At 64.9% G+C, this 135,762-nt stretch overlaps 4 protein-coding genes across 8 annotated transcripts in view; 3 read left to right on the top strand and 1 right to left on the bottom strand.

Moving 5' to 3' along the window:
• HPS1 (HPS1 biogenesis of lysosomal organelles complex 3 subunit 1) overlaps nucleotides 1-9,455 on the top strand; it is a 13,152-nt gene extending 3,697 nt beyond the window's left edge. The window contains exons 5-19 of one of the 2 annotated variants that reach the window (XM_074999364.1): nucleotides 1-47; nucleotides 305-465; nucleotides 545-641; nucleotides 719-808; nucleotides 1,307-1,361; nucleotides 1,494-1,561; nucleotides 2,412-2,579; nucleotides 3,263-3,442; nucleotides 3,568-3,635; nucleotides 4,320-4,445; nucleotides 4,681-4,746; nucleotides 5,165-5,309; nucleotides 8,014-8,111; nucleotides 8,352-8,434; nucleotides 8,989-9,455. The exon at nucleotides 1-47 is cut by the window's left edge and continues 62 nt beyond it. In XM_074999364.1, the coding sequence (XP_074855465.1) occupies nucleotides 1-47; nucleotides 305-465; nucleotides 545-641; nucleotides 719-808; nucleotides 1,307-1,361; nucleotides 1,494-1,561; nucleotides 2,412-2,579; nucleotides 3,263-3,442; nucleotides 3,568-3,635; nucleotides 4,320-4,445; nucleotides 4,681-4,746; nucleotides 5,165-5,309; nucleotides 8,014-8,111; nucleotides 8,352-8,434; nucleotides 8,989-9,035 (1,499 nt within the window). In that variant the 3' untranslated portion in view covers nucleotides 9,036-9,455. Of the gene's footprint in view, nucleotides 48-304; nucleotides 466-544; nucleotides 642-718; nucleotides 809-1,306; nucleotides 1,362-1,493; nucleotides 1,562-2,411; nucleotides 2,580-3,262; nucleotides 3,443-3,567; nucleotides 3,636-4,319; nucleotides 4,446-4,680; nucleotides 4,747-5,164; nucleotides 5,310-8,013; nucleotides 8,128-8,351; nucleotides 8,435-8,988 lie in introns of both variants that reach the window. The other variant, XM_074999363.1, reaches the window with a different exon arrangement.
• A 438-nt stretch (nucleotides 9,456-9,893) lies between these two features.
• PYROXD2 (pyridine nucleotide-disulphide oxidoreductase domain 2) lies at nucleotides 9,894-24,878 on the top strand. 3 transcript variants are annotated; one of them, XM_074999361.1, is made up of 16 exons: nucleotides 9,894-10,031; nucleotides 11,492-11,511; nucleotides 16,758-16,851; nucleotides 16,925-16,998; nucleotides 17,509-17,655; nucleotides 17,965-18,118; nucleotides 18,447-18,508; nucleotides 20,087-20,184; nucleotides 20,633-20,774; nucleotides 21,507-21,641; nucleotides 22,097-22,169; nucleotides 22,351-22,507; nucleotides 22,715-22,869; nucleotides 22,976-23,082; nucleotides 23,224-23,344; nucleotides 23,835-24,878. In XM_074999361.1, the coding sequence occupies exons 1-16, from the start codon at nucleotides 9,896-9,898 to the stop codon at nucleotides 23,927-23,929; spliced, it is 1,770 nt and encodes a 589-aa protein (XP_074855462.1). In that variant the 5' UTR covers nucleotides 9,894-9,895; the 3' UTR covers nucleotides 23,930-24,878. The 3 variants fall into 3 exon arrangements, with proteins under 3 accessions (XP_074855462.1, XP_074855463.1, XP_074855460.1); XM_074999362.1 differs by lacking the exons at nucleotides 9,894-10,031; nucleotides 11,492-11,511 and having other exon boundaries at nucleotides 11,681-16,851; nucleotides 21,507-21,575; XM_074999359.1 differs by lacking the exons at nucleotides 9,894-10,031; nucleotides 11,492-11,511 and having other exon boundaries at nucleotides 11,690-16,851.
• Nucleotides 24,879-58,967: 34,089 nt separating this feature from the next.
• LOXL4 (lysyl oxidase like 4) lies at nucleotides 58,968-84,375 on the top strand. Its single transcript, XM_074999983.1, has 15 exons — nucleotides 58,968-59,226; nucleotides 59,890-60,062; nucleotides 62,324-62,529; nucleotides 67,498-67,536; nucleotides 67,670-67,871; nucleotides 75,769-75,783; nucleotides 78,323-78,506; nucleotides 79,195-79,349; nucleotides 79,743-79,910; nucleotides 80,212-80,374; nucleotides 80,550-80,793; nucleotides 81,253-81,368; nucleotides 82,406-82,542; nucleotides 82,938-83,049; nucleotides 83,805-84,375. Exons 1-15 carry the CDS (start codon nucleotides 58,968-58,970, stop codon nucleotides 83,873-83,875), a joined length of 2,244 nt encoding a protein of 747 aa, XP_074856084.1. The 3' UTR covers nucleotides 83,876-84,375.
• Nucleotides 84,376-87,331: 2,956 nt separating this feature from the next.
• On the bottom strand, nucleotides 87,332-131,923 carry R3HCC1L (R3H domain and coiled-coil containing 1 like). 2 transcript variants are annotated; one of them, XM_074999356.1, is made up of 7 exons: nucleotides 131,857-131,912; nucleotides 104,623-106,577; nucleotides 93,261-93,436; nucleotides 92,179-92,249; nucleotides 90,001-90,096; nucleotides 89,101-89,241; nucleotides 87,332-87,467 (listed from the first exon to the last, which is right to left on the bottom strand). In XM_074999356.1, exons 2-7 carry the CDS (start codon nucleotides 106,561-106,563, stop codon nucleotides 87,412-87,414), a joined length of 2,481 nt encoding a protein of 826 aa, XP_074855457.1. In that variant the 5' UTR covers nucleotides 106,564-106,577; nucleotides 131,857-131,912; the 3' UTR covers nucleotides 87,332-87,411. The 2 variants fall into 2 exon arrangements, with proteins under 2 accessions (XP_074855457.1, XP_074855458.1); XM_074999357.1 differs by lacking the exon at nucleotides 104,623-106,577 and having other exon boundaries at nucleotides 131,857-131,923.
• Between the last annotated feature and the right edge of the window lie 3,839 nt (nucleotides 131,924-135,762).

Here is a 135,762-nt window from a genome sequence, read left to right as displayed (position 1 = left end):
AGACCTACAGCCGCTTGCACGAGACGGACCAGAGCTTTGCTGTGGAGGTACCAAGGGGCTGCCAGCTGTGGGGGCTGGCTGTGAGTGGAGAGACCTGCCCCGGCACGCAGGCGGGCTCTGGGGGTGCCCCAGCAGGGAATGGCTCTGGGTGCTGGGGCCTGCTTGCCCTTGGGTGGTGTGAGGCTGCAGTCGTTCGGGGTTCCCCCCTCCCTTCCCCGGGTGGTGGGCGGGCACTGAGCTCTCGCGTGGCGTGCGGCCCAGCGGGCTGGGGCTGGGGCTGGCCTGTCTCTGCTGCTGCCCGCAGGCCGTGGAGCGGCTGATCCACCCCCAGCTGTGCGAGCAATGCATTGAGCTCCTGGAGCACCAGGTGGTGCAGCACCTTAACGCCCGGGGGCAGCGGGGGCGGGAGGAGGTGGCACACGCCTGCCTGCTAGTGCATACCAAGCTGCTGGCCTTCTACTCCAGGTGAGACGGCCCCCTCCCACCCCCCGAGCGCCGCCCTGCTCGCCGGCCTTCCCGCTGCTCACCGGCCTTCCCCCCACAGCCGCAGCGCCAGCGCCCTCCGCCCGGCCGACCTGCTCACCCTCATCCTGCTGGTGCAGCACCTGTGCCCCAGCGCAGAGGAGGAGCTGAGCCCCCAGGTACTTGTCCCTGCTGGGCGGCGCTGCCTCCCTGGGAGCTGGCGGAGGCCCCATAAGCAGCTCTGCTCTCCCCGCAGCTGGCAGAGGGGAGGCCATCTCCCCAGAGGCCGAAGAGCAGCGAGAGCATCCCTGTGAGTGGCGCCCCCAGGAGTGAGGTGCAGGAGCAGGTATGTGCAGTGGGCGGGGCACGGAGCTTGGGGTTATTGAGGCCCCCGGATCCCCAGCAGGGGTGGGGCCCAGGGTGCTGAGAGCTGCCCCCCCCCCCCCCCACTGCAACCCAAGACACACAGGGATCGGGAAGTGCCCCAGGAGCTGTGTGCCGAGCCACGCTGCGGGGTGGGCGTTGCTAGTGCCTGCAGGGCATGGGGGGCAGCGGGGTGCACCGGGGCCAGGGCGCATGGAGCTGCTCTGGGAGCATTGCCCCATTCAGTACATGCCGGCTGGCTGCAGCAGAAGCCCTGATGACCCAGTACAGTCTAGGGATCCTACTGATACGGCTGCTTCCCGGCTGCGCGTGGTGGGGTCTGTGCCAAGCGCTTCGTTGTAAATGACCCAGGAGCGAGGCGAACCTCCACCACTGCTGGGTAATGGTGCAGCTTGGCCCATCCTGACTGCCCCAGCCAGCGCCCGCCCGCCCCACTGAGCGCTCTCCCTCTGCCTGGCAGGATGCAGACGAGCAGTTCTACACCCCCCAGCCCTCGCCCAGCCAGCAGAGCACAGGTGAGTCCTGCGCGGAGGGGCTGCAGGTCGTGCTGTGCCTGCGGTGGGGTGTCTGGAGGCTGAGGGCCCTAGGCACCCCAGAGGCAGGCGTGGGGCAGACAGCTGGCTCCTTCTCTGCTCTGTTGCCCACAGGAGGCAGCAGCTGGTCCGAGGGCTCAGACACACAGGGCTCTGGGGAAGCGGATGCTGCTGATGTCCAGGTGAGCTGCTGCGGATTCCTGCCCGGAGCAGGACGCTGAGAGCCCTGCAGCCTGCCCTCCTGCCCAGCGCACACTCCTCCCGGTGCAGCCCGGGGGGCGGAACATGGAGCCCCACACGCTGCCTCTGCCGATCCCAGGGGGTCTTCCCCAGGGCTCCTGCAGCCCCTTCTCCCCAGGCCCTTCCACCGGTCCTCTCAGACTTGCCCACCACTGCCGCCTGGCCCGGCCATAAGCCCCTTTGGGTGGCAGCCCCTCAGCCCTTGTATGGAGGGTTAGCCTTGGGGCCTGGTGCGGGTCGGCCCCACGGCAGCAGCAGGAGCCACAGGCGGTGGCACAACGCAGCAGCCAGCTCCGCTCTGCCACCGGCTCGCTCCTTCTCACCACCGGCAGCAGCGAGCACCTGGGCCCAGAGCAGCAGCTGCCTGGTGCCCCTTGGGAGGCGTGGAGGGGCCCATCCCCTGCTGCTGCCATGCCCAGGGCCCCAGCGGTAGCCTGGCTCCGCCCCTGGGGCAGCGGAGTGGGGGCAGGGCTTGGGGATGGAGTGAAGGGGGGCGGGTTTGGCAGAAAGAGGCAGGGCCAGAGTTGTTGGGGGATTGCTCTGCCCCCCTCTCTGGGAGGGCCTGAGGTCAGCGGGAGCCTGGCCTGCCCTAGGGCGCTGCCTGCACCCATGTTCCCTGGGTGGGTGGCTCCTGGGGGCAGAGGGGGTCTGAGAATACGGCTGGTTGCGTTTCCCCGGCGGGAGTTCGCCCGAGATCAGCCTGTTGCCGTGCCTGGCGCAGCTCAGCCTCTGGCATGTGGGCAGCCCAGGCTGCTGCTGCCCCTGCTCTCCGGCCAGCTGCTCTCTCCCCAGGTGGCAGAGGACTCGCTCCAGGCCCTGGCACCCCCAGCGCCCGACACCACCAGCCCTAGAAGGATCTTCCTGGATGCCACGCTGCGGGAGGGCTTCTGCCCGCTGGTGCCACACTCCATGTACTGCCTGCCGCTGTGGCCTGGTATCTCGCTGGTGCTCCTCACCAGGGTGAGCTGCCTCTGGGGTCAGGCCAGTCTGTGGGAGGAGCCCGGCTCTGGGTCAGGCCCCCTGGGCTCCCCTGCTCCCTTAGCCTGGACCCCTGCCCTGCAACAAGCTCTGGGAAGCAAGTCCAGCTGGGGCAGCCCCCCAGGAGGCTGGTGCCTTGGCCCCAAAGGCTGCCCGGCGTTGGCAGCGGCTCCCTGCGCTGTCAGACGGATGGTGTGTTCAGTAACTGGCCACCAGAGGCTGGAGAGCTGAAGGCTGCAGCACGGCCCATTGTGGGGGGCCCAGAGCCTGGCCTGGCTGTGGGGAGCCCCTGGGTTCCAGCTCAGTCTGGTGCTGACCCCTTGGGCCGACTGCTGGCGAGAGCTCTGACTCCTTCCAGGAGCCCCCGAGCCCCTCCCGGCTCTCTGATCTCCAGCCGGGGGCATTGCTCAGCCCCCTGCAGAGAAGTGGGGAGACCCCGGTCCCTGGGGCGCTGGATGTCCCGTCCTGGCACTGGGTTTTGCCATTGACCTCTCAGGTCTCACTGATACAGGGCCAGGCCCAGCAGGCAGGTGCCGCCTGTCTGCCCTGAGAGCACAGGTCCTGTCCCAGCCGCGCGCAGCAGCACCACACGGGAAACGGAGGCGCACCAACTTGTGCGCCCTGTTGTAAAACAGTTCCTGCTGCGGCGCCGCTCTCGCCCTTAGAGCCCCAGCACGCAGGTGGCCTGCTCCCTGGTCCAGCTGCTGGACGGGCTGGTGGCTCTGGAGAAGAAGCTGAGGGAGGGGCAGGACGTGGGGCTGCCCGCCCGCTCCCACCCGCTGCTGGCTGAGCTGCGCCACAGGATGGACAAGTTCATCAAGAAGCTGGGCAAGCAGGACCTGAAGGTGGGGGTGCAGCACCGAGCCGGGGGAGGGTAATTACTGGGGACCCTGGTGCGTCTGGCACACCTCCGGGGGGGGGAGGGGCGGGGGGACCCTGGCGCGTCTCATGGCCGCCTTTTCTGTCCTAGTTACACAACGCCTGGCAGGAGTTCAAGAGCAAAGTGTTCTCCAGACAGGAGGCCGGGAGCTCTGGGGAGTAAGTGTGCCGGGGGGGGAGGGGGCACAGCCCCCAGCCGGGAGCTCCGGGGAGTGAGTGTGCCGGGGGGGGGAGGGGGCACAGGCCCCCAGCCGGGAGCTCCGGGGAGTAAGTGTGCCGGGGGGGGAGGGGGCACAGCCCCCAGCCGGGAGCTCTGGGGAGTGAGTGTGCCGGGGGGGGGAGGGGGCACAGCCCCCAGCCGGGAGCTCCGGGGAGTGAGTGTGCCGGGGGGGGGAGGGGGCACAGCCCCCAGCCGGGAGCTCCGGGGAGTGAGTGTGCCGGGGGGGGAGGGGGCTCAGGCCCCAGCCGGGAGCTCCGGGGAGTGAGTGTGCCGGGGGGGGAGGGGGCTCAGGCCCCAGCCGGGAGGTCCGGGGAGTGAGTGTGCCGGGGGGGGAGGGGGCTCAGGCCCCAGCCGGGAGCTCCGGGGAGTGAGTGTGCCGGGGCGGGAGGGGGCTCAGGCCCCAGCTGGGAGCTCCGGGGAGTGAGTGCGCCGGGGGGGGAGGGGGCACAGGCCCCAGCCGGGAGCTCCGGGGAGTGAGTGTGCCGGGGGGGAGGGGGCTCAGGCCCCCAGCCGGGAGCTCCGGGGAGTGAGTGCGCCGGGGGGGGAGGGGGCTCAGGCCCCCAGCTGGGAGCTGGGCGCTGGGCCGGTCCTGGGGGCATCTCTCAGGGGCTGTCTCTGTGCAGGCTCCTGCGCCTGCTGGGCAGCGTCCGGCGGCAGCTCTGCTCTGTCTATCGCCAGCTCTTCCTCAGCTCGCCGACCTCCCAGGGCCTGGCCCAGGACCTGCAGGATTGGGCCCAGAAGCTGGTGCGGTGAGTTGGGGGGGGGCAGTGGGCTGTGGAGTGGGGCAGAGGCAGCTTCCCCCCCTGCCCCGGGCCGGCGCTGGCGCCGCGCCGTGTGCTGGGCAATGTCGTCCCCCCGGGCCGGCGCCGCGCCGTGTGCTGGGCAATGTCGTCCCTCCGGGCCGGCGCCGTGCAGCCCCCGGAGGACAGAAGGGCTCCAGGCTCCGGCTCCGGCTGAGGCTCAGGCCCGGCCCTCGCTCTGCAGGGAGAAGCTGCTGGACTGGAAGGAGTTCCTGCTGGTGAAGAGCAGGCGGAACGTCACCGTGGTGTCACATCCGTCACCCCGCAGCTCACGGGGGGCTGCCCCACGGCCGGTGGGGGGCCGGGGAGGCTCGGGCAGGCTGAGGGCAGCTGAATGGCACCACGAGGGTGGGCGAGGGCGCCCTGCCCCTTCTCCCAGCAGCTGGCTCCGCACGGGAGGGCCCAGGAGAGCCACGCCGGGTCCTGCCTCTGAGCGGGGACCTCAGCTGGCCCCAGACAGGCTGGGGGCAGAGCTCCTTCCCCATCTCCTGTGTCTGGGGGGCCCAGGAAGTGTCCTTGGGACTGTGGGCAGGGGCCAGTGGATTCCCACCCCCAGAAGGTAGGAGTGGGACCTCCACGGGGGACTGGGGGAGCTCTCCATGGCCTGGGGGTGTCGTTGCTGCCGCTGGGGGTCACTGTAGTCATTGGTTGCCCTTAACCTGCCCCACGTACCTGGAGGACTTCCCAGGCCTGGTGCACTTCATCTACGTGGACCGCAGCACCGGGCAGATGGTGGCCCCTTCCCTCCACGTGGCCGAGGATTCCGCCTCGGAGCTGGGCAGGGGCGCCCTGGCTGCCTTCGTCAAGAGCAAGGTACCGGCCTTGGCCCTGCCCGTCCCTCGCCGGGCGTGGAGGGGTCTGGGTGGCGGGGCCCTGGGAGCCGGGCCGGAGGGGGCAGAGCTCTGCCCGTCCCTCGCCGGGCGTGGTGGGGTCTGGGTGGCGGGGCGCTGGGAGCCGGGCCGGAGGGGGGAGAGCTCTGCCCGTCCCTCGCTGGGCGTGGAGGGGTCTGGGTGGCGGGGCCCTGGGAGCCGGGACGGATGGGGGAGAGCTCCGCCTGTCCCTCGCCGGGCGTGGTGGGGTCTGGGTGGCGGGGCCCTGGGAGCCGGGCTGGAGGGGACAGAGCTCTGCCCGTCCCTCGCCGGGTGTGGTGGGGTCTGGGTGGCGGGGCCCTGGGAGCCGGGACGGAGAGGGGAGAGCTCTGCCCGTCCCTCGTTGGGCGTGGAGGGGTCTGGGTGGCGGGGCGCTGGGAGCCGGGCCGGAGAGGGGAAAGCTCTGCCCGTCCCTCGCCGGGCATGGTGGGGTCTGGGTGGCGGGGTGCTGGGAGCCGGGCCGGAGGGGGGAGAGCTCTGCCCGTCCCTCGCTGGGCGTGGAGGGGTCTGGGTGGCGGGGCGCTGGGAGCCGGGCCGGAGAGGGGAAAGCTCTGCCCGTCCCTCGCCGGGCGTGGTGGGGTCTGGGTGGCGGGGCGCTGGGAGCTGGGCCGGAGGGGGGAGAGCTCTGCCTGTCCCTCGCTGGGCGTGGTGGGGTCTGGGTGGCGGGGCCCTGGGAGCCGGGCCGGAGGGGGGAGAGCTCTGCCCGTCCCTTGCCGGGCGTGGTGGGGTCTGGGTGGCGGGGCCCTGGGAGCCGGGCCGGAGAGGGGAGAGCTCTGCCCGTCCCTCGCTGGGCATGGTGGGGTCTGGGTGGCGGGGCCCTGGGAGCCGGGCTGGAGGGGGCAGAGCTCTGCCCGTCCCTCGCTGGGCGTGGTGGGGTCTGGGTGGCGGGGCGCTGGGAGCCGGGATGGAGAGGGGAGAGCTCTGCCCGTCCCTCGCTGGGCGTGGTGGGGTCTGGGTGGTGGGGTGCTGGGAGCCGGGCTGGAGGCGCGAGAGCTCTGCCCGTCCCTCGCTGGGCGTGGTGGGGTCTGGGTGGCGGGGCGCTGGGAGCCGGGCCGGAGGCGCGAGAGCTCTGCCCGTCCCTCGCTGGGCGTGGTGGGGTCTGGGTGGCGGGGCCCTGGGAGCCGGGCCGGAGGGGGGAGAGCTCTGCCCGTCCCCCGCTGGGCGTGGAGGGGTCTGGGTGGCGGGGCCTTGGGATCCGGGCTGGAGGGGGGAGAGCTCTGCCCGTCCCTCGCTGGGCGTGGTGGGGTCTGGGTGGCGGGGCGCTGGGAGCCGGGCCGGAGGGGGGAGAGCTCTGCCTGTCCCTCGCTGGGCGTGGTGGGGTCTGGGTGGCGGGGCGCTGGGAGCCGGGCCGGAGGGGGAAGGGCTCTGCCTGTCCCTCGCTGGGCGTGGTGGGGTCTGGGTGGCGGGGCGCTGGGATCCGGGCCGGAGGGGGGAGAGCTCTGCCTGTCCCTCGCTGGGCGTGGAGGGGTCTGGGTGGCGGGGCGCTGGGAGCCGGGCTGGAGGGGGATGATCTCTGCCCGTCCCTCGCTGGGCGTGGAGGGGTCTGGGTGGCGGGGCGCTGGGAGCCGGGCCGGAGGGGGGAGAGCTCTGCCCGTCCCTCGCTGGGCGTGGTGGGGTCTGGGTGGTGGGGCCCTGGGAGCTGGGCCGGAGGTGGGGAAAGCTCTGCCCGTCCCTCGCTGGGCGTGGAGGGGTCTGGGTGGCGGGGCGCTGGGAGCCGGGCCGGAGGCGGGGAAAGCTCTGCCCGTCCCTCGCTGGGCGTGGTGGGGTCTGGGTGGCGGAGCGCTGGGAGCCGGGCTGGAGCGGGGGAGAGCTCTGCCCGTCCCTCGCTGGGCGTGGTGGGGTCTGGGTGGTGGGGCCCTGGGAGCCGGGCCGGAGCGGGGGAGAGCTCTGCCCGTCCCTCGCTGGGCGTGGTGGGGTCTGGGTGGGGGGGCCCTGGGAGCCGGGCTGGATGGGGCAGAGCTCTGCCCGTCCCTCGCCGGGCGTGGTGGGGTCTGGGTGGCGGGTCGCTGGGAGCCGGGCCGGAGAGGGGAAAGCTCTGCCCGTCCCTCGCTGGGCGTGGTGGGGTCTGGGTGGTGGGGCGCTGGGAGCCGGGCCGGAGGGGGGAAAGCTCTGCCCGTCCCTCGCTGGGCGTGGTGGGGTCTGGGTGGCGGAGCGCTGGGAGCCGGGCCGGAGGGGGGAAAGCTCTGCCCGTCCCTCGCTGGGCGTGGTGGGGTCTGGGTGGCGGGTCGCTGGGAGCCGGGCCGGAGGGGGGAAAGCTCTGCCCGTCCCTCGCGGGGCGTGGTGGGGTCTGGGTGGCGGGGCGCTGGGAGCCGGGCCGGAGCGGGGGAGAGCTCTGCCCGTCCCTCGCTGGGCGTGGTGGGGTCTGGGTGGTGGAGCCCTGGGAGCCGGGCCGGAGCGGGGGAGAGCTCTGCCCATCCCTCGCTGGGCGTGGTGGGGTCTGGGTGGTGGGGCCCTGGGAGCCGGGCCGGAGCGGGGGAGAGCTCTGCCCATCCCTCGCTGGGCGTGGTGGGGTCTGGGTGGCGGGGCCCTGGGAGCTGGGCTGGAGGCTCGAGAGCTCTGCAGCTCTGCTCTGCCCCAGCTGCCTGTGGGGGAGGATGACGGGGCGCAGGACGATCTTGGTGGAGTTGCAGCTGCCCTATCTCCCCCAGGTGTGGGCTGTGCTGGGTCTGGCGCGGCGGTACCTGCAGAAGGGCTACACGACTTTCACGCTGCGGGACGGTGACTACTACTGCTGCTACTTCCTCTGGTTCGAGAACGAGCTGGTGTGTGGGGGGCTGGCCCCTGCCCTGCCTGGCCCGGCCCGGCCCGGCCCGGCCCGATGAGCCTCAGTCCACCTCTGGGCCAGGTGGTGGGAGGGGTTGGCATCGCCTGGGCCATGGTCCTGCACCCCCAGGCCTGGCTCAGCCCTCCCTGCGCCAGCCCCTGCAGCTGCCAGGCTCCTGTAGGGGTGTGGCTGGCTCCCTCACGCCCTTCCTCTGCTGCCCAGGGTTACCGACTGGAGGTGGCGGAGGTTCCTGTTCTCTCCGAGGACCCGACTCCCATCGGGGTGCTGGCCGGCGATTACTACAGGTGAGTGCTGGGCCTGCCCGGCCCTGCTGGCTGGGGCACCAGTGGGTGGGGGAGCCCAGGGTGTAAAGCTGCCCCTCGCCTGCCAGGGTGATGCTGCACCTGGCACTGGTGCTGCGAGCTGGCAGTGCTACGCTCTGACCCCCATGGGGCCTGGCTCCCCAGCCCCAGCAGCCACAGGTTGCCAACCCCCTCGCGTCTCTGCCGGCCAGAGGCGCCGCAGCCTGAGGGGCAGCAGGTTTAAAACAATCCACCCCCTCGGGCTGGCACAAAGAGCGAGGCGGTGGCAGGGCTCAGGGCTGGGTCAAGCCCTGGCGGGTCGGTGCGGGGATGGGTCACGGGAAGGGATCCCTTTCTCGGTCCCTGCTCCGCTGGCGCTCTGGCGGGCATGGTTGCTGCCAGTGGCGCCTGACGGGCCATTGGGCCAAATGGACTTTGGGCCTTTTTGTGTCTCCCTGTCTGGCGGAGGGGGCGGGGCGCTTGGTCTGTGCTGCCTGGGGTGGGGGGCCCCGCAGAGGCTTCCTGGCCTGACCGCTGCCCCTCCCGCTCCACCACAGGAAGCTGCTGCGCTACTGCAGCAAGAGCCACCCCACGGAGGTGGTGAAGTGCTATGAGCTGCTGACTCTGCACCTGGGCGTCATCCCCCCCGAGCGCGTGATCCAGCAGGCCTGCGACCTGGCCCGGCGCCTATGGGAGCCATCCCACATCCCGCTGCTCTGAGCCTGGCAGCGAGCGCCTGGCCTGCAACAGGCCAGCCATGGACCCCCAGCCTGGGCACTGCTGCTTGGCACCTGCTGGCATCCGGCTGCTCTGAGCCTGGCAGCGAGCGCCCGGCCTGCAACGGGCCAACCATGGACCCCCAGCCTGGGCACTGCCGCTCAACACCCGCTGGCATCTGGCTGTCTTCTCCTGCTGGATTAGAGCCCCCCACCCTCGTGCAGGGACGGGCGCTGGATGCGGGGTGGGGTGGCACAGCGGGTCTGTCTGTACCGGGGGGGTGACATTAAAGCTGGGGTGCCTGGTCTGCCCCGCGTGCTCCTGGGGTCCCTGGCTGGTGCGTAGGCAGGTGAGGGTGGGCAGCCGCCTCTGCTGGCTGGGTGTTCTTGGGGGGGGCACCAGGGTGCCCAGCGGCAGGACTGGGCAGCTCCCTTCCTGCCGCCCTGGGGGTGCAGCCCAGAGCCCTCCTAGGTAGCATGGGCCGGGCCCGGCCCTGCCTGGCTCTGCTGGGTGACGGGAGACTCGCCGGCCGCGCTGTGCAGGGGGTTCCCGCGCGGGTGCTCAGGCTCCCCGGGTGCAGCGGCGCCCGCCGGCCGCATGCACAGCGGGTTGCGTCCCGCTCCAGGCAGCCCGAGCGGGGGGCGGCCCGGGGGCTGGGCCGTGGGCCGGGCGCTCGGGCTGCAGCGGAGGGGGCGGTGCCACTTGTGCCCGCCCGGAGGGATCGGTACCTCGTGCGGCGCCGGAGCCATGGCGGCCAGGCAGGGGCGGGGGCTGGGCAGGGCCTGGGCCGTCTGCAGCCCGCGGGGCCGGGGGCTGGCTCGGGCCGGGGCCGGGGCCGGGGCTCGGCTGCAGCCGGAGTACGACGCCGTGGTGGTGGGGGCAGGTAACGCGGCCGGGGCGGCGGGTAGCGCGCGGCTCCCCCCTCGCCCCGGGTGCTCCGCGGCTCCTTCCCCTGGAGCCCCGCGTCCGGCCCCGGCCCCGGGCTTTGCGGAGCTCCGCAGCTGCTCGCCCTGGCGCGGGCAGGGGAAGGCAGCGGGGTGCTGCTCGGGGTTGCCAGGTGCAGCCTGTACGGGGGGGGGGGGGGGCAAGGCAAAGCTATTCTGGGGGGCGCTGCGTGCAGCCTGTACGGGGGGGGGCGCTGCACGGGGGGGGGGCAAGGCAAAGCTATACTGGGGGGCGCTGCATGGGGGGTGCTGGGTGCAGTCTGTACGGGGGGGGTGCTGCACGGGGGTTTGCAGGGCACAGTTGTACTGGGGGGCGCTGCATGGGGGGTGCTGTGTGCAGCCTGTACGGGGGGGGGGGTGCTGCACGGGGGGTTGCAGGGCACAGCTGTACGGGGGGGCGCTGCATGGGGGGTGCTGGGTGCAGCCTGTACGGGGGGGAGCTGCACGGGGGGTGCAGGGCAAAGCTATACTGGAGGGCGCTGCATGGGGGGGCTGTGTGCAGCTTGTCTGAGGGGTGCTACACGGGGGGGTGCAGGGGACAGCTGTACTGGGGGGTGTTGCATGGGGGGTGCTGGATGCAGCCTGTCGGGGGGTGCAGGGCACGGCTGTACTGGGGGGCGCTGACGCTTTGCAGCCCCCCCCCCGGGCCGTAGTTCCCTGCTTGGGAGTGGCTCTCAGGTTAGCTCTTTTCCCCTAGCTGTCTGCAGTGCAGGCCAGCGCCAGAGTCCCGCTCCCTAGAGCAACTCCTCCTCTGGAGTGGCGCCTGGTTGCTGCGGCATGGACGTGGCCCCTACACCAGCGGGCAGGGGCACATTGTGCCGGGTGATGGGTGGGGGGTGGTACCACTCCTCACCGTAGCTCACTCCCTGCCCTGGGTGCAATCTGGGTGACATGAGTTATCTGGTCTCAGCCATGCCTGGCGAGCCGGTGAGTGGCGGCCCAGTCGCTGCCCATGGGGAGAGGACCGGGGAGCTGGTGCAGGGAGGGAGGGCGCACTCTGCTGGGAGCTGGTGTCCCCCCGTGGTGCGATTTGGCGGTGCCGTGGGGGGGATTCAGCGGGGAGGGCGCTGTGCTTGGGGGAGTGAGGCAGGAGGCATGGGGATGACTCAGTGCTGCAGGGCAAGGGGAGCAGGCTGAGGGTGGGGGCTGCTGTATCTCCCAGCCCGCAGGTTCATTGGGGTCCCCACGGCGGGTCCCAGACCTAGGGCAGCCCCCACGGCTGTCTTAGCCCTTGTTCCCGTGGCCCCGCACAGGTGTTACATATTAGGCATGGGGCGCTGTGGTATTAACAGCAGGGATAGCCCCTTCCAGGCCAGGCTGCCAGGGAGATGGTGAGTAATGGCAGGGCCCGTGGGTGCCCCAGGTCCTGGTTCCTCACACTCCTGCCCCTCTCTTGCAGGGCACAACGGGCTGGTTGCCGTGAGTATTGCGTGTCAAGGCGACTGCCTCTGTAGCCTATCTCGGGGTGGGGGGGAATCCCACGGGATGTTGGGGTCACCTGGGGGGGTCCCACCTTCACAGCATGTGGGCAAGGAGGCAGCACCCCTGAATGCCTTGGGGGGTGAGCATTGTAGGTGGGCTGGTTTGGGAAGGGTCCCAGGTGGACCCCCTGGGGGTTTGTTTGTGGGGGATGTCCCAGGTGGGGATCCTGAGCTGGGTTTGTTGGGGGTGTCATATTGGGGGGGTTCTGTGCAAAGCTAAGGAAATATCTGCTTAAAACTGCACCCCTCACAGCTCCAGGCTGGGATTTCCTTCTCACCAAGGCAAATCCAGCCAGCCACCACAGCACCACTGCCAGGCCGAGCCACCTAAGCAAACCCACAGACTGCCCAGCTGCCCTAGCAGCCCAGCCCAACAACCCCTTATTACGCGGGAGAGGTTCTTAAAACCTGTTTCCCCAACACTGCACAGATTGTGTTGAGCCCCAGAGGGTCCAGTCAACGTATGCTTGGACTTTACCCAAGTCATCACGCCGGCCAGTCCCTTAGAATCTAAAATCTAAAGATTTAGAATAGAAAGAAAGTCCAGGGTGTGAGAGGAGGGTGTTTCTGGCCATAGCTACAGAAATCAATCAGGGGATCTTTGCTTAAATCTGGGCCCCTCACAGCCCCACGCTGGGACTTCCTTCCCACTAAGGCAAATCCAACCAGCCACAGAAGTCACTCTGCCAGCCCCCCTGGCCAGCCAGAGCCACACACACAAACCCACAGACGTCCCAGCTGCTGCACTAGCCCAGACCAATGGCCCCAAGCTCCGGTGGGTAATTTTTAAAACCCATTTAACCAACTCCACACAGATTCTTCCAGACCTCAAAGGGCCCAGCCCCAGTCAATATATCCGTGGATCTCACCCAGAAGAGCTCGCTCACCCATTCTTCCCAGCTGCAGCTAAAGGGTTATTAAGAAAGAACAGGGATAGAGAGAGGACTATTTAAAGCGATACTTTACATGCCTCAGTTACAGCTATTGCTGCAGGTCAGCGATGCGAGTTGCTGCTGCGTTTCAGGTTACATAGTTCTAGTTACTGGAGAAATGCAGACCTGGCCCACTGGCGTCAGCGTGCTGGCATGTGGGTCTTTGGAACAGGACAACAGCTTCTCTGCCCACGACTGACGATGCCAGGTCCAGCTCATGGTTCTCTCTTGTCTCCAGGGACCAAGCCCTTACTTCTTCCCATTGGCCCTGCAGGGTCTGCCCCACCGGACTCAGGTGGGCTGTTGTGGCAAATGGCCATTGGAAGAATCTCAGGACAGAGTCTCGATTCCTTAGATGTGTATTGTCCTTTGTCTCGGTCAAGTACCGTGGCTGGGGTGGCCATGTGTCACACCTCCCATTGTGTACTCTGAATATTCCTAGTACAAACACAACGAAAATGTATAACGTGACCTGCACACGTGGAACAGACATGTAAGTGGCACACACAGATTCAGGGTATCATTGGCTTTCATTAGACACCTCACATGCCCCACACACACCCCGGGCACAATATTTGAGGCCAACAACTACCCTGGTGTGATGGGGTTCTGGGGTCCCGCAAGCTCTGCACCCTGTCCACAGGCAGGAGAGTCTCTCACTCAGCAGGAAAACAGCAGGTTTATTAGCCGACAGGACACAGCATCGTACAGAGGAGTCAGTACAGCAGGCAGAGACAGCCAGTCCAACCCATGTTGAGGACAGGAGGCCCCGAGGGGCCCCCAGAGCTGGGGCCTTGCCCCCTCCTTTGTCTCTCTCTCTCTCTCCCAGCCCAGACTAACTGCTTCCCAACTCCCAGTTCCAATTTAAACCCCTCAGGCTCCACCTCCTCCTTTGTCTGCAGCCCAGAGGTGTCACCTGCTTGTCAGGGTTACCCTCAGCAGGACACACACACACACACACAGAGAGAGAGAGGTATCCCCCACTCCATCACACCTGGACACAAACTGGTCATGTGACACACACCCACCCAACTGCACCACAGATGCAGGAAGGGATGCCAGTAACATCACTGAGTGCATCGCAGGCCCTTCCCATGCTCGGCTCTGGGTCCCCACAGCTTCTGATCTGATACTAGAGGTACCAGTGCTCAATTTGAATGGCTTGTGAAAACCTCCCTTGTCCAACACAAGCTTTATCCTGCAGTTACAGGCTCAGTCTGGCCTGCAGCTGAGTTAAAACAATATTCAGAACAAACGTGGGTGGGATCTGCTTTTGCAGTGTAGCTCCCCCACATCCCATGTGCTCGTGCCCAGGGCTGCACAAAAGAGCAAATTTATCCCTTCAGGCGCTGGCAACAGTTTGCAATTTTTTGTAAATGTACATTCAAGCGTCCCCCATAGTATATGGTCCTTGTTTCTTGAGCCGTGTCTACACGTGCACGCTACTTCAAAGTAGCAGCACTAACTTCGAAATACCGCCCGTCACAGCTACACGTGTTGGGCGCTATTTCGAAGTTAACATCGACGTTAGGCGGCAAGACGTCGAAGCCACTAACCCCATGAGGGGATGGGAATAGCGCCCTACTTTGAAGTTGAACGTCGAAGTAGGGCACATGTAGACGATCCGCATCCCGCAACATCGAAATAGCAGCGTCCGCCATGGCGGCCATCAGCTGAGGGGTTGAGAGACTCTCTCTCCAGACCCTGCGGGGCTCTATGGTCATCGTGTGCAGCAGCCCTTAGCCCAGGGCTTCTGGCTGCTGCTGCGGCAGCTGGGGATCCATGCTGCAGGCACAGGGTCTGCAACCAGTTGTCGGCTCTGTGGATCTTGTGTTGTTTAGTGCAACTGTGTCTGGGAGGGGCCCTTTAAGGGAGCGGCTTGCTGTTGAGTCCGCCCTGTGACCCTGTCTGCAGCTGTGCCTGGCACCCTTATTTCAATGTGTGCTACTTTGGCGTGTAGACATTCCCTCGCAGCGCCTATTTCGATGTGGTGCTGCGCAACGTCGATGTTGAACGTCGACATTGCCAGCCCTGGAGGACGTGTAGACGTTATTCATCGAAATAGCCTATTTTGATGTCGCTACATCAAAATAAGCTACTTCGATGTAGGCTTCATGTGTAGACGTAGCTTTGGTCATATAAGCAAAATAGCTGTGTGCCTCAGTTTCCCTTTCCATACCCCACAGTAGCTTTGGAACGCTGCTTCTCATGTGAGAAGTTACTGGTCTAGTTACAGGCAACCACATCAACATGCCAGAATTACAAAGCCCTTTTCATGCATTTCATGCTTAGACATCAATGTCAACATGTTACCTGGCTCTTTCCAGCCATCATGCACATTATACAACTTCAGAGTCTGGCAACAGCAACACATCAGCGACAACCGCTAACATCAGTAGCCAGAACAAATCCATTTCCCTCGTATGTTCTCATTGCCTCGTTACGACACCACCTTGGTAACATCAGGCACTGGGGAGCGAGGGTCACCAGCCCCAGGCGGGCTGCTGCGGCACTCCGCCACTGGATGCTTTCCAGGAGACAGTCCCAGATTCCTGAGATGTGCACTTGGTGTCTGGGAAGCTGCTCCATCGTTCATGGTCCATTTATCCTGCCTGGGGTAGTTGTGATAGGACGGGGTTTCTGGGCACAGCTAGAGAAATCAATCCAGGGCACCTCTGCGTAAAATCCGGGCCACTCACAGCCCCGAGCTGTGATTTTCTTCTCACCAAGGCAAATCCAACCAGCCAGAATAGCACCTCTGCCAGCCCCACTGGCCAGCCAGAAGCCACCCAAGCAAACCCACAGACTGCCCACTGCTGCGTTGGACCAGACCAACAGCCCCCAAACTCAGGTGATACCTAGTAACAGAGGTAGCCATCTTCATCTGTGCTCCAACAAAACAAAGCAGAAATGTGGGACTTTTAAAGACTAACAAAATGATCTATTTGGTGATGAGCTTTCGTGGGACAGACCCACTTCTTCAGAGGAAAACAAATCGCAGCAAAACCCGACAAATGAAATAGGATAGAAGGAAGGGTGAGAGGTGGGGGGATGTTAATTGTCCTGTCAGAAAATTACAAGCATGAAAGGCGGGGAAGCAGTCCTTGGAGTGCCTGAGAATTGATGTCTCTGTTCATAACACCTGTTAATGTGTCAAATTTGCTAACTCAGTAAGCTCTGGGGCTGAGCTGCCACCTGCTGTGGTGAGCCCTAGCACCGAAACGTTCCTAAGACCGCTCCAGAGCTGGAACCCAGAACTGACCTACACAGGTGATCCAGACACACAGGTAGCACATCTCGCTGAAGAGGGATTTTCACAGCAGTGTGGAAAGAGGCGGCTGAGCTCCCTTTTCTATTCAAATTCAACACCAACACGTGGTTTGAACCGGGATGGGAATTTTCTGGGTCATTCTAGGGGCTCTTCTGCACACTTGGCTTTATCTAATTCTTGACTCCCCACCTCCCTTCTGCCCCTCTGCTCTCTGATTTGCTCACCTTGATAATAGTTTTCTGATTTGTCCACCTTGATTGCTATTTTTGGTTCTCTGTGCCTTATATACGGAGTCTGTTCTGGTCTGGAGAGGTGGGGCTGTCCCACAGAAGCTCATCACCTAATAAATTACTTTGTTAGTCTTTGAAGTGCTCCTGGATGGCTGTTCTGTTTTGATAGGGTACAGACCAGCAGGGCTCCCTCTCTGTTACTGAGTAGCGCACACAGAGTCAGGGCATCATCAGCTTTCCTTAGACACCTCACGCGGTCCCCCCCAGCACAATGTTTGGGGCCAGTAGCCACACTGGGCATTACAATGGCTTCCCAGCCGTGTGACAGTGGCAATCACACCTCCCTTTGTGTGCTCCTGGCTCTGAGTATTTCTAATCCCACTCCAGAGCCAAAATCCACAACTTCACATGCGAGCACGGCCCAGACACACGAGTAACGCAGGCGGGCTCCAGGCAGCAGCAGTGTTCAGTAGACATCTCCCTTGGCCCCCCCGGCACCAGATGTGGTGCTGCTCTGTACAACGGTGACCCCATGACTTCCAAATCCAATTTAAAACTCCAGCCATGCGATGGCGGTGCCTTGGGAGGGGAAGGGGATCCCCCAGGTGGGTTTGGCAGCGTCTGTGTGCCTGTATATGGGTGTCCCAGACGGGGATCCCCCAGGCAGGCTGGGGGGTGTCCTGTCCTGGGTGGGCCTGTTTGGGGGAGACCCTGGGGGCCCATGGGGGCGGACAACTCCTGTTCTTGGCAGGCTGCCTACCTGCAAAAGTCAGGCGTTCGGACGGCTGTGCTGGAGAGGCGTCACCTGCTGGGAGGTGCCGCAGTCACGGAGGAGATTGTGCCAGGTACCCACCTGCACCCCCCGAGATGCCAGGCTGCCTGGGGTGGGCTGGCAGCTGATGCGCCCTTCTCTTTCAGGCTTTAAGTTCTCCAGAGCATCGTACGTGCTCAGCCTGCTGCGGCCGCAGATCTACGCGGAGCTGGAGCTGCAGGTGCTGGGGCCAGGCTGGGCTGGGCTGGGGTTGGGGCTGGGAGCCGTGGGGTGCTGAGCCACCCTCCAGCCGTGTTCCCTGTAAGCAGAGCGCCTGTGCACTCACCCGCCCACGCACTCAGCGTATGGGGAGCAGGAGCGCGGCCCAGTGCCTGGGTCTCCCAGCTCCCACCCCGCCCAGGTGAGAGTCAGGTGGCAGCCGGCAGATTAGCAGAGTGCCTGCGGCTGGGGTGTCAGGTACTGGTGTGCAGCCGCACGGGCCTGAGTGCCCTGCACAAAATTCATTCTGCCCACGAGAGGAAGCCTCTTCTCCGGTGCTGCCTTGTTCCCCTGGGGGAGAGCTGGTGGGTCGATGCCCCCCAACTTGTCCCCTTCTTCCCGCCCTGCCTCCCCCGCCACTTCCGAGCCTCAGGGACCCGTCCTGGAGCTGGACCGCCTGCCCTGGGCCCCGGCCTGGCCCACACATGGCAGTGGCCCCGCCGCAGGGCACTGGCCGCTCTCTGTCTTGCAGCGCCATGGCCTGAGGGTGTACGCCCGCGACCCCTACTCCTTCACGCCCGTGCTGGAGGGCAGCCAAGCCCAGCACTCGCTCCTGCTGGGCCACGACATGGTGCAGACGCAGCGGCAGATCGCCCAGTTCTCCGCCAAGGACGCCCAGGTACCACGGGCAGCTGGGGGGGGCTTCCACCGTGACCGAGCGACTGGCCTGAGCTGACCCCGAGGGGCCGGGTGAGCTCCCTGCAGCCTCCTGGGCTGGGTGTAGCCCGAGGGCTGGCCGGGGCCCGGGCTGTGCGTGGGGCTGCCCCGTGTCACCCTCGCTGCCGGGATCTGAGCAGAGGCTGGTCTGGGGCAGGCGGGAGGGTCGGGATGCTCGGCCCAGGAGCCCAGAACGGGCCTGTTCAGCAGGGAGCCTGGAGGGGAGGCGCTGCGGCTGGCAGCTGCTGGCTCCCGCCTCTCTCTGCCGCAGGCCTATCCGCAGTACGAGGCGTTCCTGAGCCGCTTGGTCTCGGCCCTGGACCCGCTGCTGGACGTCGCGCCCCTGGACGCTGCCACCTGGAGCCAGGGTCCCCTGCTGCAGCGGCTCCGCGCCCTGCGAGGCCTCTGGCCCCTGCTGCGGGCAGGTGTGCCAGGCTGTGGGCATGTGGGGGAGCACAGAGCCTGCGGTGACCGGTCCATGCAGACGGCCCCCAGTGGGGCCTGCACTGCCTGTGGAGGGCTCAGGCAGCATGCCCGGGCACTGCCCTGGGGCTGGTAGAGGCCACCACTGTCTCCCAAGTGTGGCAGGAGCCTGCCGTCCCTGGGTCAGGCTGGGCTGGGGGCCAGACCAACCCGGGGCTCACTCTTACAGAGCCCTGCTGGGCCCTGCCCTCTCCTCCCGCCAGCTACCGGAGGGAAGGGCACCGGCGGGGGGTGTCTTGGCACCACCCCGACCCCAGTTCTTTCCCTCAGGCCTGGCGCTGGGCGAGCAGCTGCCGCAGTATTACCAACTGCTCACGGCCCCGATCAGCAGGGTGAGTGACGGCTGTGCAGGGAAACGCACCCGCACCATGGGGCTGAGCTGTGCCCCACCCCGTAGGACCCAGGCTGCCTGTGCCAGGCGAGGGGTCCCTACCCCCATGGGACCCAGGCTGCCTGTGCCGGGTGAGGGACCCCTACCCCCCATGGGACCCAGGCTGCCTGTGCCGGGCGAGGGGTCCCTACCCCCATGGGACCCAGGCTGCCTGTGCCGAGCGAGGGGCCCCTACCCCCCATGGGACCCAGGCTGCCTGTGCCGGGCGAGGGGCCCCTACCCCCCATGGGACCCAGGCTGCCTGTGCCAGGCGAGGGGCCCCTACCCCCATGGGACCCAGGCTGCTCCCTACCCACCATGGGACCCAGGCTGCCTGTGCCGGGCGAGGGGCCCCTACCCCCATGGGACCCAGGCTGCCTGTGCCGAGCGAGGGGCCCCTACCCCCCATGGGACCCAGGCTGCCTGTGCCGGGCGAGGGGCCCCTACCCCCCATGGGACCCAGGCTGCTCCCTACCCCCCATGGGACCCAGGCTGCTCCCTACCCACCATGGGACCCAGGCTGCCTGTGCCAGGCAAGGGGCCCCTACCCCCCATGGGACCCAGGCTGCTCCCTACCCCCCATGGGACCCAGGCTGCCTGTGCCAGGCAAGGGGCCCCTACCCCCCATGGGACCCAGGCTGCTCCCTACCCCCCATGGGACCCAGGCTGTCTGTGCGGGGGGGGGCCCCTACCCCCCATGGGACCCAGGCTGCCTGTGCCGGGTGAGGGGCCCCTACCCCCGCATGGGACCCAGGCTGTCTGTGCGGGGGGGGGCCCCTACCCCCCATGGGACCCAGGCTGCCTGTGCCGGGTGAGGGGCCCCTACCCCCGCATGGGACCCAGGCTGCCTGTGCCGGGTGAGGGGCCCCTACCCCCGCATGGGACCCAGGCTGCCTGTGCCGGGCAAGGGGCCCCTACCCCCCATGGGACCCAGGCTGCCTGTGCCAGGCGAGGGGTCCCTTCCCCCATGTGATGGGGTTCAGGGGTCCCCCTGCACTGCACCCCGTCCGCTGGCAGGAGAGACTCTCACTCAGCAGGTACAACAGGAGGTTTATTAGGCAACAGATGCCCAGTTTCTCCCAGAAGCGACAGCACAGCAGCCAGAGACAGTCCTTCCAACCCGTCCTGGGGAGAAGACCCCGAGGGTGCCCCTCTGGGGTGTGGGTTTCCCCCTCCTCAGGCTGGCTGCCTTCCAGCTCTCCCTTTGCCTAGCCTCTAACTGCCGCCCCCCCCACCATTCAAAACCCAGCTCAGCTCCTCCCTCCTCTTTGTTCAGGGCAGAGGTGTTACCTGCCAGTTGTAGCCCCAGGGTCATCCTTAGCCACTGGGAACTGCTCTGCTTGTCTCTCACATCCAGCCTGACTCACACATGCCCTCCCCCCACTCCATCACACCCCAATGGGACCCAGGCCGCCTGTGCCAGGCGAGGGGCCCCTACCCCCATGGGACCCAGGCTGCCTGTGCCAGACCGAAGGGCCTCTACCCCCATAGGACCAGGCCACTCATGTTCAGCACCATTTCTCTGCTTCCCTCTCTGCAGATCCTGGATCTGTGGTTTGAGTCAGAGCCCCTGAAAGCGACGCTGGCTACGGACGCAGTGATTGGCGCCATGGCCAGTCCGCACACCCCTGGCAGCGGGTAGGATGCACAGGCAATGGGTCTGGAGAGTCACAGCTCCCTGGCCCTCCTGGGCCTGGCCATGACAGCTGCTGCCCCCACACTCCTCCCTCGGCTGGCTGCCCTGTGCCCCCTCGTGCTTGGACGGGGCTCTGCTCTGGCGGGTGCTTGGCTGGGCCTGGCCTGGGGCTCTCAGGCAGGAATTGCTCTGGCCCAGCCCTCCCAGGGCCTTTGGATTTGACAGCCCAGCTGGTGCCAGGCTGGGTGTGCAACGGGGGGCGCTGGCAGCCAGGGCACAGCTCTGTGTGTAAGCTGCATGGTGTGCCCCAAGCTCGGCAGCTCGGGCACCTGTACCTGGGCTCAGGCTGAGCTCTCCAGCCTAGGCCAGCGTTACTGGGGACTGTGCCAGCTGGCATGCCCTGGCCAGCTGCTGCCTGGCTCATGTCCAGCCCTGTGCCCTGTCTCCTAGGTACGTGCTGCTGCACCATATGATGGGCGAGGTGGAGGGGCGCAAGGGGGCCTGGGGCTACGTGGCAGGCGGCATGGGAGGGGTGTCCCAGGCCATCGCCTGCGCAGCTGCTTCACACGGAGCGGACATCTTCACCGAAAAGGTGCCAGCTCCCCAGCACCCTGAATTCCTCCCTGCTTCCCCGCCTGTTAGCCCCCTGGCAACGGTGGCCAGAGACTGCGGCGAGGGGCTCCAGCGGGGGCAGGCTGGGTCAGCCCAGAGGCAGCCCCACAGGGTGGTCACCTAGCCCCTGGGCATCTGGGCAGGTGGTGCACAGCCCCCACCCTGGGCCAGCCCCCCATTCTCAGCAGCCCCCACCCTGCGCCAGCCCCCGACTCCTGGCAGCCCCTACTCCCAGCAGCCCTCACCCTGGGCCAGCCCCCCATTCTCAGCAGCCCCCACCCTGCGCCAGCCCCCCACTCCTGGCAGCCCCTACTCCCAGCAGCCCCCACCCTGGGCCAGCCCCCCATTCTCAGCAGCCCTCACCCTGGGCCAGCCCCCCATTCTCAGCAGCCCCCACCCTGGGCCAGCCCCCCACTCCTGGCAGCCGCTACTCCCAGCAGCCCCCACCCTGGGCCAGCCCCCCATTCCCAGCAGCCCCCACCCTGGGCCAGCCCCCCACTCCTGGCAGCCCCTACTCCCAGCAGCCCCCACCCTGGGCCAGCCCCCCGTTCCCAGCAGCCCCCACCCTGGGCCAGCCCCCCATTCTCAGCCCCCGACTCCTGGCAGTTTCCGTTCCCAGCAGCCCCTGGCTCCCAGCCGTCCTGCTCCCCTGCCCCGTGCATTGCTGACATCCTCAGCACACTCCAGCTGACCCTGCTCTGCCCTCCCACAGCCCGTGGCCCGAGTGCTGCTGGGCCCCCCCGGGGAGGTGCAGGGAGTCGTCCTGCAGGATGGGACCGAGGTGAAGAGCAAACTGGTTCTGTCCAACGCCTCCGCTCAGAGCACCTTCCTGCAGCTGGTTCCCCGTGTGAGCGGCACCGGGTGCCCAAGGGGGACGGGTGGGAGGGGAGGGAGGCAGGCGCCCCAGGGAAGCACAGGGGTGGGGGGGGAGCTCGGTGTCACTCTGTCACTGGTGCAGCTCTGGTGTGCCCGTGTAGGGCCAGGCAGGTACCGCTGGGGGAGGGGAAGCATTTCTCCCGCTAACCTGCCCCTCCCCCCACAGTGGGGCAGCCAGAGGAGCCACTTCCCCTTTGCACCCCACAAGTGAGGGACCTGCTGGGCCCCGACCCCCCAAACGGGCGCTGCAGCGGGGGCAGGGTGGAAGGGGCGCCTGGGCATGAGCCACACAGCGGGCTCTGTGTCTGTCGGGGGCCAGCCCCACGGGGCTGTTTGCACCCAGAGTGTGGCTCTGGCAGTGCCCTCCGGGGCAGCGCCAGCGCCCCAGGCACAGCCTGGCCAGGCTCTGACGCGGCTCTGCCACAGGAGCGGCTGCCGGAGGAGTTCCTGCGGAGGGTGGCACAGATCGACTCGCAGTCCCCCGCAACCAAGATCAACGGTGAGGGCTGGGGGCAGCCGTGGGGGCAGGGCGCCTGTGGGGTGCTGCGGGCTGCTGTCCTCGCTCTGCCCGGGGAAGGAGCCGGCGGGGCTGGCGGCAGCAGCAGGGGAAGCTGCGTCTCTGGCCGGCCCTTGGGGTGAGCGCCAGGGCCCTCCTCACTCCCTGTCTCCGACACCCCCAGTGGCTGTGGATCGGCTGCCCAGCTTCCGGGCTGCGCCCAACGCCAGGGACGGCCACCCGCTGCCCCACCACCAGTGCTCCATCCACCTGAACTGCGAGAGCACCCACCTCCTGCACCAGGCCTTCCAGGAGGCCAGCCGCGGGGAGCCGTCTGCCAGGTAGGGCTGCAGCTGGGCGCCTGCACCAGACTGCCCCTTGCCGAGCCCTGCCTGGGGCTGCGCTCCGGGGATCCTGCTCTGCTTGGCCCCTCAGGCGACATGGCGATTTCTGGAGAGGACGGAGGGATCGGGCCAGGCAGGGCGCCCGGGGTGGGGGGGGCCCTTATCCCGCCTGCAGGGCACAGCGCTGACTCTGGCTCTCCGCAGGCCCATGATCGAGCTGTGCATCCCCTCGGCAGTGGACCCCACGCTGGCTCCGCCCGGCTGCCACGTGGTCTCGCTCTTCACGCAGTACACCCCGTCCGCGCTGGCCGGCGGGCGGCCCTGGGACGAGCTGGAGCAGAACACTTACGCCGACAGGGGTAACGCCGGCGGCTCGCGGCGCTCGCCAGCTTCCCGGTGCAGAGCTGGCCCCCCGCCCCGCTGTGCCGCGCACCAGCCCAAGCCACCGTCTCCCTCTCTCGGCAGTGTTTGAGTGGGTGGAGGCCTATGCCCCCGGCTTCACGGCCTCCGTCCTCGGCAGGGACGTCCTGACGCCGCCCGCTTTGGAGGAGATCTTTGGGCTGCCTGGAGGGGTGGGTATATCGGGAGAGGCGCAGTGCCCACCTGCCCGCCCAGCCTGGCTGGCACCTGCGCCTGGCACCCCCTCCCCGCCCAACCCTGAGGCGGGCGAGGAGGAGCCCCTTGCAGGGCCTCATGCCGCCTCTTGTTTGCAGAACATATTCCACAGCGCCATGTCTCTGGACCAGATGTATTTTGCCCGGCCGGTGCCCTCGTACTCGGGCTACAGGTCCCCCGTCCCAGGCCTGTACCTCTGCGGCAGCAGCGCCCACCCTGGTACGTGAGCTGAGCGGGCCCTGCCCTGGCAGCTGCAGCAGGAGGGCGCTGGGTGGAGGCAGTCGCTGGCTCCGGTGATGCCCGGCCCTTCAGGCTGCAGGGGCAGTGCCTGCGGGGCCGGCCTGCGACCCGCTGGGCATGCTGGGAGCGGGAGAAGTGGAGGGGCTGACACCCTGGTCCCGGGCTGATGCAGTGGGGTGCCAGTGCAGCACTGGGGCTGTGGATTCTCCATCCCGCCGGGCCCAGTGCGGCCAGAGGGCATCTGGCGAGAGGCCGGAGCGCGTTGGCCGGTGGAGACAGGACAGGAGAGGGGGCCCTGGGTTGGGTGCCCAGCCCCAGGTGTATCCTGGCTGTCATGCGTGATGGGACATCTCCTCCCAGGCCCTCTCCCGGGGCTGGGCTCCTGCCCCTTCTCCCCACAGCAGCTCTGCCAGCGCAGCCTGGGTGGGGCAGGGACTGGCAGCCCCCCAAGCGTCTCTTTCCTTTGCAGGTGGGGGAGTGATGGGTGCAGCCGGCCGCAACGCAGCCCAGGTGGCCCTGCAGGACTTCCAGCACATGGCACAGCACCGGCGCCGCACGGCCTAGCCCAGGGAAGGGGCTGGGGGCCATGTCCCGGCCACGCGTGTGCCCCCTCCCCCCCCGCCTCCCAAGCAGAGCCCAGCGTGGGGCGGTGCCCCCGCACCCGTACTCACATGGGCGCCCTCTTGCACCCGGCTCTGGCGCAGTCACCAGGCCGAAAGGGGCTGCCAGAGCTGGGCTGCTCCTGCCCCAGCCCTACTGTTAAGGAAAAGATGTAACTCTCCCCTCACCCTCGCAGGTGTCGGGTTCGACTCTAGGATCCCACAGAGTTCCGAGTTCAAAATCCAATCCACAAGTATCCTTTATTGAGGTACAGAATCACAGCTCGAGCTGGGTGCCTCCGGAGAGGGACCTGCCCCCCAGAATTCACTGGCAATTATACTCTTTACAGTTCATAACACCGCCCCTACCCCAGTCCAAAGTCCAATCCCCTAATGTGAGTAGGGGTCTTCACTACTCCTCATTGGATGAGTCCGTCGCTAAGAGGACAGTCTGTTGCTGGGTGTTTGATCTTCTTTAGGAGGCGGTTATCTCGACTCCCTATGTTCTTCTTTTATCTCTACTTCGCAAACTCCCAATTAGTACAATTCCAGCCAGTTTTCACTGGTTCTGCAGCTGCTGTTTTCAGCATTCTTCTCAGGCCAGCTTGACCTTGGGCCTAAGGCTTCAGCTACCTTAGCTACTAGTACTAACCTAAAAGAACAAACTCTTTAAGACATGCACAGAAAAGACTTATAAATGATCTTCCCATAACAGTCCCCCCTTTTGATTTTGCAGGCATCCCTGCCTGCTCTTATTACAATCTGTGTTGCATGAGTATTTTACGATGACCTTGCACAGAGCGTGTTAACGTATATTGCAGAAGCTCTAACACATGACACCACACAGCATAATATCATCAGTACAATAAGTACAGGAATTAAAATTTTAATCAATAAACTGAACAAACCACTGAGCCAAGAGGATAAACCCCATCCTGAAAACAGATCTTGCAACCGGTCACCCTCAGGGGGCGTGTAGGCAACCTGTGCTCCCATTCGGGCGTGGGCTTCTGCCTTCACAACCTTATCGTAGATCTCATGACTACTGTCATGTACATACACACAACATCGGGATCCAACTAGAGCAGAGACTCCCCCTTCGGAAGCTCGGAGGTAATCTAAAGCCAACCGGTTTTGGAGGACCATTTGCGCAACTTTTCCCAATTCCTTATCGATGGCCTTGGTTGGAGCATTGGCTACTTTCTTAAAAGCTTCCTCCAGCTTCCAGATTTTCTTCATCGCAAAGGCCAGACCCAAACCTGGGGTCGTGACTCCCCAGTACCATTGCACGTTCGTTATCTCTCGGTAGTTTCGGACTTCGCTACCGGGAAGACGGTCTACTATCCAAATGGCTGGGAAGGCTGTCCCAATATAGCAGCTTCCACTCCAAATTATGAGCAGGGTTTTATGTGCCCTTTGGCCTCATATGAAATAATGGCCAGCCTTAGCTGTTAAGGCTTTACTGCATTGGGGTTTCATCATTTACTGCAAATAGTACGTGAAGATGTTAAGGTTGGCAAGGCCTTTATCTTACACCAAACCTCATTCTGGACAACACTTATCTCGCACCTGCTTTTCCCCACTCGGCCTTCTGTGCCATTGCATGTCCGATAATATTCTCCAACTGAGGTTATGGCTAAATGAACATCTCCTAGGCCATTAAACCCTTTATCATACTGTGATGGGGTTCAGGGGTCCCCCTGCACTGCACCCCGTCCGCTGGCAGGAGAGACTCTCACTCAGCAGGTACAACAGAAGGTTTATTAGGCAGCAGATGCCCAGTCTCTCACAGAAGCGACAGTACAGCAGTCAGAGACAGTCCTTCCAACCTGTCCTGGGGAGAGGCGCCCGAGGGGTGCCCCTCTGGGGTGTAGCTTTCCCCCTGCTCAGGCTGGCTGTCTTTTAGCTTCCTTCTTGTTTAGTCTCTAACCGCCACCTTTGATTTACAACCAGCTCAGCTTTACCCTTTTTCTTGTTTCGGGCTGAGGTGTTACCTGCCAGCCTAGGTTATAGCTTTAGGGTTATTTTTACCCGCTGGAAGCTGCTTTGCTTGTTCTACACGTGCACTCCCCCGACTCCATCACATCTCTCCCCCCTTCCAGACCGAACTGAGCGGGGTCACTTAGCCAGTGACTTGGGGAAAGTCGGGGCCCTCCCTGCGTGACAGGGCATCAGCTATGGTGTTGTTGTTCCCCTTGACGTGGACCACCTCCATGTCGTAGTCCTGCAGGAGCAGACTCCACCGCAGGAGCTTGGCGTTGGCCCCTTTCATGTGATGCAGCCAGGTCAGGGGTGAGTGATCGGTGTACACGGTGAAACGCCGTCCAAACAGGTACGGCTGCAGCTTCCCCAGCGCCCACACCACGGCCAGACATTCCTTCTCTATGGCCGCGTAGTTCTGCTCCCGGGGCAGCAGCTTCTTACTCAGGTACACGATGGGGTGTTTCTCCCCTTTGTCATTCACCGGCATTAGCACCGCCCCCAGCCCCACGTCTGAGGCATCGGTGAACACCAGGAAGGGCTTGTTGAAGTCTGGATTTGCCAGCACTGGGGCCCTGACCAGAGCCTCCTTCAGCGCGCAGAGGGCCTCCTGGCACTGCTCAGTCCAGACCACCTTGTCAGGCTTTCCCTTTTTACACAGCTCCGTGAGGGGGGGCTGCAATGGAGCTAAAGTGGGGCACAAACCTCCGGCAGTACCCCGCCATCCCAATGAAGGCCTGGACCTGCTTCTTAGTCTGGGGTGTGGGCCATTCTCTGACAGCCTCCACTTTAGCTGGCTCCGGCTTCAAGCAGCCGCTGCCCACCTTGTGGCCCAGGTAGGTCACCTCAGCCATTCCCACCTTGCACTTCCCTGCCTTGATAGTCAGACCAGCCTTCTGGAGTCGGTCCAGCACCTGCTTGACTTGGGACACATGGTCCTCCCACGTCTGGCTGAAGATGCAAATGTCGTGCATGTAAGCCAGGGCAAATCTCTTCATCCCTTTCAGAAGCTGGTCCACCAGATGCTGGAAGGTAGCGGGTGCCCCTTGAGGCCAAAGGGCAGGACCAGGAACTCATAGAGCTCTACGGGGTGATGAAAGCTGACTTGAGCCGGGCATTTTCATCTAATGGCACTTGCCAGTACCCCTTGGTGAGGTCTATGGTGGTGAGGTAACGGGCTTCCCCCAGCTTGTTTAAGAGGTTATTAGGCCTGGGCATGGGGTAGGTGTCCGATACGGTGATGGCGTTAAGCTTGTGATAGTCCACACAAAACCGAACAGACCCATCTTTTTTAGGGACTAACACCACGGGAGAGGCCCAGGGGTTGGAGGAGGGTTGGATCACCCCCAGAGCCAGCATGCGTTTAACCTTTCACTTTATGTCCTGAGCCGTTTTTCCTGTGGCTTTGAGCGGCACACACTTGATAAGGGCGTGGGTGCCTGTCTCTATTCGGTGGACAGCCAGGTCAGTGCATCCTGGTCTGTCAGAAAACAGCTGTTGGTGTGAATGCAGCACCTCCTTGATCTTCATCTGCTGGGCAGGGGTCAGCTGGTCTGAGAGGGGAATAGACTCCAGCAAGGAGCCGGCTCCAGTCCCTGTGAGTAAATCCACCAAGGGATCATCCCCCTGCCCCTCCCAGTGCCTGCACACGGCCAGCACCAAGTTCTGTCTGTCCTGGTAAGGTTTCATCATGTTCACATGATAGACCTGGTGCCTGTGGGCCCAGTTCGACAGTTCTACTACATAGTTCACCTTATTTAGCTGTTTTATGACCTTGAAGGGCCCATCTGTAATGGAGTGGGGGGAGTGCATGTGTGAGTCAGGCTGGATGTCTGAGGCAAGCAGCAGCTCCCAGTGGCTAAGGATGACCCTGGGGCTACAACTGGCAGGTAACACCTCTGCCCTGAACAAAGAGGAGGGAGGAGCTGAGCTGGGTTTTGAATCGGGGGCGGCAGTTAGAGGCTAGGAAAAGGGAGAGCTGGAAGGCAGCCAGCCTGAGGAGGGGGAAGCAACACCCCAGAAGGGCACCCCTCGGGGTCTTCTCCCCAGGACAGGTTGGAAGGACTGTCTCTGGCTGCTGTACTGTCGCTTCTGTGAGAAACTGGGTTTCTGTTGCCTAATAAAACTTGTGTTGTACCTGCTGAGTGAGAGTCACTCCTGCCAGCGGACGGGGTGCAGTGCAGGGGGATCCCTGAACCCCATCACACCATCCCAGGCCGCTTGCAGCTTGTTCCGCCGCACAGGTACAAGAACCATCACTTGGTCCCCGGTGGCATAGGCTCGGGCCCTGGCGTTACGGTCATACCAGACCTTTTGCTTCCTTTGGGCCATGGAGAGGTTCTCCCTGGCCAGGCCCATGAGCTCGGTGAGTTTTTCCCGGAAGGACAGTACATACTGTACCACTGACTCCCCTTCAGGAGAGGCCGTCCCCTCCCACTCTTCTCTGAGCAAGTCCAAGGGTCCCCGTACCCTCCTTCCATACAGCAGCTCAAACGGGGAGAACCCCGTGGATTCCGGGGGCACCTCCCTGTATGCAAACAGCAGGTGGGGTAAGTACTTGTCCCAGTCATGGGGGTATTGATTCATGATGGTTCTCAGCATCTGCTTCAGAGTCCCATTGAACCTCTTGTGATGGGGTTCAGGGGTCCCCCTGCGCTGCACCCCATCCGCTGGCAGGAGTGACTCTCACTCAGCAGGTACAACAGCAGGTTTATTAGGCAACAGATGTCCAGTTTCTCACAGAAGCAACAGCATAGCAGCCAGAGACAGTCCTTCCAACCCGTCCTGGGGAGAAGACCCCGAGGGGTGCCCTTCTGGGGTGTAGCTTCCCGCTCCTCAGGCTGGCTGCCTTCCAGCTCTCCCTGCTCCTAGCCTCTAACTGCCGCCCCCGATTCAAAAACCCAGCTCAGCTCCTCCCTGCTCTTTGTTCAGGCAGAGGTGTCACCTGCCAGTCGTAGCCCCAGGGTCATCCTTAGCCACTGGGATCTGCTGCTTGCCTCAGACATCCAGCCTGACTCACACATGCACTCCCCCCACTCCATCACATCTCTCCCCCCTTCCAGACCGAACTGAGCGGGGTCACTTAGCCAGTGACCTGGGGAAGTTCGGGGCCCTCCCTGCGTGACAGGGCATCGGCTATGGTGTTGTTGTTCCCCTTGACGTGGACCACCTCCATGTCGTAGTCCTGCAGGAGCAGACTCCACCGCAGGAGCTTGGCGTTGGCCCCTTTCATGTGATGCAGCCATGTTATGGGTGAGTGATCGGTGTACATGGTGAAACGCCGTCCAAACAGGTACGGCTGCAGCTTCCCCAGCGCCCACACCACGGCCAGACATTCCTTCTCTATGGCCGCGTAGTTCTGCTCCCGGGGCAGCAGCTTCTTACTCAGGTACACAATGGGGTGTTTCTCCCCTTTGTCATTCACCTGCATGAGCACCGCCCCCAGCCCCACGTCTGAGGCATCGGTGAACACCAGGAAGGGCTTGTTGAAGTCTGGATTTGCCAGCACTGGGGCCCTGACCAGAGCCTCCTTCAGCGCGCAGAGGGCCTCTTGGCACTGCTCTGTCCAGACCACCTTGTCAGGCTTTCCCTTTTTACACAGCTCTGTGAGGGGGGCTGCGATGGAGCTAAAGTGGGGCACAAACCTCCGGTAGTACCCCGCCATCCCAATGAAGGCCTGGACCTGTTTCTTAGTCTGGGGTGTGGGCCAATCTCTGACAGCTTCCACTTTAGCTGGCTCTGGCTTTAAGCAGCCGCTGCCCACCTTGTGGCCCAGGTAGGTCACCTCAGCCATTCCCACCTTGCACTTCCCTGCCTTGATAGTCAGACCAGCCTTCTGGAGTCGGTCCAGCACCTGCTTGACTTGGGACACGTGGTCCTCCCACGTCTGGCTGAAGATGCAAATGTCGTCCATGTAAGCCAGGGCAAAGCTCTCCATCCCTTTCAGTAGCTGGTCCACCAGACGCTGGAAGGTAGCGGGTGCCCCCTTGAGGCCGAAGGGCAGGACCAGGAACTCGTAGAGCCCCACAGGAGTGATGAAAGCCGACTTCAGCCGGGCATCTTGGTCTAATGGCACTTGCCAGTACCCCTTGGTGAGGTCTATGGTGGTGAGGTAATGGGCTCCCCCCAGCTTGTCTAAAAGGTCATCAGGCCTGGGCATCGGGTAGGCGTCCGAGACAGTGATGGCGTTAAGCTTGCGATAGTCCACACAAAACCGAACAGACCCATCTTTTTTAGGGACTAACACCACGGGAGAGGCCCAGGGGCTGGACGAGGGTTGGATCACCCCCAGAGCCAGCATGTCTTCAACCTCCCGCTCTATGTCCTGAGCCGTCCTCCCTGTGGCTCTGAATGGCACACACTTGATAGGGGCATGGGTGCCTGTCTCTATTCGGTGGACAGCCAGGTCAGGGCGTCCGGGTCTGTCCGAGAACAGCTGTTGATGCGAATGCAGCAACTCCTTGATCTCCGTCTGCTGGGCAGGGGTCAGCTGGTCTGAGAGGGGAATAGACTCCAGCAAGGAGCCGGCTCCAGTCCTTGTGAGTAAATCCGCCAAGGGGTCATCCCCCTGCCCCTCCCAGTGTCTGCACACGGCCAGCACCAAGTTCTCTCTGTCCCAGTAAGGTTTCATCATGTTCACATGATAGACCCGGTGGCTGTGGGCCCGGTTCGACAGTTCCACCACATAATTCACGTCATTTAGCTGTTTGACAACCTTGAAGGGCCCATCCCAGGCCGCTTGCAGCTTGTTCCGCCGCACAGGTACAAGGACCATCACTTGATCTCCGGTGGCATAGGCTCGGGCCCTGGCGTTACGGTCACACCAGACCTTTTGCTTCCTTTGGGCCATGGAGAGGTTCTCCCTGGCCAGGCCCATGAGCTCGGTGAGTTTTTCCCGGAAGGTCAGTACATACTGTACCACTGACTCCCCTTCAGGAGAGGCCGTCCCCTCCCACTCTTCTCTGAGCAAGTCCAAGGGTCCCCGTACCCTCCTTTCATACAGCAGCTCAAACGGGAAGAACCCCGTGGATTCCTGGGGCACCTCCCTGTATGCAAACAGCAGGTGGGGTAAGTACTTGTCCCAGTCATGGGGGTATTGATTCATGAAGGTTCTCAGCATCTGCTTCAGAGTCCCATTGAACCTCTCCACCAGCCCATTGGTCTGCGGGTGGTAGGCTGTGGCCCAGTTGTGCCGGACCCCACACTTGTCCCACAAGCTTTGCAGTAGGGCCGACATGAAGTTGGACCCCTGATCTGTGAGGACCTCTTTGGGTACTTTTGGAGAACCACCAGTTGCCTCTGGACCTTCCATGGCTCCGCTTTGCGTCTGGGAGCCCATTCCCGGTACAGGAATCCCTTTTCCCACAGGAATCTCTCCTTGCGGCCCTCCCCCAGCTGTGGAGCTGGGCTGAGACTGGCCAGTTCCCTCAGCTTCTGCAAGGAGGGGTCTCTCTGCTGCTCTGCCTGGAATTCTTCCGCTCGGGCAGGAGCGGATGCTACTTCCCCATCCCTGCCTGGCTCCAGCACCCCTGGCCTGTGAGATCTGGTTTTTGGGGGCCCCCTTTCTCTCAGGGTTGGCCCCTGTGGCTCCTGTGACTTTGGCTGGGCCTGTACCCCTGAATCTGGGGAGCGTACCCCTCGTTTTCTTTGGCTACGGGTCAGGACCAGGGCACGAGGGCGTTCACCTTGCCAGTTCTCCAGGTCAGCCCCCATCAGTACATCCGCCGGCAAATGGCCGTGCACGCCCACCTCCTTGGGGCCTTCCTTCTTCCCCCATTTCAGGTGCACCCTCGCCATGGGCACCTTGAAAGGGGTCCCATCAATTCCTGTTATCGTCAGGTGGGAATCGGGTATCATGCAGCCCGGTGCCACCACCCCGGGTCGGGCCAGCGTCACGTCAGCGCCTGTGTCCCAGAACCCCGTGACCTTTTTCCCATCTACCTCGAGGTGTTTGAGACACTTGCTCCACAGAGGTAGCGCCGCCCCCACTCTGTAAACTGGCCTCTGAGCATTTGGTCCCCCTGAGGAGCTGGTCTGTGGGGCGGACTCGGCCCAATCCGAGTGCCCATTGTCAGCACCACCCGCCTTGGCCGCCAGCCCCTCTGGCTTCTGGGACCCCACCCAGTTGACTCCATGACCCCCCGGCCTGCTCAACCTGTCTGGGAGCCTGGGGCACTGGGCTGCTCTATGCCCCTTTCGCCCACAGCGGTAACAGCCTGGGTCTTGTTGTGTCCCTCTGGCCGGCTGCTCTGTCCGGGCTCTGTTTGGCTCTCTGGGGGGTGGGTGGCTGGCCCCTCTTTCCTGGGCTTGCCCAAGAGGTGGTCCCCTCTGTCGTACAGTTAGGGACCGGTCCCTCTGAGATTCTCGGTTTCTCCAGGATTCCCTCTCCCTCCAGGACTCCCTCTCTCTCCGAGACTCCCTCACTTTGTGGGGCTCACTTTCAAACCTGGCCCGGCTGTTTGTGAAGTCATCTGCCAGTTTCCCTGCATCGTGTGAGTCCCCTGGCTTCCGGTCCACGAGCCACACCCTCAGGTCAGGTGCGCACATCTCGTAGAATCGCTCCACGACCGCCAGCTCGATCAGGTCCTCTACGGACTGGACTCCCATTCCGAACGCCCACTTCTGGTAGTATTGCTTCAGGCGGGCGGTTGTATCTACATGGGTTTCCTCTGGCCTCTTCTGCGCCTCCTGGAACTTCTTCTTGTACATCTCCGGAGTCAGCCCCAACTTATGCAGCAGGGCCTGTTTGAACCGTTCATAGTCCCCAGGCTGCAGCCCCACCAGCTGGCTGAGCACCGCTGCGGCCTTCTGGCCCAGCAAGGGGGTGAGGTGCCGGAGCCACTCATCTGGGGGAACCTCATGCAACTCACAGGCTCGCTCAAAGGCGGTAAGGAACTCGTCCATGTCCCCTGGGTCCTGACACTGGGCCAGCACACGCGTCTCCAAGTGACTGGCCACCCTGAGCCGTCTGGCCCTCTCCCCGATTACCGCAGCTGGGGCCTCTTGGCGTCTCGCCTCTGCCATGGTTCGCTCATGCTCCCGCTCTCGCTCTCTCTCCTCCCGCTGTCTCTCTTGTAGCTGACGCTCGTGCTCACGCTCTCTTTCTCGTTCCTGGCGCTCGTGCTCACGCTCTCTTTCCCGTTCCTGGTGCTCCAGTTCCTTTAATTTCACCTTGAGTTCCAGCCGTCGCAGCTCTGCGGTGGGGGACTCTGCCCGCGATGGACCACCGCTAGCTGAGCGCGACCTGGCGGGCACCGCGTCTGTCTGACGGCGTCGAGCCCCTGCTCCTGTCGGAGAATCCGAAATGCTTCCCGAGGCTGACCGGCCACTTTCTGCCGGGACAGGCTCTGCCCCCCCGGATCGGTCATTCTCTTCCAGCTGTGCAATCAGCTGGGCCTTGGTCGCCTTCCCCACGGTCAGGCCTCTCTCTCTGCACAGCCCCGCTAGCTCTGCCTTCAGGAGTCGGGTATAATCCATCTCCCCGCTATGTCCCGGGGTATCCACTCACCAGCAGCAGCTGCAGGAATGGCTGTTTCCCCTCTGGCTCTTGTGAGACTCCTTCCTTCTCTGGTGCTCAGTCAGCCACTGCTGGGAGCTCATCCGTGGGTGCAGTGCATCCCACTTCTGACACCAGTGTGATGGGGTTCAGGGGTCCCCCTGCACTGCACCCCGTCCACTGGCAGGAGAGACTCTCACTCAGCAGGTACAACAGCAGGTTTATTAGGCAACAGATGTCCAGTTTCTCACAGAAGCGACAGTACAGCAGCCAGAGACAGTCCTTCCAACCTGTCCTGGGGAGAAGACCCCGAGGGGTGCCCCTCTGGGGTGTAGCTTTCCCCCTCCTCAGGCTGGCTGCCTACCAGCTCTCCCTGCTCCTAGCCTCTAACTGCCGCCCCCGATTCAAAAACCCAGCTCAGCTCCTCCCTGCTCTTTGTTCAGGCAGAGGTGTCACCTGCCAGTTGTAGCCCCAGGGTCATCCTTAGCCACTGGGAGCTGCTGCTTGCCTCAGACATCCAGCCTGACTCACACATGCACTCCCCCCACTCCATCACACCTCTCCACCAGCCCATTGGTCTGCGGGTGGTAGGCTGTGGTCCACGTGTGCCGGACCCCACACTTGTCCCACAGCAGGGCTGACATGAAGTTGGACCCCTGATTCGTGAGGACCTCCTTGGGGAACCCCACTCTGTTGAAAATGGACAGCAGTGCATCTGCCACGGTATCAGCGTCGATAGAGGTCAAGGCCACTGCTTCTGGGTATCGTGTGGCAAAATCTACCACCACCAAAATATATTTCTTCCCCGAACGCGTTGCCTTGCTGAAGGGTCCCACTATGTTTATAGCCACTTTTTGGAAAGGCTCCTCTATGATGGGCAGTGGCCTCAGGGCAGCTTTCCCCTTGTCCTGGGTCTTCCCCACCCTCTGGCAGGGATCGCAGGACAGGCAATACAGACGGACAGCTGCAAAGATCCCAGGCCAAAAAAAGCTCTGTAACAACCTTTCCCTGGTGCGGTGGATCCCCTGGTGTCCTGCGAGCGGGACATCATGGGCTAGGTACAGCAACCTGTGCTGGTACTTTTGGGGAACAACCAGTTGCCTCTGGACTTTCAATGGCTCCGCTTTGCGTCTGGGAACCCATTCCCAGTACAGGAATCCCTTCTCCCACAGGAATCTCTCCCTGCAGCCCTCCCGCCAGCTGGGGAGCTGGGCTGAGACTGGCCAGTTCCCTCAGCTTCTGCAAGGAAGGGTCTTTCTGCTGCTCTGCCTGAAACTTTTTGGCCGGAGCAGAGGCGGAAGCCGCTTCCCCTTCCCTGCATAGCTCCAGCACCTCTGGCCTGTGAGACGGTTTTGGGGCCCCCCCTTTCTTTTAGAGTTGGCCCCTGTGGCTTTTGTGGCTTTGGCTGGGTATGTACCCCCGAACCTGGGGAACGCACCCCTTGTTTTCTTTGGCTACGGGTCAGGGTACGAGGGCGTTCACCTGGCCAGTTCTCCAGGTCACCCCCCCCCCCCAATCAGTACATCCGCCAGCAAATGGCTGTGCACGCCCACGTCCTTGGGGCCTTCCTTGTCCCCCCATTTCAGGTGCACTCTCGCCATGGGCACCTTGAAAGGGGTCCCGTCAATTCCCATTACAGTCAGGTGGGAATTGGGTATCATGCGGCCTGGTGCCACCACCCCGGGTTGGGCCAGCGTCACGTCAGCACCTGTGTCCCAGAACCCCGTGACCTTTTTCCCGTCTACCTCAAGGTGTTTGAGACGCTTGCTCCACAGAGGCAGTGCCGCCCCCACTCTGTAAACTGACCTCTGAGCATTTGGTCCCCCTGAGGAGCTGGTCTGTGGGGCGGACTCAGCCCAATCCGAGCACCCACTGTCAGCACCACCCGCCTTGGCCTCCAGCCCCTCTGGCTTCTGGGACCCCACCCAGTTGACTCCATGACCCCCCGGCCTGCTCAACCTGTCTGGGAGCCTGGGGCACTGGGCTGCTCTATGCCCCTTTCGCCCACAGCGGTAACAGCCTGGGTCTTGTTGTGTCCCTCGGGCCGGCTGCTCTGTCCGGGCTCTGTTTGGCTCTCTGGGGGGTGGGTGGCTGGCCCCTCTTTCCTGGGCTTGCCCAAGAGGTGGTCCCCTCTGTCGTACAGTCAGGAACCGGTTTTTTTTGAGACTCCTGGTCTCTCCAGGACACTCTCTCTTGCTGGGACTCCCTCTCTTTGTGGGGCTCACTTTCAAACCTGGCCCGGCTGTTTGTGAAGTCATCTGCCAGTTTCCCTGCACTGTGTGAATCCCCAGGCCTCCGGTCCACGAGCCGCACCCTCAGGTCAGGTGCGCATATCTCGTAGAATCGCTCCACGACCGCCAGCTCGATCAGGTCCTCTACGGACTGGACTCCCATTCCGAACACCCACTTCTGGTAGTATTGCCTCAGGCGGGCGGTTGTATCTACATGGGTTTCCTCTGGCCTCTTCTGCGCCTCCTGGAACAACTTCTTGTACATCTCCGGAGTCAGCCCCAACTTATGCAGCAGGGCCTGTTTGAACCATTCATAGTCCCCAGGCTGCAGCCCCACCAGCTGGCTGAGCACCGCTGCGCCCTTCTGGCCCAGCAAGGGGGTGAGGTGCTGGAGCCACTCAGCTGGGGGAACCTCATGCAACTCACAGGCTCGCTCAAAGGCGGTAAGAAACTCGTCCACGTCCCCTGGGTCCTGACACTGGGCCAGCACACGCGTCTCCAAGTGACTGGCCACCCTGAGCCGTCTGGCCCTCTCCCCGCTTACCACAGCTGGGGCCTCTTGGCGTCTCTCCTCCGCCATGGCCCGCTCATGCTCCCGCTCTCGCTCTCTCTCCTCCTGCTGTCTCTCTTGTAGCTGGCGCTCGTGCTCACGCTCTCTTTCCCGTTTCCGGCGCTCATGTTCCGTCTGCCATTCCTGGGCTTCCAGTTCCTTTAATCTCACCTCGAGCTCCAGCCATCGCAGCTCTGCGGCGGGGGACTCTGCCCGCGATGGACCACCGCTAGCTGAGCGCGACCTGGCGGGCACCGCGTGTGTCTGATGGCGTCGAGCCCCCGCTCCTGTCGGAGAATCCGAAACGCTTCCCGAGGGTGACCGGCCACTTCCTGCCGGGACAGGTTCTGCCCCCCCAGATCGGTCACTCTCTTCCAGCTGGGCAATCAGCTGGGCCTTGGTCGCCTTCCCCACGGTCAGGCCCCTCTCTCTGCACAGCCCCGCTAGCTCTGCCTTCAGGAGTCGGGTATAATCCATCTCCCCACCGTCTCCCGGGGTATCCACTCACCAGCAGCAGCTGCAGGAATTGCTCTGTTCCCCCTTTGGCCCCTTTGGCTCTTGTGAGGCTCCTTTGCTCAGTCAGTCACTGCCGGGAGCTCATCCGTGGGTGCAGTGCATCCCACTTCTGACACCAGTGTGATGGGGTTCAGGGGTCCCCCTGCACTGCACCCCATCCACTGGCAGGAGTGACTTTTACTCAGCAGGTACAACAGGAGGGTTACTAGGCAACAGAGGTCCAGTTTTTCACAGAAGCGTTAGTACAGCAGGCAGAGACAGTCCTTCCAACCCGTCCTGGGGAGAGGAGCCCAAGGGGTGCCCCTCTGGGGTGTAGCTTCCCCCCTCGCCAGGCTGGCTGCCTTCCAACTTCCTCTCTCCCCAGCCTCTATCTGCCACCCCCGATTTAAAACCAGCTCAGCTCCACCCTCCTCTTTGTTCAGGGCTGAGGTGTTACCTGCCAGCCTAGGTTGTAGCCCCAGGGTCATCCTTAGCCGCTGGGAGCTGCTCTGCTTCTCTCACACATGCACTCCTCCCACGCCATCACAGCTGGCACTTCATGGACCTGCTCGTGCTGCCCAGGTGCTGGGGTTGTGAGTGGGCTCTGGCCTAGTACTAGGGCCCTCAGTTTCTGGGCGACCCCAGCCCGCCGCCTGGCCCCAGCTCAAGCAGCACCGCACCCAGGCCACATCCAGGAAGTTAGCTGGGGCCGTGGGGCCGGGGCGGTGGCCGGTGGCACCATGCCCACAAAGGACATGGAGCGGTGACTGCTCGTGGGCTTCACTGCTGGCAGCAGAGCCAGCTCCCAGCCGGGACAGAACAAGGGCGTAAAGAAGACCCTGAAGCACCTCCATTTTGTCTGCACTCTTCACTGCAGCTCAGCACTTCGGAGCATCTCTGCTGGGAGCTGGGCCCGGCGGAGTCACCGACCCGGGCTGACGGTGGGCATTCTCCAGATACATTTATGATTGCCGCCTGCTGCAGCCTGTGCCAAGAGCTGCGCCGGGGTGGGGTGGGGGTGGGGTGTGCAATGCGATTGCTTCACCACTCGTAGCTCCCCTGTTCTCTTGGCTCGTACCGGAGGGGGAGCCGTGTTGGTCTGGTTCTGTAACAGCAGCAAAGGGTCCTGTGGCACCTTACAGACTAACAGAAGAGTTTTGAGCATGAGCTTTCGTGAGCACAGACTCACTTCAGCAGATGCTGGTCTTGGAAATCTGCAGGGCCAGGTATAAATAAGCCAGAGCCAGGGTGGGGATAACAAGATTAGCTCAGTCAGCAAGGGTGGGGCTTACTACCAGCAGTTGATCTGGAGGTGTGAACACCAAGGGAGGGGCAGCGGCTTCTGTATTTAGCTAGCCATTCACAGTCTTTGTTTAAGCCAGAGCTGAGGGCGTCGAATTTGCAGATGAATTGTAGCTCAGAAATTTCTCTTTGGAGTCTGGTTCTGAAATTTCTCTGCTGTAGGATAGCTACTTTTCAGTCTGCTACTGTGTGGCCTGGGAGATTGAAGTGCTCTCCTACGGGTTTTTGTATATTGCCATTTCTGATGTCTGATTTGTGTGCGTTTAGTCTTTTACGTAGAGACTGTCCAGTTTGTCCGATGTACATAGCAGAGGGGCATTGCTGGCACATGATGGCATAAATTATATTGGTAGATGTGCAGCCGAATGAACCCACGATGGTGGCTGACCCTCTCACTGCGAGGGGCCAAAGGACAGGCCCGGCCTGCTCTCTGGGTGAGGCCGAGGTGCACGTGGCCCTGGGGACATGGCTGGACGAAGCTGTGGCTGTGGTGAGACTGGTTTTCACACCCTCTCCCGTGTGAGGAGGGGACGGGCGGTGGGCGGGGAGCTGGAGTGTCTGGGGGGCTGTGTGTGATGTCCTGCTGGGAGTGCTCTGCGTGACGGGTCCAGGGATGGGCCCCCCAGCCTGGGGCTGGCAGTTTCCCTCTTCTACGCGATTTGGCTGTCGGCGGTGCCCGGAGCAGCCTCCTGCCCGCCCCATGCCTGTCCAGGGGCAGCCCTGTCCCACACAGCAGACCAGGCTCAAGGCTCCTGTTGGCCTTGGTGTTCAGGGCTCCCGCTGCGTCTGGGGGGGCTGCAGGGCACTTGTTGGGGCTGGCCTGGCGCTTGCCCCGGGAGGGGGTGACAAGATGGGCAAACCCTCTGCTCACTTGGCAGAGGTCCTCAGAGCAGGGCCCTGGGCCGGGTGCCTGGCTGGGGAGGTGGGGAGCTCACTTCCTCTCCAGCCCCCTCCCACGGCAGCCATGTACCCTCACAAACCCTGGAGGGTGGGTGGACCAGCAAGCGCCCGCGGTGCTCCGCGTCCTTGGCAGGAGCTCAGGTGCCCGCCCGCAGTGTCTATTGAGAACGCGGCAGCTGCATGGTGAGGGGCTGCACACAGGGATGCTCTGGGGCCCACTGCTGCTCGCTGTCCGTCAGCCGGCCGGCCAAGCTAGTGCCACACGAGGCTGGATCGGGACCAGGTTCCTCCAGCCCAGGCTGAGACCGCTGCGGAAGTGACCCACGTCTGAAGCCTGTGACAGGGCACGTCAGACACGCGGGGTGCCCGGCCTGGCCCCCACGCCTGGTTGTGCTGGGCTGACGGGGGTGCAGGCCAACCTGGCTTGTGTGTCCAGGCCAGGCCTGGCACCAGGAAAGGGGCCTGGAGCAGTGGGTCAGAGGGGGCCCAGGCACCCACCCTGAGCTCTGGATCTGCCAGTGCCATGCTGAGCACACTGTCATTGCTGGGCTGGGCCCTGAGCCAGGAGTGCCCTGAGCAGGCGTTACTCTGCACACTGCACTGCACTGCACTGCACAGTGTGGGCCTTTCCCAGGGCTGATCTCCTGCATGGCTGGGGGCCTGGTAGCCCGCCAGGCACCTCGGTAAAAGCGTGTCAGCTGGTTCCCCGGCCCCTCGCTGGGGCGTAACTGCCCCAGCACCAGACCTCAGGCTGCGCCAGGGACCAGGGCAGGCGCTGGCATTTGGCACTCGATGGATTAGGGCCCAGTTCGGAACCTGGGTCTCTGTGAAGAGCCCGACTGGGGCTGGGAGCGCTGGCCATGGGCGTGGTTAGCACAGCTGGTCAGTGCATGTTCAGGGCGAAGAGCAGCGCCGAGAGTCATCTGATGCAGGCGCCTTTGTCTGCCTGCCTCGTCTGTGCTGGGCATGCTGCTGCTGCGGCAGGCGGCGGAAACATACTGATTCCAGAGCAGCCAGGCCAGAAGGGTTCTCCTGGGCCCTGTGGTTCAGCAAGCCAAGAACTCCCGAGGGAGCCCTGGCGAGAGACGTGGGGGCCAAGCAGTCACCTTGCCTGTGCAGCAGTGCCCGTGGCCTCAACTGGAGTCAGGGTGTGAGGGCCCAGGGCTGGGAACGTGTCAGAATAACAGTGTGTGCCTCAGTTTCCCCCATATGCTGCGAGGTGACTGGCTGGGGCACACACTCTGCAGTGCTGTGGGCCTGACTGACCCCTGCCTGGGCTCGGCCCCTAGCCCGTGGAGGGTCCCCAAAGACAACAGCCACTGGCATGCACCCACCTGCCCGCTGCAGGAAGCCAGGCAGGTGTGGCCAGCTGGGGAGGAGCCAGGTGCCAATGGCTGCCCCAGAACAAGGACAGAGGCTTGTGGGGGGGGCCTCGCACCTGGACCCGTAGGGCTCTGAGTGCTGTAGTGCCCAGCTCTCAGCTAACCAAGGCCTTGCTCTGCCGTATCCCAGTGCACCCGCCCTGCCCCCCGCCAGAGGGGTCCCTGGGGTGCCTGGCGCCTTGGCGGCTCCCTGCTGCGGTGTCCAGGCAGCACATGGCGTGACTGTGGGTGCCGAGGGCCAGGCCGCAGGCAGGGTGAGGGCCTTACCCCGGGGGGGCGCTGCACCCCTGAACGGGCGCATGCAGCTGAGTGCCCCCGCTCAGCTCACCCCCCAGCACTGCAGCCTCCCGGACTGGTCCCTCCACGGCCCCACCCGCCCGTCAGTGCTCAGCGGGGCTGTGCCGGCAGGGCCAGCCTGTTGGCCTGACCTGCTGCGGCTGGAAGGGGGCTACCCATGGCCCTGGGGGCAGCCAGGCCCCTTACTCCCCCCGCCCCCACTCAGAGGCAGAGGCCTTGTCCGATGTGCACCACCAGGGGGCAGCAGCGTCTCGCACGGCGCAGAACAGGCCATTCAGCGAGACCATTGCACGGGAGGGGGCTGCTGCCCGGAGCCCCCCACCCAGGTCTCCCCACCCGGAGCCCCCCGCCCTGTGCGCCCCCCGCCCAGGTCTCCCCGACTGGAGCCCCCTGCCCAGGTCCCTCCACTCTGTGCCCGGAGCCTCCTGCCTGGAGCCCGCCGCCCAGGTCTCCCTGCTCAGAGCCCCCCACCTTGTGCCCCCCCGCCCAGGTCTCCCCACCCGGAGCCCCCCGCCCTGTGCGCCCCCCGCCCAGGTCTCCCCGACTGGAGCCCCCTGCCCAGGTCCCTCCACTCTGTGCCCGGAGCCTCCTGCCTGGAGCCCGCCGCCCAGGTCTCCCTGCTCAGAGCCCCCCACCTTGTGCCCCCCCGCCCTGTGCCCCTCCGCCCAGGTCTCCCCACCCGGAGCCCCCTGCCCAGGTCCATCCACCCTCTGCCTGGAGCCCCCCGCCCAGGTCCCTCCACCCTCTGCCCAGAGCCCCCTGCCCACAGCCCCCCACCCTGTGCTCCCCCGTGCCCGCCCACCCGGACCCCTCCTGCCCTGTGCCCCCCACCCAGAGCCCCCCGCCCAGGTCTCCCCACCTGGAGCCCCCCATCCTGTGCCCCCCCTCCCAGAGCCCCCAGCCCTGTACCCCCTGCCAAGGTCCCTCCACCCTGTGCCCAGAGCCCCCTACCCTGTGCCCCCCCCCGCCCGGAGCCCCCGGCCCTGTGCCCCTCCACCCAGGTCTCCCTGCCCGGAGCCCCCCGCCCAGGTCTCCCTTCTCAGAGCCCCCCGCCCTCTGCCCCCCCGCCCGGAGCCCCCCGCCCTGTGCCCCTCCGCCCAGGTCTTCCCACCCGGAGCCCCCTGCCCAAGTCCCTCCACCCTCTGCCTGGAACCCCCCCGCCCAGGTCCCTCCACCCTCTGCCCAGAGCCCCCTGCCCACAGCCCCCCACCCTGTGCTCCCCCGTGCCCGCCCACCCGGACCCCCCCTGCCCTGTGCCCCCCACCCAGAGCCCCCCGCCCAGGTCTCCCCACCTGGAGCCCCCCATCCTGTGCCCCCCCTCCCAGAGCCCCCAGCCCTGTACCCCCTGCCAAGGTCCCTCCACCCTGTGCCCAGAGCCCCCTACCCTGTGCCCCCCCCCGCCCCACACACACAGAGGTATCCCCCACTCCATCACATCTCTCCCCCCCTTCCAGACCGAACTGAAAGGGGTCACTCAGCCAGTGACCTGGGGAAGTTCGGGGCCCTCCCCTCGTGACAGGGCATCGGCTGTACCCTCAGTGCTCCCCTTGATGTGCACCACCTCCATGTCATAATCCTGCTGGGGGAGGCTCCAACTCAGGAGCTTGGTATTGGCCCTTTTCATGTGATGCAGCCGGGCAAGTCCCTTTAGTTCCCTCAGGTTGGTTGGTCTCCCTGCTTCTGTCTCTGGTCCATCAGCCACGTTCTCAAGTCGGGCAGGCAGAGCCCATACAGATGCTGCAGCACCAACAGATTAAATAGGTCTTTTGTGGTCTGGGTCCTGCCCCATCTGACCACCAGTCCATACAGCTGCTCCAGCCAATGTCTGGAATTCAGTTACGGTCCAGTAAAGGAAGGTACAAATGCTTCCACCCTTGGCATTTAGCCAGACCACCACAATGGCTGTGTGCCTCAGTTTCCCCTTCCATGCCACACAATAGGTTTGGAATGTTCCTCCTCATGTGAGAGGTTGCAAGACTAGTTACAGGGAACAATGGTGACATTTCAGAGTTACAAACTCCTTCAACATACAACTCATGCTTCTACATCAATGTCATCATGTCACATGTCTCTTTTCAAACATTCAGTACATGGTACAATTCTACAGCTTTTGGTAGCAGCACCCCTTGGTTACAGCAGTCAGCGTGAGTAACAGAACAACCCCATTGCAACTGCACATTTACGTTGCTCTTTGGTAGACCACAACTTTTGTGTAACCCCCTTGAGAATCTGGTATTTTGGGGATAAATGGCTGAGGCCTTTCTTAGCACCATCAAGTTCTAATCTTCTCCCTTGCCCCCTGGGGTGGAAATTTGATCTCTCTGGCTGTGCCCTCCCTTCTAACAAGAGCTGGGCCATTGATGATCTCAGGGAGACGGCCCCCTCCCTGCCAGTCTGGAAATTTGCAAACCAAACTGCTTTCTGAGAGTTGTTTTGTGAGTCCCAGACGCAGAATCCACATGAAGGAATCCCTGTTTATCCCTTACTGGCCCACCAGGCCCAAAGCTCCTTTATCTTCATCAGTCAGCATAACTCCATTGCCCGTCTGTTCTTGTGTCCTGGCGAGAGGATGACTCTGGTAGGACAGAGTCCTCTCACCCCCTCCCAGTAACACCTCAGCACCAGGCAAAGAACAAGTACCAGAATCGTCTGGTCTCTGGGATTCCCTGATGATACTAACTGGATTAGACCAAGTTAAAGCATCATTCCCCCTGAGAGACACAGAGGTAGGCCCACTTCCCATCTGGGCTTCAGCTGCCCTCAGATCCAGCTCTGGGATCTTGGCTCCATCTCGAGCCCCCACAGGCTCTGGCAAAGGATTCACTTCCCCAGAAGCAGAAGCACTTTTCTTGCACCAAGGACCAGTGTCCTTATCAGGGACACCACTGCCCATCCCAGAGCCATTACCTCTGCTCCAGCCCCCATGGCTGGATTCAGAGACACACCTGGAATGCTCTTTCCTGGTGGTTCCTTCTCCAGCCACCCCAGGCTGGTGAATCTTCCTCAGACAATGGGCTAGTTTCCTCATTGGCACCTTTTCCAAACGCAGGCTCTGCTCTCTCCCCAGGCTGCTGCTGCTGCTGTTCAACACAGACAGACAATGGGAGACACTCTCTCCTTTGTCCCAGCCCCCCGGCTGGTCTCCACACACACACACAAGGTGAAGCAGCTTCTCTCACAGACAACTTGCCATTCCCAGTGGATCAGCTGCTTTCCTGCACAGACACACAGGGACCTTCCTTGGCCCAGGCCTGGAAAACTCTCCGCAGGTCTGTCTTGGCCACTAGTAGATGATGGGTTGGAATCGCTCCTTCTCTCCTTGAGCTGTGGCAGGCCACTCGGTTCAGAGCTCCAGGCAGTCCAGGGTTCCCTGCCCCGATCCGGACTCACCTCTGCAGGATTCTCCTTAACCCTCAGCTCTGCCACTGCACATCCACGCTGCCTTGTCCAGCTTCTTTAATCTCGATTCGGTTTCCAGGTGCTGCCACTTCACAGCGGAGTTGCTGAGCGTGGTTGCAGGCTCTCAGGCTGATGCCCTCTGCACCCCACGATTCCTGAGAATCCCTTCAGTGTGCCAGGCTCCTTGTGGGTCACAAGCTGCCCAGGGTTAGGCCATAGGCCCCTCCGCCCTCTGGGACCGACTCCAACAGACTCCCAGCAGAACCCCTTCTTCAGTGTGACACCCGCTCTCAGGGACCATGAGCACACTGTCTTGGGAAGAACTCATTCAGCGTCAGCCTCCTCAGGGGTCACTTGTTCCTGGGGGTTGGGCCCTCGGCCCCTCCACCTTCTGGGACCGACTCCAACAGATTCCCAGGAGTAACCCCTCCGCGGGTGTGACACCCCCTCTCGAGGACCACGACCACAGTTGCTTGGGTTCGGCCGCAGGCCCCTCCGCCTTGGGGAGCTGCACCTCACTGCCCTTCAGCACACCTGGGTCTCGCAGGCTGTGATGGGGTTCAGGGGTCCCCCTGCACTGCACCCCGCCCGCTGGCAGGAGAGACTCTCACTCAGCAGGTACAACAGCAGGTTTATTAGGCAACAAATGTCCAGTTTCTCACAGAAGCGACAGCATAGCAGCCAGAGACAGTCCTTCCAACCTGTCCTGGGGAGAAGACCCCGAGGGGTGCCCCTCTGGGGTGTAGCTTCCCCCTCCTCAGGCTGGCTGCCTTCCAGCTCTCTTTTCTCCTCGCCTCTAACTGCCGCCCCCGATTCAAAACCCAGCTCAGCTCCTCCCTGCTCTTTGTTCAGGCAGAGGTGTTACCTGCCAGTTGTAGCCCCAGGGTCATCCTTAGCCACTGGGAGCTGCTGCTTGCCTCGGACATCCAGCCTGACTCACACATGCACCCCCCCCCACTCCATCACATCTCTCCCCCCTTCCAGACCGCACTGAGCGGGGTCACTTAGCCAGTGACCTGGGGAAGTTCGGGGCCCTCCCTGCGTGACAGGGCATCGGCTATGGTGTTGTTGTTCCCCTTCACGTGGACCACCTCCATGTCGTAGTCCTGCAGGAGCAGACTCCACCGCAGGAGCTTGGCGTTGGCCCCTTTCATGTGATGCAGCCAGGTCAGGGGTGAGTGATCGGTGTACACGGTGAAACGCCGTCCAAACAGGTACGGCTGCAGCTTCCCCAGCGCCCACACCATGGCCAGACATTCCTTCTCTATGGCCGCGTAGCTCTGCTCTCGGGGCAGCAGCTTCTTACTCAGGTACACGATGGGGTGTTTCTCCCCTTTGTCAGTCACCTGCATTAGCACCGCCCCCAGCCCCACGTCTGAGGCATCGGTGAACACCAGGAAGGGCTTGTTGAAGTCGGGATTTGCCAGCACTGGGGCCCTGACCAGAGCCTCCTTCAGCGCGCAGAGGGCCTCTTGGCACTGCTCGGTCCAGACCACCTTGTCAGGCTTTCCCTTTTTACACAGCTCCGTGAGGGGGGCTGCGATGGAGCTAAAGTGGGGCACAAACCTCCGGTAGTACCCCGCCATCCCAATGAAGGCCTGGACCTGCTTCTTAGTCTGGGGTGTTGGCCAATCTCTGACAGCCTCCACTTTAGCTGGCTCTGGCTTTAAGCAGCCGCTGCCCACCTTGTGGCCCAGGTAGGTCACCTCAGCCATTCCCACCTTGCACTTCCCTGCCTTGATAGTCAGCCCGGCCTTCTGGAGTCGGTCCAGCACCTGCTTGAGCTGGGACACATGGTCCTCCCACGTCTGGCTGAAGATGCAAATGTCGTCCATGTAAGCCAGGGCAAAGCTCTCCATCCCTTTCAGTAGCTGGTCCACCAGACGCTGGAAGGTAGCGGGTGCCCCCTTGAGGCCAAAGGGCAGGACCAGGAACTCGTAGAGCCCCACAGGAGTGATGAAAGCCGACTTCAGCCGGGCATCTTGGTCTAATGGCACTTGCCAGTACCCCTTGGTGAGGTCTATGGTGGTGAGATAACGGGCTCCCCCCAGCTTGTCTAAAAGGTCATCAGGCCTGGGCATGGGGTAGGCGTCCGAGACAGTGATGGCGTTAAGCTTGCGATAGTCCACACAAAACCGAACAGACCCATCTTTTTTAGGGACTAACACCACGGGAGAGGCCCAGGGGCTGGACGAGGGTTGGATCACCCCCAGAGCCAGCATGTCTTCAACCTCCCGCTCTATGTCCTGAGCCGTCCTCCCTGTGGCTCTGAATGGCACACACTTGATAGGGGCGTGGGTGCCTGTCTCTATTCGGTGGACAGCCAGGTCAGTGCGTCCGGGTCTGTCAGAGAACAGCTGTTGGTGCGAATGCAGCACCTCCTTGATCTCCGTCTGCTGGGCAGGGGTCAGCTGGTCTGAGAGGGGAATAGACTCCAGCAAGGAGCCGGCTCCAGTCCTTGTGAGTAAATCCACCAAGGGATCATCCCCCTGCCCCTCCCAGTGTCTGCACACGGCCAGCACCAAATTCTGCCTGTCCCAGTAAGGTTTCATCATGTTCACATGATAGACCTGGTGGCTGTGGGCCCGGTTCGACAGTTCCACCACATAATTCACGTCATTTAGCTGCTTGACGACCTTGAAGGGCCCATCCCAGGCCGCTTGCAGCTTGTTCCGCCACACAGGTATAAGGACCATCACTTGATCCCCGGTGGCATAGGCTCGGGCCCTGGCGTTACGGTCATACCAGACCTTTTGCTTCCTTTGGGCCATGGAGAGGTTCTCCCTGGCCAGGCCCATGAGCTCGGTGAGTTTTTCCCGGAAGGTCAGTACATACTGTACCACTGACTCCCCTTCAGGAGAGGCCGTCCCCTCCCACTCTTCTCTGAGCAAGTCCAGGGGTCCCCGTACCCTCCTTCCATACAGCAGCTCAAACGGGGAGAACCCCGTGGATTCCTGGGGCACCTCCCTGTATGCAAACAGCAGGTGGGGTAAGTACTTGTCCCAGTCATGGGGGTATTGATTCATGAAGGTTCTCAGCATCTGCTTCAGAGTCCCATTGAACCTCTCCACCAGCCCATTGGTCTGCGGGTGGTAGGCTGTGGCCCAGGTGTGCCGGACCCCACACTTGTCCCACAAGCTTTGCAGTAGGGCCGACATGAAGTTGGACCCCTGATCTGTGAGGACCTCCTTGGGGAACCCCACTCTGCTGAAAATGGACAGCAGTGCATCTGCCACGGTGTCAGCGTCGATAGAGGTCAAGGCCACTGCTTCTGGGTATCGCGTGGCAAAATCTACCACTACCAAAATATATTTCTTCCCCGAACGCGTTGCCTTGCTGAAGGGGCCCACTATGTCTATAGCCACTTTCTGGAAAGGCTCCTCTGTGATGGGCAGCGGCCTCAGGGCGGCTTTCCCCTTGTCCCGGCTCTTCCCCACCCTCTGGCAGGGATCGCAGGACAGGCAATACAGACGGACAGCTGCAAAGATCCCTGGCCAGAAAAAGTTCTGTAACAACCTTCTCCTGGTGCGGTGGATCCCCTGGTGTCCTGCGAGCGGGACATCATGGGCTAGGTACAGCAGCCTGCGCCGGTACTTTTGGGGAACCACCAGTTGCCTCTGGACCTTCCATGGCTCCGCTTTGCGTCTGGGAGCCCATTCCCGGTACAGGAATCCCTTTTCCCACAGGAATCTCTCCCTACAGCCCTCCCCCAGCTGTGGAGCTGGGCTGAGACTGGCCAGTTCCCTCAGCTTCTGCAAGGAGGGGTCTCTCTGCTGCTCTGCCTGGAATTCTTCCGCTCGGGCAGGGGCGGATGCTACTTCCCCATCTCTGCCTGGCTCCAGCACCCCTGGCCTGTGAGATCTGGTTTTTGGGGGCCTCCTTTCTCTCAGGGTTGGCCCCTGTGGCTTTGGCTGGGCCTGTACCCCTGAATCTGGGGAGCGCACCCCTCGTTTTCTTTGGCTACGGGTCAGGACCAGGGCACGAGGGCGTTCACCTTGCCAGTTCTCCAGGTCAGCCCCCATCAGTACATCTGCCGGCAAATGGCTGTGCACGCCCACCTCCTTGGGGCCTTCCTTCTTCCCCCATTTCAGGTGCACCCTCGCCATGGGCACCTTGAAAGGGGTCCCATCAATTCCTGTTATCGTCAGGTGGGAATCGGGTATCATGCAGCCCGGTGCCACCACCCCGGGTCGGGCCAGCGTCACGTCAGCACCTGTGTCCCAGAACCCCGTGACCTTTTTCCCGTCTACCTCGAGGGGTTTGAGACACTTGCTCCACAGAGGCATTGCCGCCCCCACTCTGTAAACTGGCCTCTGAGCATTTGGTCCCCCTGAGGAGCTGGTCTGTGGGGCGGATTCGGCCCAATCCGAGTGCCCATTGTCAGCACCACCCACCTTGGCCGCCAGCCCCTCTGACTTCTGGGACCCCACCCAGTTGACTCCATGACCCCCCGGCCTGCTCAGCCTGTCTGGGAGCCTGGGGCACTGGGCTGCTCTATGCCCCTTTCGCCCACAGCGGTAACAGCCTGGGTCTTGTTGTGTCCCTCGGGCCGGCTGCTCTGTCCGGGCTCTGTTTGGCTCTCTGGGGGGTGGGTGGCTGGCCCCTCTTTCCTGGGCTTGCCCAAGAGGTGGTCCCCTCTGTCGTACAGTTAGGGACCGGTCTCTCTGAGATTCTCGGTTTCTCCAGGACTCCCTCTCCCTCCGGGACTCCCTCTCTCTCCGAGACTCCCTCTCTTTGTGGGGCTCACTTTCAAACCTGGCCCGGCTGTTTGTGAAGTCATCTGCCAGTTTCCCTGCATCATGTGAGTCCCCTGGCTTCCGGTCCACGAGCCACACCCTCAGGTCAGGTGCGCACATCTCGTAGAATCGCTCCACGACCGCCAGCTCGATCAGGTCCTCTACGGACTGGACTCCCATTCCGAACGCCCACTTCTGGTAGTATTGCTTCAGGCGGGCGGTTGTATCTACATGGGTTTCCTCTGGCCTCTTCTGCGCCTCCTGGAACTTCTTCTTGTACATCTCCGGAGTCAGCCCGAACTTATGCAGCAGGGCCTGTTTGAACCGTTCATAGTCCCCAGGCTGCAGCCCCACCAGCTGGCTGAGCACCGCTGCGCCCTTCCGGCCCAGCAAGGGGGTGAGGTGCCGGAGCCGCTCATCTGGGGGAACCTCATGCAACTCACAGGCTCGCTCGAAGGCGGTGAGGAACTCATCCATGTCCCCTGTGTCCTGACACTGGGCCAGCACACGCGTCTCCAAGTGACTGGCCACCCCGAGCCGTCTGGCCCTCTCCCCGCTTACCGCAGCTGGGGCCTCTTGGCGTCTCGTCTCTGCCATGGTTCGCTCATGCTCCCGCTCTCGCTCTCTCTCCTCACGCTCTCGCTCTCTCTCCTTCCGTTCTCGTTCTTTCTCCTCCCGCTGTGTCTCTTGTAGCTGGCGCTCGTGCTCACGCTCTCTTTCCCGTTCCTGGTGCTCCAGTTCCTTTAATCTCACCTCGAGCTCCAGCCGTCGCAGCTCTGCGGCGGGGGACTCTGCCCGCGATGGACCACCGCTAGCTGAGCGCGACCTGGTGGGCACCGCGTCTGTCTGACGGCGTCGAGCCCCTGCTCCTGTCGGAGAATCCGAAATGCTTCCCGAGGCTGACTGGCCACTTTCTGCCGGGACAGGCTCTGCCCCCCCGGATCGGTCATTCTCTTCCAGCTGTGCAATCAGCTGGGCCTTGGTCGCCTTCCCCACGGTCAGGCCCCTCTCTCTGCACAGCCCCGCTAGCTCTGCCTTCAGGAGTCGGGTATAATCCATCTCCCCACTATCTCCCGGGGTATCCACTCACCAGCAGCAGCTGCAGGAATGGCTCTGTTCCCCCTCTGACTCCTGTGAGACTCCTTCCTTCTCTGGTGCTCAGTCAGCCACTGCTGGGAGCTCATCCGTGGGTGCAGTGCATCCCACTCCTGACACCAGTGTGATGGGGTTCAGGGGTCCCCCTGCACTGCACCCCGCCCGCTGGCAGGAGAGACTCTCACTCAGCAGGTACAACAGCAGGTTTATTAGGCAACAAATGTCCAGTTTCTCACAGAAGCGACAGCATAGCAGCCAGAGACAGTCCTTCCAACCTGTCCTGGGGAGAAGACCCCGAGGGGTGCCCCTCTGGGGTGTAGCTTCCCCCTCCTCAGGCTGGCTGCCTTCCAGCTCTCTTTTCTCCTCGCCTCTAACTGCCGCCCCCGATTCAAAACCCAGCTCAGCTCCTCCCTGCTCTTTGTTCAGGCAGAGGTGTTATCTGCCAGTTGTAGCCCCAGGGTCATCCTTAGCCACTGGGAGCTGCTGCTTGCCTCGGACATCCAGCCTGACTCACACATGCACCCCCCCCCACTCCATCACACAGGCCCCACTTCTTCCGGGGTCCCGGTCACTTACTGCTGGATGCTCCATCCTTGGGGTGCAGAACATCCCACTTCTGACACCAGTGTGATGGAGTTCTGGGGTCCCCCAAGCTCTGCACCCTGTCCGCAGGCAGGAGAGTCTCTCACTCAGCAGGAAAACAGCGGGTTTATTAGCCAACAGGACACAGCATCGTACAGAGGAATCAGTACAGCAGGCAGAGACAGCCAGTCCAATCCATGTTGAGGAGAGGAGGCCCCCAGGGGCCCCCAGAGCTGGGGCCTGGCCCCCTCCTTTGTCTCTCTCTCCCTCAGCCCAGACTAACTGCTTCCAACTCCCAGTTCCAGTTCAAACCCCTCAGGCTCCACCTCCTCCTTTGTCTGCAGTACAAAGGTGTTACCTGGTCGTCAGGGTTACCCTCAGCAGGAGCCCCACACCCTCTGTGAGCCCCCCCCCCCGCCCCACACACACAGAGGTATCCCCCACTCCATCACACCTGGTGCCCAGCCCCCACCTCGCAGCCTGCAGGCAGTGCCTGGAGGGAGAGGACAGGTGGGCAGTGGGTGGAGCAGGCCGATGGGGGCTCACACCCCATTTACCCCCCTGCTCCAGGGGCTGCTCTGCTCTTCACCTGACTGCAAGGCAGGGCAGGGGCAGAGCAGTCACCCCCTCCCCCCGAGGGCCTGCACCCCCTATGGCCAGGCCCCTGGTGCCCTTGGGCTGCTGGCTACTGGCGTTTGAGACGGTGCCCCATGCTGGAGAGTGCAGCCACCTCCCCACCTGCAGAGCTGGAGCAGGGTCCTGCTCACTGCCCCCAGGCCAGCCTCGGGGTGAGCGTTTCCCGCCCGCCACCAGCCCAGCCCAGCTCACCCCCTGGAAGGGGCCCCCGGCACAGAGCCGGAGCCGGTGTGCCGCACGCGGCCCCTCCCTGCAATTACAGGGTGCAGCGCCCTGCCCCGCCCTGCCCTGGCCTCTGCCTCCGGGGCCAGGCAGGGTGGCGAGCTCAGCCCTGCGTCCCGCCCGCTGTCCTGAGATGGCCCCAGGCCCGGCAGCTGCACCTCCACTGCCAAATCAATATTGACTGGCTGAGAATAGCCCTGCAGGAGAGCTCTGGGCTTCCTGGCTGGCCCAGCCCAGGAGCTGCACTGTGTCCCACAGCCCGACCCTCCTGCTGTGGGGCTGCCCCACTGCTGGCCCATGAGGGGCACGGCCCCCACACCAGTGCACACCCACTGGGGGCCCTCGGGGAGTTTTTCTATCTCAGTGATTGCTCAGCTTGGGCACCAGCCCCCCACCCGCAGCCTCCCCCTGCCACACTGCTGCCCAGCTGGGCTGCCTGGGCGTGCAGCTGGCTGCCACCCTGTGCCTGCTGGATGGCGCTGGCCTGGCCTGCCTGCCTGCCACAACCTGCAGCTAGCGCCTGCCCTGTGCACCGTCACCCGCAGCTGGGCACAGCAGGTCCCAAGCACCCCAGACTGGGGGCTGTGTACGCGCTGCTTGCCCAGCACATCCCTGGCAGCTGGCACCCGGCCAGCCCCTGCCCCAGCTGCACAGCAAGTGCCTGGTGCTCAGCCCGGCGCTGCCAGCTCTGCCCGTGTGGCTTACACCACACTGAGCCAAGCAGGAACGCTGCTCCCAGCCCAGATGCCAGGTGGCTGCAGGGGCTGGTCCAGCCCCATGGCACAAACGCCCTCTGCCCCACAGGCTGCCCCAGCCGGACGGCTTTCCTCCAGCCCACAGCTCTGCCCACAGCCCCCCAGACATGGCATTGCCCCAGCCCCAAACCAATTCCCACCAATCACTTTGAGCCCCTCCCCCCAACGGCCCTGTCCTGCTCGGAACCACCTTCTACAGCCAGCCACCGATGGGCACCGGGGAGAGGGGTCCCAGCCACCGATGGGCACCGGGGAGAGGGGTCCCAGGCACCGATGGGCACCGGGGAGAGGGGTCCCAGCCACCGATGGGCACCAGGGAGAGGGGTCCCAGCTACCGATGGGCACCGGGGTGAGGGGTCCCAGGCATAGATGGGCACCGGGGTGAGGGGTCCCAGGCACCGATGGGCAGCGGGGAGAGGGGTCCCAGGCACAGATGGGCACCGGGGAGAGGGGTCCCAGGCACAGATGGGCACCGGGGAGAGGGGTCCCAGGCACCGATGGGCACCGGGGAGAGGGGTCCCAGCCACCGATGGGCACCAGGGAGAGGGGTCCCAGGCACCGATGGGCACCGGGGAGAGGGGTCCCAGGCACCGATGGGCACCGGGGTGAGGGGTCCCAGCCACCGATGGGCACCGGGGAGAGGGGTCCCAGCCACCGATGGGCACCAGGGAGAGGGGTCCCAGCTACCGATGGGCACCGGGGTGAGGGGTCCCAGGCATAGATGGGCACCGGGGTGAGGGGTCCCAGCTACCAATGGGCACCAGGGAGAGGGGTCCCAGCCACCGATGGGCACCGGGGAGAGGGGTCCCAGCCACCGATGGGCACCGGGGTGAGGGGTCCCAGCCACCGATGGGCACCGGGGAGAGGGGTCCCAGCCACCGATGGGCACCGGGGAGAGGGGTCCCAGGCACAGATGGGCACCGGGGAGAGGGGTCCCAGCCACCGATGGGCACCGGGGAGAGGGGTCCCAGGCACAGATGGGCACCGGGGAGAGGGGTCCCAGGCACAGATGGGCACCGGGGAGAGGGGTCCCAGCCACCGATGGGCACCGGGGAGAGGGGTCCCAGGCACCGATGGGCACCGGGGAGAGGGGTCCCAGGCACAGATGGGCACCGGGGAGAGGGGTCCCAGCCACCGATGGGCACCGGGGAGAGGGGTCCCAGGCACAGATGGGCACCGGGGAGAGGGGTCCCAGCCACCGATGGGCACCGGGGAGAGGGGTCCCAGGCACAGATGGGCACCGGGGAGAGGGGTCCCAGCCACCGATGGGCACCGGGGAGAGGGGTCCCAGGCACAGATGGGCACCGGGGAGAGGGGTCCCAGCCACCGATGGGCACCGGGGAGAGGGGTCCCAGGCACCGATGGGCACCGGGGAGAGGGGTCCCAGCCACCGTTGGGCACCGGGGAGAGGGGTCCCAGGCACCGATGGGCACCGGGGAGAGGGGTCCCAGGCACCGATGGGCACCGGGGAGAGGGGTCCCAGCCACCGATGGGCACCGGGGAGAGGGGTCCCAGCCACCGATGGGCACCGGGGAGAGGGGTCCCAGGCACAGATGGGCACCGGGGAGAGGGGTCCCAGGCACAGATGGGCACCGGGGAGAGGGGTCCCAGGCACCGATGGGCACCGGGGAGAGGGGTCCCAGCCACCGATGGGCACCGGGGAGAGGGGTCCCAGCCACCGATGGGCACGGGGGAGAGGGGTCCCAGCCACCGATGGGCACCGGGGAGAGGGGTCCCAGGCACAGATGGGCACCGGGGAGAGGGGTCCCAGGCACAGATGGGCACCGGGGAGAGGGGTCCCAGCCACCGATGGGCACCGGGGAGAGGGGTCCCAGGCACAGATGGGCACCGGGGAGAGGGGTCCCAGCCACCGATGGGCACCGGGGAGAGGGGTCCCAGGCACCGATGGGCACCGGGGAGAGGGGTCCCAGGCACCGATGGGCACCGGGGAGAGGGGTCCCAGCCACCGTTGGGCACCGGGGAGAGGGGTCCCAGGCACCGATGGGCACCGGGGAGAGGGGTCCCAGGCACCGATGGGCACCGGGGAGAGGGGTCCCAGCCACCGATGGGCACCAGGGAGAGGGGTCCCAGCCACCGATGGGCACCGGGGAGAGGGGTCCCAGCCACCAATGGGCACCGGGGAGAGGGGTCCCAGCCACCGATGGGCACCGGGGAGAGGGGTCCCAGGCACAGATGGGCACCGGGGAGAGGGGTCCCAGCTACCGATGGGCACCGGGGAGAGGGGTCCCAGGCACCGATGGGCACCGGGGAGAGGGGTCCCAGGCACAGATGGGCACCGGGGAGAGGGGTCCCAGCCACAGATGGGCACCAGGGAGAGGGGTCCCAGCCACCGATGGGCACCGGGGAGAGGGGTCCCAGGCACAGATGGGCACCGGGGAGAGGGGTCCCAGCCACCGATGGGCACCGGGGTGAGGGGTCCCAGCCACCGATGGGCACCGGGGAGAGGGGTCCCAGCCACCGATGGGCACCGGGGAGAGGGGTCCCAGCTACCGATGGGCACTGGGGAGAGGGGTCCCAGGCACCAGGGGGGAAAGGGGGACCCACAAACAGATGGGCAGTGGATGGGGGAGGGGAATCCCAGTCGTCGATGGGCAGTAGGGGGAGGGGTCCCAGGCACAGATGGGCAGTGGGAAGGGGAGGGGTCCCAGGTACTGATGGGCAGTGGGAGGGGGAGGGGGGTCCCAGGCACAGCTGGGCAGAGGGTTCGTGGGGTTTCCCAGGGCTGGCAGAGCTGGCGCTGGCTTGTGCTGAGCACTGGGGAGGGGGGCTGGCATGTGGCGTGGGCACACAGGGGCTGAGGGCAGCCCAAGGCCAGGGAGCTGGGCCAGTGTACGAGAGGCCAGCTCCCCCAGCAGCGTGCTGCACCCTGCGAGGGCTCCAGCCCCACTTGCCAGCAGATGTTGGGGGCAGGCTGGGCTGGGTGTTGCCTCCAGCTGGGCACCACCAGCAGACTGAGCCATGGCCCCTGTGGGGTCCCTGGCCATGGGCAGTGTGGGTGCCCCGAGGAGGTGGGGGCAGGTGGGAGCCTTCCCCAGTGCAAGGACCCAGCAGGTGCTCCAGGAGCTGCCAGAGGCCCCCCACCCCACCCCCCCGGGCTATGGGGTGAGCTCACAGGACCCAGCGGGAGCACCAGGAGCTGCCGGAGGCCCCCTCACCCCCCGGGCTATGGGGTGAGCTCACAGGACCCAGCGGGAGCACCAGGAGCTGCCGGAGGCCCCCTCACCCCCCGGACTATGGGGTGAGCTCACAGGACCCAGCGGGAGCACCAGGAGCTGCCGGAGGCCCCCTCACCCCCCGGGCTATGGGGTGAGCTCACAGGACCCAGCGGGAGCACCAGGAGCTGCCGGAGGCCCCCTCACCCCCCGGGCTATGGGGTGAGCTCACAGGACCCAGCGGGAGCGCCAGGAGCTGCCGGAGGCCCCCCCCCCCCGGGCTATGGGGTGAGCTCACAGGACCCAGCGGGAGCACCAGGAGCTGCCGGAGGCCCCCTCACCCCCCGGGCTATGGGGTGAGCTCACAGGACCCAGCGGGAGCACCAGGAGCTGCCGGAGGCCCCCTCACCCCCCGGGCTATGGGGTGAGCTCACAGGACCCAGCGGGAGCACCAGGAGCTGCCGGAGGCCCCCTCACCCCCCGGGCTATGGGGTGAGCTCACAGGACCCAGAGGGAGCACCAGGAGCTGCCGGAGGCCCCCTCACCCCCCCCAGGCTATGGGGTGAGCTCACAGGACCCAGCGGGAGCACCAGGAGCTGCCGGAGGCCCCCTCACCCCCCGGGCTATGGGGTGAGCTCACAGGACCCAGCGGGAGCGCCAGGAGCTGCCGGAGGCCCCCCCCCCCCGGGCTATGGGGTGAGCTCACAGGACCCAGCGGGAGCACCAGGAGCTGCCGGAGGCCCCCTCACCCCCCGGACTATGGGGTGAGCTCACAGGACCCAGCGGGAGCACCAGGAGCTGCCGGAGGCCCCCTCACCCCCCGGGCTATGGGGTGAGCTCACAGGACCCAGAGGGAGCACCAGGAGCTGCCGGAGGCCCCCTCACCCCCCCGGGCTATGGGGTGAGCTCACAGGACCCAGCGGGAGCACCAGGAGCTGCCGGAGGCCCCCTCACCCCCCCGGGCTATGGGGTGAGCTCACAGGCTATTCCAGGCTCTGTGGTTCCGGCTCCTCCCTCCGGCCGGAACCTGCCCCTCCAGCACCAGACAAACCGCTGTGGCCACGGGCACGTCCCTGGTCCCTGGTCCCTGGGGGGGCCGCGCGGCCTGTGTCTGGCCCACAGCTCGGGGTGGGGTGGCCCTGGCCCAGCCCCCGCAATGGCTGGAGCGCAGCTGGGGCCAGTCCAGGGCGCAGCAGCCACGTGCCCCAGGCAGCTGCCCCCTCCTGGCCTGTCACCCCCACAGCTTGGGGTACACCCAGGGGCTCTGCTGGCCAGGCTGGCTCAGCTCTGGGCCCACAGCCCCCCTGTGGGCAGCAAGGGCGCTCGGCCCCGCGGCGGGGGCAGGCAAGAGACGGGTGCCGGCAGCTGGGGGGTTGCCAGGCGGGGAGCATGAGCTGGCAGGGGGTACAAATGGGGCAGGTAGGGGGTTGGTGCAACAGAGGGGGACTGGGCAGATTGGGGGATTCAGCTGGGGGGGACAGGGGAGTTGGTTACAGCTGGGCAGGCAGAGGGTTGGGGTTACAGACGGGGCTTTGGGGGTACAGATTGGAGTTGGGGGGTACAGATGGACAGGCAGTGGGTTGGGGGTACATTTGGGGGGTACAGATGGGCAAGCAGGGGGTTTGGGGGTGCAGACGGCTAGGCAGTGGGTTGGGGGTACAGACGGGGGTTTGGGGGTGCAGACGGCTAGGCAGTGGGTTGGGGGGTACAGACGGGGATTTGGGGGTACAGATGGGCAGGCAGTGGGTTGGGGGTACAGATGGGGGTTTGGGGGTACAGATGGGCAGGCAGTGGGTTGGGGGGACAGACGGGGGGTTTGGGGGTACAGATGTGCAGGCAGTGGGTTGGGGGAACAGACGGGGTACAGATGGACAGGCAGTAGGTTGGGGGGAACAGATGGGGGTTTGGAGGTACAGATGGACGGGTTGTGGGGTACAGACGGGGGGGCTGGGGGTACAGATGGGCAGGCAGTGGGTTGGGGGAACAGACGGGGTACAGATGGACAGGCAGTAGGTTGGGGGGTACAGATGGGGGTTTGGAGGTACAGATGGACGGGTTGTGGGGTACAGACGGGGGGGCTGGGGGTACAGATGGGCAGGCAGTGGGTTGGGGGGACAGACGGGGTACAGATGGGCAGGCAGTAGGTTGGGGTACAGGGGGGTTTATCTGGACAGGCAGGGGGGTTGGGAGTACAGGCAGGTGGGAGGCGGGCTGAAGGGGGTGGATGAGCAGGGGCTAGGGGGTGCCGTGGGGGGGGGGGGCATCGGAGGGCGAAGGCCGGGGACGGGGGCGGCTGGGGGTGGAGGGGGCGCTCGGGGCGGCTCTGCGAGCGCGGGGGCTGCTGGCGGAGCGGGGCCGGGGCGGCGGCCGCAATAAAAGCCGGGCGGGCCGGGCTCCGGCAGCTCCTGTCCTCCCGGCCGCGGTGAGTGGCGGCAGCGGCGGGGCATTGAGGGTCCGGGGTGGGTGGGGGGGATATGGGGGTTAGGGGGCCCAGGGCAGGGGCAGGTTTGGGAGTACAGGAGGGATATGGGAAGTTGGGGGGCGCAGGACGCGGGGGGCAGGTTTGGGGACACGGGGAGAGGGTTGGGGGGGCCCAGGGCAGGGGCAGGTTTGGGGACACAGAGGGGCTATGGGAAATAGGGGGGCGCAGGACGGGGGGCAGGTTTGTGGACATGGGGAGAGGGTGGGGGGGCCAGGATGAGGGCAGGTTTGGGAGCACAGGGGGGCTATGGGAAGTTGGGGGCGCAGGACGGGGGGGCAGGTTTGGGGACACGGGGAGAGGGTGGGGGGGCCAGGATGAGGGCAGATTTGGGAGCACAGGGGGGCTATGGGAAGTTGGGGGCACAGGACGGGGGGGCAGGTTTGGGGACACGGGGAGAGGGTGGGGGGGCCAGGATGAGGGCAGATTTGGGAGCACAGGGGGGATATGGGAAGTTGGGGGGTGCAGGACGGGGTGCAGGTTTGGGGACACTGGGAGAGGGTTGGGGGGGCCCAGGACAGGGGCAGGGTTGGAGGCACAGAGGGGATATGGGGAGTTGGGGGGCCTAGGACAGGGGCAGATTTGGGGGTACAGGGGGGCATGGGGGTTGGGGGGCCCAGGACAGGGGCAGAGTTGGAGGCACAGGGGGGATATGGGAGTTGGGGGGCCCAGGGCAGGGGCAGGTTTGGGGGCACAGGGGCGGAGGTGTGAGGGATGTGTGGCCTGGGGGGGCTGGGGTGGGGGTTATGAGGAGTCGGGGGGCAGCAGGGAGCTTTGGGGTGCCTGAGGGCCGGGGGCTGCAGTGGCTTTGCCTGGGGTTGCCGGGAGCCCCAGCACAGGCGCCCCTCCCACCCTGCAGCCAGGGTCGTGGGGGTCTGCCTGTCCAGGGCCCCATGCGGCGCCCTGGGGGCTGAGCCCCACATACACTGGGAGCTCAGGCAACCCAGCGAGGGGAGGGAGGTGTGGGTGCCGAGCTCCAGGGGAGATGGTGTGACCCCTGCCAGGGCTAGGCACAGCCAGTTCCTCCTCCCGGCAGGTGCACCCGGGCTCCCTGCCTGCATTGCTGGCCTCGGGCACCCCTGGGCCCAGGCTGCCAGGGCTCGGCTCGCCTGGTGGGGCAGTGCCAGGCTGGGGGGCGCGAGGTCAGCGCTGCTGTTAAAGCCTCGGGGGGAAAGCTCCCCCCAGAGCCAGCCTGCCCGGGCCCCAGGGGGCTGCAACGAAGGGCCCCTGGGGACACCAGCCCTGACTGCCCCATGCCGCGCTGTCCCCAGGCCCTGTCCCCAGAGGGTCCGTGATGCGGGTCGGCCCCGTCTCCACCCTCCTCCTGCTGTGCCTGGCCACCCCCGGCTGGCAGCAGGTGCCACAGATCCGGATGCGGCTGGCGGGCGGCAGCCAGCCGGGCGAGGGGCGCCTGGAGGTGCTGTATGACAGGCGGTGGGGCACCGTGTGTGACGATGACTTCAGCATCCACGTGGCCACCGTGGCCTGCCGAGAGCTGGGCTTCGAGGCGGCGCTGACCTGGGCCCACAGTGCCAAGTACGGCCCAGGGGAAGGTAAGGCAGGACCCCACCCGCCCACAGGCTGCGCTGGGCACGGCCCCAGCACAGAGCCAGCCTGGGCAGGGCAGAGCCGGGCGCCTCTGGGCGTGGGGTCCCCAGCTGCAGGGTGCCCCTCCCGCTGGCCGGAGGCAGCTCCTGAGCACTCCAGCCTGGCCCAGCAGGGGGCGCTGGGGGGGACAGGGGCTGGCGGGGGGCTCCCAGCAGGGAACGCTCTGGGGAGGGGGGAAGGGGCTAGCCGGGGGGGCTCCCAGCAGGGGGCGCTGGGGGACAGGGGCTGGCAGGGGCTCCCCGCAGGGGGCATTGGAGGGGGTACAGGGGCCAGCAGGGGGCTCCCAGCAGGGGGCGCTGGGGGGGTGACAGGGGCTGGCTGGGAGGGGGCTCCCTGCAGGGGGCGCTGGGGGACAGGGGCTGGCAGGGGGCTCCCAGCTGGGGTACAGGGGCTGGCCGGGGGGGGTCCCAGCAGGGGGGGACAGGGGCTGGCCGGGGGGGGCTCCCCACAGGGGGCGCTGGGAGGGACAGGGGCTGGCCGGGGGGGGCTCCCCGCAGGGGGCGCTGGGGGACAGGGGCTGGCGGGGGGCTCCCAGCAGGGGGTGCTGGGGTACAGGGTCTGGCGGGGGGGGCTCCCAGTCCATCACTGACACCCCCCGTGCTGCGCAGGCCCCATCTGGCTGGACAACGTGCGCTGCACCGGTACCGAGCGCTCCCTGGCCGAGTGCCACTCCAACGGCTGGGGCGTGAGCGACTGCCACCACGGGGAGGATGCCGGCGTCGTGTGCTCCACCGGGCCCCTGCTGCCGGCCCTCGCCCCAGGACCAGCCCCCCGCCAGCAGGTGAGCGGGAGGGTCCAGCCACGCTGTGTGCTACTGGGGGGGCCGGGCCTGGGGCCGGGGCCTCTCCCTGCTGCAGCAGCTCCCACACAGCCAGACCTGGGGCGGGGGGCAGCTCTCCCTGCCTGTGCCGCCCTGGTTTGCCAGCTGGGCAGCTTAGAGGGGACTCGGCCATCACAACCCCAGGGTGTTAAAGGTGGGCAGAGCCTCCAGGCTGGGGCAGGATTGGGGTGCAGGGGGGGCTCCAGGCTGGGGCAGAGGATTGGGGTGCAGGGGGGGCTCCAAGCTGGGGCAGAGGTTGGGGTGCAAGGGGCTCCAGGCTGGGGCAGAGGATTGGGATGCAGGGGGGCTCCAGGCTGGGGCAGAGGTTGGGGTGCAGGGGGCTCCAGGCTGGGGCAGAGGTTAGGGTGCAGGGGGGCTGCAGGCTAGGGCAGAGGTTGGGATGGGGGGGCTCCATGCTGGGGCAGAGGATTGGGATGCAGGGGGGGCTCCAGGCTGGGGCCGAGGTTGGGGTGCAGGGGGGCTCCAGGCTGGGGCAGAGGATTGGGATGCAGGGGGGCTCCAGGCTGGGGCCGAGGTTGGGGTGCAGGGGGCTCCAGGCTGGGGCAGAGGATTGGGATGCAGGGGGGCTCCAGGCTGGGGCAGAGGTTGGGATGGGGGGGCTCCAAGCTGGGGCAGAGGATTGGGATGCAGGGGGCGCTCCAGGCTGGGGCAGAGGTTGGGATGGGGGGGCTCCAAGCTGGGGCAGAGGATTGGGATGCAGGGGGCGCTCCAGGCTGGGGCAGAGGTTGGGGTGCAGGGGGCTCCAGGCTGGGGCCGAGGTTGGGGTGCAGGGGGCTCCAGGCTGGGGCCGAGGTTGGGATGCAGGGGGCGCTCCAGGCTGGGGCAGAGGTTGGGGTGCAGGGGGGCTCCAGGCTGGGGCCGAGGTTGGGGTGCAGGGGCGCTCCAGGCTGGGGCCAAGGTTGGGGTGCAGGGGGGCTTCAGGCAAGGGCAGAGGTATGAGGGGGCTTTAGGCCAGGCCACGCTGCTGGGGGTGCAGGCTGTGGGAGTGGGTTAGCGTGAGGGAGGTGGCGCTGATTTCGGCCCAGGTGGGACCGGGGGCTAAGGCCACCTGCCTGCCCAGGCTGCACCCAGAAGTGATGCTACATCCCTGCAGCCCCTCGAGTCAGGGACAATGCAGGAAACGCCGCACACTGCCCCTCCCCCAGCACCCCCACCTCAGCTCCCATTGGCCAGGACCGTGCCCTGGCCACACCTCTGCCTAGGGGCAGGACGTGCCAGCCACTGCTGGAGCAACTGGAGCCAGGGCGGTGCAGGGAGCTGCAATGGCCCACGGCTCCGCCAAACAGCACCCAGCTGCACGCCCCGACCGCCCGCCGAAAGGCAGCACCACCTCCCTCATGCGAACCCGCTGCTGGAGCCCCTGCACCCCCACACAACAGCCTGCCCCAGCCTGGAGCCCCCCCTGCACCCCCCACAATCTGCCCCAGCCTGGAGCCCCCCACCCTGCACCCCCCAACAGCCTGCCTCAGTCTGGAGCCCCCCTGCACCCGCCACAGCATGCGCCAGCCTGGAGCGCCTGCACTCCCATAGCCTGCCCCAGCCTGGACCCCCCACCCCCCGCAGCCTGCCCCAGCCTGCCCCAGCTTGGAGCACACCCCGCCCCACAGCCTGCCCCAGCCTGGAGCCCCCCCCCCCGCACCACCCCCCCACAGCCTGCCCCAGCCTGGAGCCCCCCTGCACCCCCACAGCCTGCCCCAGCCAGGAGCCCCCCTGCACCCCCCACAATCTGCCCCAGCCTGGAGCCCCCCACCCTGCACCCCCCGACAGCCTGCCTCAGTCTGGAGCACCTGCACCCCCCACAGCATGCGCCAGCCTGCCCCAGCCTGGAGGCCCCCTGCACCCCCCACAGCCTGCCCCAGCCTGGAGGCCCCCTGCACCCCCCACAGCCTGCCCCAGCCTGGAGCCCCCCCGCACCCCCCCCCCACAGCCTGCCCCAGCCTGCAGCCCCTGCCCGCTAGTCCCCTGCCCACACATACAGCCCTAACCCCATGCACCCCAACCCCTGTCTGAGCCCAGTGCAGGTGAATGAAGCTGGTGGGGGGGAGAGGAAGTGACTGGGGGGGTGGGGCTGGAGGGAGCAGGGGAGGGGGTCCTTGGAGCCTTAGGGAAGGGGCTGGCAAAGGCATTCGTTCTGGGCCTTTCGAGAGCTGGCGATTCTGCGGGGCCCCGCGTGCAGCTGAGCCCGTCTCTGGCCCGGGCAGGGAAGGAAGCTGGCAGAGGTGCGGCTCAAGCCGGTCCTGGCCTGGGCCAAGCTGAGCGTGCCCGTCACTGAGGGCGTGGTGGAGGTGAAGCACGAGGGACGCTGGCGCCAGGTGTGTGACACCGGTTGGAGCAGGAACAACAGCCGGGTGGTGTGTGGCATGCTGGGCTTCCCCAGGGAGAAGCCGCTTGACATGGGCTTCTACAGGTAGGACTGGGGGAGCGGCCTGGGCAGAGTGGAGGTGTGTGCACGCAGGTGTGAGGGGAGCCAGCTGTGTGCAGCGCACATGGGCAAGTCCAGGTGCCCCTGGAGCCTGCACCCCGGGTCCGGCCCTCACCCCTGTGCGGCTGGGCCCGGTGGCAGCGAATGAGGCTGGGCGTAGCGCAAGCAGTGACGTCACGGCAGTCTTACAACTGCACGACCATCCCGGTGACCCCTGCAACACGTTTGCACCCACTCTTGTGCCGAGTGAGGTGCCTGTAGAAAGCTGGCAAAGCCCGAGGCTGTCAGGCTTACTGGTATGTCTGGGCCGTGCGTGTGCGTGTGCGTGTGTGTGTGCGTGTGTGTGTGTGTGCACGCACACGCGCGCGCGCTTATAGACATTGGCTCTGTGTCTGCATCGGGAGCGCCTTAGGGCTGAGATTCGCACTGCGAGGTGTGGTCACCTCCAGCCAGGGCACGTGGGCAGAACAAAGGGACAGAGACCCAGACATGGAACCCGCATCTTCTGGAAAATGATTGAGACTTGTCTTCGGGGAAGCCGCCCACGGCACAGCGCCGCAGCCGGCACCCGAGCAGGGGCCTCCGGGGCTCATGGAAGAGGAAAGGGTTTTTCCCTCCGCGTGGCGAGGCGCTAAGCCGTCCCTGGCAGTGACCGGCCTGTTCTGCACAACGCCTGAGCCAAGTCTGTGTGAAGGGACGGGGAGGGCCCAGCCCGGCCTGGCCCTCCGAGGACGTATTTCCAGCGACTCTTATGAACAGCAGCTTGTGACATCGCTGTGTCCTGCAGCGAGAGCGTTAATGGACGTATGCAAAGTACCACGACCGATTTCTCCCTCGCGCCTGTTCTCGCTCTTTGTTAACAGCCCTCTGGCGCTTGGGTTCTAGAGGACTGGCCGGGCGTGGTGATGTGGGTGAGAGCTACGTACACGTTGACCTGGGGCCAGGGCTGGGAGAATCTGTGTGGTGTTGGTGAAACAGGATTTTATAACCTCTGCCCCGAGCAGGAGGGCTGCTGGTGTGGGCACGAGGAGCAGCTGGAGAACCTGTGGGTTTGCTGGGGTGGCTGGCTGGATTTGCCTTGCCTTGCTAAGAAGGAAAACCCAGCCTGGGCTGAAAGCGGCTTAGGGAAGTTGCAGCAATTTGCCCAGGGTCGGTTCTCTCAGCTCAGCCCAGCACCCCCGAAATATTCCAGAAGTGGCAGGGCGGAAGGGCTGCAGTGAATGAGGGTGGGGCCTTGGGGCAGGGCCGTGGCACCAGCAATGGGCAGGGCAAGTGTGTTCAGGTGTGGGTGCAGCTGCCTGGCTGGCACACGGCCATCTGGGGGAGTCAGGGCAGGTCCCCTCCCAAGGGTCTGGTGCCTGGAGGACATGGCACGGGAAGAGTCGGGTTACAGACTGGTGAGTGCATCAGCGCACAGGGCAGGCCCCAGGGCTCCTGGAAATCCCTGGGGCATGAGGGCCTGGGTGCAGGGTAGAAGCCAGTTCTGCAGGGCCTGGGTGTCTTGGGAGCAGGCGCTGGGGTGGACACTGCGACCCCTGCAGGGGCTGGGGGCAGAAGGAGGACAGGGTGTCACACCAGGGGCTTTTCTGGGCACTGCTGAGAGGGTCCAACCAGGGTGCATTGCTTAAAACAGGGCTACTGCCAGCCCCAGCCTGGGGGCCCTCCACTGCAGCGCACCAAGCCAGACACAGCCAGCACCTCTGTGCGCCACGCTGGCCAGCGAGAGTCACACACGATTCCCTGGCACACTCCAGCTCCCCGCCCACCGCCCGTCCCCTCCCCACATGGGAGAGGGTGTGAAAACCAGTCTCACCACAGCCACAGAGCTTCGTCCAGCCACGTCCCCAGGGCCACGCACACCTCGGCCTCACCCAGCGAGAGTCACACATGATTCCCTGGCACACTCCAGCTCCCCGCCCACCGCCCGTCCCCTGCGGCACGGCCAAGAGGTGGGGAACCCTGTTCTGTTGGGATTTGGTGTGATCAGACAGCCGTCCAGCAGCTCTTTAAAGACTGACACGATCATTTACCCAGTGGTGAGCTTCCGTGGGACAGACCCACTTCTTCAGACCAGAGCGAGACAAGAACAGACTCCGTATTTAAGGCACAGAGAACCAAAACCAGTAATCAAGGTGGACAAATCAGAAAAAAATGATCAAGGTGAGCAAATTAGGGGGCAGAGGGGCAGATGGGGGGAGCCAAGAATTAGCTAAAGCCACGTATGCAAAAGAGCCCCTGTAATGAGCTAGAAAATTGCCATCCCGGTTCAAACCACAGTTCAAATCCGAACAGCTGCTGCCAGCCCCAAAGAGCCAGCCCCACCCCAGGTGAACATGTAGCTGTAGCTCTTTCCCCAGAGAGTGCACTGGGCCTGTCCGTTAGCACCTAACATAGAAAGGAAGAAATTTAATGGAGAGACATGTAAAGTGAACAACAGGAAGTCCTGTGGCACCTTATAGACTAACAGATGTTTTGGAGCGTGAGCTTTCGTGGGCGAAGACCCCATACGTCAGATGCACCTGATGAAGCAGGTCCTCGCCCACAAAAGCTCATGCTCCAAAATACCTGTTAGTCTATAAGGTGCCACAGGACTTCTTGTTCTCGAAGCTACAGACAGACACGGCCACCTTGCTGATAAATGTAAAGTAACACACACTGGGCAAAATAACCCAACTATACCTACAGTATGATGGGGGCTAATTTGGCAACAACCCATCAGGAAAGAGATCTTGGGGCTCTGCAAACATCCATGCCGTGTGCAGCAGCAGTCAGAAACCAAACGGTGTTAGGAATCATTAAAAAAGGGACAGAGAATAGGATGGAGAACATCGCATTGCCTCCGTATAAATCCATGGTACACCCACCCCTTGAGTACTGTGTCCTGCTGTGTCGCTGCGTCTCAGAAAAGATATACTGGCAATGGAAAAGGTTCAGCAAAGGGCAACAAAAACTATGAGGGGTTCGGAACGGCACCGTGTGAAGAAAGATTAAAAAGACGGGGGCTTTTCGGCTTAGAAAAGTGGAGACTAAGGGGAGATCTGACAGAGGTCTATAAACTCATGACGGGTGTGGAGAAAGTGAATAAGGGAAAGTTATTTACTTGCTCCCCGAAGACAAGAACTAGAGGACACCAAATGAAATTAATGGGTAGCACGTTTAAAACTAATAAAAGAAAGCTCTTCTCCACACAGCGCATAGTTAACCTGGGGAACTCCTTGCCACAGGAGGCTGTGAAGGCCAGGACTATACAAGAGTTCAGAGAAGAGCTGGATAAAGTCATGGTGGCTAGGGCCATAAAAGGCTGTTAGCCAGGGGCAGGAATGGTGTCCCTGGCCTTGGTTTGTCAGAGGCTGGAGATGGATGGTAGGAACAAGATCGTTACCTCTTCGGTCCCTCTGGGATTGGCCGCTGTCAACAGACAGGATATTGGGTGAACTGGGCCTTTGCTCTGACCCAGTGTGGCTGTTCCTATGTGAAGGAAAGAAAGAAAGCAAAAGGGTTGATAGTACGAGTGGAGAAGCAATCGCATTGCACACCCCACCCCACCCCGGCGCAGTGCGTGGCGCAGGCTGCGGCAGGCGGTGATCGTAAACGTCTCTGGAGTACGCCCGCCGTCAGCCCGGGTCGGTGACCCCGCCGGGCCCAGCTCCCAGCAGAGATGCTCCCAAGTGCTGAGCTGCAGTGAAGACCAACGGAGGAGCTCTCAGGGCCCCTTCGTCCCCTGGCCCATGTGGAGCGAGTCCCACTGTTCTCCCAGCTGGAGCCTGTCACCTGCCCCAGGCCTTTCTAGGCAATCCGCCCTTAGCTCTGCTGGGCGGCAGGTTCCAGCCAAGCTCCGCAGCGGTGGGTTGGCACCTGGTGAGGCCCTTTGTCTGTGGGTGCGGCTGTGGCCGGCCGTGACTGGGAGCCTCTCTCGCCAGGCTGCCTGCGGAGCCTCCCAGAGACAAACCCTTGCAGCGCAAGCCCAGAGGCGATGCGTGTAACGCCGCCTGCGAGAGCGCGGCAGGCGTGTGAGCAGTGAGAAGGAACCGGCGAGGCGCTGGCTTGCACGCGACAAACCCTTGCAGCGCAAGCCCAGAGGCGATGCGTGTAACGCCGCATGTAAATGTGAGACAAACTCATAAGCCATTGAAAACAGAATCAGCAGCTTTCCGCAGACACCTCACTTGGCCCCCTTGGCACAAGACCTGGTACAAACCCAGACCGGTGGTTGCAGCCATGTTTTGCATGTTCATCTCAAAACCCAGTGAGGTCCCACTGTGCTGTAGTGGGGGATATGTCTGTGTCACAGAGGGTGGGGGGCTCCTGCTGAGGGTAACCTGGCGGCCAGGTGACACCTCTGGGCTGCAGACAAAAGGAGGAGGTGGAGCTGGAGGGGTTTGAATTGGAACTGGGAGTTGGAAGCAGTGAGTCTGGGCTGGGAGAGAGAGCAAGGAGGGGGCAAGGCCCCAGCTCCGGGGGCCCCTCAGGGCCTCCTCTCCCCAGCATGGATGGGACTGGCTGTCTCTGCCGGCTGCACTGACTCCTCTGTACGACACTGTGCCCTGTCGGCGAATAAACCCGCTGTTCTCCTGCCGGGTGAGTCACTCCTGCCTGCGGCCTGGGGCAGAGCCTGGGACCCTGAACCCCATCACAGTCTCGCGGAAACTAAAATTTCCACCACAAGCCCAGAGCCAGTACTGGGGACTCCACCCGTCACCGGTGCATGAGCCGTAAGAACGGCCGGCGCCCGCCACCCTCGGCACAGTGGCTGCATCAAGGCTGTGCGTGTGCTGCTCAAAGCCCAGTGGCGCCGGGCCGGACTCCTGTGGGTGGGCGGGTTGTGGGTTCGATGACCCCTGGGGGGGGGGCAGGCCATGGAGAGCTCTGGGGGGAGGAGGGCACAGAGACCCCTGCGGGGGGGGGGAGGGGCTGCCTGGGGCTCGGCTGACCTGCCACTTTCTAAACCCGCAGGAAGCTCTGGCGGCTGAAGCTGAAGGACCGGAAGTCCAGGTACGGGGCAGGCTCTGCCCTCGCGGCTGGGGCCTGGGGCAAGGAGGGGCAGAGGGGCACCCCCTCCCCCGCAGGCAGTGACCACCCTAGCCAGGGGCACGAGCTGACCTGTACCCCAACCCTGGGTTCACAGCCTGCGGAGCCTGGCCCAGAAGAACACGTTCTGGATACACCGGGTGAGCTGCCTGGGCACGGAGCCCCACCTGTCCCACTGTGCGGTGCAGGTGTCCCCGGCTGCTTGGCGCCAGCCGGCCTGTGCCCACGGCATGCACGCCGTCGCCAGCTGCATCCCAGGGCCCCCGCTCCAGACAGGCAAGGCCAAGCCCTCCCGCAAGGTGAGCCTGGGCCTGAGGCGGGGGCAGCACAGGCTGAGACCTTGATCCCCAGAGAGAGCAAGGCCACAGCACAGGCTGTGAGGGGGCAACCGGCTACCCTGCCCCGGCCGGTCCCAGCAGTGGGGCGAGGGGGTTACCAGCTACCCTGCCCCGGCCGGTCCCAGCAGTGGGGTGAGGGGCGAGGGGGTTACCAGCTACCCTGCCCCGGCCGGTCCCAGCAGTGGGGTGAGGGGTGAGGGGGTTACCAGCTACCCTGCCCCGGCCGGTCCCAGCAGTGGGGTGAGGGGTGAGGGGGTTACCAGTTACCCTGCCCCGGCCGGTCCCAGCAGTGGGGTGAGGGGTGAGGGGGTTACCAGTTACCCTGCCCCGGCCGGTCCCAGCAGTGGGGTGAGGGGCGAGGGGGTTACCAGCTACCCTGCCCCGGCCGGTCCCAGCAGTGGGGCGAGGGGGTTACCAGCTACCCTGCCCCGGCCGGTCCCAGCAGTGGGGTGAGGGGGTTACCAGCTACCCTGCCCCGGCCGGTCCCAGCAGGGGGGTGAGGGGTGAGGGGGTTACCAGCTACCCTGCCCCAGCAGGGTCCCAGCAGTGGGGTGAGGGGCGAGGGGGTTACCAGCTACCCTGCCCCAGCCGGTCCCAGCAGTGGGGTGAGGGGCGAGGGGGTTACCAGCTACCCTGCCCCAGCAGGGTCCCAGCAGGGGGCTGTGGGGAGGGGGTTACCAGTTACCCTGCTCCAGCCGGTCCCAGCAGGGGGGTGGGGGTAATGGGGTTCAGGGGTCCCCAAGCTCTGCACCCTGTCTGCAGGCAGGAGTGACTCTCACTCGGCAGGAGAACGGCGGGTTTATGAGCCGACAGGACACAGCGTGGTACAGAGGGGTCAGTGCAGCCGGCAGAGACAGCCAGTCCCATCCACACAGGGGAGAGGGGGCCCCCGGAGCCGGAGCCGGAGCCGGGCCCCCTCCTTTGTCTCTCTCTCCCAGCCCAGACTCACTGCTTCCACCTCCCAGTTCCAATTCACACCCCTCAGGCTCCACCTCCCCCTTTGTCTGCAGCCCAGAGGGGTCACCTGGGCGCCAGGTTACCCCCAGCAGGAGCCCCCCACCCTCTGTGACACACACATCTCCCCCACTACATCACATCTCCACATCAGGAGCCTGGTATTGGCCCCTTTGATGTACTGCAGCTGGGCAAGTCCCTTTAGTTCTCTTGGGTTCGTTGGTCTCCCTGCTTCGCCCCCGGTCCATCAGCCACGTTCTCAAGTCAGGCAGACAGAGCCCATACAGCTGCTCCACTGGCAGATCGCAGTTCCCCTCTGGTCTGGGCCCTGCCCTGTCTGCCCACCCGTCCATACAGCTGCTCCAGCACATGTCTGGGATTCAGTTACAGTCCAATAAGGGACGGTACAAATGCTTCCACCCTTGGCATTTAGCCAGACCACCAAAATGGTTGTGTGCCTCAGTTTCCCCTTCCATGCCACACAATAGGGTTGGAATGTTCCTCCTCATGTGAGAGGTTGCAAGACTAGTTACAGGGAACAATGGTGACATTTCAGAGTTACAGACTCCTTTAGCATACAATTTATGCTTCTACATCAATGTCATCATGTCACATGGCTCTTTTCAAACATTCAGTACATGGTACAATTCTACAGCTTTTGGTAGCAGCACCCCTTGGTTACAGCAGTCAGCGTGAGTAACAGAACAAACCCAATTGCAACTGTACATTTACGTTGCTCTTTGGTAGACCACAACCTTTGTGTAACCTCCTTAAGAATCTGTCAAAACAAAAAGCAGTCAAGTAGCACTTTAAAGACTAGCAAAATAGTTTATTAGGTGAGCTATCGTGGGACAGACCCACTTCCTCAGACCACAGCCAGACCAGAACAGACTCAATGTCTAAGACACAGAAAACCAAAAACAAAGCATCTGGGCATTGTTGGCACACGATGGCATATATGATGGGGGTTCATCACCTACAGCCCCCAACTCAAACCACTGCAACGAATTATTAAAGACCTACAACCTATCCTTAATCAGGATGCCACACTCCAGAAGGCCCTGGGTGACATGCCTGTTCTCTCCTACAACCTCCCAACCTCATGAGGATCCTCACTAACAGCCACAGTCTATACCCCAGGAACACCAGTCCTGGAACCTTTCCCTGCAACAAAGCCCGCTGCCAGCTTTGTCCACATATCTTCTCTGGAAATACCATCACTGGACCTAACCAGGTTATTCACGAATCATGGGCACTTGCTCATGCTCCTCAACTAAGATCATATACGCCATCATGTGCCAACGATGCTCACATGCTTTGTACATTGGACAGACTTCTAACTCCCTTAGACAAAGGGTCAACGGGCACAAAACAGACATCAAAACACTCCAGATTCACAACCCAGTTAGTCAGCATTTTAATGGAGTGGGCCATTCTGTTAATGACTTTAGAGTTTGCTTCTTATTGAAGAAGAATTTTCACTCTGCTTTAGAAAGAGAAACTGCTGAACTCTCTTTCATATTCAAATTCAACACATTAGCACGTTTGAACCAGGATGCAAATTTTCTGGGACATTCTAGGGGCTCTTTGGCACACTTGGCTTAATCTAATTCTTGACTCCCCCCCGCCCCTCTGCTCTCTGATTTGCTCACCTTGATCATTTTTTTCTGATTTGTCAACTTTGATTACTGTTTTTGGTTCTCTGTGCCTTAAATGTTGAGTCTGTTCTGGTCTGGCTCTGGGCTGAAGAAGTGGGTCTGTCCCACGAAAGCTCATCACCTAGTAAATTATTTTGTTAGTCTTTGAAGTGCTACTTGACTGTTTTTTTGTTTTGCTTTTCAAAAGTTGCTTTGTGAGTCCCAGATGCAGAATCCACATGAAGGAATCCCTGTTTATCCCTTACTGGGCCACCAGGCCCACAGCTCCTTTGTCCTTCCACCTCCAGCTTCTGCCTCCCCCAGAATGAGAAGTGGAGTTCCTTACCAGAATGCAAGTGTTCCCAGCAGCTGGAGATGGGGAATTGCTGGCCTGCTCCTGCAAGTGACCTGAACCAGGACTACAAGTCCAGTACGCTGGTCACACCCATGCACTTGGTCATTACAGGGCTGCTCACATTCCCTCAGTTTCCACTTTCCCTGGACCACCTCCTGAGAAACCTTTACCCGGCCTGCTCTGGACCCTTGCAGAGCACAGCCAGCAGTTTCACACTCAGGCAGGTCCTGGCCATCAGGAGCTGAAACAAACTTCTCCACAGGCAAAGGTCTGGCTCTAGCTCTTACAGACATTCACCTTTCCTGTTCACTCTCCTTCACGTCACTTCCATTTTCCACAGCCCCCAAGGCTGCTCAGGAAAAGTTTCAGGAAAATTCTCTTCCTCAAGAGCTCCCCCAAACAATAACTCACCCCTGTCTGGCTCCACAGGGGCACTGCTCCCTTGAGCCACAACCAGCTCCTGGGTTTCATCTACACCCAGGATCACTTCTGGCCCATCAGGCAGATTCCCACGTAATCCCCCTCCAGGCAGACAGCCAGTACCACCGGACAGAAGGTTAGGGTCCCTTTCCTCCCTTCTGCTACCAGCTCCTTTATCTTCATCAGTCAGCGTGCCTCCATTGCCCGTAGGCTCTTCCTGTGTCCTGGCGAGAGGATGACTCTGGTAGGACAGAGTCCTCTCACCCCCTCCCAGTAACAGCTCAGCATCAGGCAAAGAACAAGCACCAGAATCGTCTGGGATTCCCTGATGATACTAACTGGATGAGACCGAGTTAAAGCATCATCCCCCCTGAGAGACACAGAGGTAGGCCCACTTCCCATCTGGCCTTCAGCTGCCCTCAGATCCAGCTCTGGGATCTTGGCCTCACCTCGAGCCCCCACAGGCTCAGGCAAAGGAGTCACTTCCCCAGAAGCAGCAGCACTTTTCTTGCACCAAGGACCAGTGTCCTTAGCAGGGATACCACTGCCCCATCCCAGAGCCATTCCCTCTGCTCCAGCCCCCATGGCTGGATTCAGAGTCACACCTGGAATGCTCTTTCCTGGTGGTTCCCTCTCCAGCCACCCCCGGCTGGGGAATCTTCCTCAGACAATGGACTAGTTTCCTCCTTGACACCTTTTCCAAATGCAGGCTCTGCTCTCTCCCCAGGCTGCTGCTGCTGTTCAACACAGACAGACAATGGGAGACACTCTCTCCTTTGTCCCAGCCCCCCACCGGCTGGTCTCAACACACACCCAGAAGGTGAGGCAGCTTCTCTCACAGACAACTTGCCATTCCCAGTGGACAAGCTCCTTTCCTGCACAGACACACACGCACCTTCCTTGGCCCAGGCCTGGAAAACTCTTCGCAGGTCTGTCTTGGCCACTAGTAGACGATGGGTTGGAATCGCTCCTTCCCTCCTTGATTTGTGGCAGGCCACTCGGTTCAGAGCTCCATGCAGTCCAGGGTTCCCTGCCCCGATCTGGGCTCACCCCTGCAGGAGTTTCCTTAACCCTCAGCTCTGCCACTGCACATCCACGCTGCCTTGTCCAGCTCCGTTAATCTCATTTCAGTTTCCAGTTGCTGCCGCTTCACAGCGGAGTTGCTCAGCGTGGTTGCAGGCTCACAGGCCGATGTCCTCTGCACCCCACGATTCCTGGAAGAATCCCTTCAGTGTGCCAGGCTCCTTGCTGGTCACATGTCCCCTGGAATTAGGCCGTAGGCCCCTCCACCTTCTGGAACTGACTCCCACGGCCTCCCAGGAGTAACTCCCCCTCAGATGTGACACCCCCTCTCGAGGACCACAACTGCACTTGCTCGGATTCAGCCGCAGGCCCCTCTGTCTCGGAGAACCGCACCCCACTGCCCGTCAGCACACCTGGGTCTCGCTGGCCCCACTTCTTCCTCCTGGGTCCCCATCACTTACTCCTGGAAGCTCCATCCTCGAGGTGCAGAACATCCCACTTCTGCCACCACTGTGATGGGGTTCAGCGGTCCCCAGGCCCTGCACCCTGTCCGCAGGCAGGAGTGACTCTCACTCAGCAGAACAGCAGGTTTATGAGCTGACAGGACACAGCGTCGTACAGAGGGGTCAGTGCAGCCGGCAGAGACAGCCAGTTCAATCCATGCTGGGGTGAGGAGGCCCCGAGGGGCCCCCGGAGCTGGGGCCTTGCCCCCTCCTCTGTCTCTCTTTCTCCCAGCCCAGACTCACTGCTCCCAACTCCCAGTTCCAATTCAAACCCCTCAGGCTCCACCTCCTCCTTTGTCTGCAGCCCAGAGGTGTCACCTGGTCGCCAGGTTACCCCCAGCAGGCGCCCCCCACCCTCTGTGAGCCTCACACATACATGTATCCCACACTACATCACGGGGAGGGGGGGTCTACCAGTTACCCAGCCCCGGCCAGTCCCAGTAGGGGGCTGTGGGCAGGGGGTTACCAGCTGTGATGTAGTGGGGGATACCTGTGTGTATGTGACGTATCGGAGGGGGAGCCGTGTTAGTCTGGATCTGTAACAGCAGCGAAGGGTCCTGTGGCACCTTATAGACTAACAGAAAAGTTTTGAGCATGAGCTTTCGTGAGCACAGACTCACTTCATCAGATGCTCAAATCAAGTCTGTGCTCACGAAAGCTCATGCTCAAAACTTTTCTGTTAGTCTATAAGGTGCCACAGGACCCTTCGTTGCTGTCTGTGTGTGTGAGTGGCTCACAGAGAGTGGGGGGCTCCTGCTGGGGGTAACCTGGCGACCAGGTGACACCTCTGAGCTGCAGACAAAGGGGGAGGTGGAGCCTGAGGGGTTTGAATTGGAACTGGAAGTTGGAAGCAGTGATTCTGGGCTGGGAGAGAGCGAGACCAAGGAGGGGACAAGGCCCTGGCTCTGGGGGCCCCTCGGGACCTCCTCTCCCCACATGGATGGGACTGGCTGTCTCTGCCGGCTGCACTGACTCCGCTGTACGACGCTGTGATCTGTCGGCCAATAAACCCGCTGTTCTCCTGCCAGTGAGAGTCACTCCTGCCTGCGGACGGGGTGCAGAGCTTGGGAGACCCCTGAACCCCATCACACTGGTGTCAGGAGTGGGATCTTCTGCACCCCGAGGATGGAGCATCCAGCCGTAAGTGACGGGGCCCAGGAGGAAGAAGGGGGTCTGTGAGACCCAGGTGTGCTGATGAGCAGTGAGGTGCAGGTCCCCAAGGCGGAGGGGCCTGTGGCCAAACCCGAGCAACTGCGGTCGTGGTCCTCGAGAGGGGGTGTCACACCCGAGGAGGGATTACTCCTGGGAGTCCGTTGGAGTCGGTCCCAGAAGGCAGAGGGGCCGAGGGCCCAATCCCCAGGAACAAGTGACCCATGAGGAGGCTGACACGCTGAATGAGTTCGTCCCAAGACAGGGTGCTCACGGTCCTTGAGAGCGGGTGTCACAGCGAAGAAGGGGTTCCTCTGGGAGTCTGTTGGAGTCGGTCCCAGAGGGCGGAGGGGCCTACGGCCAACCCTGGGGAGCTTGTGACCCGCAAGGAGCCTGGCACACTGAAGGGATTCTTCCAGGGATCGTGGGGTGCAGAGGACATCGGCCTGTGAGCCTGCAACCACGCTGAGCAACTCCGCTGTGAAGTGGCAGCACCTGGAAACCGAAATGAGATTAAAGGAGCTGGACAAGGCAGCGTGGATGTGCAGTGGCAGAGCTGAGGGTTAAGGAAACTCCTGCAGGGGTGAGCCCAGATCGGGGCAGGGAACCCTGGACTGCCTGGAGCTCTGAACCGAGTGGCCTGCCGCAAATCAAGGAGGGAAGGAGCGATTCCAACCCACCATCTACTAGTGGCCAAGACAGACCTGCGGAGAGTTTTCCAGGCCTGGGCCGAGGAAGGTGCCTGTGTGTCTGTGCAGGAAAGGAGCTTGTCCACTGGGAATGGCAAGTTGTCTGTGAGAGAAGCTGCTTCGCCTTCTGTGTGTGTGTGGAGACCAGCGGGGGGGCTGGGACAAAGGAGAGAGTGTCTCCCATTGTCTGTCTGTGTTGAACAGCAGCAGCAGCAGCCTGGGGAGAGAGCAGAGCCTGCGTTTGGAAAAGGTGTCAACGAGGAAACTCGTCCATTTTCTGAGGAAGATTCCCCAGCCTGGGGAGGCTGGAGAGGGAACCACCAGGAAAGAGCATTTCAGGTGTGACTCTGAATCCAGCCATGGGGGCTGGAGCAGAGGGAATGGCTCTGGGATGGGCAGTGGTGTCCCTGCTAAGGACGCTGGTCCTTGGTGCAAGAAAAGTGCTTCTGCTTCTGGGGAAGTGAATCCTTTGCCTGAGCCTGTGGGGGCTCGAGATGGAGCCAAGATCCCAGAGCTGGATCTGAGGGCAGCTGAAGCCCAGATGGGAAGTGGGCCTACCTCTGTGTCTCTCAGGGAGGATGATGCTTTAACTTGGTCTAATCCAGTTAGTATCATCAGGGAATCCCAGAGGCCAGATGACTCTGGTACTTGTTCTTTGCCTGATGCTGAGGTGTTACTGGGAGGGGTGAGCGGACTCTGTCCTACCAGAGTCATCCTCTCACCAGGGCACAGGAAGAGCAGACTGGCAATGGAGTTACGCTGACTGATGAAGATAAAGAAGGTGGTAGCAGAAGGGAGGAAAGGGACCCTGACCTTCTGTCCGGTGATACTGGCTGTCTGCCTGGAAGGGGGGTTACATGGGAATCTGCCTGATGGGCCAGAAGTGATCCTGGGTGTAGGTGAACCCCAGGAGCTGGTTGTGGCTCAAGGGAGCAGTGCCCCTGTGGAGACGGGTGAGTTGTTGTTTGGGGGAGCTCTTGAGGAAGAAAATTTCCCTGAATCTTTTCCTGGTCAGTCTGTGGGGAACTGTGGAAAATGGGAGTGAGGTGAAGGAGAGTGAACAGGAAAGGTGCTTGTCTAAGAGCCAGGACCTGCCTGAGTGTGAAACCACTGGCTGTGCTCTGCAAGGGTCCAAAGCAGGCAGTGTAAAAGTTTCTCAGGAATTGGAAGATGGTCCAAGTAAAGTGAAAACTATCAGGGGATGTGAGCAGCCATGTGCTAACCAAGTGAAACAGCTGCACAGTCAATCTCTGTAGGGTGCAGGAGAGGGTGAGCAATCCCCCAGCTCCAGATGGTGGAAACATTTATGTTCTCATACTGGACTCCACTTCTGATTCAATGGGGAGGCAGAAGCTGGAGGTGGAAGGGCAAAGGAGCTGTGGGCCTGGTGGGCCAGTAAGGGATAAACAGGGATTCCTTCATGTGGATTCTGCCTCTGGGACTCACAAAATAACTTGACTGCTTTTTCTTTTAGAAACCAGTTTGGTTTGCAAATTTCCAGACTGGCAGGAAGGGGGCCGTCTCCCTGAGATCATCAATGGCCCAGCTCTTGTTAGAAGGGAGGGCACAGCCAGAGAGATCAAATTTCCATCCCAGGGGGCAAGAGAGATTAGAACTTGATGGTGCTAAGAAAGGCCTCAGCCACTTAGCCCCAAAATACCAGATTCTCAAGGAGGTTACACAAAGGTTGTGGGCTACCAAAGAGCAACGTAAATGTGCAGTTGCAATGGGTTTGTTCTGTTACTCACGCTGACTGCTGTAACCAAGGGGTGCTGCTCCCAAAAGCTGTAGAATTGTACCATGCACTGAATGTTTGGAAAGAGCCATGTGACATGATGACATGGATGTAGAAGCATGAATTGTACGTTGAAGGAGTTTGTAATTCTGAAATGTCACCATTGTTCCCTGTAACTCGTCTTGCAACCTCTCACATGAGGAGGAACATTCCAAACCTATTGTGTGGCATGGAAGGGGAAACTGAGGCACACAACCATTGTGGTGGTCTGGCTAAATGCCAAGGGTGAGAGCATTTCTACCTTCCTTTACTGGACTGTAACTGAATTCCAAATGTGCTGCAGCAGCTCTATGGGCTCTGCCTGCCCGACTTGAGAACGTGACTGATGGACCGGAGGCTGAAGCAGGGAGACCGACCAGCCCGAGGGAACTAAAGGGACTTGCCCGGCTGCATCACATGAAAAGGGCCAAGACCAAGCTCCTGACTTGGAGCCTCCCCCAGCAGGATTACGACGTGGAGGTGGTGCACATCAAGGGGAGCACTGAGGGTACAGCCGATGCCCTATCCTGTGGGGAAGACCCCGAACTTCCCCAGGTCACCGGCTGAGTGACCCCGCTCAGTTCAGTCTGGAGGAGGGGAGAGATGTGATGGAGTGGGGGATACCTCTCTCTCTCTCTCTCTCTCTCTCTCTCTCTCTGTGTGTGTGTTTCTCACAGAGGGTGGGGGGCTCCTGCTGAGGGTAACCTGGCGACCAGGTGACACCTCTGGGCTGCAGACAAAGGGGGAGGTGGAGCCTGAGGGGTTTGAATTGGAACGGGGAGTTGGAAGCAGTGAGTCTGGGCTGGGGGAGAGAGAGACAAAGGAGGGGGCCAGGCCGCAGCTCCGGGGGCCCCTCGGGGCCTCCTCTCCCCAGCATGGCTGGGACTGGCTGTCTCTGCCGGCTGCACTGACTCCTCTGTACCACGCTGTGTCCTGTCGGCTCATAAACCCGCCGTTCTCCTGCCGAGTGAGAGTCACTCGTGCCTGCGGACGGGTGCAGAGCCTGGGGGCCCCTGAACCCCATCACACCAGCTACCCCCTCCAGCCAGTCCCAGTAGGGGGCTGTGGGGAGGGTGTTACCAGTTACCCCCACCCCGCCCGGTCCCAGCAGGGGGCTTGAGGGAGGGGGTTACCAGTTACCCCCGCCCCGGACAGTCCCAGTAGGGGGCTGTGGGGAGGGTGTTACCAGTTACCCCCGCCGCGGCCGGTCCCAGCAGCGGGCTTGGGGGAGGGGTTACCAGTTACCCCCGCCCCGGACAGTCCCAGCAGGGGGTTGTGGGGAGGGGGTTACCAGTTACCCCCGCCCCGGCCGGTCCCAGCAGGGGGCTTGGGGGAGGGGTTACCAGTTACCCCCGCCCCGGACAGTCCCAGCAGGGGGTTGTGGGGAGGGGGTTACCAGTTACCCTGCCCCGGCCGGTCCCAGCAGGGGGTTGTGGGGAGGGGGTTACCAGTTACCCCCGCCCCGGACAGTCCCAGCAGCGGGCTTGGGGGAGGGGGTTACCAGTTACCCTGCCCCGGACAGTCCCAGCAGGGGGTTGTGGGGAGGGGGTTACCAGTTACCCTGCCCCGGCCGGTCCCAGCAGGGGGCTGTAGGGAGGGGGTTACCAGTTACCCCCACCCCGGCCGGTCCCAGCAGGGGGCTGTGGGGAGGGGTTACCAGCTACCCTGCCCCGGCTGGTCCCAGCAGGGGGCTGTGGGGAGGGGTTACCAGCTACCCCCCTGGCTGTTCCCAGCGACGGTAGCTGAGGGCAGTGGGGGGCTGGCTTTGTGGGAGGCCCAGTCTCTATGGCCTGGGGTACAGGACAGAGGCTGTCCAAGTGCTGATCAGCGCCCCAATAGGCAGACCCAGCTTACTGCCCCCTAGCCTTTCCCAGGGTGCGGGGGACACACATTCCCCCCCTTCCACAGGGCCCCCAGGTGCGTCTCCGGGCTGGTGCCCACGTGGGCGAGGGCCGGGTGGAGGTGCTGCGCAACGACCAGTGGGGCAGCGTGTGCCATGACAAGTGGGACCTGCTGGCAGCCAGCGTGGTGTGTCGGCAGCTGGGCTATGGGACGGCCAAGGAGGCGCTGGCAGGGGCCCAGATGGGCCAGGGTAAGCTGGGGGCGGGCGAGGGCCCTGTGTGGGGGGCTGGATCCCACTGCCCCTGCCCTGTGGTGGGAGAGGCTTTGAGGGGGCTGGGTGATGCTGTGCCTGGCTAGCACACCCAGAGGGAAGCACTGGGGTGCCTTCTGGCTCCCCGCAGAACAGGCGCCAGAAATGGAGCAGAGATGTGGGACCCCTGCCGGGCACCAGAGCTGGGGGCACAGCCCCGGTGAGGGCGGAAACATGGCCAGCGACTGGCATCAGGCTGGCGAGGAGTCAAGCCAGGCATGGCCGGGTCAAGGCCCCATGGAGCCAGGCCCCCAGGGAGCAGCGTGGGCGGCTGGGAGTGAGAGAGGCCCATCCCTGGGAGCAGCTCTGAGCTGTGCCCTTGGGTGGGGCCCATGGGCCTGTCTGGCCTGCGGTCCCCGAGGGAGCTGGGCGCTGCTGGCCTGCGGTACCCGAGGGAGCTGGGCTGGGCGCTGCTGGCATGTGGTCCCCGAGGGAGCTGGGCTGGGTGCTGCTGGCCTGTGGTCCCCGAGAGAGCTGGGTGCTGCTGGCCTGTGGTCCCAGAGGGAGCTGGGCGCTACTGGGCCAGAGCTGGGCTGGATGCTGCTGGCATGTGGTCCCCGAGGGAGCTGGGTGCTGCTGGCCCAGGGCCAGGCCGGGCGCTGATGGCTGACACTGGCCTGCACCCCAGGCCTGGGCCCCATCCACCTGACGGAGGTGCAGTGCACTGGCTATGAGCGCACCCTGCAGCAGTGCCGCTTCCGGGAGGCGGCCCAGAGCGGCTGCCAGCACGAGGCCGATGCTGCCGTCCGCTGCAACGTGCCCCGCATGGACTACCAGAGCCAGGTAAGCCCAGCCCGGCCCGGCCCGGCCCAGCCCAGCCACCCACCACTGGGAGATAGCACAGTATGGGGCCGGGGTGGGGCCGGGGGGCCCAAAGGGGGTAAGTGCCATAGGGAAAAGGGGGCCAGTGGGTCGGGAGAGCTGGGGAGGGGTGCTATGGGGCACTGGAGAAGGAGGGCGGGCGGGCAACAGGCAGAGCCGTGGGCATGGGGCAGGCGGTGGGCGCTAGGGGGGAGATGCTATGGGGCGCTGGGGAAGGAGAGCAGGGCGGGGCAGGCGGCAGAGCCACGGGCGTGGGGCAGGCAGGGGGCACTGGGGCCTGCAGGCTGCCCCTGACAGGTACCTGGGGGGTGAGGGGTGCCTCGTGCCCGCTGCCACCAGCCCTGCTGTGCCCAGGTGCGCCTGGTGGGCGGCCGCGGCCCAGAGGAGGGTGTGGTGGAGGTGCTGGTGCCGGCAGGTGGCGCACAGAAGTGGGGAGTCGTGTGCAGCGAGTGGTGGGGGCTCAAGGAGGCCATGGTGGTCTGCAGGCAGCTGGGGCTTGGCTTCGCCAGTCACGCCATCCAGGTGAGTCCTGGCATGGGGCTGTGCCCCAGCTGGGCAGGACATGGGGAAGGGGGGCTGTGCCCTGGCTGGGGGGCACTCGGGAGGGAGGCTGTGCCCTGGCTGCAGGGGAACATGGGGGGGGGGCCGTGCCCCAGCTGGGGGAGGAAACGGGGGAGGGGGACTCTGCCCCGGCTGGGGGAGGATGCAGTGCCCTGGTTTTGGGGTCTTGTTGGGAGGGGGCCAGCGGGGGCGCTGCCCAGGGGTTGGGGTTCCCGCCCCCTCAGGTCATGTGCTCACAGCGCCGGGGCCGTCTCTCCCCCAGGAAACGTGGTACTGGCAGGGCAGCCCGGAGGCAGGCGAGGTGGTGATGAGCGGCGTGCGCTGTGAGGGCACAGAACTCGCCATCCAGCTGTGCCAGCACCACGGCCCCGTCCACTGCCCGGCCGGCGGGGGGCGCTTCGCGGCGGGAGTCAGCTGCACCCAGAGTGAGTGCAGGGGGTCCCCTCGATCTCAGTGCCCGGCAGGCGGAACTGGGGCAAGCAGCTGCCAGAAGCTGGGCGGCTGGGAGGGCGTGGTGGGGTGCCGGGGGGCGGCAGCCTGGGACAGCCCCGTGCCAGAGCCCCAGGGGTGCTAGGCCTGCCTGTCACCCACAACCTGCAGCCGCCCCGGACCTGGTGCTGGATGCCGCGTTGGTGCAGGAGACGGCGTACCTGGAGGAGCGGCCGCTGGCCATGCTGACCTGTGCCCATGAGGAGCGCTGCCTCTCGCGTTCGGCTGGCCACGCCAACTGGCCCGACGGGTCCCGGCACCTGCTACGCTTCTCCTCCCGCATCCTCAACCTAGGCCAAGCCGACTTCCTGCCCAGGAGCGGGCGCCACGCCTGGGTCTGGCACCAGTGCCACAGGTGAGCACCGCCCACCAGCTGCACGGCTGGCAAGGCCCAGTGCCCAGGGCGGTGGCTGCTGGTTGCACCCTGAGCCAGGGCCCAGCTGCATGTGCCAGCAGCCCTGGGCTGGCAGATGAGGAACTGGAGCCGGATGGCAGGGTGGCTGGAGCAGGGCCCTGCATGTGCCGAGCCGGCTCTGGCCATGGGCCCCAGGCCGGCTGCTTCTCCTGCTCCCGCACTGGCTCTGCGGCACCGGCCCCACCCGGTAATTGGCAGTCGGGGCCAGGCCTGTCATTACGGCTTCATTTGGATGCAGAGCTGTTATTGTGGGCCCAGCCGTGGCCCTGCTCCCAGCAGCTCCCCACCCCCAGCCAGGCCTGGCGCTGCCCCCGAATACCTTCCCCTGCCTCTGGGACGGCAGCCGGGGCAGGGCCATGGCTCCCCCGGTGCTGGGTCCAGACCCCTCTCGCCCCCCAGGCACTACCACAGCATCGAGGTGTTCACCCACTACGACCTGCTGACGCTCAACGGCTCGAGGGTGGCCGAGGGGCACAAGGCCAGCTTCTGCCTGGAGGACTCCAACTGCTCTCCGGGTACGGCCCGGGTAATCCCTCGGGTGCCACAGAGCCGCACCCCTGCCGGGACCCCCACAGCCACGCCCTTCCCGCCGCGCCCCTGCCGGGACCCCAACGGCCACACCCTTCCCGCCGCGCCCCTGCCGGGACCCCCACGGCCACCCCATTCCCGCCGCATCCCTGTCGGGACCCCAACGGCCACACCCTTCCCACCGCGCCCCTGCCGGGACCCCCACGGCCACCCCATTCCCACCACGCCCCTGCCGGGACCCCCACGGCCACGCCCTTCCCGCCGCACCCCTGCCGGGACCCCCACGGCCACCCCATTCCCGCCGCATCCCTGTCGGGACCCCCCACAGCCACACCCTTCCCACCGCGCCCCTGCTGGGATCCCAACAGCCACCCCATTCCCGCCGCACCCCTGCCGGGACCCCCATGGCCACACCCTTCCCGCCGCATCCCTGCCGGGACCCCCCACAGCCACACCCTTCCCGCCGTGCCCCTGCCGGGACCCCCACAGCCACGCCCTTCCCGCCGCGCCCCTGCCGGGACCCCCACGGCCACCCCATTCCCGCCGCGCCCCTGCCGGGACCCCCACGGCCACGCCCTTTCCACCGCGCCCCTGCCGGGACCCCCACGGCCACCCCATTCCCGCCGCATCCCTGTCGGGACCCCCCACAGCCACACCCTTCCCACCGCGCCCCTGCCGGGATCCCAACAGCCACCCTATTCCCGCCGCACCCCTGCCGGGACCCCCATGGCCACACCCTTCCCGCTGCATCCCTGCCGGGACCCCCCACAGCCACACCCTTCCCGCCGTGCTGCTGCTAGGAGAGCCCCCAGCCAACTCCTCCTCCCCAGTGCACCCCACTACTGGGAGCCACTCCCCCTTCCCCACAGCACTCCCTGCTGGGACCTTCCCCATCACAGCCCCTCCCTGCCTTGCCCCCCACAACACCCCCTACTGGCTGCTCCCAAGGAAGAGCTCTCCTGTGCCGGGGCGGCTGGGGGGGCTGAGGGCTGCAGGTCATCTGTCCCCTCCCACCTCTGCCCAGGGCGTGAGCGGCGCTTTGCCTGCGCCAACTTTGGGGAGCAGGGCGTGAGCGCGGGCTGCTGGGACACCTACCGGCACGATATCGACTGCCAGTGGGTGGACATCAGCGACGTGGGGCCTGGCAGCTACATCCTACAGGTAGGAGCTGCACTCGGGGCCTGGGGCACAGAGCTGTCCCGCTGCCCTCCACGAGGTGCTGGCTGTCCGGCCGCAGCCGGGGGGGGGGACACGGGGCGCCGGCTGTCCGGCCGCAGCTGGGGGGGAGGACGGGGCGCCGGCTGTCCGGCCACAGCCGGGGGGGACACGGGGCGCCGGCTGTGCGGCCACAGCCGGGGGGGAGGACAGGGCGCCGGCTGTCCGGCCACAGCCGGGGGGGGACACAGGGCGCCGGCTGTCCCGCCGCAGGCTGGGGGACTAGTGTGTGGTCAGCCCAGCTGGGCGCAAGCTGCTGGCGGCTGCCCCCTCGCTCCCGCCCCTCTAGCCCCAGCCTGTGCTCCTGGCCAGGCCTCGCTGCCCCACTCGCTCCTCCCCAGGTGGTGGTGAACCCCACACAGGAGGTGGCCGAGTCAGACTTCTCCAACAACGTCATGAGGTGTCGGTGCAAGTACGACGGGCGCCGGGTCTGGCTGCACGGCTGCCGCACGGGTAAGGGGCGCAGCGGCCGGCACGCGGGGCAGGGCCCGGGGCTGCCCCGACCCAGGCCTGCCTCACCACGCTGCACCCGGAGCAGCTGTGGGCACACGCGGGGCAGGGCCCGGGGCTGCCCCGACCCAGGCCTGCCTCACCACGCTGCACCCGGAGCAGCCGTGGGCACACGGGGGACAGGGCCCGGGGCTGCCCCGACCCAGGCCTGCCTCACCACGCTGCACCCGGAGCAGCCGTGGGCACACGGGGGGCAGGGCCCGGGGCTGCCCCGACCCAGGCCTGCCTCACCACGCTGCACCCGGAGCAGCCGTGGGCACACGCGGGGCAGGGCCCGGGGCTGCCCCGACCCAGGCCTGCCTCACCACGCTGCACCCGGAGCAGCCGTGGGCACACGGGGGACAGGGCCCGGGGCTGCCCCGACCCAGGCCTGCCTCACCACGCTGCACCCGGAGCAGCCGTGGGCACACGGGGGGCAGGGCCCGGGGCTGCCCCGACCCAGGCCTGCCTCACCACGCTGCACCCGGAGCAGCCGTGGGCACACGCGGGGCAGGGCCCGGGGCTGCCCCGACCCAGGCCTGCCTCACCACGCTGCACCCGGAGCAGCCGTGGGCACACGGGGGGCAGGGCCCGGGGCTGCCCCGACCCAGGCCTGCCTCACCATGCTGCACCCGGAGCAGCCGTGGGCACTAAGCCCTGTCTGGGCCCCGCTCGGCTGTGCTGGGCGCTGAACCCCCACTCACCTGCCCCCTCCTCAGGTGACCAGTTCGGTGCCGATGCGGTCCAGGAGCTGGAGCAGCAGCAGCGCCTGGCCAGTAACCTCATCTGAGCGCGCAGCTGAGCCCTGCTGCAGCCTGCAGCCCGTGGGCCTGGAGAGACGGAGCCTGGGCCCTGCCACGGACAGCAGCCGCAGCCCCATGCTGGGGCCTTCCTGCCAACCGCCGGGCTCTCCCCTCTGCTGTGGGGGGAACTGCCCTCCCAGGCCCAGGCACCAGGCAGTGTCTGGCTCCTGCAGGCCTGGTCGTCTCCCCCCGGCCCCGCGTGTGCTCAGGGATCCTTGCTATTTATTGGTGCTGGAGCGAGAAAGGGGCTGGCCCGCATAGGCCGGCTGGGGGGGCACCGGTTTGGAGGGGAGAACACCAGGCTGGATGCTCCAGCAGGGGCCTGCCTCTGCATCCGGCCCAGGCCGACTACCTCAGCCGCCCTGCAGGGCCCAGCCCCTCAGCGCCCGAGCACGGGCCAAGCTCCAGTGCGACTGTCACTAATAAAGACTTTGTGCAAGCTGTAAGGGGGTGTCTGGCCCCGGGGCAGGGGGAGCGGCAGGAAGGGACTTTTCCGTAGGATTTTGGTGAATGTTGCCTGCCTCAGTTTCCCTCGGGTGGTGCAACGCGCCCTGCTGGGGGAGAGGGCCGGGGCGCAGTCTCCCAGGGCAGCGTGATGTCCCTGGGGCTCCCCCGGGCCGCACCTGCCTGGCCAGGACAAGCAGCAGCCCACAGTAGGAGGAAGCAGGGGGCACAGTGCTCAGTCCATGCCAGGCTGCCCCATGCTACGGGGTTAGCACTAGTGCGAGTGCCAGGCCCACATCACATGCCCGGCTGCCGCCCACCCCTTCCGGAAGGGACAGGCCCCACCATGCCAGCCACAGGCTGCTGCCAGGGGCCACAGCAAACAAGCTGCCAGCCAGCACATTCCAGGCGGCTGCCTTCCCCGGGCCTGCACCTTGCTGCTCAAGGCCCTGGGCTGCCCTGACAACCCCCACGCCTTGCCAGGGCTCTGGGGGGAGGCACCAGGAGCACGGTGCCGACCCAAAGCCCCTGCCTCTGAGCACCACATCTTGCCGAGGCCAATAGGGGCACAGCCCTTCCCAGCGCCCCTGGCTCCTGGGGCACACCCAGAGCCTCCTCCTGCCTGGGCACAATAGGGGCACAGCCCTTCCCAGCGCCCCTGGCTCCTGGGGCACACCCAGAGCCTCCTCCTGCCTGGGCACAATAGGGGCACAGCCCTTCCCAGCGCCCCTGGCTCCTGGGGCACACCCAGAGCCTCCTCCTGCCTGGGCAGCGGGAGGCAGCAATCCTGGAGCTACCGTCACCCTGCAGGGAGCCTGACCACACCCCATGTCCGACACCGGCTCGGGGCCAGGCTCAGCCCACGGCCCTTGTCTGCAGCGGCTGCTCAGGGCCTGGACAGCAGCTCGTGCCCCACGTGCCCGCAGGCTCACAGCCCTAAGCGCCGGCTGCTCTTCCCAGGACTGGTGGGCCCAAGGCACAGCTGAGCTGCTCCGGTGGAGCCAGGGCCCCTGCGGGCAGCGATGAGCTCTGCCTGGCAGGCCACGAAGCTTCTCTGCAGGGCGCCGGTCCACAGCACAGGGGCCGGGGGACATGCCAGGGCCCGGCCCTGCACCGGCAGGTGGAGCTGGCTGGGAAGTGCTGGCAGCAGGCGAATGAAATCCCCTTGGCACCGCTCCGTTGGCCCAGGCACCGGGGAGGCACCTCCTGTCCAGCGGCCCCCGGCCCAGCCCTGGGGAGAAGACAGGGCTGGGTGCTCTGTAAACCATGCAGTAAGTGCAGCATGGGGCGCCGGGCTCCTGCTGTGCCTTGGGCTGGGCAGGGGCACCGGGGGCAGGCAATTCCCGCCTGTCTCACCCCTTCCACTGGGTGGCCGTTAACTCAGCACTGCCCAGGCCTCAGCTAGGCTGCAGGGCACACAGGCAGTGGTACACCCTGCTGCACGCTCGGGCAGATTCCCAGGGCGCAGGCCGGGGGCTCCTGCCTTGCCGCACCAACCCCCCCCAAAGAACCCGAGCCAGCACACCAGCCGGAGCCTGTCGCTGGGAGCAGGGACCTGCCCATGGGCAGCATGGAACAGTTCACTCTGAAACCTAATGACGACACGCCCTCACTGGCCCTGCACCGCTGGCCACTCCCCCAGCACCCCCAGCTTCTGCCCTTCTGCCACTGCCCCAAACGGCCTCCAGGGTGCAGAGCCAGGCAGCAGCCCAGGCCTGTGGCTCCCCCTGCCGCCCACGAGGCCACAGCCTGGGCTTGGAGCGGTGCCCAGAGATTGCAGCCTGGAGCCGCTGGGAGTGTAAAACAGACAGTTTAATAGCAGGCGGGGGACAGGGAATGTCCATCTCCCTCGCGCCTGGGGCGCCCCAGGCTGCGTTCGCTCGGCTCGGCTCGGCTCACCGCCCCGCAGAGTCCTGGCCCCCGGCGCCCAGGTTAGCCCCCAGAGAGAACGCAGGGCAGCCTGGGGGCCACGCGCCCAGCAGCAGCCAGTGCGTCAGGGCCGCGTTCATTCCGCACAAGCACAGCCCAGGCACAACCACCACTCGCAGGGGAGCTGCTGCTCCAGCTCAGCGTTCAGACGTGTCCTGGGACAGGGCGCACGTTCCCGCTGCAGCAGCGCCTCAAAAGGCAAGCGTGGGCTCATGCCCCCTCCCCAGGGCACACACAGCCGTGGCAGGGCCTGCCAGGACCCCCATCTTCCCAGGGCGCGCACAGCCGTGGCAGGGCCTGCCAGGACCCCCGTCTCCCCAGGGCGCACACAGCCGTGGCAGGGCCTGCCAGGACCCCCATCTTCCCAGGGCGCACACAGCCGTGGCAGGGCCTGCCAGGACCCCCGTCTCCCCAGGGCGCACACAGCCGTGGCAGGGCCTGCCAGGACCCCCATCTTCCCAGGGCGCACACAGCCGTGGCAGGGCCTGCCAGGACCCCCGTCTCGCCGGGGAACCCACAGCCGTGGCAGGGCCTGCCAGGACCCCCGTCTCCCCAGGGCACACACAGCCGTGGCAGGGCCTGCCAGGACCCCCATCTCCCCAGGGCGCACACAGCCGTGGCAGGGCCTGCCAGGACCCCCGTCTCCCCAGGGCGCACACAGCCGTGGCAGGGCCTGCCAGGACCCCCCATCTCCCCAGGGCGCACACAGCCGTGGCAGGGCCTGCCAGGACCCCCATCTCCCCAGGGCGCACACAGCCGTGGCAGGGCCTGCCAGGACCCCCGTCTCCCCAGGGCGCACACAGCCGTGGCAGGGCCTGCCAGGACCCCCCATCTCCCCAGGGCGCACACAGCCGTGGCAGGGCCTGCCAGGACCCCCGTCTCGCCGGGGAACCCACAGCCGTGGCAGGGTCTGCCAGGACCCCCGTCTCCCCAGGGCGCACACAGCAAAGCTGCACCCCAAGCCAAGGAGTGGCTGTTTTGTCGGCCACAGGCAGGCTCTGGCCAGGCCGGTTCCTCCCATGCCGCCAGGAGCCCGGGCGTGAGTGCAGCTGCCCTGGGCTCTGCAGGCGTCGGGAGCTGAGGACACCACCGTGCCCCTCGCTAAGCACCCGCTGGAAGCCTGGGTGTGCCACTCGCCACTGCCGCTGCCTCAGCCTCGACCTTCCCAGATGTCCTCCCGCTGCTGCGTCTCCAGGCGCTTCCGCTCTGGCGAGACAAGGTTGGGGTGGGTGAAGCCTCGCCGAGTGCCTCCCCCACTGGGCCCCCGCCCCCAGCTGCATTCACCCCCGCCAAGTGCCCCCCCACCAGGCCTCCCACCCCCACCCCCAGCCCTGTCAAGTGCCCCCCTGCCAGGTCCCCCACCCCAGCCCCACTGCGTGCCCCCGTCGGACCCCCCCGTGCCCGGCTGCATGTACCCCAACCCCTGCCCCACCACGTGCACCCCCACCCCCCGCCCCAGCCCCGCCAAGTGCCCCCCTGCCGGGCCTCCCGCCCCCCGCCGCTTGCCCCCTGCTGCGTGCACCCCCACCCCCAGCCACATTCACCCCTGCCCCCCGCCCTGGCCCTGCCATGTGCCCCCAGCCGGGCCTCCCGTCCCCCGCCCCAGCCCCACCCTCCAGCCCCGCCTTGCTGTATGATACCCCCCAGCCATGCACTGAACCCCCCACCCCTGCCGCCTCCCCTCAGGGTCTCTGCTGCCCAGCACGGGGCTGGCAATGGGGACTTGGGGGCAAGGAGCCAGTGTGTGCGTGCCTGCGTGTGTGCGTTTCACACCACTCACGCACACAGACACAGACACAGACACACACACACACACGGGTGCCCCGCAGAGCAGGGCTGAGGCGCCCCCCGGTGGCAGGAGCGGAGCCCTGCAGCCCAGGCAAAAGGCACACCTGGGCCTGCCTGCCCCCGGCCGAGGCCCCCAGCACTCAGCTGTTCCCAGGGGCGCTGGGCGGCCCCAGGAGCAGCAGGTCTCTGCTCGGCTCCAGTCTGCAGCGGGGAGAGCGGCAGGACAGCGTGGTGGCAGGGCGAGGGGCCGGGTGGGCAGAGCGCTGGGGGCGGCACGCCTCCCGCCCTGTTCCGCGCTCCCACCAGCCGGCCAGACGGGCGTGGGCGTGGGCGTGGGCGTGGGCGTGGGCGTGGGCGTGGGCGTGGGCGTGGGCGTGGGCGTGGGCGTGGGCGTGGGCCGAGACCTCGCCACGCGCGGTGCCATCCCTGGCTCACGGGCTATCGGGCTGCTGCAGACACAGCCGGCCTGTGCCACGGCAGGGCCCACGCGCCCTGCCAGCAGAGGCCCCACACTGCTGAGAGCGAGGGCCTGCCCAGAGGCAGCTGCGGAAGGGCTGCAAACCGGGGAGCTGGCAGCAGGCCCCAGGGCAGAGTGCCTGGCCCTGCGCCCCCCGGGCAGCGGAGTCCCAGCCGCCGCTCAGAATCAGCAAGAAGGGACAGGCCGGGGCCCCGGGCTGAGCTGAGCAGGGCCCAGGCCCCAGCCTCATTCTGCAGCTGGCGCTAAGTGCGGGGTGCTGAGGGCACCTTGGCACAGCCTGGCACCAAGAGCCCCTCCTCTGCGCCAGGACAAAGCCCGCGAGCAGGAGCACGGCACAATGCCGGGGGCCGCCCGCAGCCTGTGGGGCAGCGCAGAGGCCAGCAGACGATCCCAGGGAGACTTCCAGTGGAGCGCGGGCCTGCTGGGGTTCCCCTTCCCCCCGCCCCCGAGAACAGCGCTGCTTCCCGCCCCCTCCCGCTGGGGGCCGCTGGGCGGCTGCCCGAGCACAGGACAGGCAGCAGCAGTGGGGCGCTGTGGTGCAGACCCTGAGACCCCCCCCGAGCAGGATCCAACCTCGGGCCTCCCGCAGCTTCCTGCGCTCAGCCTCGCGCTCGGCTTGGCTCTGGGGGCTCCGCACGCCAAGGGCGCCGACAACCAGCCTCCGGGCCAGGGCCGCAGATGTCTCCGGCCGCTCCTTCGCCGGCTGCAGGAAGTCTGTGGGGAAGGGCACCACGGCTGAAGCCCCAGCCCAGGCTGCCACCCACAGCAGGGGGGACGCCGTGGCCAGCCTGGGGCGCGGGGAGGGGACAATCCAGCCGCTGTGAGAGCGCTGCTGACAGCTGGGGCCGTCTGCACTGGGCTCCCCCAGGCAGCTGGCTGCTCTGGGGCCAGACAAGCCCTACCCTGCTCCCTGGCCCAGCGGGAACTCCCCTGCTCACGGTCCTGCTGACTGCTGCAGGGACAGCTCGCGCCTGGGGCCGGGAGTGCTTGAGCCTGGCACTGACACAGCCTGGAACCAGGACAGCTCGAGCCTGGCTCCGACGAGCCCGGGGCACCAAGGGGCACCTGGAGCCTGGCTCCGACGTGCCCGGGGACTAGGAGAGCTCAAGCCTGGCTCCGACGAGCCCGGGGCACCAAGGGGCACTTGGAGCCTGGCTCCGACAAGCCCAGGGACTAGGACAGCTCGAGCCTGGCTCCGACAAGCCCGGGGACTAGGACAGCTCGAGCCTGGCTCCGACTAGCCTGGGGCACTGAGGGGCACCTGGAGCCTGGCTCTGACGAGCCTGGGGACTAGGACAGCTCGAGCCTGGCTCCAACGAGCCTGGGGCACCGAGGGGCACCTTGAGCCTGGCTCCGACAAGCCTGGGGCACTCAGAGTCAGTGCTCCAGCAGCTGAGCCAGGATGTGGAGCACCGTGGCTAGCATGGCAGGGTCACCCCCAGCAGCACCGTGGGGACTTGGCTCTGCACTTACCAGCACAAGCCCTCGCTTTGGCCTTGGCTGCCCTCGTGCCCTGCGCCAGGGGCCGGGTCTTCACCATCAGGTGCCTGCTGCTCAGGGCGTCGCGTGCTGCAGGAAGAGGGCAAGGCCAGCCTCAGGGGTGCAGTTCCACCAGGACCCAGGGGCCTAGCCTGAGAGCTGGGCAGGCTGCCGGACGATCAGGCCCTGGGGCCCACAGCCCAGCTCTGCCCAGCCCACCCTTGTGGGGTGGGAAAGCAGCGGCCCTGGGCACTGGCGCTGCCCTGCTGCTCCCCTCAAGGCCTGGAGGTGCCCAGCACGCTGGGCAACGTGCCCATTTTGGCACCTGACACCCAGCGGCCGTGCCCCCCTGGAGCCCAGTACCGGGGTGGCTGGCCACAGCAGCATGCAGCCAGTCTCACCCACCCCACAGCTACAGCCCAGGCGGGGGCACAGGGCGAGTAACGGCGATGCCTGGCTGCCCCTGTCGCTGGCTGGCAGCTCAGCCCCTCCCAGCCGGAGCCAGGCTGGATCAGCCAGGCCAATGCCAAGAGTACAGGGCCAGCGCCCAGGCCCAGCACTACGAGTGACTGATCCGTCAGCAGAGATGCCAGCCCAGGCGCCAGCAACACGCAGGTCATCACCCCAGGGTCCCACAACGCCCCTGCCACTCGGCACTGCCAGGGCCACCCCCTCTACAGCCCCACACCGGCACCCGCCGGGCACTGCCAGGGCCAGCTCCCCCTGCAGCCCCACACCTGCACCCGCCGGGCACTGCCAGGGCCAGCTCCCCCTGCAGCCCCACCCCGGCACCCGCCGGGCACTGCCAGGGCCAGCTCCCCCTGCAGCCCCACACCTGCACCCGCCGGGCACTGCCAGGGCCAGCTCCCCCTGCAGCCCCACCCCGGCACCCGCCGGGCACTGCCAGGGCCAGCTCCCCCTGCAGCCCCACACCTGCACCCGCCGGGCACTGCCAGGGCCAGCTCCCCCTGCAGCCCCACCCCGGCACCCGCCGGGCACTGCCAGGGCCAGCTCCCCCTGCAGCCCCACACCTGCACCCGCCGGGCACTGCCAGGGCCAGTTCCCCCTGCAGCCCCACCCCTGCACCCGCAGGGCACTGCCAGGGCCAGCTCCCCCTGCAGCTCCACCCCGGCACCCGCCGGGGACTGCCAGGGCGGGCCAGCTCCCCCTGCAGCCCCACCCCGGCACCCGCCGGGGACTGCCAGGGCCAGCTCCCCCTGCAGCCCCACACCGGCATCCGCCGGGCACTGCCAGGGCCAGCTCCCCCTGCAGCCCCACACCGGCACCCGCCGGGCACTGCCAGGGCCAGCTCCCCCTGCACCCGCCAGGCACTGCCAGGGCCAGCTCCCCCTGCAGCCCCACACCGGCACCCGCCAGGCACTGCCAGGGCCAGCTCCCCCTGCAGCCCCACACCGGCACCCGCCGGGCACTGCCAGGGCCAGCTCCCCCTGCAGCCCCACACCGGCACCCGCCGGGCACTGCCAGGGCCAGCTCCCCCTGCAGCCCCACACCGGCACCCGCCGGGCACTGCCAGGGCCAGCTCCCCCTGCAGCCCCACCCCGGCACCCGCCGGGCACTGCCAGGGCCAGCTCCCCCTGCAGCCCCACACCGGCACCCGCCGGGCACTGCCAGGGCCAGCTCCCCCTGCAGCCCCACACCGGCACCCGCCGGGCACTGCCAGGGCCAGCTCCCCCTGCAGCCCCACACCGGCACCCGCCGGGCACTGCCAGGGCCAGCTCCCCCTGCAGCCCCACCCCGGCACCCGCCGGGGACTGCCAGGGCCAGCTCCCCCTGCAGCCCCACACCGGCACCCGCCGGGCACTGCCAGGGCCAGCTCCCCCTGCAGCCCCACCCCGGCACCCGCCGGGGACTGCCAGGGCCAGCTCCCCCTGCAGCCCCACACCGGCACCCGCCGGGCACTGCCAGGGCCAGCTCCCCCTGCAGCCCCACCCCGGCACCCGCCGGGGACTGCCAGGGCCAGCTCCCCCTGCAGCCCCACACCGGCACCCGCCGGGCACTGCCAGGGCCAGCTCCCCCTGCACCCACCAGGCACTGCCCAGCTCCCTTGACCAGTAGGTCTCCCGGTGGATCGAAGCGCTGTCCATACCCCCAGGCCCAGGCAGCTCTCCCTGTGGGACCCTGTGGCTGTACCCAGCCTGGCTGTGCACGTACCGGCGATGGGGCTGGAGAAGATGCCCAGGGCGTGTGTGTCATCCACCCACTTGATGTCAAAGCCCTTCTTCCTGCCAGGAACAGGGAGCAGCTGAGTGCTGAGGCCGGAAAACCTCAGCGGTGGTGGGGGCAGCACAGACCTGGCTGCGGGGAAGGCCAGGGGCAGCAAGGGGAGGAAAGGGACCAGGAAGCAGGAACTGGGTGGGGAAGGCCTCACCCCAGAGCCCCATGGCCATCTCAGGGGCATGCGAGTCTGGCACAGGTGCCTGCAGACCAGGGGATGTGGTGGGGTGGCTGGTGGCAGGCTCTTGTGAGGCTGCGATGAGAAAGGAAGACAGGGAGGGTGATGAGGGTAAGGAGGCAGGGCGGGGTTTGGCTGTGGTGAAGGGATGGGCTGAGGATGGGTGAGGGAGTAGGGCGGGGAGGGTGAGGGAATGGGGTGTGGTGAAGTTGAGGTTGAGGGAGCATGGTTGGATGAGGTTGAGGACAAGGCAGTGGCGCAGGGCGAGGGAGCAGGGCAGGGTGAAGCTGACGGTGAAGAAGCGGAGTGGAGCGAGGAAGCAGGGCGGGGTGAGGGAGCAGGGCGGGGCAAAAGTGGTGGTGAGAGGGCAGGGCAGGGTGAGGGTGCATAGCAGGGCAAGGCAGCAGGGCGAGTGAAGCTGGCAGTGAGAGAGCAGGGCGGGCTGAAGCTGGTGGTGAGGGAGTAGGATGGGGTGAAGCTGGCAGTGAGGGAGCAGAACAGGGCAAGGGAGCAGGGCGTTGTGAAGCTGGTGGTGAGGGAGCAGAGCAGGGTGAAGGTGGCGGTGAGGGAGCAGGGCAGAGTGAAGCTGGCGGTGAGGGAGCGGAGCAGAGCAGGGCAAGGGAGCAGGGCGGGGCGAAGCTGGTGGTGAGGGAGCAGGGCAGGGTGAAGCTGGTGGTGAGGGAGCAGGGCGGGGTGAAGCTGGTGGTGAGGGAGCGGAGCAGAGCAGAGCAGGGCAAGGGAGCAGGGCAGGGTGAAGCTGGTGGTGAAGGAGCAGGGCGGGGTGAAGCTGGCAGTGAGGGAGCAGGGTTGGGGGGGCTCTGTCCAGCCTGGGGACACTCACTGGTAGCTGCAGAAGACGCGGAGCAGGTCGGCTGTGCTAAAGTCCTGTGGGAAGTCGTAGATCTCAATGACGTGGGGCAGCTCTGCATCGCTGAGGTCCAGCTGGGAGGGCTGCCAGCCATAGTAGTCAAAGCGCGGCTCCTGCAGGCTGCTCCTGGGCTTCTCACTGCCGGCCATCTGGGGGTGACAGCGAGCGGTGAGCTGCCCCCGGTGCCAGGATGGGGCCCCGAGCCCCCTGCTCAGCATGCCAGCTCACCGACACTTGCCCCATCACATGCTCTGCAGCTTGGCAGCCTTGCTGGCTGCAGTTGGTGTGCAGAGCGAGTGAGCGGGCTGATTAATGGGGCAATGTGCCGGCCATCGGCCCAGGAGATGGATTAACGGCCCGGGGGACGCAAGGAGCCATCGATCGGGCCTCTCGGTTGCGCCTCGCTCTTTCCAATTACTAGTCTCCCTGGGCTTTGCTGTTCCCTGGGGCCCTGAGCCAGGCCACTGCCCCAGGGCAGCAGGGGACAGCCACAGCTGGTGTGCTCTCTGCTGGCATAGCTCCTGGGGGCACCTTGCAATGGTGCTCGTGTGAGCTGCCCCACACGGGGACTGCCACCCTGCACCCCCTTTAGCCCCTGGCATGCCCGCTGCGATTTCTCTCCACTGAGAGCAGCCTGGTAGGTCTGGGGTACTGAAGGGTGGGCACGGCGTGGCATTGGCTGAGGTCTCAGGTCTGCATTCCCTGGGAACGTGGCCGGCCCTCTGGGATCAGAACCTTTCCGCAGCGAGCCTAGTTTTCAGACCCCCTCAGCTATGGATGCAGCACCTGGGAGACCCAGAGTCTGCGAGGGACCAGCACGTTTGGCTTCTGCTGGGCTCTGTGGGGCTGCTTAGGTGCCTATGGGAGGCCCCCAGCCTCGGGTCCTGACTCTAAGCACCATGTCTGGGATTAGACATGCTCAGCAGTGTCCGCAGCTGCCGTGGGGCTGCCCCAGCTGTTGGAAAGCGTGCCAGGGCTGAGCCCTCTGCCGCTACAGCCGCTGGTGGGACTGCACCGCCGGGCCCAGGCAGCCAGGCCCTGCGGCCACGCTTCAGGCAGCAGAGCACTCAGGTGACTCCACTTAGCAGGGAGCAGGGAGTGTGAACTGCTCGACCGCTCAGCCGGAGCCATCCCCGACCTTCACGAGCCACCGGTTGCCGCAGAGTGGGGGAGGGCCCCCAGACAGGCTGTCAAGCGTCTGCTTCCAGGCCTGAGCAGGGTCATGCCAGTGCTCTGCAAGCTCCCCAGCCCTGGGCAGCCAGATGCCGCAGCTGCAGCTCCTCTGCCCCCAGGGCTGAGCCTTCTCACTGCTCCTGGCAATGCCTGCTGGGAATGCTGGAGGCCTGCTTCACCGCAGAGGCTCCCTGCCCTGCTCCTTGGTGCTGGAGTGACTTAGCTGCCCTTCTCCTGGCTCTCCAGCTGGGGCTATGCGGTGACCTCGTGCCAAGGGCAGGCTAGAGCCAGAGCAGCCAACCCTGACCTGGGGCAGGGCCCCGGCTTTCCTACTACCTGCAGCGAGGCTCAGGAACATGGGCCGTGTGAGCACGCCCAGGGGTGCAGGTACGCAGCCCATGTGCCCAGGGAGGGACCTGGCGCTGCATCACGCCCCAGCTCTGCCTGCTCTGCGCAGGGCGGGCTGACGGAACTCCCTGGAGCATAGCCCGTGCTGGCCAGCAGGGGCCGAGCAACATGTGGGCACGGCTGGCCCCACACCCCCCCGACGTGTGCCCGCTCAGCTGGGGGGCAGGAGACACCGCTCACCACAGATGCTGCTGGGAGCAGGCACACGAGCCAGGCCGAGGGTGCCCCAGTCAGGCAGCCTTCTGCCAGAGCCCACGGGCTGCGAGATCATGCCCGGCGCACAGGAGAAGGGACAAGAGGAGACACCAACAGAGCCAGCGAGGAGCTGGACCTGGGCAGGAGAACACTGAGGGGCTGGGCTGTTGGCAAAGGCTTCCCACCAGTCCAAGCGGCCAAGCCCTGAGCCAGCTGTCCAGGGAGGCGGGGGACTCTCCAGAGCAGGGCAGGCCAGTGAATGCTGCTGTGGCACAGAGCCCTGCCGAGCCAGGGAGCACAAGGGCTGCCCCAGCCCCGGGCGAGACGTGCCGGTGGTTAAGGAGAAGGGAACAGGCCGAGAGGAAGACTGGGCTGCAAGAAATCTGATGAGGTTCAATAAGGGCAAGTGCGGAGTCCTGCACTTGGGCTGGAAGAATCTCAAGCATTGTTACAGGCTGGGGTCCGACTGCCTTGCTAGTAGTTCTGCAGAAAAGGACCTGGGAGTTGTAGTGGATGAGAAGCTGGACATGAGTCAACAGTGTGCCGTTGTAGCCAAGAAAGCTAATGGCATGTGAGGTTGCATCAAGAGGAGCGTTGCCAGTAGATCCAGAGAAGTGATTATTCCTCTTTATTCGGCTTTGGTGAGGCAGCATCTGGAGTACTGTGCCCAGTTCTGGGCCCCCAGTTATAGGAAGGATGTGGATACACTGGATAGAGTCCAGCGGAGGGTGACCAAAATAACTAGGGGGCTGGAGCATATGACTTATGAAGAAAGGTTGAGGGAATTGGGACTGTTTAGTCTGCAGAAGAGAAGACTGAGGGGGGACTTGATAACAGCCTTCAACTTACTGAAGGGAGGCTGCAGAGAGGCTGGAGAGAGGCTGTTCACAGGGGTCACAGATGGCAGAACACGGAACAATGGTCTCAAGTTGCAGCTGGGAAGGTCCAGGTTGAACATTAGGAAAAACTTTTTCACTCGGAGGGTGGTGAAGCATTGGAACGGTCTCCCCAGGGGAGTAGTGGAGTCCATCCCTGCAAGTGTTTAAGTCTCACCTTGACAAAGCCCCGGCGGGGCTGATCTGATGGGTTTGGTCCTGCTTAGAGCAGGGGGCTGGACTCGATGGCTTTTTTAGGTCTCTTCCAGCTCGTTGTTCCATGATTCTATGCCACCCAAACATCGCACTCACATGGGGCCCATTCCTTGGCGGCCACAGCGGCAGCACGATTGCTCCCGGGGCTCAGGATGGCGGGGGTGGATGTGCCAACAGCAGGGGCACAGGAAGCCAAGCCAGTCATGGCTCTTCTGGCTGCAGCGTTAGGGCGGCCAGGAGAGCTCACGCCCCCTCACCAAGAGAAACCAGACGGTCCCACCAGCCACAGCAGCACTTCTGAGAGCCCTGGAAGCAGTGCCACTCAGCCAGGGCTCACTGGGGCCAGGCTGCCGCTACAGCACGGTCCGCTTCCCAGGCCCTGCCCGTGCTCCCAGCCCTTCCTCCTCCCAAGCCCACCGCTGGTGCAGCCAGAGCTCCCCTCACGCCTTCAAGCCACCCACCTGCCCGCTCTCGTGGGCTCATACAGGGATGGCCCAGGTCGCCCTGAGCCCCTCGCCCAACATCCCTATCTCCAGCCCAGCGCTCCTAGGCCGGCCCAAGCAGAGCACTGGGGACGCCATGGGATGGACTCCAAAGGGTGGGCATGGCCAGGGTGACTCGCCCGGCTCCACCCCCACTACTGGCTCGCCTCCTCCTGCCCTGTCAGAGCCTCTCTTCTCCACGCCCAGTGCCACAGCTCCTGGTCCCACAGGCGCTGCAGGGCACACTGCGGGCTGGGACGAAGAACGCTCCCACCGCGGCGCTCTGCACACTGCTGGCTTGCGACAGCGCGGGGCTGCCGGGCCCCAGCTAGGAGGTGAGGTCCCCGTCTGTGCACCACATGGGGTAACACAGGCACCTGCGTCCACATGTTCCCAAAGCGGCATCCACCGGCCTGCCCCGACACCACTGCTCTCCTCCCGCTCCGAACCGCGCGGGCAGCCAAGGACTCTCCTGCTTCCGGCCTTACTGCAGTTCTGCCTGCAGCAGAGGGGAGGGAGGGTGAGCAGGGACCACACAGCTGAAAGAACTTGGGGTTAGGGGTAAGCGACCTCCCCTCTTCCGTGCTGGTCCCTGGTTCGGCCCAGCAGGGAGATTAACGGGCAGCGGTCAGGCAGGGGCTGGGGGAAGGGCCCCCGAAGTACCAGCTGAGTGCAGAGGGTCTGTTCTCTCAGCTACACCCACGGGGCGGTCGGCGCGAGCGCGGTGTCTCGGGAAGGCATGCAAAGAGGTGGGGTGCAGCCAAGGAACCTGCCACCTGTCTCGAGGGGCGATAGGAGTTACTTGGTAGCAGCGGCTCACAACCAGAAATCCACAGCAAGGTCTGCTCTGAGCCCTCGCCCGCTCTGCCACAGGAACAGACCGCTCGGGCACCTTTCCGGCATCCTGGTTCTGTACAGAGCCAGGGCCGAGGGCACCCGGGCGGCCAGAGACGGAGCGTGTCTGTCCGAGGAGCGCGGGCTGGAAAAACGCTGGGGAGTGGATGTCCTGACTCCGGGGATGGCGTAACTACCCTGGTGGGGTGCTGACGAACTGTGCCTTGTAGACATGTCACATGCAAGTCGGCCTGAGAGCTCCAGCTCCTGGCGCCCCGGGAGATGGGGGGCCCACTGGAAAGGGCAGCGGTATGGTGGGGCTCAGTGAGTGACAGCAGAACACAGCTGGGGTCCCGCTGCAGTGTGGCCATCACCAGTGGCCAATGGGAGAAAGCCCTTGGCGGCCTGGCGGTGCCGCTGGCCTCCGAAGCATGGGAAGCACCATCGCTGCTCGTGCACACGCCGAGAACTGAGTGCGCGGCCCAGGCGGAAGGAGACGCAGACACTCAAGGGCAGCAGGTGCCCCTAAGGAGCCTGGAGACAAGTGGCATCGGTGGGCCCAAGAGGAGAAACGCCTGCCCCCGGCTTTGGCATCCTCCCAGCCACACAGCAGCCCCTGCACTGCAGTACTCGGGGACGGCGGCTGGAGCACGTCCTGGGGTTCTGCTAGACGCTCCAACATGGGCGGCTGACTTGAGAGCCTCGGCAGACTGGCAAACCCGAACCGCCTCAGCCAGACGGGCACAGTCACCCTCGGCAGACCGGCAAACCCGAACCGCCTCAGCCAGACGGGCACAGTCACCCTCGGCAGATTGGCAAACCCGAACCGTCTCAGCCAGACGGGCACAGTCACCCTCGGTAGACTGGCAAACCCGAACCGTCTCAGCCAGACAGGCTGTCACCCTCGGCAGATTGGCCAACGCGAACTGTCTCAGCCAGACAGGCACAGTCACCCTCGGCAGATCGGCAAACCCAAACCGTCTCAGCCAGACAGGCACAGTCACCCTTGGGAGATCAGCAAACCTGAACTGTCTCAGCCAGACAGGCTGTCACCCTTGGCAGATCTTCAACTGAGCTGGTGGTGTCAGCGGCGTGAGTGTGGCCCAACAGCTCTTCTATGTCCCATCGAGCCCTTGCCCAGGGCTGTCGGTGCAGCAGCAACCAACTCCCTGTTCTCCACCCGCGTGCCACACGGGGTCAGCAAGGCCTGAACTGAGAATCTCCCACCCCCGGCCGGTGACAAGTGCCAGCAAGGAGGGTTCGCACCTTGGTGTCCACACTGCTGAGCAGAGGCCCTCGCCCAGGCACACTTACCTATGCTGTCTCCTGGCTGATGTTACTGGGGTGCACCTCCATGACCTGAGTGGGAAGAAGGTGTCGCAGGCTTCACAGACCGCCCAGACTTCAAGGAAAGGCCCATCAGCTGCAGTTGCAGGGTGAACATCCAGCCTGCCCAGGAGGCATTGCTACCACTGTCTCTCTCGGGCGCTGGGGTGAGGAAAGGAATACCACCTGGACCTTTCCCTGCATAGCCCACCTGCCCGCCTTGCCATGGGGTTGTCCTTCCCTGGGGAGGACACGAAGAGAAGCCAGGCTTGCGAGCAGCAAAGGCGAGGCCGGTGAACAGTGTCAGGTGTGTGCCTCAGGCCACGTGGCCAAGGAGAAGGCAGACCCCGGGGGCAGGGCCCCACCTGACTCTTGGCCAGCAACACCCTGACCTTTCGGGCCTGTCTTGTGCCTCCTCTGCCCAATCCTGCAAAGACTCGCGGGGCCTCCCAGCCACCGATGAGAAGCCAGACCCTAAAGGTGCCAATGGATGTGGCTGGGGGCTGGGCCAGGAAAACAACTGCATTATCAGGAGAGTCTCTTCCCTGGGTGCCCCACCTCTGGTACGGAGGGGAGCAGGTGCCCTTCAGGGCCATGTCGCTCTCCGACTGCCCTGGGGCAGCGCACTGGCCCGAGACGCACAGGAGAGCAGCACAAGCTGTCTAGCCTGAAGCCAAGGTCGGAACCACTCGAGCCATCTCGCCCCGCACCTCCTTCTGCCGTCCAGACGATGAACTGGGGCCTACGCCCCCCCGCAGGCGGTGCTGCTGTGCGCAGGAGGGCGCTGCCGGTTGGTGTGACAGGTGTGCGGAGGGGTCCGGCCCGGATCTGACAGGCCTCCTCGCGTCCTCCCGGAGACGCTTCCCAGTCCTGGCTCCTGACCCCTCGAGTCCCGGCGGGAGGCGGCAGCACACACGGGCCCCGCCAGGCACTGGAGCCAGCCTTGATGGTTGGTGCTCACGGAGGAGGAGCAGAGCTTTGAGCCTGGGACCCTGGGTGTAACCCCAGCCTTCCCGAGGGGCCAAGCTCCCTGGGTGGGGAAGACGAAGGGGAAAAGCCCCCCCACTGCATTCTGGCCACAAGGCTGTGGCAGAGCAGGGCTCCCACGTGCAGAATGAATTCTGGTGTGCACCGCCAATAGACACAGGCTGCCGGTGCTCTGCCAATCAGCTGGGCAGCGCCTGAACCTCTCCTGGGCGGCCGTCCCCGCGCGCGGCTTCCAGGGAGCTGTGATACAGGATGTCCACAGCCGCGCCGAGAGCACCGCAGAGTCTGACCCAGCCCACGCGGCAGGCAGGAGGAACTGGAGAGACATCAGCCACGCATGGGTCAGGCGCAGGCCCCAGGCGTGCAGCACAGTGCCCTGTGGGGAGGCCAGAAGCCGAGTGACGTTGGCGCTGACTCAGAGGACGGGCACCAGGAATCGGGCACACACACGGGCACTGTGCACAAAAGGGCCGTCGGATGGAACCATAACAATGCGGCCACAACAGCCCCACACCTCGCCCTGCAGCCGCCCGGCTCCCTCGGTGGTCCCACTCACAGCCACCCAGCAAAGGGCACTCGGCTCGCCAGTCTCCATCCCCCCGCAGGGCCCGGCTGCTCTCAGGACACCCCAGCACCTCAGGCCCAGAAGCGAGGAGGTTAACCCCGCACTGCTGTGTGACTGTCCCCCAGGACACGAGCGCACACAGCTCCACCCCATGGGCCCAGCCCCTCCAGGCAGCAGCTAGGAGATCCGTCAGAGGCCCCCGCTGCGCCGCAGCCGTCCAGCAACTCTGCAGCAAGACACTGAGCTCAGGGAGTTTCATCAATCAGCCCCACGTGAGCCCCACCACTGCAGGGAAGTTACACACAGCACGAGCCCCACTGAGCCCAGAGGTACAGCCTGCCCTGTTCCAATGCCCCTGAGCCGAGCCCCACTGAGCCCAGAGGTACAGAGTGCCCTGTTCCAATGCCCCTGAGCCGAGCCCCACTGAGCCCAGAGGTACAGCCTGCCCTGTTCCAATGCCCCTGAGCCGAGCCCCACTGAGCCCAGAGGTACAGCGTGCCCTGTTCCAATGCCCCTGAGCCGAGCCCCGCTGAGCCCAGAGGTACAGCCTGCCCTGTTCCAATGCCCCTGAGCCGAGCCCCACTGAGCCCAGAGGTACAGCCTGCCCTGTTCCAATGCCCCTGAGCCGAGCCCCACTGAGCCCAGAGGTACAGCCTGCCCTGTTCCAATGCTCCTGAGCCGAGCCCCACTGAGCCCAGAGGTACAGCCTGCCCTGTTCCAATGCCCCTGAGCCGAGCCCCACTGAGCCCAGAGGTACAGCCTGCCCTGTTCCAATGCCCCTGAGCCGAGCCCCACTGAGCCCAGAGGTACAGCCTGCCCTGTTCCAATGCCCCTGAGCCGAGCCCCACTGAGCCCAGAGGTACAGCCTGCCCTGTTCCAATGCTCCTGAGCCGAGCCCCACTGAGCCCAGAGGTACAGCCTGCCCTGTTCCAATGCCCCTGAGCCGAGCCCCACTGAGCCCAGAGGTACAGCCTGCCCTGTTCCAATGCCCCTGAGCCGAGCCCCACTGAGCCCAGAGGTACAGCCTGCCCTGTTCCAATGCCCCTGAGCCGAGCCCCGCCCACGCCGCCGGGGAGTCACGAGTGCCTCCCTCAGGGCTGGCTCTGACCTGCCGGGCAGTGCAGCTTGTGATGTGGGGTGGGGGTACAGGTGTGCATGTCTGTGTCACAGAGGGTGGGGGGCTCCTGCTGGGGGTAACCTGGCAACCAGGTGACACCTCTGGGCTGCAGACAAAGGGGGAGATGGAGCCTGAGGGGTGTGAATTGGAACGGGGAGTTGGGAGCAGTGAGTCTGGGCTGGGAGAGAGAGACAAAGGAGGGGGCCAGGCCCTGGCTCCGAGGGCCCCTCCGGGCCTCCTCTCCCCAGCATGGATTGGACTGGCTGTCTCTGCCGGCTGCACTGACCCCTCTGTACCACGCTGTGTCCTGTCGGCTCATAAACCCGCCGTTCTCCTGCCGAGTGAGAGACTCCTGCCTGCAGACGGGGTGCAGGGCCTGGGGACCCCTGAACCCCATCACACAGCTCTGTGCAGGTTTCATTTCTGCATCAATATGCCCATGAATTAGAGTGTGTTAAACGGGAACCTGCTCCCGGCAGGCCCCCTGCGGGTCGGGGCAGCGGTTAGGCCATGCTCTGCAGGGTTTATTAGCTAGCCCCTGGTAATGAAGCTGTTCAGTTAATTCTGGCTCCTCTTTGGCACTATCGTCAGCCTGCATTCACTCAGCCCCCCCGGGTCCTGCAGAGAAGGTGGACATTCATTTGGAGGAGATTAGGCCTGTTTGTTACGTCAGGGACATTAATGTCATTCTGCAGATTACCGCTCTCAAACCACCGCTTTAAAATTTAATAATGGATTTCCAGCTCTGCAGCACAAGCCAAACTCTGCTCCTCGGCCAACAGGAACCTGGGCAGCCTGGTGCTACGCAGCGCCTGTAGTAAATTCACCCCGCGCTCGCTCAACGGACACGCTGAGTGAGAAGCGGTCGCTTCCCTGAAGCCGTACGTCTCGGCCTATTGCCTCCTTGCAGGCCTGCTTCCCGAGGGGGAGGCCGGCACAGCATTTATGGGACGCCACAAAGGAAAGGCATTTCCCTGCATGCCGGCTCACCCAGGCAGGGTCGCCAGCTGGACCTATCTCCCGCAGAGCCACGGGGGTCACCACCAGGGAACCCAGCCAGGAGACGTTTCTCGCTAGCCTCTGATGGGAGTGGGGGCTCTGGCCCCCCGGCGGGCAGGTTTGGGCCCCTGTGTTTACCCTGGTGACTCTGGGCCTTCTCAGCGATGGGAGCATCGCACTCTGACCCCCAGGCCTCGTGCCAGCCAGTGGCCGTGGTTCCACAGGCCGCTCCGCCCCACTTTGCAAACGGCTGATGGCCGTGGCACTGAGCAGCCTTCCCCTCTCACCACCGTGCACGAGGACGCAGCCGGCTTGCACGGGAGCCTGCCGGAAACAGGGCGCACAGCGGGCTCTCCTGCATCACCTCCTACCAGTCCTCAGCACACGCTGGTGACAGCCACGCAGCCCCCCGCCCCCGCGCGCTCAGCACCCCCGGTTAGTGCCACGCCGCCCCCCGCCCTCAGTGTGCCACGCTGCCCCCCCGCGCTCAGCACCCCGGTGAGTGTCACGCCGCCCCCCGCCCTCAGTGTGCCACGCTGCCCCCCCGCGCTCAGCACCCCCAGTGACAGCCACGTGGCCCCCCGCCCTCAGTGTGCCACGCTGCCCCCCCCCGCGCTCAGCACCCCTGGTGAGTGCCACGCCACCCCCCGCCCTCAGTGTGCCATGCTGCCCCCCCGCGCTCAGTGTGCCACGCTGCCCCCCGCCCCCGCGCTCAGCACCCCTGGTGAGTGCCATGCCACCCCCCACCCTCAGTGTGCCACGCTGCCCCCCCGCGCTCAGCACCCCCTGGTGAGTGCCACGCCGCCCCCCCATGCTCAGCGCCCCCGGTGAGTCCCATGCTGTCCCCCCACCCTCAGTGTGCCACGCTGCCCCCCCCACACTCAGCACCCCCTGGTGAGTGCCACGCCGCCCCCCGCCCTCAGTGTGCCACACTACCCCACCACCCTCAGCACACCCTGGTGAGTGCCACGCTGCCCCCCTCCCCATAGCACACCCTGGCGAGAGCCACTCCGTCCCCCTCCCCCCCACAGCACACCCTGGTGAGAGCCACTCCGTCCCCCTCCCCCCCACAGCACACCCCGGTGAGAGCCACGCTGCCCCCCTCCCCCCCACAGCACACCCTGGTGAGAGCCACTCCGTCCCCCTCCCCCCCACAGCACACCCCGGTGAAAGCCACGCTGCCACCCCCACCACCCTCAGCACACCCTGGTGAGAGCCACGCTGCCCCCCTCCCCCCCACAGCACACCCTGGCGAGAGCCACTCCGTCCCCTCCCCACAGCACACCCTGGCGAGAGCCACTCCGTCCCCCTCCCCCCCACAGCACACCCCGGTGAGAGCCACGCTGCCCCCCTCCCCCCCACAGCACACCCTGGTGAGAGCCACTCCGTCCCCCTCCCCACAGCACACCCCGGTGAGAGCCACTCCGTCCCCCTCCCCCCCACAGCACACCCCGGTGAGAGCCACGCTGCCCCCCTCCCCCCCACAGCACACCCTGGCGAGAGCCACTCCGTCCCCCTCCCCATAGCACACCCCGGTGAGAGCCACTCCGTCCCCCTCCCCCCCACAGCACACCCCGGTGTGAGCCACGCTGCCCCCCTCCCCCCCACAGCACACCCTGGTGAGAGCCACTCCGTCCCCCTCCCCCCCACAGCACACCCCGGTGAGAGCCACGCTGCCCCCCTCCCCCCCACAGCACACCCTGGTGAGAGCCACTCCGTCCCCCTCCCCACAGCACACCCCGGTGAGAGCCACGCTGCCCCCCTCCCCCCCACAGCACACCCTGGTGAGAGCCACTCCGTCCCCCTCCCCACAGCACACCCCGGTGAGAGCCACGCTGCCCCCCTCCCCCCCACAGCACACCCTGGTGAGAGCCACTCCGTCCCCCTCCCCACAGCACACCCTCCCCCCCACAGTGCCCTGTGCGGTGCTCCAGCAGCAATGTAAAAGCCCCGTGGCTCTGGCCACCACTCCTGCAGCAGCAGCAGTGACAGCTGGGAGCCCTGGGCCCTTTCACGCTGCTGAGCCCCAGGGCACCAGCACCATCGATGGGCCGCACGCCTTTTCTGCTCCCAGCTGGGGCCGTTCAGCAGCCAGCCACTGGCAGGGAGGGCAGCTGGCTCCTGCGACCCGCCCCTGCAGAGCTCCCCCAGGGCTCACCTCCTCCAGCAGGTGCTGGTCCAGGCAGTCTCCGTCGTCGTTAAACAGCGAGTCCCAGCTCTCCTCTGCAGCAGCCTGGCCCTCGCTCCAGCCTCCAGCGCTTGGTGGCTCGAGCACCTCGGCGCTGCCTCCAGCCACGCCACCGTTCTCCTCCCGGGGCTCTCCGTCCGCTCGCGAGCCGTGCGATGGCCGGTCCGAGCTCCCAGCCAGGGTCTCCAGGGAAGCGTTGCGCTCCCCGTCCCCCGGTGCAGCCTCCGCCGCACAGCCGGAGGGCATCTCCCCCTCGCACAGCGGTGTGCTGTCCCTGGCCTCAGCCACGTGCAACGGCAAGGCCCTCGAGCCAGAGTCTGCACTCTCCGATGTGCTATGCGCTCCCACGCCGGCGTGTGCAGGCACACCGCCCTCACGCCCACACGCCTGCTCTGGCACGGAAGGGCTCCCACCCTCATGGTCACACTTTCTGCCGGCCCTCTCCCCTGGCTGAGCTGCAGCGCGCTCCCCGCTCTGACCTTCTGCACGCTCCCCGCTAAGCTCGCACGCGCTCCCTGCACGCTCCCCTGTAACCTTGCACGCACTCCCTGCACACTCCCCGCTCTGACCTTCTGCACGCTCCCCTGTAAGCTCGCACACGCTCCCTGCACGCTCCCCTATAAGCTCACACATGCTCCCTGCCTGCTCCCCACTCTGACCTTCTGCACGCTCCCCTGTGAGCTCGCACACGCTCCCTGCACGCTCCCCTGTGAGCTCGCACGCACTCCCTGCACGCTCCCCTGTAACCTTGCACGCACTCTCTGCACACTCCCCGCTCCGACCTTCCGCACGCTCCCCTGTAAGCTCGCACACGCTCCCTGAACGCTCCCCTATAAGCTCACACATGCTCCCTGCCTGCTCCCCACTCTGACCTTCTGCACGCTCCCCTGTGAGCTCGCACACGCTCCCTGCACGCTCCCTGCTCCGAGCTGCAGCATGCTCCCCGGTAAGCTCGCACGCACTCTCTGTGCTCAGACCTTCTGCACTGTTCCTCAATAGCTCACACATGCTCCCTGCACACTCCAAACTCTGACCTGTGGTGTTCTTTCCTGTAAGCTTGCACACACTTCTTGTGCTGTCCTCACTCTGATCTGTGGCACCCTCTCCCTTGAGCTCACATGCATTTCCTGTGCTCTCCCTACTCAGAGCTGGGATGCTCTTGCCTGCCTGCTCAGGTGTGCTACACATGCTCATCTCTTTAAGCTCAGGAGAGTTACCCACTCCCGCTCCTGTCTGGTCCAAGACACTCCTGCCTGCACACACAGCCACGCCGTCTGTGCTCCCCCTCGCACACTCAGCCACGCCACCTGTGCTCCCCCTCGCACACTGTGGTACCTCATCCCTGTCATCATTCCTGCATTGAGAGGAAGAGCCCAGACAGCCCAATGGGCCCCGGGGCCCCTCTGGGCGCTCCCCCCGTTCCAGTGACGGCACAAGCAGGGGACTCAGTGTCCCCACAGACAGAGGGGAACAGTTACCAGGATGTGTCCTGGGGCCCCAGCGCCTGGGACTCAGCTCCTGCAGCCCGGGCTGGGGGAGTTCCTGAGGCCTGGCCCGCTCGCCGGGGGGCGTTGCTTCCAGCCACCCAGACGGCTGCTCTTCTGGGGCCTGGCAGGTTTGGCTGAGCGCATGACCCTGACCTCCAGCCTCGGCACCAGCTCCCGCGGGCTGCCCTGGAGAGCGGCTCTGTGCGCTGCCCCCCAAGGGCACGCGCTTCCTCGCTTTGCCCTCTCGGGCTCCACCGCTGGGACTCTGCCTCTCGCCGCGGCCTCTGGGGCCCTCCTCCTCCTTCTCCTTCTCCTCCTCGCAGCGCCCTGCCGCCGCCTGCTGCCGCCGCCGCGCCTTGGGCACGTAGAGGGCCATGTCGGGTCTCCGGGCCCGCGCCCGGCTCTTCTCGCCCGCCTGCTGCATGGCGCCTCCGCCACCTGCGGAGAGAAGGCAAGGTGCTCGTCCCCTGCCCGGCAGCTGGGGCAAATCCCAAACCGGGGCCCCTCCCTGCAGGCCATTGCCATGGAGACGGGGGGGCCCCCACCGGCCCTGCAGCAGCAGCTCCTGTCCCGCAGGCTGGGCCCCGGGGGGCTGGGGTGGCGGTGCTGCAGCCCCACAAGCCTGCTCTCCGCACCGCTCCCTCAAACCCCAGCGCTTGGGCAACTCACCCCAGCCCGGACAGCCTGATCTAAGGGGGCAGCCCCACAGCTAGGGCCCGCTGAGCACAGCCCTGCCTGCAGGACCGGCCCCCCCCGGGCACAGCACCCACACAGCTCGTCCGTCTGGGGAAAGACCCGCTCGGCGCCACTGAGCCCCGCTTCCCCTGCCCCACGGGTTCGGGGAGCCTCTGCCACAAAGGGGCAGCTCTGCCCCAGGCGCACGCTGCTCTGGGCAAGAGACACGGGGGAGTGTGCACGCAGGCCTGCAGAGCCCACCACCAGGCTGTGCACACGCGTGTGCACCTTACACGCACAGCCTACCACAACCAGCCTCCCCCCACAGCCTCAAAGCGGAGCCTGCCACCAAGCTGTGCACACGCGTGTGCGCCTTACACACACAGCCTACCACAACCAGCCTCCCCCCACGGCCTCAAAGCAGAACACGCCACTGGGCTGTGCACACGCGTGTGCCACACATGCAGAGCCTACCACAACCCCCCCAAAGACCCACAAAGCAGAGCCCAGCACCGGGCTGTGCGCACACGTGTGCCATGCACGCAGAGCCTACCACCACCAGCCCCCCCCACACAGCCACGAAGCAGAGCCCAGCACCGGGCTGTGTGCACACGCACGTGCCATGCACGCAGAGCCTACCACCACCAGCCCCCCACACACAGCCACGAAGCAGAGCCCAGCACCGGGCTGTGTGCACACGCATGTGCCATGCACGCAGAGCCTACCACCACCAGCCCCCCACACAAAGCAGGCTGGCGTGAGCCCATGTGCACATGCACGTGCATCACACACAAAGCCTCCTGCCACCAGGCCTGTCTCTCGCATAGGGCCCCCCATGCTACTGAAGTAGACCCAGCTCCCGCCCTGCTCTGGCCAGCCTGGCTCCAGGGGACACACCCTTCCCAGCCCCTCTGGGTTTGCCACAGCGGTCTGCAGGGAGGAAACGGCGCGAGCCCCGGCCGGCCACTTCCGGCACAAGGACACCCTGGGAGGCCTGGCCCAGTGCCCCCCGCCCGCGCTGGGCAGGAGACTCCCATGCTGCCCGGCCGATCAACATGCCCCGCTGGGCTTTCTGCGGTGCTGCCCCTTCGCAGGGGCGCTGGTGCACGTAACCAATGCGATGCCGGCCCGGGGGGGAAAGTGCGCACATGTGGAACACAGCGCAGCCCCTTGCCAGGCGAGCGGCCGTCGGACACGCTGCAGAGCCAGCCCCCACCACCCTCCCCAGCGTGAAGGAGACGGGTCCCAGGCCCCCGACCGCAGCAACGCCGGCGTGCGGGGCCACGAGCAGGCCAGCAAAGCACATGCTCCCTCCGCACAGACTGGCTCCACGCCCTGGAACACACACCGTGCCCAGAGGGGCCGGCGCACCCGCCCAGCCCAGCCCAGCCCACTAACACCGCAGCTCGCCAGAACAGCCAGGGCGAACCCGAGGCCCGATTCCGGCCCTGCTGCTCGGCACTTCCCGCCCGCTGCTGGCCAGGCAGCTCAGATGGAAGAGAAGCGCAAGGTCACCCCAGCACCAAGCGCACCTGCTGGCCTCCGCTCCGGGCGCAGACACGCCCCAAGACAAGCAGGCCGAGCCCTGGTCTTTGCATGGTGTGATGGGGTTCAGGGGTCACCCCCCGCACTGCACCCCATCCGCTGGCAGGAGTGACTCTCGCTCAGCAGGTACAACAGAAGGTTTATTAGGCAACAGATGCCCAGTTTCTCACAGAAGCGACAGTACAGCAGCCAGAGACAGTCCTTCCAACCCGTCCTGGGGAGAAGACCCCGAGGGGTGCCCCTCTGGGGTGTAGCTTTCCCCCTCCTCAGGCTGGCTGCCTTCCAGCTCTCCCTTTTCCTAGCCTCTAACTCCCGCCCCCGATTCAAAACCCAGCTCAGCTCCTCCCTCCTCTTTGTTCAGGGCAGAGGTGTTACCTGCCAGTTGTAGCCCCAGGGTCATCCTTAGCCACTGGGAGCTGCTGCTTGCCTCAGACATCCAGCCTGACTCACACATGCACTCCCCGCACTCCATCACATCTCTCCCCCCTTCCAGACCGAACTGAGGGGGGTCACTTAGCCAGTGACCTGGGGAAGTTCGGGGCCCTCCCTGCATGACAGGGCATCGGCTATGGTGTTGTTGTTCCCCTTGACGTGGACCACCTCCATGTCGTAGTCCTGCAGGAGCAGACTCCACCGCAGGAGCTTGGCGTTGGCCCCTTTCATGTGATGCAGCCAGGTCAGGGGTGATTGATCGGTGTACACGGTGAAACGCCGTCCAAACAGGTACGGCTGCAGCTTCCCCAGCGCCCACACCATGGCCAGACATTCCTTCTCTATGGCCGCGTAGTTCTGCTCCCGGGGCAGCAGCTTCTTACTCAGGTACACGATGGGGTGTTTCTCCCCTTTGTCATTCACTTGCATTAGCACCGGCCCCAGCCCCACGTCTGAGGCATCGGTGAACACCAGGAAGGGCTTGTTGAAGTCTGGGTTTGCCAGCACTGGGGCCCTGACCAGAGCCTCCTTCAGCGCGCAGAGGGCCTCTTGGCACTGCTCGGTCCAGACCACCTTGTCGGGCTTTCCCTTTTTACACAGCTCCGTGAGGGGGGCTGCGATGGAGCTAAAGTGGGGCACAAACCTCCGGCAGTACCCCGCCATCCCAATGAAGGCCTGGACCTGTTTCTTAGTCTGGGGTGTTGGCCAATCTCTGACAGCCTCCACTTTAGCTGGCTCTGGCTTTAAGCAGCCGCTGCCCACCTTGTGGCCCAGGTAGGTCACCTCAGCCATTCCCACCTTGCACTTCCCTGCCTTGATAGTCAGCCCGGCCTTCTGAAGTCAGTCCAGCACCTGCTCGAGTTGGGACACATGGTCCTCCCACGTCTGGCTGAAGATGCAAATGTCGTCCATGTAAGCCAGGGCAAAGCTCTCCATCCCTTTCAGTAGCTGGTCCACCAGACGCTGGAAGGTAGCGGGTGCCCCCTTGAGGCCGAAGGGCAGGACCAGGAACTCGTAGAGCCCCACAGGGGTGATGAAAGCCGACTTGAGCCAGGCATCTTGGTCTAATGGCACTTGCCAGTACCCCTTGGTGAGGTCTATGGTGGTGAGGTAACGGGCTCCCCCCAGCTTGTCTAAAAGGTCATCAGGCCTGGGCATGGGGTAGGCGTCCAATACAGTGATGGCGTTAAGCTTGCGATAGTCCACACAAATTGAACAGACACATCTTTTTTAGGGACTAACACCATGGGAGAGGCCCAGGGGCTGGACAAGGGTTGGATCACCCCCCGAGCCAGCATGTCTTCAACCTCCCGCTCTATGTCCTGAGCCGTCCTCCCTGTGGCTCTGAATGGCACACACTTGATAGGGGCATGGGTGCCTGTCTCTATTCGGTGGACAGCCAGGTCAGTGCGTCCGGGTCTGTCCGAGAACAGCTGTTGATGCGAATGCAGCACCTCCTTGATCTCCGTCTGCTGGGCAGGGGTCAGCTGGTCTGAGAGGGGAATAGACCCCAGCAAGGAGCCGGCTCCAGTCCTTGTGAGTAAATCCACCAAGGGATCGTCCCCCTGCCCCTCCCAGTGTCTGCACACGGCCAGCACCAAGTTCTGTCTGTCCCAGTAAGGTTTCATCATGTTCACATGATAGACCCGGTGGCTGTGGGCCCGGTTCAACAGTTCCACCACATAATTCACGTCATTTAGCTGTTTGACAACCTTGAAGGGCCCATCCCAGGCCGCTCGCAGCTTGTTCCGCTGCACAGGTACAAGGACCATCACTTGGTCCCCGGTGGCATAGGCTCGGGCCCTGGCGTTACGGTCATACCAGACCTTTTGCTTCCTTTGGGCCATGGAGAGGTTCTCCCTGGCCAGGCCCATGAGCTCGGTGAGTTTTTCCTGGAAGGTCAGTACATACTGTACCACTGACTCCCCTTCAGGAGAGGCCGTCCCCTCCCACTCTTCTCTGAGCAAGTCCAAGGGTCCCCGTACCCTCCTTCCGTACAGCAGCTCAAACGGGGAGAACCCCGTGGATTCCTGGGGCACCTCCCTGTATGCAAACAGCAGGTGGGGTAAGTACTTGTCCCAGTCATGGGGGTATTGATTCATGAAGGTTCTCAGCATCTGCTTCAGAGTCCCATTGAACCTCTCCACCAGCCCATTGGTCTGCAGGTGGTAGGCTGTGGCCCAGGTGTGCCGGACCCCACACTTGTCCCACAAGCTTTGCAGTAGGGCCGACATGAAGTTGGACCCCTGATCTGTGAGGACCTCCTTGGGGAACCCCACTCTGCTGAAAATGGACAGCAGTGCATCCGCCACAGTGTCAGCGTCGATAGAGGTCAAGGCCACTGCTTCTGGGTATCGCGTGGCAAAATCTATCACCACCAAAATATATTTCTTCCCCGAACGCGTTGCCTTGATGAAGGGGCCCACTATGTCTATAGCCACTTTCTGGAAAGGCTCCTCTATGATGGGCAGTGACCTCAGGGCAGCTTTCCCCTTGTCCCGGCTCTTCCCCACCCTCTGGCAGGGATCGCAGGACAGGCAATACAGACGGACAGCTGCAAAGATCCCTGGCCAAAAAAAGTTCTGTAACAACCTTCTCTTGGTGCGGTGGATCCCCTGGTGTCCTGTGAGCGGGACATCATGGGCTAAGTACAGCAACCTGTGCAGGTACTTTTGGGGGACCACCAGTTGCCTCTGGACCTTCCATGGCTCCGCTTTGCATCTGGGAGCCCACTCCCGGTACAGGAATCCTTTTTTCCACAGGAATCTCTCCCTACAGCCCTCCCCCAGCTGTGGAGCTGGGCTGAGACTGGCCAGTTCCCTCAGCTTCTGCAAGGAGGGGTCTCTCTGCTGCTCTGCCTGGAACTCTTCTGCTGGGGCAGGGGCGGATGCTAATCCCCCATCGCTGCCTGGCTCCAGCACCCCTGGCCTGTGAGATCTGGTTTTTGGGGGCCCCCTTTCTCTCAGGGTTGCCCCTGTGGCTCCTGTGACTTTGGCTAGGCCTGTACCCCTGAATCTGGGGAGCGCACCCCTCGTTTTCTTTGTCTACGGGTCAGGACCAGGGCACGAGGGCGTTCACCTTGCCAGTTCTCCAGGTCAGCCCCCATCAGTACATCCGCTGGCAAATGGCTGTGCACGACCACCTCCCTGGGGCCTTCCTTCTTCCCCCATTTCAGGTGCACCCTCGCCATGGGCACCTTGAAAGGGGTCCCATCAATTTCCGTTATCGTCAGGTGGGAATTGGGTATCATGCAGCCCGGTGCCACCAACCCGGGTCGGGCCAGCGTCACGTCAGAACCTGTGTCCCAGAACCCCGTGACCTTCTTCCCGTCTACTTCGAGGTGTTTGAGACACTTGCTCCACAGAAGCATTGCCGCCCCCACTCTGTGAACTGGCCTCTGAGCATTTGGTCCCCCTGAGGAGCTGGTCTGTGGGGCGGACTCGGCCCAATCCGAGTGCCCATTGTCAGCACCACCCGCCTTGGCCGCCAGCCCCTCTGGCTTCTGGGACCCCACCCAGTTGACTCCATGACCCCCCGGCCTGCTCAACCTGTCTGGGAGCCTGGGGCACTGGGCTGCTCTATGCCCCTTTCGCCCACAGCGATAACAGCCTGGGTCTTGTTGTGTCCCTCGGGCCGGCTGCTCTGTCCGGGCTCTGTTTGGCTCTCTGGGGGGTGGGTGGCTGGCCCCTCATTCCTGGGCTCGCCCAAGAGGTGGTCCCCTCTGTCGTACAGTTAGGGACCGGTCCCTCTGAGATTCTCGGTTTCTCCAGGACTCCCTCTCCCTCCGGGACTCCCTCTCTCTCCAAGACTCCCTCTCTTTGTGGGGCTCACTTTCAAACCTGGCCCGGCTGTTTGTGAAGTCATCTGCCAGTTTCCCTGCATTGTGTGAGTCCCCTGGCTTCCGGTCCACGAGCCACACCCTCAGGTCAGGTGAGCACATCTCGTAGAATCGCTCCACGACCGCCAGCTCAATCAGGTCCTCTACGGACTGGACTCCCATTCCGAACGCCCACTTCTGGTAGTATTGCTTCAGGCGGGCGGTTGTATCTACATGGGTTTCCTCTGGCCTCTTCTGCGCCTCCTGGAACTTCTTCTTGTACATCTCCGGAGTCAGCCCCAACTTATGCAGCAGGGCCTGTTTGAACCGTTCATAGTCCCCAGGCTGCAGCCCCACCAGCTGGCTGAGCACCGCTGCGCCCTTCTGGCCCAGCAAGGGGGTGAGGTGCCGGAGCCACTCATCTGGGGGAACCTCATGCAACTCACAGGCTCGCTCAAAGGCGGTAAGGAACTCGTCCATGTCCCCTGGGTCCTGACACTGGGCCAGCACGCGCGTCTCCAAGTGACTGGCCACCCCGAGCCGTCTGGCCCTCTCCCCGCTTACCGCAGCTGGGGCCTCTTGGCGTCTCGCCTCTGCCATGGTTCGCTCATGCTCCCGCTCTCGCTCTCTTTCCTCCCGCTCTCGCTCTCTCTCTTCCCGTTCTCACTCTCTCTCCTCCCGCTGTCTCTCTTGTAGCTGGCGTTCGTGCTCACGCTCTCTTTCCCATTCCTGGCGCTCGTGTTCCCTCTGCCGTTCCTGGGCTTCCAGTTCCTTTAATCTCACCTCGAGTTCCAGTCGTCGCAGCTCTGCGGCGGGGGACTCTGCCCGCGATGGACCACCGCTAGCTGAGCGCGACCTGGCAGGCACCGCATCTGTCTGACGGCGTCGAGCCCCTGCTCCTGTCGGAGAATCCGAAACGCTTCCCGAGGCTGACCGGCCACTTTCTGCCGGGACAGGCTCTGCCCCCCTGGATCGGTCATTCTCTTCCAGCTGTACAATCAGCTAGGCCTTGGTCGCCTTCCTCACGGTCAGGCCCCTCTCTCTGCACAGCTCCGCTAGCTCTGCCTTCAGGAGTCGGGTATAATCCATCTCCCCGCTATCTCCCGGGGTATCCACTCACCAGCAGCAGCTGCAGGAATGGCTCTGTTCCCCCTCTGGCTCTTGTGAGACTCCTTCCTTCTCTGGTGCTCAGTCAGCCACTGCTGGGAGCTCATCCGTGGGTGCAGTGCATCCCACTTCTGACACCAGTGTGATGGGGTTCAGGGGTCCCCCTGCACTGCACCCCGTCCGCTGGCAGGAGTGACTCTCACTCAGCAGGTACAACAGAAGGTTTATTAGGCAACAGATGCCCAGTTTCTCACAGAAGCGATGGCATAGCAGCCAGAGACAGTCCTTCCAACCTGTCCTGGGGGGAAGACCCCGAGGGGTGCCCCTCTGGGGTATAGCTTCCCCCTCCTCAGGCTGGCTGCCTTCCAGCTCTCCCTTTTCCTAGCCTCTAACTCCCGCCCCCGATTCAAAACCCAGCTCAGCTCCTCCCTCCTCTTTGTTCAGGCAGAGGTGTTACCTGCCAGTTGTCGCCCCAGGGTCGTCCTTAGCCACTGGGAGCTGCTGCTTGCCTCAGACACCCAGCCTGACTCACACATGCACTCCCCCCACTCCATTACACATGGCCCCACAGAGGCTCTCCCGGAGCCAAGGCCGCACTCGAGCAGCTGGGCCGGCAGCACTCCTCGCTGAGGACTAGCCCCCGGCCTCCGTGCCACCCGGCGCCCGGGCGAACCTCCCCAGAGCTGGTACATCTATAGTACAGGTAAAAGCCCACACCGAGTCTCAGAGTGCAGGAGAACTGACTCTGGGGCTAAGCTAGCAATGTAGATGCTCAAGCAATGGGCAGAGCTAAACCAGAACTGAGGCTGCGTGGAGACAGAACAGACAGTCTCCAGGGGAACTAGATCCAAGGCTGACCCATTAATTATGATCCTCAGTTAACACAACTTCACTTTCCACGTGGCGATGAATGTTCAGGGAGAGACGTGCATATAAATAAAAGAATCTGATTTAAATTTCAAAAGCTTAACACATTGGTGGAAGCAGCCGTGGGATTGAACAGAAGCGATCGCTGGCGCTCGGCTGGCGGGACAAGTTTCCTCTTCCCCTTCCCAGAACACACGAAAGGGCTGTGCCCAGCCTGGCCTCCCTCTCTGCCACAGAGCCAGGGCGAGGGCCGGCCCAGCCAGGAACCGGCTGAGCAAGCTGGCAGCAGAACAGGGGTGTCGGGCGGAAGTCCTGCCATGACCCCAGCATGGAGTTTGCTCGCTTAGGTAGCAACACGGCCCCCACCCACCCAGACTGCGTCTGCCCCGGCAGTACCTGCAGGCCGACCCAGCGTGAGCAGCGTGCCGAGGAAGGACGGAGACGGGAGGAATCAGGACAAGCAGAGCCAGAGATGCAGCCGAAGGTCGGCACAGAGCAGCCACCTCCGGCACACTCCAGCCTGGGACCCCTGGAGCTGAGTACAGGAGCCTCTCCAGCCAGCTCTCAGCTCAGGCTGTGCAGGAGACTCAGCCTCTCTCCCCACCTGCGCCAGGTGTGCCACTCCACAGGGCAGGGACCACACCCAGGGGTGCGGGAGGCGCACGCACCAGGATTCACCTCCCACGAACAAGTGATTCGGCGGGACTAAACATCAGCACTTCTAGCTGATCCCCACAACTGCTCCCTCCTCTCTGACTGCCGGCCGGGGGAGCTCAGCACCGGCCGCCCCCCGGGCTGAGCCGCGGGAGCTGGCCGCCGGGGGCCCCCCGGGCTGAGCCGCGGGAGCTGGCCGCCGGGGGCCCCCCGGGCTGAGCCGCGGGAGCTGGCCGCCGGGGGCCCCCCGGGCTGAACCGCGGGAGCTGGCCGCCGGGGGCCCCCCGGGCTGAACCGCGGGAGCTGGCCGCCGGGGGCCCCCCGGGCTGAGCCGCGGGAGCTGGCCGCCGGGGGCCCCCCGGGCTGAACCGCGGGAGCTGGCCGCCGGGGGCCCCCCGGGCTGAGCCGCGGGAGCTGGCCGCCGGGGGCCGGGGCCTGGAGCGCAGCAGCCACGCGATACGGAGGATCAAGCATTCGGCGGCTTTGGAGGGGCAGGCACCAGGGCCCAGAAGCAGCAGGGGGGTGGCATGGAGAGCCCGGCTGTTCCAATGGAACAAGAGCCTGTTGCAGGAGGGCCACAGCCCAGGGAGCACCCCAGACCCCACCTGGGGCTGTGCAGTGCGGCCTGCCGTCCTAGCCAGCTCTGCAGCGAGTGCGCGGAGCTCTCACCCGCATGGGCTGCAGTCACCGGAGAGAAACTCCAGGCAAGGCACCACAACTTCTCCTCGCAGCAGCCTCCAGAAGTGCCCCCTCCCCCAGCTCCAGAGCCATCCATTAGAGGGCAGTGAGTAATTAGCTGGGCTGTAATGAAGCTCCACTCATCACTGCAAGAATCAATTCCCTCCTGCACATCTGTGCCCTGGGCCCATTCCAGCAGCCTTCCCCCTCTCAGACACCCTCAGAGGCAGCACCCAGCACGGGCTGCCCCATGCCGCAGGCAGATGCCAGCACACCCCAGGGCACCCAAGCTGGCGGAGCAATCACACACATGGGGCTCCCACAGGGAGAGCACAGAGACCTGCAGGAGAGGTGGGAAAGGTCACGACTACCCACTGTGCTGATGGGGAAACTGAGGCAGCCACATGCACTGGCCCAAGGTCACAGAGCACCACCACAGCAGAGCAGGAGCAGACCTGGGAGTCTCCCTGTCCCGTGCTCTGACCACTAGACCACGCCGCTTGCAGCCTGGCCCGCAGCATGGCGGAACCCTGCTCGCCCACCGCACCTTGCGGGCAGAGATTTATTTTTCATCGCCGTTGGCACAAAGAGGCACCTTGCTATCTGCCAGGCCCCAGGCCCCTATCAATATGCATCAGGCAGTGCTTATGGAGACAGATGGCTCAGGGGTCTGTCCTGTGGTTCGGGGGAAGGGAGCGTGGGGGAGGGGCGTGGCCTTGTGATGAATCACTGCCCACGCTGGTTGGGGCATTCATCACCGGCCGCTGTCAGGTAAATCACTGGAAAAACACCTCTCCAGTAATTAATGTGAAGTGACGGATGGACAGCTCCCGGGCCCATTAATCTGGAACCTCAGAGCCGACCGAGATTATGAACGGCAGGATGCAGAAACTGCCGGCGGATCAATAGGGCCAGGAATTCTTCCAAGGCTCTCATTTCCGAGGCACCTCCGGTGCATTAGGCTCCTTCCCCTCCCCCCAGCGAAGAGAGCTCCCTGCAGAACCAGCAGCAGGGCTGGCGCGGAAGGCCGGCTGGAGAGGGACCAGACAGGGCCCCAGCTGGCTCCCACCAGGCTCCGGTGCTGGGGGACAGCTCCCATGGGCTCCTGGCAGGGCCCTAGCCCCCGCGAACGCGCACTGCCCCGGCTCGGCACAGCCCACAGGGCAGCGGTGCCGGGAAGGCAGGCTCACGCCCACAGCAGGCCAAACCGCAGCTGCACTCCGCGGTCGCGCTTCAGCCACAGCCCGGCGGTCGGTTAGAGAGGGTCTCACCCCGCACCCGGCTGCTGCACGCCGGCGCCTGTGTGCACTGGGTGGGTCTCACGGCTCTCCCCGGCCTGCAGCAGTCCAGGTCCACGAGATGGAGACACGCTCGGGCACTCACACCACTGGCCAGCCCAGCCCCCGTCACAACGCTACTGGAGACCAACAGGAAAGCGCAAACATTGTTGCAACCCCTGTTCTCTGTTTGCACTGAACCTTGTGCCGAGCGGAGCGTTGCGTGCGAGCCGGCGCCTCGCCGGTTCCTTCTCACTGCTCACACGCCTGCCGCGCGCTCGCAGGCGGCGTTACACGCATCGCCTCTGGGCTTGTGCTGCAAGGGTTTGTCTCGTGCGAGCCGGCGCCTCGCCAGTTCCTTCTCACTGCTCACACGCCTGCCGCGCTCTCGCAGGCAGCGTTACACGCATCGCCTCTGGGCTTGCGCTGCAAGGGTTTGTCTCGTGCGAGCCGGCGCCTCGCCGGTTCCTTCTCACTGCTCACACGCCTGCCGCGCGCTCGCAGGCGGCGTTACACGCATCGCCTCTGGGCTTGCGCTGCAAGGGTTTGTCTCGTGCGAGCCGGCGCCTCGCCAGTTCCTTCTCACTGCTCACACGCCTGCCGCGCTCTCGCAGGCGGCGTTACACGCATCGCCTCTGGGCTTGCGCTGCAAGGGTTTGTCTCGTGCGAGCCGGCGCCTCGCCAGTTCCTTCTCACTGCTCACACGCCTGCCGCGCTCTCGCAGGCGGCGTTACACGCATCGCCTCTGGGCTTGCGCTGCAAGGGTTTGTCTCGTGCGAGCCGGCGCCTCGCTGGTTCCTTCTCACTGCTCACACGCCTGCCGCGGTCTCGCATGCGGCGCTACACGCATCGCCTCTGGGCTTGCGCTGCAAGGGTTTGTCTCGTGCGAGCCAGCGCCTCGCCGGTTCCTTCTCACTGCTCACACGCCTGCCGCGGTCTCGCATGCGGCGCTACACGCATCGCCTCTGGGCTTGCGCTGCAAGGGTTTGTCTCGTGCGAGCCGGCGCCTCGCCGGTTCCTTCTCACTGCTCACACGCCTGCCGCGCGCTCACATGCGGCGTTACACGCATCGCCTCTGGGCTTGCGCTGCAAGGGTTTGTCTCGTGCGAGCCGGCGCCTCGCCGGTTCCTTCTCACTGCTCACACGCCTGCCGCGCGCTCGCAGGCGGCGTTACACGCATCGCCTCTGGGCTTGCGCTGCAAGGGTTTGTCTCTGGGAGGCTCCGCAGGCGGCCTGGCGAGAGAGGCTCCCAGTCACGGCCGGCCACAGCCGCACCCACAGACAAAGGGCCTCACCAGGTGCCAACCCACCGCCGCGGAGCTTGGCTGGAACCTGCCGCCCAGCAGAGCTAAGGGCGGATTGCCTAGAAAGGCCTGGGGCAGGTGACAGGCTCCAGCTGGGAGAACAGTGGGACTCGCTCCATGTGGGCCAGGGGACGAAGGGGCCCTGAGAGCTCCTCCGTTGGTCTTCACTGCAGCTCAGCACTTGGGAGCATCTCTGCTGGGAGCTGGGCCCGGCGGGGTCGCCGACCCGGGCTGACGGCGGGCGTACTCCAGAGACGTTTACGATCACCGCCTGCCGCAGCCTGCGCCACGCGCTGCGCCGGGGTGGGGTGGGGTGTGCAATGCGATTGCTTCTCCACTCGTACCTCCCCTGTTCTCCTCTCTTGGCTAGCGACCCTCTCGCTGCGAGGGGCCAAAGGACAGGCCCGGCCTGCTCTCTGGGTGAGGCCGAGGTGCGCGTGGCCCTGGGGACGTGGCTGGACGAAGCTCTGTGGCTGTGGTGAGACTGGTTTTCACACCCTCTCTCACGTGAGGAGGGGACGGGCGGTGGGCGGGGAGCTGGAGTGTGCCAGGGAATCGTGTGTGACTCTCGCTGGCCAGCGTGGCGCACAGAGGTGCTGGCTGTGTCTGGCTTGGTGCCCTGCAGTGGAGGGCCCCCAGGCTGGGGCTGGCAGAGCCCTGTTTTAAGCAATGCGCCCTGGTTTGGCTCTTTCAGTGGTGTCTGGAAAACCCGCCAATATTTCAGTCCCACTCTCCCCGGCTCACGCCTCGCGCCATGTCCAGAGGAGCCCCGTCCCCACGCAGCAAGTGACAGCCAAACAACGGCGCACAGCTCGGCAACTGTCTTGCTACAGCCAGGTGCCAGCTGCACAGCTCTGGAGGCGGAAGCTCGGGCCGCCCTCCCTGCCCAGCGCTCAGCCAGGGGAAGGGAAGGGAGCACCCTCACTGGCCTCCATCTAGGGGCCACTGGTACCAGCTTGGCGGGATCCACCACCCGCATCAGGCGGAGGCCTCAAGCCCTCGCCAAGAGGCCAGCCAGCAGCCAGCCGTGCGATGGGAAAGGCCCCGTGTCCCAGGCAGGACAAGCCCTGGAGCAGACGACTAGAAGCCAGCCCCTTTGCTAGCTGGAGCTACGCATGCAGCCCACGTCACTCCACTGACGCAGCAGCCCCTTCGCCTTATCGACTGCACGACACCAAAGCCGCCCACAGCCTGGGACAGTCAGTCGTTTGTCAGCACCCAGGCACGACCCACCTTCACTCCCAGGGGCCGTGCAGCCTTCCTCAGGGGCAGCTGGGGGGGAGCTGGCTCTGGCCTTTGCCATGGACTCTGTGGCTTTCCTAAGCCAGTGAGCTGCCTTCCCCCAGAAAGGCCCCATCTGCCTGCCCCACGCAGAGCCGTGCACTGCCATCCACCGATGCCCTGGAGCCAGGGGCTTGAGACCTGGCAGGGTCGGCCACGCAATGGCCTGCCCTCCTTCCCCACCGTGGACAGGGATGTGGTTAGGGAGGAACCTTCCTTTGGCGCTGCTCAATCTAGGGAGTCAATGAGCCACGTTAATGCTCCAGCTCCAACAGCAGCAGCTGCTCCGTTAGCTGGGGAAAGGTAGGACCCCCAGCACACCCTGCCCTGCCCTGCCCTGCCCGGGGCAGCGCTCCAGCACACAGCAGCTCCCCAGTGGCACAGGGACGGAGCCTGCGCTGGCTGCCCTTCCCGAGATCCAGCCGCGCTCAGCAAGAAACAAGGGCAAAGTCGTCAACCCCCAGGAGATCTCTGGCCCGGGTCAGCTTTCAGCAGGGCGTCCACAGCCGCTGCTCCATGGGCTTCTCCCCGCCAGCCTCCCCACTCCTGGGCTGGTCGCAGCCGAGCCAGTTCTGCCCCTCAGGGGACAGTGCCATTGTAACCACCTCCCGCCACCCCTGGGAGCGCCAGACGGAAGGAAAGCCAGGCCACGGCTCCGCAGTCGCACACCTGGCGGCAGCGGGGCTCACAGCCGCGCTCTCGAGGGAGCGGGACAGCCAGAGCCCCCACCTGCGTGTCAGCACCCTGCAGGGCACGGGAAGGGAGCCGGCCAGCCCCACATTGCACAGCAGGGCCCAGCAGAGCTCTCCGCGGCGACAACCAGCTGGGTGGAGCGTGCGCCCTGGGGAGACAGCACACATTACCCCACTCCCCAGCCCCACGCCACTGCCACACACGCGCCCGCGTCCTACGGAGCAGCCTTGCCCAGGCCAGCAGGGCTCCGAGCCACACCTGCCAGCCTGGGGTGGGGCCAGCTGAGCCCAGGCCACTCAGCTTTCCCACCCCGAGTCGCCGACTGACCGCGTCCGCCAACCCAGGTCCGCACGCAGCAGCTAGGACGAGCCCCCACGCCGCACCCCAGCAGCAGCACAACACACAGGCCCAGTCACCTCCAAGGGGAGACGGCCTGGCCAGGATTTACGGCCTTCCTGGGAGAGCTGCCCCCATGCACCTTGCCTCCCCCAGCCAGACGGGGCTCAGTTAGCAAGCGCCTGGTGCTGGGAGGGGCCAGCCTCCGCCAGCCACTTCTCCCCTGGCACTGCCTCGCACCCCTCCTGCGCCAGAGCAGCCGCCCCTCCGGCTACACACGGGCAGGACAGTTATCGCCAGCGGCCCCCTCCCACGTCTTCCCTCCCGGGGCAGAACAAGCCTTGTTCTGTGCTCCGTGGCCTGCGCGGACGTGCACCACCAAGGGGCGCACACACGGCCGGCTGCGGGCGCTCACCTCCCCAGCCGGGCACCACCCGACTCTCTCGTGGGCGGCTGCCCCAGCGCTCAGCTCACAGGGAACGCGGCTCCTCCCCGTACGGACATGCCCAGCCCAGCCCGGCCCAGCCAGCATGAGTCAGGTGCTGCCCTCGGGGGCCCCGACAGCGGGCGCAGAGCGGGCAGGCACACGGCTGCTCGTCACGGGGCCAGGGGCAGCCCTGCAGCTCTGCTGGCGGGACTCTAGAGCCTCCGAGGGCGCAGAGCCTGGCCCGCAGGGCGCCCGCCGCAGCGTGCAGAGGTGCAGCTCCCAGGGGAACGCTGCCCGTAGCCCCGGCCCACTGCTCACGCCAGCGCCCTGCCTGGTCACACCGCCCCACCCACGGCCCCCACGCCAGCACCCTGCCTGGTCACACCACCCCACCCACGGCCCCCACGCCAGCACCCAGCCCTGCCACACCCACGGCCCCCACGCCAGCGCCCTGCCTGGTCACACCGCCCCACCCACGGCCCCCACGCCAGTGCCCCGCCCTGCCACACCCACGGCCCCCACGCCAGCGCCACGCCCTGCCACACCGCCCCACCCATAGCCCTCACGCCAGCCCTGCCACACCGCCCCACCCACGGCCCCCACGCCAGTGCCAAGCCCTGCCCCACCCACGGCCCCCACGCCAGCGCCCAGCCCTGCCACACCCACGGCCCTCACGCCAGCGCCCCGCCCTGCCACACCGCCCCAACCACAGCCCTCATGCCAGCCCTGCCACACCGCCCCACCCACGGCCCCCACGCCAGTGCCAAGCCCTGCCACACCCACGGCCCCTACGCCAGCGCCCTGCCTGGTCACACCGCCCCACCCATGGCCCCCACGCCAGCGCCCCGCCCTGCCACACCCACGGCCCCCACGCCAGCGCCCCGCCCTGCTACACCCACGGCCCTCACGCCAGCGCCCAGCCCTGCCACACCCACGGCCCCCACGCCAGCGCCCTGCCTGGTCACACCGCCCCACCCACGGCCCCCACGCCAGCGCCCCGCCCTGCCACACCCACGGCCCCCACGCCAGCGCCCCGCCCTGCCACACCCACGGCCCTCACGCCAGCGGCCTGCCCTGCCACACCGCCCCACCCACAGCCCTCACACCAGCGCCCCGCCCTGCCACACCGCCCCACCCACAGCCCTCACACCAGCGCCCCGCCCTGCCACACCGCCCCACCCACAGCCCTCACACCAGCGCCCCGCCCTGCCACACCGCCCCACCCACGGCCCTCACGCCAGCGCCCAGCCCTGCCACACCCACGGCCCTCATGCCAGCGCCCCACCCTGCCGTAACGCCCCACCCACAGCCCTCACACCAGCCCTGCCACACCGCCCCACCCACGGCCCCCACGGCAGTGCCCAGCCCTGCCACACCCACAGCCCTCACACCAGTGCCCCACCCTGCCACACCGCCCCACCCACAGCCCTCACGCCAGCCCTGCCACATCACTCGACCCACGGCCCTCACGCCAGCGCCCAGCCCTGCCACACCGCCCCACCCACAGCCCTCACACCAGCCCTGCCACACTGCCCCACCCACGGCCCTCACGCCAGCGCCCAGCCCTGCCACACCCACAGCCCTCACACCAGTGCCCCGCCCTGCCACACTGCCCCACCCACAGCCCTCACGCCAGCGCCCAGTCCTGCCACACCCACAGCCCTCACGCCAGCGCCCAGCCCTGCCACACCGCCTCACCCACAGCCCTCACACCAGCCCTGCCACACCGCCCCACCCACGGCCCTCACGCCAGCCCTGCCACACCCACAGCCCTCACACCAGTCCTGCCACACCGCCCCACCCACGGCCCTCACGCCAGCGCCCAGCCCTGCCACACCCACGGCCCTCACGCCAGCCCTGCCACACCCACAGCCCTCACACCAGCGCCCAGCCCTGCCACACCCACGGCCCTCACGCCAGCCCTGCCACACCGCCCCACCCACGGCCCTCAGCTCCAGGCTCATTCACACTGCACCGAGCAGGAGACATTCCACCTCTGGCACGGCTCCTCCAGCCCCAGCCAAGCAAGCGCCACGAAGGGGAGCCCAAAGGAGCCCCATCCCGCGCCGCGCACAGGCAGGGAGCAGGGCTGCGAGGGAAGCTACACCACGGCCAGCCCGTGAAGGCTCCGGCTCTGCCCCCAGCCACACACACGGCAGAGACTGAGACCGGCCTGGCCTGACAACTGCGGGGATGTGCCTTTCTGCTCGGCTCCAGTCACCCCAGGGGCTCCCACCAGCCTCAGCCAGGGCACCCCCGAGGGCGCAGGCAGACAGACCAGCCCAGTGACGGCCAAGGGCCAGCGGGTGCAGCAGCCTGTCCTTCAGCTGCCCAAGGTATGGAAATCCAGCTCTGCTCGCTGGGTGAAGCGACTTCCCACGTCAGCCACAGGCAGCGTGGAGCCGGGGCCGGGGCCGGTCCAGTTAGAAGAACCAGGCCAGGGCTTTGCCAGGCTCCAGTAGGTGATGGGTCACCCCAACAACAAGCAGAACGACTGCAGGCGTGGGAGGAGACGTTATAGGCGAGAGACCCACCCGGCGTTTCACCCGGCTCCTGCCAATGGGGCGACGCAGCCGGCCCAGGACGCTGCCCACGGGAGAGGAAGCGCGTGGCCGGGAAGCAGCAAGCCACACCACCAGCCACCACTGGGCCTTCGCGGTCGTCGCCAGAGAGGAGCCACCGACATTCCCATCCAAGAGCAGCAGCTACGCTGACCAGCCTCTGGCCGCCTGCCCTGTGTCCCCAGCTCCCCATCTACTTCCCCTCTCTCAGCTCTTCCCCGGCTGCCTAACAAGCCTGACACAGCCGGCCCAGGCAACTCCCCCTGCGTGCCACCGTCCACAGCCTGCGGCCACAAAGAGCAGCACCCAGACCAGCCTGCTGGCAATAGCCGCAGGCCAGGCCAGGGTTCAGCGTGAGGGATCACCCTGTGTCTGAGCCCCAGCCCCCCAGCAGCAAGGGCGGGAGGGGGCCAGCCCCGAAACAGGAGCTGCTCTCCCCACGGTGGCTGCTCTCTTCTATCCTCCCTCGCAGGACAGAGGCCCGGGCACCAGCCCAGCCCCGCTGTCTCCCGGCTCCCCCGCGGTCCAGGGGCTAAGGTCAGCAGCTAACCAAACCGGGCCTCCACTCAGTCTCGCTAGGGCAGATGCTTCAGGAGTTCTGCCTCCTTTTGCTCCTCTTCCACAGCGGGCTGCGAAGGCGGAGGGAAGAGCCTGCAACAACAGGGGAACCACCACCTGGGGTGGCTGGGCCCTGGTGACCTCTCCGGCCCCGCAGCAGGCAGCCTTGGCTCCCGCCCGCGCTGGGAGGCACCCCCGCCCTGACACCACAGCCAGCCCAGCACCAGCAGGCTGGCAGGACCTGTGCTGCAATGGGGCGCACACGGTCCTGTAGAAGGGGGCTGGCCTCAGCAGGAGGCCCTCTGGCTGCTAGGAGTGTGCTGGGCACCGTGGGACTCGGCTCCCCGATTGCTGGGCCCACACTCAGCGTGCCAGTTCCTGGAAAACCGTGAAGGTGCCACCCTCCCAGCCGGCTGCCTCATTTCCTGGCAGGCCGGGAGCTGTATTTTTAGCCTTCGAGGTTTCTAGTTGCACTCGATCCATACCTCCATCAATAGAGCACTTCACCTTAAAGCCTTGGCAACCAAACCGGGACAGCAACACCTTGGGCGGGCGTGGGGAGGGCGGTGCGCTCCCCACCAGACTGGGCTGCAGCAGCAAGCCAGCAGCGGAGCACACCGCCCAACCCCGGCCCCGGCCCCGGCCCGAACACGCCTGCCCGGCCCCCCTCCAGGCAGGGGCTGCTGCAGGCGGGCGGCCGGTGCCACTGCAGCACTCAAATGTGCCAGCATCGCTCTCCTCAGCGGGGACCCGCAGGCGCTGAGCAGGCCAGGTCCCAGAGCCCTGTGGATTGCAGAGCCTGTCCCATCACCTGGCACAGCCCAGCGGTGCCCAGCGCAGAGCCACGCACTGGCCCGGCGCCCCCACAAGGAGCTCTGAGCCTGGCAGACAAGGGGCTACCAGGGGAGCGCCTGAGTCCCCTACACCTGCCGTTCCTCCCACGTGCCCAGCCCTTTGCCCAGCAAGCTCACACCCTGGGGGCCTTTGGAGCTCAGCGGATGCCTCAGACTCTCGTCGCAGCCTGCCCAGCTGACTGAATGCCAGGCTGCACCAGTGCTGGCACAGGCGAGCCTGCGCACGCTGGCAAAGCCCCCAGGAGTGCAGACACACACCCAGTCCCAGCTGCTCCCCTGTGCCAGGGCATCTCTCAGGGCCACCCCAAGCAGCGGCCAGACTGCTAAGCGGGCGCTGGGGGGGTACTGCAGACAGAACATCTGCCAGGAGCAGTTTCACAAGGCCAGGAAAAGAGGCCTGTGAACACCAGGGCCGGAGCAGGTAGTGTACTGGGAAGGGAGGCACCCTGAGCACTGCTCAGGGCCACAGCATCTCCCGCCCTGCACCACGCCGGAGTAAACGCACCCTGAGAGGTGCAGCAGGCACCAGTCCCACAGCCATTCGCTGCAGATGGCCAGGCCAGCTCAGAGCAACAGCCCTCCCGGCTCCGCGCCCAGCCTCCTGACACCTGCCGCGTGCTGCCCAGAGGAGGGCAATTACTGAATGACCCACCCCACTGCTAGTCCCCATGTCCGACAGTCAGAGGACCAGTGGCACCCGGATCGGGGGCTGTCCCCCGGCCACCCTGGCTATTAGTGTTTGATGGACCTGGTCTCCAGGGACCGAGCGGACTCTGTTCTGAACTCAGGTGGGCGTTTGGTCTTCACAGCGCTCTCCAGCAACCCGTACCGCAGGCGGCCAGGGCCCAGCGCGCAGACGTCCCTGCTCCTGTAAGCCTGGGACTCTTCTCACGTGCCGCTAACACAAAGGCGGGGGGCACAGAGACTGGGAACAGCCCAGAGGATGAACCCTGCCAGTCTCACTGGGTGATCCCTGGTTCCTCTGTCCCGAGAAGGGGTCAGTAACACTCTCTCCACAGCAGTCACCATCTTCAGCACCTACCACGACCCCACCTGCCTCTTCCACCTGAACGGTCCCCATCCTTGTAATCTCTCCTCATCCGGAAGCAGCTCCATCCCTCGCCAGCTCTGCTGCCCCTTCCGGTTGTAACAGACTTTGCTGGCGCCCGGTGATCAGAACTGCTGCAGTACTCCAGGTGTGGGAGCAGCAGCGTGATGTACAGCGGCACTGCGAAGCTCTCAGCCCTGTTCCCTGCCCCTTTGCCGATGGCTCTGAGCCCTCCGGTAGGTTTCCGGAACGCCGCAGCGCACCAAACGCACGTCTTCGCCCAGCTGCCTCTCCCGAGCCGCCAGACCCTCGCTCTGCGCGAGCACCGGGGACGGGGTTTTCCAGGGCGAGCCATGCGGCACTTCACTCGAATTTCAGCAGTTGTGTGAGCTCCCTCTGTAACTTCGCAGTCTGCTTCGGGCTTCACTCTCCTGGACAGATTTGTATCAGCTGGAAATTTTGCCTCCTCACCATTGCCCCGTTTTCCAGATCACCTACCAGTATATTCACAGCACTGGTCCCAGTACAGACCACTGGGCAAAACCACCACGGGTCGAACCTCTCTAATCCAGAACTCTCTCAGCCAGCAAACTCCACAATCCAGCATGACGTCAATTAGCTGGATGACCACTTATCACGGGTGCGGCCAAGTTTCCTGTGGTCCCATAAATTTTACTTCCAGCCTTCAGTCCTGGCTCTCAGTGTTCTGGGCTGCTATTTAGCTGTAATTTACCCCTAAGTTTCTCCTCAGAGCCCAGCCAGCAGCGGGAGTGTTGACACATGCTAGACACCACTGACCTCCTGTCGTCCGGCACCAGCCAGGTCCCAAGAGTACCGGACGAGAGAGGTTCAACCTGTAGTTAGTTTCCTCTCACCTGTCTGAAAACTGACCATTTCTTCTGACTCTGTTTCCTGTCTTTTAACCAGTTACTGATCCAGGAAAGACCCCTGCCCTGCTACCCCAAAACTGCTTAGTCTGCTTGAGAGTCTTTGGGGCAGGATCCTGCAAAAAGCTCTCCAAAACCCCAGGTACACTGTTAGCCACCGAATCTCCCTTGTCCACCTGCTTGTTGACCCCCCCCCAGAGTTCTCACCCATGGGGGAGTTTCCCTTCACGGATGTCAGAATTTTGCTCTTACTTTCAGCCCACCGCACTGGTGCTTTTACGCAGTCCCCAGGCAGCCTGCAGGCACGTCACGCTTAGGACTCTTCTCTCTTTCCACTTAACCAGCTGCCTCACCGTTTTTGTGCCATTGCCGCGAGTGCTGCGGTGCTGGGCTTCTGTGGCGCTTCCCACCCTACAAGGGTAGGGAACGTAACTACTTTCTGGTCGCGCTCGGTGACACGGGGGAAAGACACTGAATACCTTTGTGACCTCTCTGTGCCCGGGGCTCTCCTGTGCGCTGCAGGGTTACCTGGGGTGGAGGAGGCAGTGCAACCAACCACCCCGGCGGCCCGGCTCCCAGCGGAAAGCCAGGCTGCGCTTGCCCGGCTGGCAGCACAGGACTGGGCAGTGAGGTGGGAGGAGGGGGCTGCAGAAAGCAGTCAGGGCACCTGAACTGGGTCGGAGCAGTCAGAGGGAGGAACTAGGCCCTCCTCCTTCTCCTCTGAGCTAACCAAGAGCTTCCTCTCTGCGCCCAGCCGACCAGGAACCCACCTGTGTGCCCACACCGGCTGCCTCCCTAAGCTTGCAGGTCTCCCTCAAGGTGCAGCAGGGGCCCAGAGCCTGGCCAAAGGAGGGGGAACTGCCTGGCTCACCCTGGGGGAAGAGTGGGCGCTGCCCACCGAACGGCTCCTCCCAGCGGCTGCTCCAGAGCTGGGGCCTAGCACCACTCTGTGTGCTGGGACTCCGCCACCAAGCAGGTCAGCTACACTCATGTCTTGGATCAGGGCCTAAGCTCCAGCAAAGACTCACTCAAGAACTGCCTCTCCGTGTGGCGGCGCCCAGACGCCTCACTCAGCGCTCTGCTCGGAAGTGACGTGTGCCCGCTCACTATGGGGTCGCTGAAAGTCACCGTGATTACCAGGGTTTCTGGCTAACCACAAACACCGTCATCACCCTGGCCAGGCCCGCGGCCGCACTCCCACTAAGCAAGAAGAGAATTTCCACCCGTTGTAATCGCTCTTCAAACCTGTCCGCCTTTTGACTTTGCTCCCTTCCCCATCAGCGTGTCCCAGGCTGCCAGGCCTACCTATTTGGTACCCTAATATGTCAGCACAGTGCTTACCCTATCAATGTCCTCGTGCCCTACAAGTCCACCCTGCAGAGCATTCAGACCTCTCACGCCTGTGCACGCGTACATCGAGAAGGACTGCCCTTCCACGTGCTCCCGGCACTCGCCTGCCCCAGAGACAAGCAGCGTACTGCACTGTTCTGCAGCTGCCCAGCTACGGCCCAGACCCCCTCCAACCCCACCAGACACACCGGCGAAGGGCCACACGTACACCCGGACGGCATCAGGGAGAGGTAGCACTGAGCATGCTAGCAATGGAGAAATGGGGGCACTGAATCCACACACACAGTCAAAACCTCGTCAGTTTTTAAAAGCCTGCCCCTGCCTGGAGGCCCCTGCCAACTGCGGTGGTGTTAACATGCATGTCTCTGCCCTGGTGCTGGGTGAAAGAGACACTCAAACAGCTGGGAAGTAAACTGCAGAGGGAACAGAGTGACGGCTAGAGTGCTGCCAGAGGCACACAGGAATCTCACTGGAAACAGAGATTTCAATCAACCCTTTCCCTGATGCTCTTAAGAGATACCCGTAACAATGGAAGGGAAACATTTTCAGACAGGAGTGTGATTTGTAAGTCAATACCAACCCTTCAAAGCTGCAGGGAAGAGAAAAGGCAACAAAAAGCAGAATGAGTTAATGACATGAAGGGCTAAGGGGAAGATGAAGGGATTTTACAAATATATCAAGCACAGGATCGGCACTAGAGAGAAAGTAGGTCTATTAATAAATAAGGAGGGGAGATAAAATTAACAGTGACACAAAAGAGGCTGAGACTATTTAAATGTCTTTAACCACCCCAATAAAGACTTGTGAAAACAGCTGCTGGTAAAAGAAAATAGAAACGGAAGATCGCTCTCTGTAAAATCAGCTGGTCAGGGTGCCAGGCGACGTAGGTGATCAAGAGTCAGCTAATTTATGCAGCAAACAACAGACAACATTGTTAAAACCCGTGGCGCTCTGACAGGAGTGAAAACCGTAAAGGAGGGCTGATTTTCTGTGCAGACAGAACAGCCCTGACCCCTCTCCCACGGCAAATCCAAACTCAACCCCAAGGGAAAGAACCGAACAAAGACGCAAGAGACACTCTGCATATGCAAATGCCCAGCAACAGCCACAGAGATGGCCAGAACATGACTCACTTAACTGGGATTACTTCCGGAGCGCGGGGACAAGCACAGCAGACCCAGTTTAACTGACCATCTGGGTGCCCTTTGGCACTGACTCACCTTTGACCTGACTAATGAATTATAACTAAATGTGCAGATGAGCCAGAACAGAGAGGTGTTGCAAGCACTGCAAAGAGCAGATAAATAGCTCAAGGAAACCTAGCAAGGTTGGAAATACGGGGGGAATTCAGCCTGGGGGAGTATAACCAACACAGCCAGGGAAACCAATCCAACCCAGACATTCCCTGGGACCCCCAAGAGATTCATGGGCTGCCAGCAAAGGGGAGCACACTGGCCATGCTGAAAGCACCCGCATTATCTCAAGCTACAGACACACCCCATCCCAGACCCCTGCAGGCTGAGACCCAGCTGGGCCCATCGGTACCAACACAGCCTGGCAAACTGGGAATTCTGAGACCAGCAACAGACAGTCTGAAAGGCTGGAGCCGGGATGCTAAGTAGAGGCTGTAGACAACCTCCCCTTTCTCCAAGCCCCCAAACTCCTCCTGACTGGCACAGACCCCTCCAGCCTTGAGCCTCCCCCAGCAGATAAAGGGTTAACGGAGGGCCGAACCAGGGCTGGGGTGGGGACGCCATTCTCAGCCATGGGCTCTTTGGCTCTAGCTCCATGAGGAACGACCCAGGGCAGCTCTGCAGCCTGTGCAGTACAGGGGTCAGAGCAGACAGTCACTACACTCCCTGCTCTTGGGACCTATGTGAACCCTCACTGACCCCCAAGGGGCTGACATCAAGTTCAAACCGCTGGAGCCTGGGCCTCTGACCGCACCCTCACAGCCCCCACCTGGGTCATGTTTGGGGTTCCCCCGCCCCCAGCCCACACACAGCACCAGCTGCAGGCCCCTTCACCCCCTCCCCACACTGGCTCGGCAGGGCCCTGTCAGCCTGCACAGACCCCCAGAGCCTGCAGAGCAGCACACCTGCCTCCCCTCTTCTGCCCGCTGCCTGCGGAAAGCTCCGACACCCCCACGCGGGGCTAACGCAGAAGGGAGGAGCTGGCCCCAGCCCCAAAGAACTGGCAGCCCCACTGAACGGGAGTCCATGAGCAAATGCCGATGGGGCCTCTCCCACACTGAGAGCTGCCTGCCCCACACAACCCCACCTCAACCGCACAACCTCATGCATCTGGGGCAGCCTCCCCCGGCTCATCACCACGCCAGGGGCTGCCTGACCCGCCCGCCCGCCTCTCACCCAACCCTCCCACACAACAAGAGCTTCCTGCACCCCCCACCCCAGCTCACCCTCCTGGGGGGTGCCCGCACTGCCCACCCCTACCTTACACCCCCCCACCAGGTGATGCCAGCACCGCCCATCCCCCAGACCAGGGGCAGCTGGCTCTGCCCTCTTCCCCAGACACCCTGGCTCAGCGTTCAAAGCGCCGTTGTGATTTCAGTGCGTCCTCCAGCCCAGGCCCTGGCTCGTCTGCTAACGCGGAGCCCTGACCCGCTCTGAGGACAAAGGCGGGGGGGGCAGGACGAGGACAGGCCGAGGGCTGGCAGGAGACAGTGAGAACCAGACTGGCTGCGGGAAGGACGGGCGCATGATTTATGAGGGAACGGGAGCCTGGAGCTGTCTGTGGAAGGAGGCTGGGTGCTGCCCAGGGACATCATATAACTTCCTCCTGTCCAGGGCTCTGACAACTGGCATCTCTGTAATTCAATAAGCTCTCAGGAGTTACAGGGCTTCGTCCATCCTGCCGGCTCCTTCAGGCCCCAGGCAGCAGCTCGCGCCACCCCTCCCGGCCCACTGCGTGGGGACGGGCACCTCCACTGGCACCCCAGCCTGGGGCGCTCGGCGCCCGGCCTCGAGAGCAAAGCCCCGGGGGGTGCGCAGGCTGGCGGCACCAGGGACAAGGGGCTGCAGGGGGTCAGCTGAGCACAGGGCACCGCTCCCAGGTCGCACTCCAGCGGCAGGGAGGGCCTAGCTGGCGGCACAGCCCGGCACGGCCCGGCAGAGCCCGGCACAGCACAGCCCGGCACGGCCCGGCCCGGCACAGCACAGCCCGGCACGGCCCGGCAGAGCCCGGCACAGCACAGCCCGGCACAGCACAGCCCAGCCCGGCAGAGCACAGCCCGGCCCGGCCCGTCTCCCGGTCCCCACGCGGGACCCACTCGGGGCTCCCCGGACACCGCCTCGGACCGGGCTGGGGGGGGTCCGCGGGGGGGCGGGGCCCGGCGCTGCCGGTTACCGGGTGACGCGGCCGCTGGAACGGGGCCGCCGCCGCTGCGTCCTCCCGCCGCTTCCGCCCGCCGCGGGGGGCGCTGGGAACGGTAGTGCCGGCCCCGCCCCCACGCGTGACCCCGCCCCGGGCGCGAGGAGCAGCGACGGGCCGGGCCGGGCCGGTCCCGGTGCTCGGGACCCCCCGCCCCGCCCCCCCGGGGGCCCCTGCGCGCGTAGAGCGGCGAGGTCCGGGCGCCGGTGCCGGGGTTGGCCGATCAGGGGAGCGGGGGCAGCAGGAGGGGAGCGGGGGGAGTTAAGAGTCGGATAAAACGAAGCACGTGAAGAGTCCGGCGGCCGGGCCGGGCCGGGCCGGGCCCCCGGTGCTCGCGAGCGGTGTGAGCGCACAGGGCGGTCCCGAGCAGGCTGCCGGAGCGGCGCGTGTGCCGGGAGGCTTCTCGGGCCTGGGCCGCGCCCATTAGCTCCGCGCCGGAGGGCGGCGGCGGCCTGTCCGGTGCGCGGAGCGCCGGGGCGTTGCTGGCGCAGGACGGGCTGCGCTGCTCGCCGCGGAGCAGGAGAACGTGGCTCCGCCGGTTCGCTCCCGCGACGGCATCTCCAGCGCAGATGCGGGGGCAGATGCGGCACTGGGGCTCGCTGCAAGGACGAGTCCCGGGAGCGGTGCCCCTGCGGCGTGGCTGGTGCCTGGTGCTGAGAATCCTCCTAAGTTGGGAGGTTGGTGAAGCCGGACTTGCTCATCGTGCTCCCTGTTCTGTGTCAGACGCCTCTCTCCGTTGGGCCCGGTGCAGTGGCCCTGCCCGCTCTCTGCGGCACGGCAGGGTCTGGGCCTCTCTCCCAGTCACTGAGGCTCCTTCTCCCTATGTCAATCCCTAGCCCCAAGTCCAGGCTATCTTTGGGCCTGCTTGCTCCAGCCTCAGCCACGGGGCCTCTCTTCCCAGGTCCACTTCCACACCTGGTTGAAGTGGGTCTGTCCCACGGAAGCCCATCACCTAACAAATGATTGTTAGTCTTTAAAGTGCTCCAGGACTGCTGGTTTGTTTTCAGGAGACATTCCTAGGGCAGAGGGGATTCCTGTACCAGGAGTGGCTCCCCCTAGGGAAAGCAGGATCATGGGGGGGTCCAGCAGCAGCTGGAGGTTCCCCAGAGGTATCGCCCCAGGCTGCTGCGCCTGGCCCATGAGGACCTGCTCTCAGAGCACGCGGCTGAGGCTGCTTCAGACCTTGGACTGGCCGGGGATATTGGTGGCCGTGCAGTGGAACTGCTGGGCCTGCGGCTCCAGCCAGAGGGCGGGGAGAGCTGGAGACCAGGGGAAGCTGCTGTGAGGCGCCTGCCCGTTGTAGAGGAACCTGCCCAGATATAGTGGGGCGCACCAGCAAGGTGATCTGGACGGGAAGAAATCCACCCTGGTGGTGGTGGATGTCGCTTCTTGGAGGCCGTGGCTCTGTCCTCTGCCGAGGCAGACACAGTGGCGATGCGCTGCTGGCCATTTTCGGCTGGGTGGGGTTCCCCAAGGAGGGCCTCAGTGACCTGGGGCCTGACTTCACGTCCGACTGCTCCACTGCTGGCAGGAGCAGCCTGGGATCCAGCTGTCCTGGGCCTCGGGGCATCGCTCACGGCCCGACAGGCTGGTGGGAAGGTCCCTTGGGACTCGGACGCAGATGCTGGAGGCCTTTATGTACCAGTACCCCCAGGACTGGGAGGAGCACTTGTCCCACCTGCTGTTTGCAGCAGGGAGGTGCCCCAGGGGCCCACCAGGTTTCCCCCAACTGCGCCATGGTGCAGAATGGGGAGGGGACCCCGGGCGCGCTGAGAGAGTTCTGGGAGGGGGAGGTACCCGGACGGCGACTCGGGGGTGGAGGACGTCCTGGCTTTCTGGGAAAGGCCTCGCAGAGCTCATGGGCCCGGACAGGGAGGAGGAGGAGGAGGGTTTGGTGCCACCACAGAGGGTGGGGCTGTGCCAGCCAGTGGCCAGACAAGGTGGAGCAGGTCCAGCAGGACGCCCCCACAAGAGGGCCGGGCGAAGGGGGCTGCCAGTGTCGCAGCTGCTGCTTTACCCGGTGGGGCCCGACCTTCGCCAGGTCACGGCTGAGTGACCCCACCTTCCGACTGCTGCCTGAGATTCGCACCCAGCCAGGCTCCTGCCCATTCTGTGTGCGGGGCAGAGGTGGCACCTGCCGGCGTGGGTTACGACTGCAGGGGTCACCCCCGGCCGATGTGCGCTGCTCAGCCTGTCACTCACATCCCTGCCCCACCCTCCACAGCTCCCCCACTCTTGGAAATGTTCCCACCCCCCTGGGCTGCAGACATGTCCATCCCCGCCGGGCACCAGCTCTCGGGTGCGTGTCCCGAGGGCTGAGGGCAGGGGAAGGCATGGACTGCGCCTGACAGCTGGCTCAGAGCTCTCCCCAAGCTGGCTGGGCTTGGCTGAGAGCACCCCCCTCCACACTGCCCTAGAGAGCACAGCCCATCCCCTGGGCCTCCCTATCCCCAGTGCCCACCCCCGGCCCTGCCGCCCATCCCCCCAGTGCCCACCCCTGGCCCTGCCACCCACCCACTGGGCCTCCCTCCCCCAGTGCCCACCCCAGCCCTGCCGCCCATCCCCCCAGTGCCCACCCCTGGCCCTGCCACCCACCCACTGGGCCTCCCTCCCCCAGTGCCCACCCCAGCCCTGCCGCCCATCCCCCCAGGGCCCACCCCCAGCCCTGCCACCCATCCCCCCAGTGCCCATCCCCAGCCCTGCCACCCACCCACTGGGCCTCCCTCCCCCAGTGCCCACCCCAGCCCTGCCGCCCATCCTCCCAGTGCCCATCCCCAGCCCTGCCACCCACCCACTGGGCCTCCCTCCCCCGGTGCCCACCCCCAGCCCTGCCGCCCATCCCCCCAGTGCCCACCCCCAGCCCTGCCGCCCATCCGCTGGGCCTCCCACCCCCAACCCTGTTGCCCATCTGCCCAGTGCCCATCCCCTGGGCCCCCCATCCCCAAGGCCCACCCCCAGCCCTGCCACCCATGCACTGGGCCCCCTCCTTCCACTGCCCACCCCTGGCCCTGCCGCCCCTTGAGCATCTTCCCCCTGCTCAGCTCAACCCCTGTCCTCCCAATGCCCATTCCCAAGAGCAGTTCCCCCTTTCTCTGTGCCCATCACTCAGCTCTGGCCTCCCAGCAGTTGTCCCCAGCCCAGCTTCCTGTTGTCCCAGCACCCACCAGTCACCCCCTTCTGCCCTCGGTGGGTCTCCCTGTCCACCAGGGCTCCAACATGGATTTTGAGGCTCATCTATCCTGTCAGGGAAACCCCTTCTGTCCTGTCCGCTGCCGATAACTAGCCTGGCGTGGTGTCCCAGACCTGCTCCGTGCGTGTGACGGGTGCAGAGCCAGAGTGAGACAGTCCCAGGACCAGCAAAGGGACCGTAGCCCCTGGCCCCAGGTTTCTCTGGCCACCTGCAGAGTCCTTTCACCAAAGAGTCAGCAATTCCCAGGCCAGGAGCCAGGGGGTCAGGCCCAGTGCCCACCCAGCCCACAGGCGTGTCTTTTGGCAGTGGCCCGGGTCAGGCCCTGCAGGGGGACTGGGCAGACCAGCACAACTCTGAGTGGCCATCTCCTGCTGGGCAGTGCCAGCTTTGGGCAGCCAGAGGCCCTAGTCCCACCCGGCCCCTGCTGGCTAATAGCCCCTGAGGGACCTAGCGACACTTCTAGCCTTCACATCACCCACAGCAGGGGGCTCGCCGGAGCCTGGGTGCGCTGGGTGATGAAATGCTCCCTTGCCTGTGTTGTAACCCCCCCGGGCAGCTCTGCCCAAACGATCCCTCCCGGCAGGGCTTGGATTGCCAAGCACCGTGGGATTGGCTGCTGGGGCAGGGTGGGGCCGGGGCTACCAAGGTGTGCTTGGCAGCCCCCGAGGTGGGTGGGGGGTTGTTTTCAGCCT

Source organism: Carettochelys insculpta, chromosome 7 (assembly GCF_033958435.1).
Source record: "Carettochelys insculpta isolate YL-2023 chromosome 7, ASM3395843v1, whole genome shotgun sequence".
Taxonomy (NCBI): domain Eukaryota; kingdom Metazoa; phylum Chordata; order Testudines; family Carettochelyidae; genus Carettochelys; species Carettochelys insculpta.
The sequence above is the reverse complement of the archived record's forward strand: the minus strand, read 5'-3'. Positions and strand labels throughout refer to the sequence as shown.

Coding starts and splice junctions, on each gene's coding strand:
- PYROXD2 (XM_074999359.1), top strand. CDS start 16,539: ATGACTTCCAAATCCAATTTAAAACTCCAGCCATGCGATGGCGGTGCC. Junction 20,185..20,632: donor CCGCACACCCCTGGCAGCGG/GTAGGATGCACA, acceptor CCTGTCTCCTAG/GTACGTGCTGCTGCACCATA. Junction 21,642..22,096: donor TCCTGCAGCTGGTTCCCCGT/GTGAGCGGCACC, acceptor GCTCTGCCACAG/GAGCGGCTGCCGGAGGAGTT.
- LOXL4 (XM_074999983.1), top strand. CDS start 58,968: ATGCGGGTCGGCCCCGTCTCCACCCTCCTCCTGCTGTGCCTGGCCACC. Junction 59,227..59,889: donor CAAGTACGGCCCAGGGGAAG/GTAAGGCAGGAC, acceptor CGTGCTGCGCAG/GCCCCATCTGGCTGGACAAC. Junction 81,369..82,405: donor GGACTCCAACTGCTCTCCGG/GTACGGCCCGGG, acceptor ACCTCTGCCCAG/GGCGTGAGCGGCGCTTTGCC.
- R3HCC1L (XM_074999356.1), bottom strand. CDS start 106,563: ATGCAGCAGGCGGGCGAGAAGAGCCGGGCGCGGGCCCGGAGACCCGAC. Junction 90,097..92,178: donor CTTCTCCAGCCCCATCGCCG/GTACGTGCACAG, acceptor CTCTTCCTGCAG/CACGCGACGCCCTGAGCAGC. Junction 89,242..90,000: donor CAAAGCGAGGGCTTGTGCTG/GTAAGTGCAGAG, acceptor CCTTCCCCACAG/ACTTCCTGCAGCCGGCGAAG.